The 141,238-nt window shown below is 32.0% G+C and overlaps 16 protein-coding genes across 31 annotated transcripts; 9 read left to right on the plus strand and 7 right to left on the minus strand.

Annotated features, from left to right (window-relative positions):
- Positions 1–1,223: 1,223 nt before the first annotated feature.
- On the plus strand, positions 1,224–5,914 carry LOC127250464 (protein tesmin/TSO1-like CXC 2). Its single transcript, XM_051273766.1, has 10 exons — positions 1,224–1,606; positions 2,270–2,430; positions 2,507–3,065; positions 3,363–3,817; positions 3,909–3,983; positions 4,210–4,390; positions 4,497–4,592; positions 4,694–4,763; positions 5,092–5,251; positions 5,344–5,914. The coding sequence occupies exons 1-10, from the start codon at positions 1,502–1,504 to the stop codon at positions 5,720–5,722; spliced, it is 2,241 nt and encodes a 746-aa protein (XP_051129723.1). The 5' UTR covers positions 1,224–1,501; the 3' UTR covers positions 5,723–5,914.
- A 2,858-nt stretch (positions 5,915–8,772) lies between these two features.
- LOC127250465 (40S ribosomal protein S3a) lies at positions 8,773–11,387 on the minus strand. The gene is made up of 7 exons (XM_051273768.1): positions 11,301–11,387; positions 11,099–11,146; positions 10,894–10,999; positions 9,793–9,930; positions 9,502–9,687; positions 9,193–9,393; positions 8,773–9,103 (listed from the first exon to the last, which is right to left on the minus strand). Exons 1-7 carry the CDS (start codon positions 11,309–11,311, stop codon positions 9,011–9,013), a joined length of 783 nt encoding a protein of 260 aa, XP_051129725.1. The 5' UTR covers positions 11,312–11,387; the 3' UTR covers positions 8,773–9,010.
- Positions 11,388–12,476: 1,089 nt separating this feature from the next.
- On the minus strand, positions 12,477–16,042 carry LOC127250186 (protein LIFEGUARD 4-like). The gene is made up of 4 exons (XM_051273346.1): positions 15,710–16,042; positions 14,559–14,672; positions 13,296–13,453; positions 12,477–12,683 (listed from the first exon to the last, which is right to left on the minus strand). Exons 1-4 carry the CDS (start codon positions 15,960–15,962, stop codon positions 12,477–12,479), a joined length of 732 nt encoding a protein of 243 aa, XP_051129303.1. The 5' UTR covers positions 15,963–16,042.
- Positions 16,043–18,277: 2,235 nt separating this feature from the next.
- On the plus strand, positions 18,278–22,257 carry LOC127250656 (acireductone dioxygenase 2-like). Its single transcript, XM_051274037.1, has 7 exons — positions 18,278–18,403; positions 19,585–19,696; positions 19,819–19,913; positions 20,467–20,581; positions 20,668–20,792; positions 21,664–21,734; positions 21,850–22,257. The coding sequence occupies exons 1-7, from the start codon at positions 18,386–18,388 to the stop codon at positions 21,911–21,913; spliced, it is 600 nt and encodes a 199-aa protein (XP_051129994.1). The 5' UTR covers positions 18,278–18,385; the 3' UTR covers positions 21,914–22,257.
- Positions 22,258–24,561: 2,304 nt separating this feature from the next.
- Positions 24,562–31,488, plus strand: LOC127250263 (uncharacterized). Of its 2 annotated transcripts, none has more exons than XM_051273445.1 (18): positions 24,562–24,912; positions 26,256–26,495; positions 27,270–27,336; positions 27,422–27,551; positions 27,632–27,776; positions 28,135–28,365; positions 28,458–28,542; positions 28,683–28,785; positions 28,872–28,997; positions 29,069–29,182; positions 29,458–29,576; positions 29,677–29,761; positions 29,867–29,959; positions 30,049–30,138; positions 30,248–30,367; positions 30,459–30,550; positions 30,714–30,765; positions 31,265–31,488. In XM_051273445.1, the coding sequence occupies exons 1-18, from the start codon at positions 24,720–24,722 to the stop codon at positions 31,331–31,333; spliced, it is 2,154 nt and encodes a 717-aa protein (XP_051129402.1). In that variant the 5' UTR covers positions 24,562–24,719; the 3' UTR covers positions 31,334–31,488. The 2 variants fall into 2 exon arrangements, with proteins under 2 accessions (XP_051129402.1, XP_051129403.1); XM_051273446.1 differs by having other exon boundaries at positions 24,563–24,912; positions 27,273–27,336.
- LOC127250188 (probable aldo-keto reductase 1) lies at positions 31,436–34,735 on the minus strand. Its single transcript, XM_051273347.1, has 6 exons — positions 34,670–34,735; positions 33,096–33,338; positions 32,822–32,994; positions 32,052–32,148; positions 31,817–31,968; positions 31,436–31,721 (listed from the first exon to the last, which is right to left on the minus strand). Exons 1-6 carry the CDS (start codon positions 34,733–34,735, stop codon positions 31,541–31,543), a joined length of 912 nt encoding a protein of 303 aa, XP_051129304.1. The 3' UTR covers positions 31,436–31,540.
- A 530-nt stretch (positions 34,736–35,265) lies between these two features.
- Positions 35,266–39,899, minus strand: LOC127250264 (probable aldo-keto reductase 1). 2 transcript variants are annotated; one of them, XM_051273447.1, is made up of 7 exons: positions 39,737–39,899; positions 39,272–39,442; positions 37,611–37,814; positions 37,343–37,515; positions 36,206–36,302; positions 35,736–35,889; positions 35,266–35,637 (listed from the first exon to the last, which is right to left on the minus strand). In XM_051273447.1, the coding sequence occupies exons 1-7, from the start codon at positions 39,788–39,790 to the stop codon at positions 35,462–35,464; spliced, it is 1,029 nt and encodes a 342-aa protein (XP_051129404.1). In that variant the 5' UTR covers positions 39,791–39,899; the 3' UTR covers positions 35,266–35,461. The 2 variants fall into 2 exon arrangements, with proteins under 2 accessions (XP_051129404.1, XP_051129405.1); XM_051273448.1 differs by having other exon boundaries at positions 35,406–35,654.
- Positions 39,900–42,200: 2,301 nt separating this feature from the next.
- On the plus strand, positions 42,201–45,478 carry LOC127250667 (transmembrane emp24 domain-containing protein p24beta3-like). The gene is made up of 4 exons (XM_051274050.1): positions 42,201–42,515; positions 43,501–43,687; positions 43,817–43,924; positions 45,130–45,478. The coding sequence occupies exons 1-4, from the start codon at positions 42,288–42,290 to the stop codon at positions 45,261–45,263; spliced, it is 657 nt and encodes a 218-aa protein (XP_051130007.1). The 5' UTR covers positions 42,201–42,287; the 3' UTR covers positions 45,264–45,478.
- Positions 45,479–46,519: 1,041 nt separating this feature from the next.
- LOC127250668 (stem-specific protein TSJT1-like) lies at positions 46,520–50,827 on the plus strand. Its single transcript, XM_051274051.1, has 4 exons — positions 46,520–46,873; positions 49,205–49,445; positions 49,558–49,678; positions 50,459–50,827. The coding sequence occupies exons 1-4, from the start codon at positions 46,668–46,670 to the stop codon at positions 50,647–50,649; spliced, it is 759 nt and encodes a 252-aa protein (XP_051130008.1). The 5' UTR covers positions 46,520–46,667; the 3' UTR covers positions 50,650–50,827.
- Positions 50,828–65,299: 14,472 nt separating this feature from the next.
- On the plus strand, positions 65,300–69,724 carry LOC127250671 (ATP sulfurylase 1, chloroplastic-like). The gene is made up of 5 exons (XM_051274059.1): positions 65,300–65,942; positions 66,968–67,373; positions 68,222–68,482; positions 68,786–68,872; positions 69,262–69,724. The coding sequence occupies exons 1-5, from the start codon at positions 65,431–65,433 to the stop codon at positions 69,397–69,399; spliced, it is 1,404 nt and encodes a 467-aa protein (XP_051130016.1). The 5' UTR covers positions 65,300–65,430; the 3' UTR covers positions 69,400–69,724.
- Positions 69,725–77,207: 7,483 nt separating this feature from the next.
- On the plus strand, positions 77,208–79,159 carry LOC127250569 (uncharacterized). 4 transcript variants are annotated; one of them, XM_051273919.1, is made up of 4 exons: positions 77,208–77,305; positions 77,413–77,577; positions 77,670–77,810; positions 77,992–79,159. In XM_051273919.1, exons 1-4 carry the CDS (start codon positions 77,275–77,277, stop codon positions 79,107–79,109), a joined length of 1,455 nt encoding a protein of 484 aa, XP_051129876.1. In that variant the 5' UTR covers positions 77,208–77,274; the 3' UTR covers positions 79,110–79,159. The 4 variants fall into 4 exon arrangements, with proteins under 4 accessions (XP_051129876.1, XP_051129878.1, XP_051129877.1 ...); XM_051273921.1 differs by having other exon boundaries at positions 78,073–79,159; XM_051273920.1 differs by having other exon boundaries at positions 77,727–77,810.
- Positions 79,160–79,828: 669 nt separating this feature from the next.
- Positions 79,829–84,095, minus strand: LOC127250518 (uncharacterized). The gene is made up of 3 exons (XM_051273847.1): positions 83,931–84,095; positions 83,633–83,831; positions 79,829–80,471 (listed from the first exon to the last, which is right to left on the minus strand). The coding sequence occupies exons 2-3, from the start codon at positions 83,822–83,824 to the stop codon at positions 80,112–80,114; spliced, it is 552 nt and encodes a 183-aa protein (XP_051129804.1). The 5' UTR covers positions 83,825–83,831; positions 83,931–84,095; the 3' UTR covers positions 79,829–80,111.
- A 2,921-nt stretch (positions 84,096–87,016) lies between these two features.
- Positions 87,017–90,374, minus strand: LOC127250639 (GDP-mannose 3,5-epimerase 2). Of its 2 annotated transcripts, none has more exons than XM_051274020.1 (7): positions 90,234–90,374; positions 88,579–88,992; positions 88,264–88,357; positions 88,042–88,171; positions 87,814–87,946; positions 87,509–87,716; positions 87,017–87,434 (listed from the first exon to the last, which is right to left on the minus strand). In XM_051274020.1, exons 2-7 carry the CDS (start codon positions 88,986–88,988, stop codon positions 87,279–87,281), a joined length of 1,131 nt encoding a protein of 376 aa, XP_051129977.1. In that variant the 5' UTR covers positions 88,989–88,992; positions 90,234–90,374; the 3' UTR covers positions 87,017–87,278. The 2 variants fall into 2 exon arrangements, with proteins under 2 accessions (XP_051129977.1, XP_051129978.1); XM_051274021.1 differs by lacking the exon at positions 90,234–90,374 and adding an exon at positions 90,061–90,198.
- A 5,187-nt stretch (positions 90,375–95,561) lies between these two features.
- LOC127250562 (U-box domain-containing protein 43-like) lies at positions 95,562–119,076 on the minus strand. Of its 4 annotated transcripts, none has more exons than XM_051273904.1 (6): positions 102,349–104,335; positions 100,815–102,102; positions 100,369–100,684; positions 97,836–99,401; positions 96,792–96,915; positions 95,562–95,842 (listed from the first exon to the last, which is right to left on the minus strand). In XM_051273904.1, the coding sequence occupies exons 2-4, from the start codon at positions 102,039–102,041 to the stop codon at positions 97,903–97,905; spliced, it is 3,042 nt and encodes a 1,013-aa protein (XP_051129861.1). In that variant the 5' UTR covers positions 102,042–102,102; positions 102,349–104,335; the 3' UTR covers positions 95,562–95,842; positions 96,792–96,915; positions 97,836–97,902. The 4 variants fall into 4 exon arrangements, with proteins under 4 accessions (XP_051129861.1, XP_051129862.1, XP_051129859.1 ...); XM_051273905.1 differs by lacking the exon at positions 95,562–95,842 and adding an exon at positions 95,850–95,997; XM_051273902.1 differs by lacking the exons at positions 95,562–95,842; positions 102,349–104,335 and adding an exon at positions 118,962–119,076 and having other exon boundaries at positions 96,534–96,915.
- Positions 119,077–122,604: 3,528 nt separating this feature from the next.
- LOC127250573 (putative ion channel POLLUX-like 2) lies at positions 122,605–135,559 on the plus strand. 4 transcript variants are annotated; one of them, XM_051273926.1, is made up of 24 exons: positions 122,605–122,897; positions 125,520–125,614; positions 125,784–125,890; positions 126,333–126,628; positions 127,222–127,293; positions 128,140–128,215; positions 128,315–128,413; positions 128,500–128,654; positions 128,749–128,853; positions 128,963–129,049; positions 129,290–129,371; positions 129,436–129,583; positions 129,677–129,753; positions 129,841–129,921; positions 130,490–130,684; positions 130,748–130,870; positions 130,988–131,080; positions 132,385–132,508; positions 132,617–132,693; positions 133,430–133,477; positions 133,572–133,641; positions 133,731–133,804; positions 134,495–134,605; positions 135,260–135,559. In XM_051273926.1, exons 1-24 carry the CDS (start codon positions 122,803–122,805, stop codon positions 135,359–135,361), a joined length of 2,592 nt encoding a protein of 863 aa, XP_051129883.1. In that variant the 5' UTR covers positions 122,605–122,802; the 3' UTR covers positions 135,362–135,559. The 4 variants fall into 4 exon arrangements, with proteins under 4 accessions (XP_051129883.1, XP_051129884.1, XP_051129885.1 ...); XM_051273927.1 differs by having other exon boundaries at positions 130,757–130,870; XM_051273928.1 differs by having other exon boundaries at positions 126,342–126,628.
- A 530-nt stretch (positions 135,560–136,089) lies between these two features.
- On the plus strand, positions 136,090–141,188 carry LOC127250629 (rRNA-processing protein EFG1-like). Of its 4 annotated transcripts, none has more exons than XM_051274010.1 (8): positions 136,093–136,387; positions 137,175–137,304; positions 137,436–137,563; positions 138,152–138,290; positions 139,952–140,057; positions 140,544–140,607; positions 140,695–140,982; positions 141,055–141,188. In XM_051274010.1, exons 1-7 carry the CDS (start codon positions 136,214–136,216, stop codon positions 140,980–140,982), a joined length of 1,029 nt encoding a protein of 342 aa, XP_051129967.1. In that variant the 5' UTR covers positions 136,093–136,213; the 3' UTR covers positions 141,055–141,188. The 4 variants fall into 4 exon arrangements, with proteins under 4 accessions (XP_051129969.1, XP_051129967.1, XP_051129968.1 ...); XM_051274011.1 differs by having other exon boundaries at positions 141,086–141,188; XM_051274012.1 differs by having other exon boundaries at positions 136,090–136,387; positions 140,701–141,188.
- Positions 141,189–141,238: the final 50 nt, after the last annotated feature.

The raw sequence follows: 141,238 nt of genomic DNA on the forward strand, positions 1-141,238 counted from the left end.
TAATTTTATCATCATACTATGAATCAAATAATAAATAATTTTATTTCTAAATACTTTGAATTTTTTTTTTTTTTTTGCACACTTTTGCAAAAGTTATAAATTGCAATTTATTTGATTTCTATGTATGTTACAATTTGAAATATTTTTACAGTTATATTTAAATTAAAGTATATAAGATAATCAATTATTGTATTATTGTAAATATGTTAATTTATTGCAATCCCATAAAAAAAAGAAAGAATTATTTAAAAAAAAACATGTACGGATGAATAGTAACATACAAATAGCATTAATTCAAGAATTAGTAGTAATCAAATCAATGATTTGTGACACTAATAACTTACCATTTTGAAAAATTGAAAAAAATAAAATTATTAATTGTATCATTTATATAAAATCAGAATTCAATGTTACATGTATCAACTAAATATAATTTTTTTTTAATATAAACTCATAAATATCTTTATAAATAAATTATAATTATATATTCTAATTATTATTTGGATATAAAAGAGAATTTCGAGTGAAAACAAATTTGAAATTAAATAAGCATTGAAACAATATAAGACGAAATATATTTAAAAATAAATATACATCTGTTAACAATTATATGTAAATAAATACGGAATTCAATTAAATAATAATAATAATATAAAATTGAAAAAATAATATAATATACTATAGTAATACTTCTCCTCCCCTCCGTTCCATAAGTAAATCTCCTCCCCTCCGTTCCATAAGTAAATATCTATTTATTTTTTTTACGGCAGTTTTAAAAATATTAGTATTATATTGGGATATAGTGAAAATAAATAATTATTAAAATCGGATAGAAACTTGTGGATTGGATGATATTTTAAAATTTTAATTACTCAAATATTAAATAAAATGTAAATATATTTTATTATTTATGTTAGTTTTATTAAATTAAATATATAAAAAAATTATTTTGATCAAATATAGAAAATGGGAACCGAAAAATTAGAGCAAATAGAGATTTATAGAACTGAATTAAATCACCTTTGACAAAATTTGTTGGAAAAATCATTAATTAATTAATTAATTAATCATAATTTTTTTTTTAATAATAATTAAATAATAATAATAATAATAATAATAGCAGCGGTAAACGTGGAATATCCTGAAAAGGAAGTACAGTACATCAAGCAACACGTAAAATGCATTTATTCATAAACACACTAAAAAAACCAAACAAACAGATCACCAGCGCCAGCAGCAACAGCCATCTGCAATCCAAACGAAGCCATTCACTATACGTTACGCCTGTTTGGTTTTTCCCTCCCAAATCAAACCGAGAATCATCCGATTCTGCTTCTTGCGTATAAGTTTCCGTCACTCTGCAACCAAATTCGTGTTCGGAATTTTGGTTTTTCTGGAAATTTTGATTCGAATCATCGATATATACGATATACAATATACAGGTGCTTTCATATATATAGAGAGAGAGAATTAGGAAGAGAGAGAGAGAGGAGGTAAGAGTATGGAGAGGAGTGGTGATGATTTTGGGAAGGAAAGGAAGGAGGCGATGGCAAGTCCGGAGAGAAGCAGCGGCGGTCAGGCTGAGACGTCAATTGACAAATTCGAGGTTTGATTTGGCGATTTTGTTAATTTGTTTTGTTTTTGGATTTTGATTTGGAAAAAAAGGTTTAATGTGATTAATTTTCAAATTCCATCCATGGTTTAGTTTGGTAACTGATCTTAGTTCTGTTACTGAAATTTGAGCTTTAATGTTGAAAAACTTTGAAATCGTTGCTTCGAACATCCAAACTTCATTGCAAGCTGAGTTCATACATTTACATAGCTTTAAAGAAACAATCCTTTCTTCCATGTAGTTGAATTGTAGAATGATGAGTTGATCTGTATTTTTGCAAAGGATCTGCTCGATATTGCCCCTGATTCGTTGGATTTTATGCTTAAGAGGTTGTTCAAGTGTTGTGTTGATCAATCTGTCATACTTTTGGCTTAGATTATTTTACTTCATTTGGTAACATTGATTGAATTCATGAGTGTAGTTAATTGCTATGTGGCTGATTTGTATGGTAGCCGTCATGTTCTTCACATTTTCGACTAATTTCCATTGATTCTCGAGGTTTCTTTTCAAAAAGGGTTATGTTTTTGCATATTCAGACTAATTTCCATTGATCCTCAGTTCTTTGTTTTTTTTTTAAAAGGAGCTTATAGTTTTGCATTTTCGATAATTTCCATTGATGCTTAGGGATTTGTTATAGTTTTGTTGGTGGTATTGCAGGACTCTCCTATCTTTGGTTTTATTAACAATCTTTCACCAATCAAACCGTTGAAATCGACACTCCTCTCTCACTCGATAAATCCTCTTAGTTTCGGCCCAATGCCGTCAGTTTTCACTTCGCCGCAAGTTAATCCTCTAAGGGAATGTCGAATTCTTCGAAGGTAAGTGATAAACACACATGTTTCTATATGTACAATGACATTTTACGACAGCCATTCTCACTTTGTGATGCTCCAGAGATTTGTCGAAACCTGAATTTTCTTCTGGCGATGGAATCACGAGCAACACATACGGAGAAAATGAAGACCACTGTAAGAAACCGGATGAACACGAAGAAAATCCAGAACCTGATTCTGATTCAGCTGCTGAATTATCTAACGAATGCTCGAAGCTTGTGGCTGATTTTGTCGAAAATATCAACAGGGAATCCTCCTCGAGGCCTGGCGACTGTGTTGAAGCCAAAAATGATTGTTCTTGGGGATCTTCGACATTTGCAGGAGAGTGCTCTCAAAGCAGCTTATTAACACAAGTCGATTCAAGGAATTGGGGGAGTTTGATTCCAGAAACCTCAAATCCGTTAACTTTGGAATCACAAAAACCAGTTGATCCAGCTGCAATTTACTACCGAAGCATTAAATGTGCGGTCCAGAACTTAGACTCTAGCAGCGCAGCGTTTTCTAGTGAACTGAGTCGACCTGAAAACTTTCCTGCTCGGCTTGGAGAAGAAACTGAGATTATGGAACATGCTTCGGCTGCTCACGATGGAATGAATTCGAGCGAAAAGATGGAATACGAGGTAAAGTTTCTTCTCTGTTTTTCCCTTTGAGGTAGCATTCGATTTATATGCAAATTTAGTTTCATAGTTTCTTGCGATTATTAGAATTTGATCGAATTATTTTGCATATGAAGCACAGTAACATTAAATGAGCTAATGATCCTGTGTAGAGTTTGCCCTTGTTGCATTCATCTTCGAATCATCGAATGAAAATTAAACTTTCGTGCAATTTTGCTCGTGGATTAGAAGCAGATCCTTTGTTATTCGATTAGAACGCTATACGATTGAAATGTAGTTTATGTTTTACTATTCTTGCAGCAATTATTGGGTTTCTACCGTGGTGTGAGGCGACGCTGTCTGGTTTTTGAGGCGACGGGGGGCAGCCGAAACAATTTCGAGGAGAATTCAGTGACAAATTCTTCTTTATTGCTACAATCAAACGGCAACACTTCTTCGAACCAACAATTAGCGCTATCAAACGCCGCTGGGAATGATTTTTCAGGCCAAGCGTTGCATGGTGTCGGATTGCACCTAAATGCTATAGCGGCGACTCCCAATGGATACAAAATCGTCAATCGTGAAGCTCAGGCTTCGGGAAGACTATTGATCGGCCACAGCTCGTCATCTACCGGTTTCGTGTCTCAAACTTCTAATCAAGTCTTGTTTGAGAATGATTCTGTCGAAAATGGTGCTGTTCCTGTGATCGATCCTTGCAAGGAGTCGGGAGGTATGCCGAAAGAAGAGACCAATAAGAGTTTTCAGAAGAAGAAAAGGTGTGTGTATCTGATTGCTTCTCGATTTCTCGATCAAAATCATTTTCATTACAACCTTTTTTATGACTTACGGATTGAATTCATTAATCAGTGGAAGGATGGAGACGGGCAGCAAGGGAGAATCATGCGGGCGATGCAACTGCAAGAAATCGAAATGCTTGAAACTGTAAGACGAATATATATATATGCGCGTATATGTACTTTTAGCTTCCTATCGAATCTTTATTTTAGTTCCCTTGTGTTTTTATCTCGACTCGTTTAGTAATTGCATAGTTAATACAGATATGTCGTTTTGAAGTCGATCCATTTGTAGTCTAAAAGTTATTATTTTTCGATGAGTAACATTAATCCTGTTTATTTATCGGTATTTTTGTTTTCTTACATGAATGTAGTTATTGCGAATGCTTCGCTGCCGGAACCTTCTGCGGGGAACCTTGTGCGTGTATCGAATGCTTCAACAGACCTGCCAATAAGGAAAAGGTTTCTGCAACGCGTAAACAAATTGAATCGAGAAATCCTCTTGCTTTCGCTCCCAAAGTGATTCGAGGTTCCGATTCTTCATCAGAAAGACAGGTTAGAAGCCAAACATATATATATATATATATATATGTGTGTGTGCGCGCGCTCGATTTTGCTCGATAGTTATATGTGTTTGTTAATCTTGCTTTTCGTTGTGAAGGATGACTCTAGCAAAACACCAGCTTCTGCTCGGCATAAAAGAGGTTGCAACTGCAAGAAATCGAGCTGTCTGAAGAAATACTGCGAATGCTATCAGGTTTGATCTTTTGAGCTTTCGAATAATCGTTGCTGCAGTTCTTTCTGCTCGTCGTTTCGCTTGTTAACTTACGTGGATCATCTCGATTTTTGCTGTTTAAGGGCGGTGTCGGATGCTCGATCAACTGTAGGTGCGAAGGGTGTAAAAACAAGTTTGGTCGGAAAAACAATGGTGAGTTTAGCTTTCAAACGTCGAAATTAAATGCATTTTGCGAAAAAAGGAAGAGATACATAGTGTCTGTTCTTTTAACAAAAAAAAATACACTTTTTTTCAAAAATATTAATATATCATACACATTTATTACTTTTATATTTCATACACGTAAAGATTTTCTCCTTCAAATCATTTTACAAAACAAACACACCCACACACTTTTATATCAGTATAAGATTGACGCGGTTTGAGTTATTTATTTAAATATTGTCTGATGAGATATTTTGTGAAAAGAAAAAATATATATACATATATGTACTAAAAACGCTTTCTATATTTGAAATAGTTTCGAGTATAAGCTCGATGGATACCGAATCCGAATCCGAAGAACCAAAAGCTATTGAGAAGGACGCAAGCGATCGACCTTCGAAAAAGATCAAAATCCAAAACACCATCGAACCAAAAATAGACTCGGCGCCTCCGTCGACTCCATCAAACACCGTAGGGTACGTAATGTACAAATAGTTCATTCCTATTATCGTGATTTGCATGGTTTCTTTTTCGCGACAAATATTTAAAAGTTGAAACACGATTTCAGGCATTTGATCAATCCATTTTTGTCAAAGCCAAAGCTCCCAATGTATCCGGTCCCTTCCATTTGCTCGTTGCCCGGTTTTGCGGGGTTCCAAAAGTCAAGCTTCTTCCCATCACTACCCAAGATCGATCAACGGATGGCAACGGTTGGGGAAGAGGAAATAATAATGCCGGAGTTTCTTCAAGGGGTATCGCCGCCGGTTGGGGCCATCAACTCGTCCTCGCCTAACCGGAAGAGGATTTCGCCGCCTCAACGGTTAGGGAAAATCTCGTCGCCGCCGCCGCCGTCGTCGTCGTCGGGATTGCGAAGCAATAGGAAATTGATACTTGAATCAATCCCATCTTTTCCTTCCCTTGGTTCTTCAAAAAATGTGAGTTCATGAGGTAGTCTTAGTTTTTGTAAGTTAAGTTAAGATGGGGTTTTTTTTGGGGGGTTAAGTTAAAAGGATGTTGTGTTATTTGGTTTTGATCGATAATTTGTTTTGAGTTTTGGTGTTTTTTTTATGGTTTGGGTTTATTTTATAAAATAAGAACTTGTTTTATGGGATGGTTTATGAGTTGAAGAGCTTTATTTATTGATTGATTTTTATTTTTTTTCAATTAAATCAGTTTTGAATTTTGTTTGTTCTTTTAATTTTTTAGTCCCACATACCGCTTCACTACAATATTTTAGGAGGAGAGTAATCAGTAGATAATTAAGAATTAGTAGATAATTAAGAATGTATATTTTCCTATAATATAAATAATTATAAATTAAAATTAAGATAACTAATTAGTTAAATTAAAATTAAAAAAATTAAAAAATTTAAAATGAGATTAAAGTATGTAATCATTTTTCAAAAAAGAAAAGTGACATGGAATGTGGGACGGACCGAAACGGCAACGTGAACATGGTATGTGGGACGGAGGGAGTAAAACAAATATAGGGTTTGTTTAGATAGGGGTTTTTGGAAATTTGAAAGTCTGGAAAAGTAAAAAGTTAGTATTTGATTTGATGTTTTGTGGAAAGAAAAATGTATTTGATGTAATATTTTTAAAAAATAAATAGTGCTTGAAAATGTGCTTTGTAAACAAGGCTATAGTTTTTAATCACAAAAATTTTATTAAGCACATACAAAAAGAAACATTTCTATGCATTTTGTTATGAGAGGTTCATACAAGCGGTAGAATATATAGTTTAATTCGATGGAGAGAAGAACCTTATTAGGGCTTTGAAAGAAAATCGTACCTTAGGAGCGGTGGAATATATAGTTTAATTCGATATAAAGAAGAACCTTACTAGGACTTTGAAAGAAAAATGTACGGTAAGAGTGGCAGTGCATGACTTTTGTCCTTTGTCCGCTCGTATTATAAGGTTTTAGGTTAAGTTTCGTAATAAATTTAAATTTTGTATTTAATTGTCATTTGAATTTACAACTATTAAATAAACTATCAGTGATAAGCCGGAGGAAAGTAAAAATGAATACAAGCCATCCAATGCTATTTGTTAATTTAGAATCAAATTTTCTATCGATGACGGCTCAACGAATCTGAACTTATCAAAATCCACATTAATTGGATTCTCTAGATATAAAATTCACGCTCCGACGGGATCAAACTCCTAACCTTAAGCATGCTAAAGAAGGATTCAATCGGTTGAGTTACATATTTTTGGGAATTAGGAATTTGTGGCTTGGATGTCGATGGAATGATAGTCTTTTTTTTTTTTTTTTTTTTTTTTTTTTCTCTCTCTCTCTCCTCTCAATTTATATCCGTAGTTTGTATCCACTTTTTCTTTTGTATTTATTTTATTTTTAATGATATGAGACTGTAGCTGCTATCTAAAAATCCGCATGGAATAAATAATGGTGTTTCTTATAACACAGTTGAGCTGTATGGTACAAAAGCATTGATTTATCCCTAGTTTGTAAAAAAAAATAATAATAAATCTATATTTTTAATAAAAATAAAATATTTTATTTCATGAAATACTTTCAAAAAATATAAAAGCTACATTACTCAAATAACATCACAATTCCCCATTTTCCTATTTTTCACATTTTTTTAACAATACAAATTTTATGGATTAAAAAATAATACTCTCCGTGCAAAAGAAATGTTTTGCTAGGAATTGGAGCAGAAATTAAAAAATAATACTCTCTCTGTCCTAGATACCATGTTACTTTTTTTTTTTAATATAAAACTGATTACACATTTAATCTCATTTTAAACTTTTTAATTTTATTTTTTTAAAATTTTAATTAAACTAATTAGTTATCTTAATCTTAATTTATAATTATTTATATTATCGAATAATTATTTTTACTAATATATTCTTAATTACCTACTAATTATACCCCTCCTAAAATACCGATATGTGGGAAGAAGGAAGTAGTATTTAATCAAAAGTGGTATAAATTTATAATATAAATGACTAAAATATTTTTACTTTCTAAAAATATAATTATGTTGAAAATATAGTCAGTCATAGATAAGAACATAATTGTACTCCGAACAAGAGTAGAACATGTCAGTATATGATAATCAACAAGGCTAAGTCACCGTGTCCAATTTTAAAAAATGAGAAAACAAATACATTATAGAAAATTATAAAAAAAATAATAATAATAAAATGTAAAAATAAAAAACCCAAATACATAATACTTATATTTCTCAATTTTCAGTTAACTAAAATTTTCCATAGGGAGAACAATTAAAATATAAGATAAAAAGAAAAAAGCATTCATTTTCAAATTTAGAAATTCTATCTCAAAAAAACAATAGAAGAGAAGCTATACCAAATGCACCCTCGTTTCCCTATACTTCAAAATAAATGTACTATTAGATATTTTTATTTCTCTGGTCTAATTTTTTGTACCAAATCCAAGTTGCAACATATACTAGTTTGTCAATGACAAGAATGATGCAAGACGAACCTCTCGCAACTTAGAGATAAATTAAACTTTTATCCAAACCAAACTTGGTATATAGCGACGCGATTCCATGAAGGATGGGCGCACAATAGATCAATCCATGTACGGAAATTTATTTGCCGAATAGAAACTCACAAAAAGGATTAGGGTGCCGTAGTCTCTATCATTTATTTCACAATTTTAGAATTCTACAATGGTGTAGAAAACAAACAAGATTACGAACTTGAGGTCAAGTCAAGTTCGAGCTAGACCATTTTCAAACTAGTCGAACTTGAGTTAATTTTACTTAAACAAGTGCACTAGAACACAACTCAATAAAAAAACTCAAGTCGTGTTCGAAAGTAAACAACTACGGGTAGCATAAGTACTAAATGCTCCAAACGAATTGTTAAGCAACACGGCATATAAACTATTGCTTCTATCACTACAAAGAGGTGGTAAAGTCATCAAAAATGTCTCGGACATTCAGTCGTGAGACTTCTAAAAAATTTCTAGAAAGGCACTTTGCTCACATGAAATAATTGAAATCGAGAGCCAAAAGAAGATTAATAATAATAATAATAATAATTCACTTAGAATCACAAAATGCTACAAAAAAAACCAAGATTTGAGTAATGAATAATTCGGATCAAAAAGAAAATTTCGAAATCAATGAAATCTCATATAGCCCATACGTAAGATTGCTATATCTCTCACTAACTTACCGATAATCAAGTAGTTTCCTCATTCCTGTAGTCTTTCAAGTGAAGTCTAATCAATTTATGCTCCAATAACCTCGGTTGCTTCAGCCATCGGCTCTTCAGCAGGCCTGTCTAGCTTCACGCCAACATCTTCGCTGTAATCACCATGAACCTACGACAATATAATAATTAAAAATATTATGTCAATAAATAGCCCTCACTTCTATCGATGTTTGGCAGAGACAAAAACAAGCAACTTACCTCCATCAACTTGCCAAGGTCAAATTTGGGAGCTTTCAAGATTTTAACCTTACGGATAAACACATTCTGCAGAGGGTAGATACTTGATGTCGCTTTCTCAATTTCTTTTCCAATCGACTCGGGAATGAATTTCTGAACCAAATCCTTGAGATCACATGACTGTGCTTGGTTAATCATGATCTCCCGCATCTTCCTCCGGATCTATCAATACACAATAGCATGGATAGCAATGAAAAATAGTAGATTCGTCTAATGTTACTGGTCTTTAACAACTATCAAGATTAGACAAGAGGGATATAAATATTGTACTTGACGAATCTGGCTCGACTGTGCATAGCATGTCCTCTTCTGCTGGTTCACCCTTTTTTTAGTGAATGCAATGCAGAACATCCTCAAAGTATAGTTGTCAGTTGTCTTGACGTCCACATGGGCCTCAATCAGGGATTGCCATTTGCGCACAAGCGATCTCAATTTATCGGTGGTGAAGTTCATACCCTGCAGAGTTATGCCAAAACAGAAAAAAAAATGTGATTACTTGAAACCAATTCATGAAACAAAGCAGTACAAGAATATAATGATAAGAGATTCAGTTCTTGATACCCAGAAATTAGTGAGGACATTCTTTCCCTGCACATCCTCAGCTCTCAAACGGATCTTTCTGAAAGAATGATCCTCGTCACCTTGAAGGTCAGCCAATGACACTTCAAACACACGGTGCTTGAGTCCTTCCGAAGCAATCTGATACATTAGGTTGTCAGTATTCATTAGGCTCAGGAAACATAGAAGTATGAAAACTGAAAAGGGAACACTTTTTCCAAAAATATGATTCTATTATTAGGATAAGGTACACATGCAAAGAATTGCAGCAAATTACAGAAAATAAAGGAAAATCATAAATTATTTTTGATCTGTTTTTGGCAGTAAATATAATAAAATTAAAATTTACAACTAATTGTAAACATTGAAATTATGAAACATTTTTGGAATGATCACATTGCCTCCTCAAAAATATTTTTATCAAATATACAAAAAACTAATGCCCAAATCCATCTTAAATTTTGTAAGTGCCACAAGTCTCTTGAATACACACATTGATATCTTCTCGGTTTCAACTAAACACATAAAATACACTTCTAATTAGTTTAGTACAGCCTGTGAATGATAAAAAAAACACACATGCCAAAGTAAAATTTTATTTTCCTATACATGGGAAATCCTTCTAATTGGTGAAGAAAATTCCCATACAAAATTGGAAGAGAAACAGATGAAATTGGATGAACAAAATCAATTATTGTTACAACTTTATCATCCAAAAATCCTTGACAGCAAGAAACAACAATTACATATATATAAATTCACTTTTCTTCTTCGCAAACCACTCCCACACTGTAACAAGAAATTGAATATTGTATACTTCCACTACTTTACTCTTCATTCCATAATTTCATCTCTTCTTTAGTCTCGTTTAGCAATAGCACTGGATTATCTTTATAAGCTATAATTTTTTTCTATATTACAAACATAACCCACACTATTAATCCCAATGGGAGGATTGAACAGTGAAACGAAAATGTTGGAAAATATATATGTCACAGCTCAAAAGAAATAAAAGTGACACTCAACGCATATAGACAGACAAAATGATCATGGATCTTTGTGCATTTATCATTCAATAATTCTAATAGCAAAACAAAATCTCACCTTAGTACCCTGAGTACGAGTGACCAAGGTTTTCCCTACGTTTCTTGTGTTAAAAATCGATGGCGCTTTCACATCGTACCAATCTTTCTTAGCAAACGGATCGACCCTAGAAAATCAAAACGAACAAATCAACATTCATTGCGCAACAAATCAATAAAAATAAAAAATAAAAATGTAAACATATTTCGGTAGAACAGGAACTCACGCCTTCTTCTTTCCTCCTTTCTTCCCCTTCGAAATCCTCTTGTTCTTCCTGAAGCAGTGCACAGAAACCAAACCAGCAATTGAGCATGAGCATCCAAATAATCGAAACAAACCTCAAATTGGATCAAACAATCTACATACTTACAATAATGCAAAATTGCGTATTTCAATAATGGTTTAGCTTATAGAGAGAAGTGAAATACCCGACGGCCATTGTGGCGGAGCTGCTGAGCTTCAGAGGATGGACGAAGATTGAAACCCAAGCTTCTCCGCGGAAAAGGCGCCCAACACAAACCCTAGCTGCTGTTTACAGCTTATATAGGTTGTGTTGTTTCAAGTTGGGCTTTTCTTTAATGGGCTTCTTATAAGCCCAATTGTATTAAGTTCTATCTATTTTTTTTATAGTATATAAAATTTTACTTTTGTACTTTTATTTTCGTATTATTTATTAAAAAGTGTATATATATATATATATATATCTATCAAATTTAAACATTTGTAGATAATTTTTTTTTTTATATGGATGATTTTTTCTTAAAAACTTATATAAAATGTTTATTTATATTTTGTTTCAGTTTAAAATATTTCAAATTCAAAATGCTTTTAACAAATTATACGATTTCAAATAAAAATTTACTATTTTATTTCACAAAAATTATATAAAAATACTATTTAAAACAAAAATTAAATTTAAAAAAAAAAAAAAAACCTTAAATTCAGAACTATTCAGAATCAAATACTACTATCTAGCTTATATTGTTTTCACTAAAAAAGCATTATTATATTTTATAAAATGGTAAATTAGAACATTATTTAAATTGAATTTCAAATACATAAAAAAAAAAAAAATTAAACTTAAACTAAAAGCATCCAACATTCAAATTTTGCAATTTCATTTTTTTTTAATAATAAGAAATTGAATTTTGACCATATATAAATAAATATTGAATATCATATTTTGTATAAAATTCAATATAATATTTTAAACTAAAAATATATTTAATATTTTTAAAAATTATATATAAATAGACATTAACATATTAAAATATATTTAATGAATAATATCATATGAGGTTGTTTGGTTTTGGCTCCAATAAATTAAACACTACTCAGTTCATTAAAATTTTACTAAAAAATTATTTATTTTTTTACAAAATATCTTATCAATATATTATTTAAATTAAAAAAAAAAATTCAAACTAAAACCAAATAAACCCTAATTATTTGTATCTAAACAATACACTAAGCTCAAACAAACTATCACAATTCAACCCTTTAATATTGCTTACTATAAAAGTAGAGGAGGATCACATTGTTATTAACATTTGCTTGATATTTTTAGTATATTTACGACATTATAGATCCATCTATAGATCCCTTTAGGTTCTAGGACCTCCGAAAAGTTCGAGTAAGCTCAAGAACAAGTTGATTATGTCCATATAAAGTGCGGCAGCTGCTTCGATGTATTGATCGTAGTCAAATCGTTTGATCACATTATCAGTGTCGTATATGATGAATGCCGAGAATAGCATTGCCCCGAGGAAGCCATACACTTGATTCCAAATATGTCCCATTGGGAAGAGCATCTATCGGCCAAAAGCAAGCAATAAATTAGCACATTTAAAAATACTAATATTATTCATCAAACAGTAATTTGAAAAAAGCAAAATTACTTATGATCTACTTGTGATTTGAAAAGTCTGCACCATTCATCTCTATGGTTTAAAAATTGTATAAAACTCGCATGTGCTTTCGTAACATTGCACACGATCCTTTTTTTCAGGAGATTTTATACATCTCATGCAATTTTTAGGAAATTATGTGCAATATTTTCCAAATACGATAAAGTCTTTTGCAATTTCTAAATCACATGAGTACGATGCCGATTTTCTAAACCACGGGTAAATTTTAAACAATTTTGCCTGAAAAAAAATAGCCATATCAAATAAGTAACAATTCTTCGTTTGTCTTGAAATAATTTTGCATTGCACCCATACTCAACTCTAATGGTTTTAATTCTACATGTGACACTCAACACATTTTTAGAAGTAAGCATTATAACAATGAGTATCATATAAGACTATTTCCGAAAAACATAATAGACTTGAATTATAAAAATTATAAATAATGATATGTATACTACCGAAATTATATCTTTCCCATTTATTTATATAGAAAGAGGGATTGTGAATGCGCACCCTAATAAAACCGAAGGTTATCAGCAACAAAGTGGCGCAAAGCAAGAACGGTGCCAAGAAGCTGAAGTCGAAGCCAAAAGATGCAGCGACAAATGTGAATACGGTGAGGGCAAGAAAGATGAGCGCCGTTAAGCCGGCTGCCAATAACAAAGATTCACCTGATGGAACAAATAATATTTGGTTAGGAATACATTGATACTTTTAGATTGTTTCATTCTTTGTGTGGCATGCTAATACCGGAGAAAATAAAATCTTAAAAAATATGTACTTGACTTTACACACGCACAACGGAACAAGATAGCTCCCTAAATATTTTCTCATCTTTTTCCTTGCCTTGTAAGAGAAATAACATCAACGACAAGTTATATTTGATTTGTGTCGACTAATTTACTCTAAGTGTGTTTGTTTCCGGGATTTTTCCCAAACTTTACTATTCATTCAATTTTTTTCCTCAAAAAAATCAAATCAAACACATATTTTTCATTTTTTATATTATACTAAAAATTAATTTTACAATCAAAACATCACACCTATTTATTTTATATTATACAACTATTCACGTTCAAAATCTTTACGACTCAAATTCCAATCCAAAAACCAAATCTCCAAACAAACACAAGCTGAGACTACCGATACTCAAAAGGTGTCATCTAGGCATCTAGTACCTTCAAAACTCATAATTAAAAAATAAGCATTCTCAATCCGTAGAATTTATGTTTATTTTTCATTTAAATCTATCAATAATTGAAATCTATTATCCAAATATATGCTTATCCTTAAATTACATTAATAATCAATTAAATCAAAATTTAAATAAAATTTTCAAAATATTACTCCATTTGAGTCAATTATAGTATCCAAACATAAAAACTAAAAAATAATAATATTTTTATATAAAAGTAAATATGTAAAAAATAAAACAGTGGTATTATAAAAAATTTATTAAAGAGATAATAATAAAATAGTAATAGAGTAAACAGAGAAGCATAGATAAATTGGTTATTAACGATTAAAATATAAGAACAATAAAATTGTGGATGAATAAAGCTGTTTATTATAAATTATTATGCATAAATTTAGCGGATTGCCAAAAAATGTGAAATAATTATTTTGATGAAGAAAGTATTATGTAACTTTTATTTTTACATTAAAATATATATTTTTTCTTTAGTCTCCATGTGCAACTTTATAGGCGAAATTTTACTGGATCGAAATAGTATAAATTAAAAAATAATTTATTTATCGATATATTGATACTCATACCTGATTTTTGAGTGCAAACAACCCCAACCATGCCAGCCATGGAGATGGTGAAGAGAAACATAAAAATGTAGTTCCAGGGATGGATATGAGCCACGCAATGCATTGTTATGCAAACTGCAAAATATAAAATTTGAATCATATTTTGATGAATCACTTGATAAATCATCATTTATTTATATATATATATATATATCAAGAAGTTTCAAAAAATAAAAATAAAAAATAAAAAAGGCCACAAATCCACATTAATTATTTCAACATAATTGTAGAAATTCAACTACATCCAACAAACAATGAAATCATATATATATCAAGAAAATTCAAAAAATCATAGACTAACCCTAATTATAAACCCTAGGGTGTGTTTGTTTGGCGTTTGGATTTTGAGTTGGGTAACCCTAATTATAAACCCTAGGGTGTGTTTGTTTGGGGTTTGGATTTTGAGTTGGGCTTCGAATAGTAAAAATTTTGAATTTGAATAGTTGTATGATATGATATAAATAAGTGTTGATGTGATATTTTGAATGTAGAATTGATTAACCCTAATAAGTTAATGGACTTCTATTAACATAAATTAAACACCTTAGCAGCCATACGGGGCACTACGGAAAAAATAGTATATTTGTAAAGGAATTTCGTTCACGTAGCTAACGTAATTCCGTCCCTAATTCCGTTTCTAATGATATAATATCATTAGTAATAGAGAAAAAGTGATTTAAGAACAGAAAAATCTTATACAAAATTAATATATATATATTTTTTAGTGGGGAGCTAGTATGTATATATATAAATTAAAAAATAAAATTAAAAATCAAAATTGGCCTTGATCACACCAAAACTTTGAAAATTTTAGCATTATTCAATTTAAAAAAAATATTATATCAAATATATTTTATTTTTGTAAAATATTATATCAAATATAAATTTTTTACTATTTTCAAAATTACAAAACTCAAAAAGTTTCAAAAAATTTCAGTAAACCCTTAAATGAATCATCTAATCAAACCCTAATTGTAAAAATCAACAAGAAACACACATACATATCAACAAAAATTCAAAAAAACAACTTCCAAATTCGATTCCGTAAGATCAAACGAGCTCTCACAAAAAATTGTTAAAGAAATCGATGGATCAAATCAATAAAAACTTACATATAACCATAAGCACGGTGACGACGATGACGACAGCGAGGCCGTCGCGCGTGCGCAGGAAACGCCCGACAGGTTCAACCAAATACATCGCGAGCGCAACTCCAAACGTAATCAGCAGCTGCACGAACAGAATCGAATAAATCTTCCGAACGAATGCCCACCGCATCTGCGGGCTCTCCATCATCCCTGGGTACAGCTTCTCCCCGTTCCCCTTCTCCAGATCGACGTTTTGCCCCGCATAGTACGACGCCATTGTCGCCCAAACCTTGATTTCTAATTTGTACGGATTTTTCCCTCTTTCTATTTATCGATTGATTTTCTTCGATCTCTCTCTCCTCCCTGGAAGAAAACTGACGCAGCGGTTGAGGATTGTGCTTGAAATTTTCTTCAAGGGGTTGAGCGGCGGCGATGAAGGTGTGCGGATTTATACGTCTATGGTGGATTTTGGGGGAAATGGAAGACGAAGAGGAATTGGTGGGAATTTTGAAGGGCTGAAAACGGTTATATGAACAATGGCCACTGTGTGATTGAAAATGGTAAGGCGCCAAAAGGTAGAAAAGAAGTGCTTTCGAACAGAGGTAGGATGTCAAATGGGGCGGGTTTGCCCGCATCCGCCCTGGATCCGGTCTTAATAAGACGAGTTCGGATCTAAAAAATTTGTTTTGGGATGAGTTGTGAATTTAGAGTTTTAGACTCGACGAGGTTCAGGGCAGGTTACGGATTTTTACTATAAATTCACTCCACTTTGGACCCGGACCCGAACGCGAATATTTTAATAATTATTATAATTTATTTATATTTTTTATACAATATAAATTATATTATTTTTTATTTTAAAAAATTAAATATAAAATATAATTATAATTATAATTCTAAATCAAATTTATTTTTGCATTTATTTCTCCTACGATTCTCTTTATAATTGCGACTACGGCTAACTTTCGTTACTACAAACTATCGTCAATATTTGATTGTTCTTATTTTTAGAACTATAATTCTTTTGGTACTTTGATGCATATTTTTTCCAGTATTAAATTATTTTAAAGAAAATTTATTTTATTTATTTATTTTTTTAAAAAAAAAAAGAGATTTGTCGGATTGGCCCCGAACTCGGAGGGTTCGGGGCGGGACGGGTCTTGGGACTGGGTTGAAGTGGGACGGGGCGGGTCTTGGGTCCTAATATTTTCTAGCAGGGCAGGTCTCGGAGCCTACAAAATCCGTCCTGAACCCGCCCCGTTCACATCCCTAAATAGACGAGATTATCTCAAAATTTTCATTTAAAAGAGGAATGGTTGTTATAAGAGAATCCGTTACAGTCACTTTCTTCATTGTCTTTGTGATTATCTTTTCGATTTTTATTACAACAATACTCATTACTTTTTTAATAAAAAATACAACTATTCTAATTTTATTACATTTCTCAAGAACCGATTACCTTCAACAAAAATAATAAAAATTAATTAAGTATTTTCTTTTTTGTTTTTTTTTTAAATCTTAAAATTTTAAATTTTAATAAGAATTATCTATAAATATTTAAAGATCATTAACCAATTATAACGTTTTATCTATCATATTTTAAAATTATTTTTTTGGATCTATTTTTTCTATTAAAAATTTTAAAATAGTAAATTATATGCTTCAAATTATTAAAATTTACATAGATTAATATTTAAAAATTAAAATATAATATTATAAAATATTATTAAAAAATAAAATATAGGAATGTGTATAAATAAATAAATTATTTTTATTATATTACTACATAATAAAAATATATTGAAATAAATAAATTATTGTAGGTATTATAAAATAGTAAATATAATAACATCAAGGTAATAAATAAAGTAATTTGAATATTGAAATTAATATAATGTGGATAAAAAAAATAAAAAAAAATAATAGCTTAGAAGTAATGAACTATAAGTTGGTGAAAAAAATAAAAATAATTAAGTTTTTGTTTAGATAATAATTTTAAGGGAAAAATTTTTAATTTTGGTTTCAATATATTTAAAATTAATTAGTTTTGATTCTAATATAAAAATTTTATCAAATTTTGTCTTAATATAAATTATTTTAATCAATTTTAGTCTCACCACTTAAAAAATTAACAAAAAAAAAAAATGCTGATATAGAAATAACAAAAGTGATGTGGAAACTGATCGAGATAGAAGACACCCGTGTTCTTACCGTCAAGAACATTATGAATCAAAGTAAACGGCTGTACGAGTTATATTTTTTTTGATGGATTTGAAAATAATTTAATTTAAATTTGATATTAAAATAACATATGATGAGATATTTTGTGAGTGTAAAAAATAATACTCCCTCTATCCTACTTAATAATCGTCTACTTTAGTATCAAACAAAACTTTTATTTATTGGTTAATATTTTTTGTAACGATATCACATCATATTTTTATTTGAAGAATACAACCAAAGTAATTCATATTCTAATTCTCCCTACCCAACCGAACCGACCCGACCCGACCCCCGACCCAATAAAGTATGTTTAAGACCGCCTACGGAATTGGGTGGTAGGTAGGGGTAAAATAGTCTTTTAAGATCGACCCAATAAAGTATGTTTAAGACCGCCTACGCATCCCCATGTTCAGGAAGATATTTTAACACGACCATCGGCGTGGATTCTCACTTAGGAGCAGAATTCTGTTGGGCGAAATGGGGTCTCTTAGCAAGGTATGAAATTTCTACAACTGGTGATTGTTTTTGATATTTTGGTGTTATTTTTCTGCCTAATTTGATCCGGCGATTGGTAATTTCTGTGGCCGTGCTGTCGTTTGGTGGTTTCGAAAACCCTAACACTACAGTGTGTTCTGAATTTGTGATGCTTGGTCCCGTGGAGTTGGAGCTTGATTGCTCGTGTAATCGTTTCGTTTGCTTCATCAGTACTATGTATTTCTGTATACAAATCGCGAGCTTCATCTTCGTGTTCTTGGTTGAAGCTAATGTTTTTACCTTGATGTTCAGAGAGAAGAAATAAATTCTTTGATTTGATGATGTTGATGCTCTTGAATTAATTTTTCACTCCAAATTTTAGGTGTTTGTATAGGGATGTAGTTTTTTGTTTATTTATTTAATAAAAGTAGTAATTTTTTCTCTGTTTATTATTAATGAGTTATTAATGTTTGTATTTTGTAAAAACTTATGCATAGTGTAAAACGAATTAAGAGTTTTGTCTGCGTTTTGGAGGTTTTGGATCAGATATTTTAAATGGAAAGTAGAATGTTTTGAATGAAATTCGGTTTTAAATATTATTATTATTATAAACAATGTTTGGGATTTTGGTTTTTTGTTTGAATAGTGGTTTGGATGTGATGTGTATTTAGAGGAAATAGTGGGTTTGTTTGGTTTTGGTTTGAGTTTGAGTTTTTTTTCGACAAGTTCTAGTTTCAACAGCATTTTAATGTGATATTTTGCGAAAGAAAATAGTGTTTTTACTGCGAACTGTGTGGATTGAATAGTTCAGTGTATTTTTATTGGGAATCATTAGGGTTGAATAATAAAAAATGTTTCATTTCCGAGTTGTGAAATACTCAAAACACATCCGAAAAGGTTTTACACAATAGCTTGCTATGTTCAAGTCACAAGTATGGTTACGAAAAAAAAAAAAAAAAAAAAGGTGTAAAAACAGATCCCTCTTTTTAATATGGCGAGCTTGCATTGTTAGGTTCCTACAGAATCTTAAAGGCTGTATGAGACTTGTTAATACATGAGAAGTGGGCTATAACAGATATTTTGTTATCCCTTCTCAGACATGCATCATTTAAATTTTGCGGTTGATAGGCCAAGATCAAATTGCACTAAATAAAAACTCTTCCGATTAATAATATCTTTGCCAACAATTGGGTTTCCTGCAGGATGACAGGGCGGAAGTTATTCAGGCCTGGTACATGGATGACAGTAATGAAGATCAGAGACTGCCGCATCACCGGGAACCAAAGGAGTTTGTGTCTTTTGAAAAGCTTGATGGTATGCATTTTCGGATCTCCATGTTACTCGTAAAAGTTGATGTCTTTGCGTAGTGAATCAGAAACAAACAGGGCAATTATAAGGATTTGATTGATAATCTTAAATCGTGTATATCTTCCCAGAACTTGGAGTGCTCAGCTGGAAGCTAGATGCCGACAACTATGAAACTGATCCAGAATTGAAAAAAATTCGTGAAGATCGTGGATATTCTTACATGGTATACATTTTCATAGAAATATAAACTTCTTCTGTCTGACAATGCATTATGATTTAGGAAATCTTTACACATTAAGTAATGATTTATTATTACTATATTACCCCTATTGAATTGGATGGTGCTAATAACGACGGTGAGAAAAGATAGGCGTAATCCAATGGCAAAATTGTAATAAAATCATATTCTGATCTTGAGTTTTCGAAAGGACTTTAATTCTAGACAAAAAATTTTATTTCTGGAGGACACTTGTAAGATGAAGGGGCTTTTATATTTCAGGTGCATTTGTTTGGGGGTTTGGATTTTGGATTGAGATTTAAATAGTAAAATTTTGAATTTGAATAGTTGTATGATGTGATCTAAATAGATATTGATGTGATATTTTGAATATAAAATTAATTTTTAGTATAATATAAAAATCGGAAAATAGGTGTTTTGATTTGATGGTTTTAGGGAAAATTTTTTTTTAGTGAATAGTAGAAATTGGGTAAAGTTTGATAAAAGAACACACCCTTCGTGTGAATCTCAAATACAATTGAAAAACATCTGTTTATAGGACTTCTGTGAGGTGTGCCCAGAAAAATTGCCGAACTATGAGGAAAAGATCAAGAACTTTTACGAAGAGCATTTGCACACGGATGAGGAGATACGCTACTGTGTTGCGGGAAGTGGTGCGTTCTTTAATACTGATTTTAAGATATTTTTTATGGATTTTTCTGATAATCACAGTGCTTAAAAAAATTGTTTCATGGTTAAGGTTATTTTGATGTCCGTGATGGCAATGAAGCTTGGATTCGCGTTTGGGTGAAGAAGGGGGCCATGATTGTTCTTCCAGCTGGAATTTATCACCGTTTTACACTTGATTCAGACAACTATATTAAGGTATGTCGTAGAAGAGTTTGCACTGACATACTTGGAAATCCTTATTTAATATAATGAATGATGATATTTTTGTATGTATACGAACAGTGTTAAGTTACTATGCAGAAGCTGGGCAGATTTAATGCATCGATCTTGAGACATCTGGCGTGCAGTTAAATTAGATTAGAAAATCTCAGAGATTAATATATGTTCTTCAGTTTGATGCCTTTTTCTTGAAGTGGTTCTGTGTATTCCTACATGTTACTTGAGATGATGCGCAATCGAATTCTTACACAAGTACTTTCATGTTAAAAAAAAAAATTTGGCAAAATTGTCCATAACTTCCTTGTGATTTTGAAAGTCAGTGTAAATCTTCCTATACTTTTAAAAATTGTATGGCGTCCCATTATACTTTAAACAAACATTGCATGAAATTCTTTTTTATATTTTTTGTGTGATGAGAAAATGATTTTTCATCTATATTTTTTGCATGACGGGGGTTTCATGCAATGACACTATGCAATTTTTAAAGTATGAAATTTATGCTGAATTTCAAACCACAGGAAAATTGGGCAATATTGCCAAAAAATTTGGTAGTGTATGCAAGATTTTAGTGGCGGTTCGATCTGTTTAATAATTGCAACCCCAAATGAAGTAATTATTGGGAACCTTGCGGACTGAGTAGTGGTGTTTTTTATTTTAAATAAAAAAATCACACCCCTAGATTGGGTAATTATGACCTGTATTTGCATACATTTTAACTATTATTTTTTACTCTAATTTAATTTAGTGAATCCGATTTTAACTAGAATTGAAAAGGCAAAGATTTTGGAATCAGTTCCTTGTAGGCAGCAGTTTGGATTGCCGCTTGACTGTGAAACTATCTTTGCAGGCAATGCGACTCTTTGTGGGCGACCCTGTTTGGACTCCGTATAATCGCCCTCACGATCATCTTCCTGCAAGGTACAGTCTTATCTGTGAATAAGAATGATATTAATGGAAGACAAATCGATAAAATAGAAAGATGCATATATACTTGAAAGAAAGGCGATGCATAATTTACTGTGTTTATGAGCAGGAAGCAGTATGTGGAAACTTTTCTGCAGGAGGATGCCAGTCGAGCCGTTAATGCCACAGCTTAACGCTTTAGATATATACATATACATACATACATACATACATATATATATATATATTGAGAGCCTTGTAGCTTTCCCTGAATAATGCGTTGTTTGTGTCTGTGGAGCGCTGTGGTCGAACACTGATCATTTGAGTAATGAGTTGCGGTCTGAACTGCTCGTCTGCTCAACTCGTTATACTACCGAGGTGAGTGCACTTAAACTAAAAAAAAAGTGAATAATTGTGCTGTTAGATTTATATATGTATGTATCTGTGTGTTTTTCTACCTTGTGTTGTTTCTTTGGCATTCTTGCTATGAACGATCCCGTTTCTGGAAAATGAAGCATCACTTTTGAAACGACCGTAAGTTTGGCTGTTCCATTGTTTTACAATGTTTGTATAGGCTTGATTCTGTAGTTGATATAAATGTTTGTTGTCGAATTTGAATTTGAGCCAACCCTATTCTGAATTTTTGAATAAACCATATAGTGCCTTTTCATCCATAAAATCGAAAAATATGCATACATGTAGTTCGGCTTATAGGTTTCGAATCTTTTGTTACGACAGGGTTTTTTTTTTTTTTTTTTTTTTTTAAACGTGGAAATTTGCAATCGTTATTTGGTATGTTTACTTTTGAATTTTGGTACTTCTATTGCAATTTTCGGTTGGATGGAAATAACATATAGAGAAAGAAAATGAATGGGTATGTTTGCCTGAGTTTGGTTTTAATTTGTTTACATACTACTGTTGCAATATTTTTATTTTTATTTTTTTTTGTGTAAAATGTGCTATTTTTTTCTTTTATAAAATATTACATTAAAATTCCTAATAATCAAAATTTAAGTATACTTGTATAATCTTGTATTTGGCTGAAAGGATTTGGAATGGGGGAGATTGAAGAAATTTTTCGTACTCTTCCTAAAAGAAATGGTAGCATAAAAATGAAATTAAATTGAATTTTTTAGTTCAGAATAATTATTACTCTCTCCGTTATTTTTAATATCTAAGTATAAATTTGTCAATTCATGATAAAAAGACAATAATCTAAAAATTTGTGCAAATATAGTTTGGGACAATAGAAATTGAACGAAGGGAGTATTATTTTTTTTTTTCAGTTAAATAATTTTATTCATCTACCATTTTTTTTTTATATTTATTTTAATAAATAATTAATTTATCAATTTGTTTTTTACTTTATCTTATTATTTTAGTATTAACTTTTAATTTTTTATTTTTTATTTATAATTCCTATATATATATATATCTATTATATTTTCTCAAATCAAAATATTACTGTATAAGTAGTTTTTTTTTTAGTTTATGTGCTTGAGTATTTTAGTAGCATAATCAATTCCTACGGAAGGAACCGAAGAAGTACAATTTATTTCATTTTTTTTTTCCCTTTTAAATGTGTATAAAATTTATTTTTATTATTTTTTGTCCAAACCTTTTCTTTTGTTTCTGTTCATTGCACCATCTACGACAGACCTTAGTTAGAAAGTTCAATATCTGGACAATAGAATTTTATGATATAATTATTATTATTATTATTATTGATTAGCATATCTTAAATATATTAATTTGTGTATCTTTTGTATATATGTACAAATAACTTGTAATTAATTTTCAGTTATATATTTTACCAAACATAATAATGAATTTTTATTTTTTGTAAGGGGTGGATAGTCTATGTAATAGTTAAGGGTATGTTTAATTTTAAAAAAATTGATACTCCTTTGGTTCATTTTAAAAAGGGTCATTTGAGATTTTGTAATAAATTAAGAAATAATACTTCATTCGTCCCATATAGTATGAGTGTATTACTGTAATGCAGAAAAAAATATAATTAATAAGTAATTAAGAATTGTATTAGTAAAAATAATTATTGTATAATAAAATAATTATAGATTGAGATTAAGATAACTAAATAGTTTAATTAAAATTATAAAATTTGAAATTTAAAATGTGATTAAAATATATAATTATATTTAAAAAAAAAGAACAAATTACTGGTGTGTTTGTTTGGAGATTAGATTTTAAATTCACTATTCATCTTTTTTTTTTCAAAAATATTAAATCAAACATTCATTTTTCATTTTTTATATTATACTAAAAATCAATTTTACGTTAAAAAACATCACATCAACACATTTTTTTTACTCTTCAAATCGAGAGAGTAGTATTTTATAGGATGGTGGAAGTCTGTAAGAAATTTTAATGTTTAAAGTAATTATATGTGTAATAGTATATTTGTAATTTAAGTAAAAATATATTATTATTTTACTTTGAATTAAGACGGATGAGAGAGTATATTTTTAAAAAAATTAATATATAATATATATTTATTATTTTTATATTATTTGCACAATATTTTATATTTTAAATAATAAAAAAAAAATTCCTTCAGACTTGTAACTGAAGTTTAACTTATGAGGCCACTTTTGCTCATTTCGCAATCCTAAACGGTTACAAATACACAAATACCAAAGATAAATAAATTTCAAAAACCGCAGGAGCCAAACAGCGCCTTGATCAAGAAGGGCGATTTCGTCATTTCGCACCCACTTGTCCGTTGCCATTTATATCAAGTACGGCCTCCTTCGGTTTCACCTATCAACTACCAAGGCCTATCCCAAAAATAAATAAATAAATAAATAAACAAATTAATTAAAATTAGAAATTCCACAGCGCATTTATTGCCATTCCAAAGCAAAGCCTCTCTGCTGCGTCAAAACCTTCGCAGCAGCACTCGGTCGTCTCGTCGTTCATCTTCCAGATCCATCCGCCACTGTCGATTCCCTGCGATCGTCGCCGCATTGGCGCTGCACCATGGGCGGAGTGCCATCGACGCCGCGGTCGGCCGGCGAAGCGCTGCCGCAGGAGAAGGCGGAGTACTTGATCAAGGCGTTTGTCGATGAGAAATCGTTTCCGCTTGCCTCCAGTTACTGGCAGCGCCTCCTGGAGTTGCCGCTCGATCTTCGATGGCCGCCTGACCGCGTTGCCCAAGCCTGTCATCTCTTCGGTTAGTGCATTGCTCCATCGGATTTCAATTCTGTAGAGCTTGTGTTGGCATTTCATGATTTTTTTGTGTTCTCGAATTTGGCTCTGAGGATTGAAATTGAGATCCTGTTTTGCACTCGGAGTTGAAACCGTGTTGCCATTTCTCGTAGGAGAGTCGTTTTTTTTATGGCGCTTGAGAGTCATGAATAGCTTCCATGTTGAGTTGATTAATTTTATAACTTTTAGAGTGACTCAGTGAGTAATACTTAATTCACAGCTTACAATTGATTAGTCGGAGATATAATCCATTTCTATCTTGTATGTAAACGAGTCAGTTCATCTTAGGTATTGCTGCTAGTTTAATTCAATCAATGCTTTACGACGAATATACAAATTAAAATTTGTAAGCAATATGTGTCTTGGTTGTGTGTCGATTGGTGGCGTCCTGTGATTCTTAGGCGCCGCAATGAATTTCATTTAATATCATGGAATGAAGTTGTGTTTGGAAGAGTAAATTTATGCTGTCAATTTGCTCCTTAAATGTATGTCTGAGTTCTACATTGACTCAAGGTTAAAAGAATGATAAAAGATATGATCGCTAATGCTCATGCAACTACGCTTTATTGTGATGAACTTTCACTGCCCCGGCATTTGTGGGTTTATGATGGTGTTATTCATGAGCGAACACGAGACTGGTATGTTTAGGTTCCTATTGCATGTGTACAATAGTGTTGTGCTTTTTTTCTCATTGTGAATCCCTTTTTAGTGAAATAACAATGAATTTTTTGTGCTTTGCTTCATTGCTGAATCAATTGGGTAAAAGCATGTTTTGCCTGTTATTAGGCTACTTTATCCTTTAAACCAAGCTTTTCCCACCAAATTCTGTTTCGTTTCATAAATACGCTACCGCTTTTTTATATATATCCCCAGGAATTTCGCATGTCCTGTCAGTCCCACAATTTACGAACTATTATAGGTATATTCGAAAAAAGAATGATTTTTTAAAATATTGTGATGTTCAATCCGATTTATTAATATATTTGTAATCTCTTAGGCTGGAATGATTCAATGCTTTAAAAGTATGATTTTTTTTATTTCTTTTTTCCTTCTGAGACATTGAATATGAATTGAAGAGGATTTACTTATAATATCTGCTTGTTTTTAGAGTTTAATGTATTAGCAATTATTCTGGTAGTTTTTAGAATAATGTAAAAACGAATGCCAAAGTTGTAAATTGTAAATGATGTTATGTGTTGAAACAATAAAGGTAAATGATCATGCGCTTTTGATTTGATTCAGTTGTATATTCTTGTGATATATTTCCATATGTCTGTCTGATTTTCTTTTTGGCACATATTCCTGCAGCCATGAACAATTATAAAACAAGACACCTTGCAAAGAGTTTGATACACTTATCATGGTGCTTGCAAGAGTGTGTTTCTGCTTCTGCTGTGGCGCATCCAGCTTTCTCAAAATCTCGTAATGCACTATATCAATTGTCTGTTTTTCTGAAGTATCTAATCGAAAATGGAACAAGTGACAACTTTGATGAGCTCTGCCTATCGCTAGATGACACTGAGCCAATACCCAGTAATTTCTCAAAAGGTTCACTTTTCCGCATAACTTTTAATGCTTTCACTTTAAAACAGGCCTCTCATTATATAGTAGTTTTGATTTTTATTTAATTCTCTACCTTATATTTCTCAATTTTTCCCTTTAATACTTATATCTATATATTTCATTGTGAAGAAATTTAGTTTGAATTAATGCTTTCATATATTTAGTATGCCAGTGTAGTCATGCACACGTTTTGTCACGTTGGTGTATGATCACTCCCTTCTTTGTATTTCCTCATCTGGTGTAAGACTTGATTGAACTATATAAACACAAAAGAATGAAATAGCTTTCACAAGTGAGTGATTAAGAGTAGATATGCTTGCATTAAACATCCTCAGAATAGGAACTTCCTAACAATTCAGCATGTCTCAGGACTGAAGAAGAGTTACGTCGTCACTAATAGGAACTTCTCACGCCGCTCCGATTTTCTTGTTTCTCTGCATTTTAACTTTGAGATGGATGTTTTCCGTGTGTATATTTTTAACTCTATTAGTGTCAAGATTTTCTGGTAATGAGACAAGTATAGAAATATAATTTTTTCTAATGTCATTAAAATCTAGTTTAACAGAATATATCTGGTCATGGACATATTGATTTCATGAAACATGGTTCTTTCTCAGTCGACTTGCATTTGTTGTTAGTTCTTTTATTGAATGCCTAAAACTTTATTTTCTTAGATTAAATATTTCTTCCCTTGTATATTTTCTTTAATAACTATTTCCTTATTTGTAATAATATCTTCTTTCCTTTCACCTTCTAAAGCAGGTGAAAGTATTGAAAGACTTGTTATGTGCAATGTGCTGAACTTCATTGCCAAAGTTGATGTTAGGTATGATTTGGTTAGCGATTTAGGGTAGTTATTAATGCACTCTTTATATTTGTTTTTCCCTAATTTACGCAATCTTCTAAATAAGCCCTGAAACATACCTTCTGCATCATGAGCTGCTTAATTTCATGCTGATTGCCATGTCAACTCAACTTCGCTCTGGGCCATCACCAGGACTGAATGATGTGCACCCTTTTCTTGATGCAGCAATGCTTCAGGTATATGGAGACGAATTCACATGCCAAAATGTTAATCGTCTCATGTTTTTCCTATATTAAATTGGCTGTTGTCTGTTCAGGAAAGTTCTCTGGTAAATTTGGTTGTTCGTAAGTTAATGCATAATTACATTATGCGAACCAAAGTTCCATTGAACAGTTCGATTTATGCCATACTCTATGAGGGAAATCAGGATGGTATTCTGAAAAAAGTTGGCTCAGCAGCTGGTACGTTAATATAGAAAAAGCATACCCCTATCTGAGTCATATGAGATTATTTTCTCACATTTTTGTGGGGTTTTCATTTCTCCATGTAAACTCTTTGAACAGAGGGGTGTCGTATGTCAAATTGATTATCTGTTGTATGCTTAGACTTATGTAGCTGAATGAATACCTGTGGAATAAATATATTGGTTTCTCTTTATACTGATGATTGTGCACTTGTTTTCTCACTTATTATTGTATTATATTTCAGTTTTTCTGTGCATCTTTGAAATGCCGTTTATTTGTCCTGTTAAGCTATTGTTTTTAACACCTTTTTAAATAGCTCTTGATTTTTCTGACTGAGATATATTGGTGCTTGCAGCAAATTTGATGCTATTGCCGTTTAGTTATTTAATCAGCTCAACTGGTGAAGGCTCAAGAAGTCCATTAGCCGAAAGCAGTCTTAATGTTTTACTTATTCTCAATCATCACCATAAATGTAGTTCAGTGGACTATTTAATGGATAAAGTTGGTTCATATTCACTTCAGAAGGAAGAAGTATATATGGAAAACCCTTTCTGCAAAGCAATACAAAATGTTCAAGATATTGAATGTAAGATCTTGTGCATTGCCTGATTCTATTGCTTGTTGGCAACATTTATATAATCTTCAACAGCTTTTAAGTTTCTCAGTGTTTACCCGCAGTTAGTCGTATTGATATTGAGGGGATCGTGCACAGTGATACCGTGATGCGGCTGCCTTTTGCTTCACTTTTTGATACTCTTGGCATGTGAGTGTTTCAATTCAATGGGGATGTATGACTTATTAGTTACCGAGTCTCTTGAGATATTCCTTATAACAGTCTGAAATTCTCTACAGTGGCATACACTGTTTTTGAATTTTAATTGAGCTGTATTCCTTTTCTATCAGATGTTTGGCTGATGAAACCTCCATCCTGTTGCTTTATTCTCTGGTGCATGGAAATTCATACTTTTTGGAATATGTTCTGGTGCGGACAGATTTGGATACACTGGTATGTACAATGCTGCCTTGCATATATTGCAATAATGCAATGCAAATCTTTTATTTATTAATTGGCTTCTTTCTGTGACCCTACAGATGATGCCCATGTTGGAGACGCTGTATAATGTTCCGAGAAGGACAGCCAACCATATTTATATGGTCCTAATTATTCTTCTTATACTAAGTCAAGATTCCTCTTTCAATTCCAGTATTCACAAACTGGTAAACATAGTTTCTATGATATGCATATAGGTTCAATAATATAAGGTCTTAACAGAGTTAAAATGGTACAGATTCTTCCTAGTGTTCCATGGTATCAAGAATGTCTCCTTCATCAAATTTCTCTCGGTTCCCTTATGATCATAGTTTTAGTCAGGACTGTGAAGTATAGCCTCTCTAAGCAAAGGGTAAGCTTCGATGCAATTGTTCTATCTTTTTTGTATTGCATCAGAGTCCACATTTGAGTATTTTCTACCTTATTGAAGATTATTAATTATAGCATGTTGGTTGATCTACATTATGATTGTCACTGTCAGAAGATTATGTTCAAATGTTCTTCCAGATTACTCAAATTGTTTGTGTCTATATTCTTAATAAGGAGCCGAAGAGCAACACAATGGAAAATTATAAGCTCATAAAAGTTTAGTTAGTAATATATTCTTTCCATAATTCTATCCAACAGGATGTCTATCTTCATACGAATTGTCTTGCCACTTTAGCAAATATGGCGCCACATGTCCACCGTCTATGTGCATATGGATCACAGCAGTTGGTCAGCCTTTTCGATCTTCTAGCACGCAAGTATGCCTTTTCTTTTGATATATTTCTGTACTTGGTCAATACACGTGTTTCATGTTTAGATTCTCCATTTCTTTTGATATTACGATATCTTGATGTTTAGGTACAATAAATTAGCAGAGGCCACAAACGATAAGATGAATATGGAAGATGGTGATCTAAGTGGAGATGGCCTTCTCGAGGATCCGGTAATAAGTTCTTGTCACCATTATTGTTTCTTCAGTTTCATGTCTATCCGCACTGGTTTCTTACTGAGTCCTGATGTATCATGAGCCCTTCTGTCTATGCTGCAGTCGTCGGAATTGCATATTTATGCAGACTTTCTTCGACTTGTTCTGGAGATACTCAATGCAATCCTCACTTATGCTTTACCAAGGAATCCTGAGGTATCAGATATTGCATTTGGTTACATGATCAAATGCTGCTCATCCATTTGTCGTTAAATCACTTTTCTTACTGGATCTATAACTTCCAGGTCGTATATGCAATTTTGCACAGACAAGAAGTTTTTCTACCTTTCAAGGGCCATCCGCGGTTTTGTGAGCTGTTGAACAATATATATACGGTATGTATGCTGCAAGAACTATTCGATTCCAGTGCGATAAATTGATTCTGAAGATGGATGATATTTCTTGTGTCTAACTTTTACTCCAAAATCTTTTCTGTTATAATAGGTTTTGGACTTCTTCAACAGCCGAATAGATGCTCAAAAGATGAACAATGAATGGTTCGTTGAAAAAGTGCTTGAAGTCATAATTCACAATTTCCGGTATTGGAGAGGTGAAGGCATTATGGTATGACCCAAATTCATTGCACAAGCTGTTACCTTCAGCATTTGCGACGTTCTACATTATCTTTTATCTTATCCCTTCTTTTGTTAAAAAGGTATTTCCCCAACTATGCTTCATCTACGAACAAGAGAGTCATCCCGAGGAGTTCTTCATTCCGTATGTTTGGCAGTTGATACTCTCTCACGGGTATGCCTTCTCTTGCATCATTATGTTAATTCTTGACTACTTTTGCATTGTTTCTATACCTACATGCTCTTGTTTCTTTCACATATGGCATCCATTGTTTTTTTTAGCTTGATTTTGTCTTTGTTTCTGACTATTCCCGTATTTTTCCTTTGTTCTGCTGCAGCGGTTTTACATTCAATCCAAGCAACATAAATTTATTTTCAGTTCCTGTAGAAGTAAGTGACATTACCGAGCACATAATTCTACTGCATTTTTAAGATCATACCGTTTGTGTTTTTTATTAAGTTCTTTTGGTTGTTCTTGGGACGCATGTCTAGCACAATATATTCATGATCACAACTTATTGACTGAATCTTGCTCGCACATTTTAGGTTGAGCCTTCGTCATCTTGTAAGTAAAATCCTAACTAAACTCTTGGATCATAACATTCTTTTTTGAAACAAACATTCGAGCCAAACAACTCCGTTAGTATCTAATGCTGTCTGAATCTTCTTAGAGCAGAGTCATTTCTCGAATCTACTTTCATAAGCTTCTGAAACTTTTGGTGTATCTGTTCGATGCAAAACTTCATTTATGTAGCATCTGTAAATTGATTCCGTTGCTGCGTCTTAATCGACACAAAACTCATTCTGCTACTATTGTTGTATACATGATTTTCGAGAAAATCAATGTTTGGCTGTCTGCGCATAACATTGACTCCTCGTGCTACTGCAGGATATACACTACGAATTGGAAGCGGACAAGCTCCAAAATCAAGAACTGAACTCGAAGGAGGAGGTCTAGTTCATCCAAAAACATCGGGTAAATGTACATACATAGGTACACACAACATAACATAGGAGCTTGCCTTGGTAAGTGAACGATACACAGTCTTAGTATTCGGGGTTTTTGTAAGAACGTATTATTTCCAAATGCAATAACTTCATCGGAAATTTATATTCTTGAACATTCGCATACGGCGTATCAATAAATTCTCCCGCTCCATTAAATTCATTTCATCTCCAGGGTATTTGCTAATCTGTAGGAATACTTGGTGAAGGCCCCGAACTCCCTCTCGCCCGCAACTTGATCGCTCGAAATTGTCGTGGCGATCTCATCCAACTCCTCTGGCGTTAGCTTCACCGCAAAGGACCCAATGTTCTCCTCCAGGTTCTTAATTTTCGTAGTCCCTAAACACCATCTCATTTTCACACAATCACAACACTTTCGAACCAAAAACCTCGTATACAAACATATATACACACACGTTTGTATGTATGTATATCTGGTATTGGAACAATGTCGTCTCCCTGACGGAGAAGCCATACTAGAGCGAGTTGAGGCCAGGTGCACGAGTGCTTCCCCGCCAAACTCGCAAACTTGGCGTACAAAACTTTGTTCTTTTCAAGATTCTCCCACGTGAACCTCGGGTGCACGCCCTGCACCCGATTTCGCGACGAAAGTGTTAGGACGTCGACGGATAAAGGATAGGACAAATAATGAGCTATTAGTATATTCTTACCAAAAGGCTTTCTGAATGAAGCCTCTCTACCATTCCTTTCCCACTGAAGAATCCATGGCCAAGAGGGCTATATGCTACTAACCCAATTCCAAGTTCCCTATTTCAAAACAAAATCGATATGTCCCGTAAGGGATGACCTGGTGCTGTGGGAAGTGAACTTGTCACCGTTCATGGATTCAAAGCCTCCAGGTTCACCTACCACACATGGTTCGCCTAGTATTACCTGCCTTGTTGGACCTGATTTGCAGGGTATTAGGTTTGGCCGGAGGTTTACCTAATGTGCACTTTCGGGTAGCAGCTGTGGATTCCCGAGGGCTACTCTTTAAGTGTGCACTAGTTAGAACAACCAACATTTTTTCTTTTTTGATAAGCCCGAAAAGACAAGTCACACTAGGCGAATCATATGTGACAGGTGGACCTGGAGGTATCGGGGTTTTGAATCCATGAACTCACAGTTAAGAATTCACCCTAACACCACCAGGCCGTTCCTTACGGGACAACCAACATTTTTATTACAAGATGGATGCTTGTTTCTTGCAATTTGGCGATTGCAAGATTGTCCTTTTTCTCCGTAACCCCCTCAGGTTTGAGAAAAGTTATCGATTCAAGTCTAGTCGAGCTAAAGGACTCAACGTAATTTGATCGAATGAGAGATCTAACCTGCATCCGAGCTTTGAGTTGCCCGTAATGGTATATCTTGTTGATCGGTGACAAAATAAATCAAGGGAGATGTTTGCGAGGCTTAGTTTTCCTCTTCTTCGAAAACTAACCTACAAACCGGGATGACATCCTCCTCGATCTCACGGCTCCACAACGAGTACTCCATTTGCACGGCGGTAATAGGATATATCGTATGCGCCCTCTCGATTGTGTCAACGCTAGCTTCAGACAACCCGATGTATCTAATCTTTCCTTCTTCCACTAGCTTCTTCAGCTTTCCCATCTTCATCGACAAATTACGATCAATCCCTTAAAAATCAAGAACAAAAAACATCGAAGCAAGTAAAAAATGTCGAGTCGAAGTAGTGTGTTTGTGGTACTCACAGTTTCCTCTATAGGCATCGATGGGTCAATGCGATGGGGATAGTACAAGTCAATGTAGTCGACGTCGAGCCTCTTAAGGCTGGCTTCGATGCATTGGCGCAAGTACGCCGGGCTTCCCTTGACTTGAACCTCATTTATATTCGGCAAAATAATCCCAAATTTACTTGAGAGCTGAATTTGCTCCCGAGGCAACGCTTTTAGCGCCTGTAACAATGTAGCGCGGGCAATGTGATGCTCGAAAACCTCGAAGGAAACCCCGAAGGAAATTGCTCAACATATATGTGTAGTCGATGAATCCGTCGTATCGAATTATTTCGAAACAATTGTAGCATGTTCTTGAGGCTCCTTATAGAGCAAGAGATCAAGAAATCGAACTAGAACGATCACACAATGATGTGATAATGTGATTATCTAATTGAATATATATATATTGTATTTTTTTAAAAATATTTACGGAGAATTGTATCACCCAAAAATACTGAGTGTGTTTGCTTAAAGAATTTTACAAAAATCTTATTATTCACCAAAATTTTTCTTCAAAAAATCAAATTAGTAAGTATTTTTATTTTGTATATTATACTTAAAAATTAATTTTATATTCAAAGTATCACGTGCGGACTATTACAATTCGAAATTTATATGTCTTTGATCGATTTGTTGGAATTGGTACTATCTTATTAATATAAATGAACAAATTAAATGCATGCACTCTACAATGTGAATGGTTTGAAAAATAAGTACATGCTATTTGCAGTGGATCTTTTACAACATCAATTTGGATTATAGATCTTTTTCATTTAACAAAAAAAACTTGATCAGCGAAAATTTCTATAGAAGTATACACTTTATTTTCTAAATTAATCATAAATAGACATTTTTTTTAATAAAAAAAAAAAACAAAATAAACTCAATTAAAAAAACACATACATATACTTTTTTTTTATTAATATTATAGAAAAATCTGATGGGCAGATATTGACTTGGTCACGCTAGCACCGTGCTGATTCGACAAAATCAATATCCTAACATCAAGGAATCAACATTCAATGAAAGACCGACAATATATATTGTATATAGAGATATGTATTGTTCAGTATATATAATATATTGTTATATTGTATACATATGCTTATTGTATTGAAAATTAAATACTAATATATTATGTTTTATGTTATATTATCTGTTAGAATATATGTAATATGTTTTATGTGATTCATGTTGTTGTGTTAATATATATACGTTGTGTTTAGTTTGCATTTTTTAGTATTGATAGGTAATATAAAAAATATATCTTTTTATGTTAAATTATTGATTTTTTGTTAATAAATAATATATGTATATGTTATGGCAAAATGGATGCGGATGGAATCGATTCTAATAAATGAATCCGGAGTCAATTTGAATCATTTGATATTATAAAGATTAAAGGAAATTAATTTAAATGAATTTAGAAGGCGGTCTGCAAAGTAAGGAAAGTACGCTGCAGGAAGGAAAACAAGTTATCGTAAAAACGTAAATAATTAAACCTTATTATTTTTTTTTTTTATGACTAAGGGATCTACCCAAAAGTGTACCACTTCACACTGGAACCGATCCACCACCACAACCAATGGCCAATGCCACCCAATCAATTTCACCATTTAACCTGGCTCTAACACTAGAGTTGGGACTAACCTGGCTCTGACACTAGAGTTGGGACTGAGTTAGTGGGTCAACTCAACACTAGTATGATATTGTCCGCTCTGGACTAAGTCCGCACGGATTTGTTTTTGGATAAACTCAACACTAGTATGATATTGTCCGCTCTGGGCTAAGTCCGCACGGATTTGTTTTTGAATAAACTCAACACTAGTATAATATTGTCCGCTCTGGCTAAGTCCGCACGGATTTGTTTTTGGATATTCTTCCAAAGGCCTCTTACTAGTGGAGTTCACTTAGGACTTATAAGGTGTAAAATTTTCTTCACAACTTTCGACGTGGGACTTGGGTTTACACCCCAACACCATGACTTAATAAAACCTTATTATTATTATTATTATTTACGAGGGTAACAATATATTATATATATATATATTGTATTAGTACATATATATTGTACCTTTTTTATAATATCAATCCGTTGGTCCAAATTTTATATAATAAAACATTAATCAAACATCAATTCCAATAGTAAAACTAACTTTCAACCACAATATAATGATAAACAATCAAACAACATCCCAGTTTATCCAATAAAATCGAACTTTCAACCACAACATAAAACAATAAGCAATCAGACAACGTCCCGATGACAAACAAGTACACATAAAGTTTACACAAACTAAGTTTATTCATTCATACATAGAACATCGACAATATTTTCAAACTCACTTCTTCTTTGGAGTATTTGCAAGTTTGTAGGCATACTTCTTGAAAACTTCAAAGTCTCTATCTCCGACTTGATCGACAGATATTACCCCGGCAATCTCTTTCAAGTCCTCCGGTGTTAGCTTCAATTTGAAGGACCCGATATTATCATCCAAGTTCTTAATCTTCGTAGTCCCTAAATACCAATTTTAACTTTTAGAAAATCATGTCGCCTCTCAGCCCAACAAAAATCGAATATCAAATTTGTAAATAGTTTAGAGCCCAAAGTTATACCGGGTATTGGAACAACATCGTTGCCTTGATGAACGAGCCACGCTAAAGCTAGTTGTGCCGGGGTACACGAATGCTTGCTCGCCAAACTTGCAAACTTGGAATACAAAACTTTGTTTTTGTCAAAATTCTCACCCGAATACCTCGGGTGGTATCCCTGCGAGGACAATCATTTTCTTGAGAACATTGGGTTGCAGAGATAAAGTAAAAATTACGTAATACATGTAATTTTAGCCTCGTAAGAAACAAGATTTATCATTCTAGTCGTTTAAATAAATTTGAAAATGGTCTTGTATTTCACTTGTTATCTTTCTCTAATAGTCTAGTATTTGAAAATGTCACCCATATAAAAGTCTATATTGTATGGAAGAGTGTCACGTTCAAATATATGATCATTAGAGCGATGAAGAGTAAAAATATAAGATTATTTTCACACGAGATAATTATTCCAAAAAATTGTATGTCATGATTACCAAGTAACTCTCGGAAGGAATCGTCTCTACAATTCCCTTCCCACCAAAGAATCCGTGGCCAAGAGGACTATACGCTACTATTCCAATGCCGAGTTCCCTGTATTGAAACCAACGATCATTTTTCACAATAGTAAAGTTTCCCTCTGTCGCTATAAGAATAGCAATTTTATCACATATGACAAATTGTAAAGATCTACAAAGATGGAACTACTAGTAAAGCTTACCAAAATCTATATAAGGCATTTATGGTAAGTATAAAATCTATATCGGCTATATGTTCACTTGTACTACCTCCGTCCGGTTCTAAGGGTCCGTATTGATATTTGAATATTAATTATTATATCAAAATGTAGTATAAATTAAGAAAAAATTGCAAAAATACTTTCATTAGTGTCTTATAATACTAATAGAATACATTTGTACAAAAAAATATACAAATATAAATATATTTTTAATGTTAAGTACAATGTAAAATGTAAATATGTAAATATGACTCTTACAGACATACGGAAATAGTAGATTTTTTTTTTCATTATTTTTAGTACTACTCAATTTACAATGTATATACATTTTTTTAAAAAAAAACCATATGAAACTCACTTTCACCTTAATAATTTTAAAAGCTAAGATTAAAAAAATAAATAAATAAAAGTACATGAAGTTCAATATATATACAAATGTATTGCTTCTTTCCTCTGTTTTTTTTTTTTTTTTTTTTGACACTATTTGTTTGGTTTTAGTTTGTGCAAGTAAATTGAGTAACAATCCGCCATTTGAGTTTATATAATAGTGGTTTGACTTATTAAATGGAATGTGTTCTAACTTAACAATACTATAAAATACATATAAAGCATAAAATGACAATCTCATGACATTATTTAGAATAGAAAATTTTTGTTGGATTGATAAATCATAACATCGACTTTCATAGGATTATGATCCTATATTTAAAAAATTTTCTAAGGACCTTAGAAACAATCATTGGATTTTAAATAATATACACGTGATTAGACTGAATAAAATAATTGATGTTGTTATAACTTAACTATATAGGCTATGGTTAAATAAAAATATATTGCGCGCGAAAATAAAATAAAATAAAATAAATTTTCGACCTAATATAAATATCAAACTAACCTACAAGTAGGAATCACATCTTCTTCGACTTCACGACTCCACAACGAATACTCAATTTGCAAGGCCGTAATAGGATGCACGGCATGAGCCCTCTTGATCGTGTCGACGCTAGCTTCAGATAAACCGATGTATTTAATTTTTCCCTCTTCCACGAGCTTCTTCAACTCTCCCATCTTCATGCAAAAAGATAGAGTTAAATCTAACTCGAATTAAAAATAATTCGGATTAGAGAAACATAAGGTGTAATTAAGTGATTTATGATATTCACAGTTTCTTCTATTGGTGTAGACTGATCAACACGGTGCTGATAGTACAAATCGATGTAATCAACGTCAAGGCGCTTAAGACTGTCTTCGAGGCATTGGCGCACGTATTCGGGACTTCCATTGACCTCGACTTCTACTAGGGAAACCGAAACTAGGCCAAATTTACTTGCAAGTTGGACTTTCTCTCGAGGTAGTTTCTTCAATGCCTACAACAATAGCGTACCATCTTGTTTAGCCGTCGGGTCATTTAGTAATGTTTCATCAAAATATACGAGATATACAGTGTTGTTTTTAGGGGTTTGTTTACTATTCAATTCTCACATTTTCATTTTCTCTCATAAAACATCGAATCGAAATAATATATTCCCTCCGTCCGGGAAATTTAGCCCATTTGAGCTCGGCACACGAATTAAAAAAAATTAATATTTTATTGAAAAATAGAAAAATTAAAAGGGTAGTTGGGGGTATTTTGGAAATTTAATTAGGAATTAAAGAGAATGAAGAGAATGTTATAAAGTGAGTGGTATTTATGGTAAATTAGACGGTCGAACGAAAAGGAAAAATAAGAATAAATTTGACGGACGGATGAAAAAGGAAAGTGAAAATAAATTTGGCTGACGGAGGTAGCATAATAAATTAAAACTCAAATCTAAATACAAAAAAAGTTCTAAAAAAACACACTTAAGTCACACCAAAGCAATTCAATGATGCTGTTGATCGTTCTATAAGGTTCCATGAGTCATATGTTTGTGTCGATGCAATGATTCTCGACTTCTATTATTTCATAGAGAAATAGCAAATCTTGAAAAATGACTAGATGAAATGAAAAGGTAGAATAACGCATACATGTGTTGTCGAGCTCCATTTTTTTTTTTTTTTTTTTCACATAATCGAACCAAACACTACTAAGCATGGGGGCTGTGGCAAATAAGCCAAAATCATACACAATCGAAGCTCCAAGGAAACAAACATAACTTTCTTCGAAGTGTCATCAAACTACAGAATTCTGAATACCACCAACACCACTAACGACAAAAACACACAAAAGTACAGAAAATTAAGCATAGTTATAGGCAACCCAATCCTATCTAGTTTCATCAAATCAAGAATTCAACAAAAGCTTCATTAGCTCCACACACAATCGACATACAAGTCGAAACACAAAGAAACCAGCAAGTGTGTTCCAAATAATGCAATCCAATTCACCACAACAATTTTTACAATTTCATTCGGTTGAATCGAAATTTGTTATGATCAAATTCAGTTGTGCACTTTACTTTCAAATCCACATTCGCTTCCCACTACTCGTTACATCTTTTCCCCCTCGAAAGAACACAATCGAACTTATTTTCTATTCAAAAAATTTCAAATCCAACTCCATCCAAAATCACCAAAATTATCACAAAAAAACACAACTAAATCCATAACCTATAAAGATCTGCACACACACACACAACCTATATATATATATACAAGTATACTCATCACATTTTTTTTCCCTCAAAAAACACCATGGGAACTTATTATCTATTAAAAACATTTCAACTCCAAATCATCCAAAACCACCAAAATTATCACAAAAACACAACGAAATCCATATCCTATAAAGCACAAGATCTACACACACAAATATACATATATATATATATGTATGTATATATACCTTGCTGATCATGATCTCATTGTCCCCCTTTTCTCCATAGACATCAGCTGTGTCAAAGAAAGTTATCCCACTGGCGAAAGCTTGTTCCAGAAATGCAACTCCTTCCTCATGAGGCAGTGGGGCATTCAGTAACCCTGAAAGCCCAGCGCACCCCAATCCTATCCCCGAAACCTAACAGCCATTCAATTCTCTAAATTAATTATATACTCTATTTTTTAAAACTAAAATTTCACACAGAGGAAGGGATAGAAATCATCCTGAATCGATAGACAACTAAAATCAACACAAGAAAGCTCCATCGCAGGTGTGTTTCTCGCAGTCATACTATGATATTTATCCGAAACATTACACGAACTCTGAATTAGCTGAAAATTTGTTGCGAATCGTCGAAGAAATTAATGGTGTATAGAGACATTGGAGGGAAATAGTTCGTGGGAGTTTTGCATATATATATATATATTATACCTCTAAGCCTTGTGAGCCTAATTTCACCCTCGGCACTTGTGGTTGAATCTCCATTGCTGCTGCTTGCAAGAATTATTGGGATATGATTTGTGGAGTTGTTAGTAGAGTACTACGTCCAATTGGAAAGGACGAGGTACTGTTCTTTCTCACCATGGAGCGTAAGACACGTGTAAATTTAATATTACAGTACTATCTAATCCTATCCTATATCCTATCTATATGTCGTGGTTACTTTTATATATATTACAGTATTTTCGTCTTTTTCGCCACAATTTATTATAATACTAATATTTAAAAATATACGTGAAAAAAAATAAACGATCCGGGGACGGAAGGAGTATAATTTTTCAGTTACTCAATTATAGTTTTTTTTTGAAATAATGAAATAGTGGAATAGTTTTTTAATTTAATTTGTAGTACTTTGCGCAATATAGTAATACGAATGCACATATGTATTTTCTTAGCAATTTAGCTAGATTACCGTAATTAGCCTCCCCCGATGAGAAGATGTGTTGAAAGTCTAACAAAAATTTTTTATGCTATATTTTAAATATAAAATTAAAAGTATAATATAAATGATAAAATATATATATATATTTGATAATATTTTTGAAGAAAATTCTTTTAATAAATAATATAAATTTGAAAAGAAAATTATAAAACATACACAATATAATTATAACTTTTTAATGTAATCACCCAATTTTGATTTTTTACACAATCCGAATTATGTCACAATTGTTTTGAGACGAACGAAAACGGAAAAACAAGACAACTCTTCTTGGAACGGAGGAAGTAATATTTTAAGTTTGTGTTTGTTTGGGGGATTGGATTAAATTTTCACTATTCATGTAATTTCCCCCCTCCCCAAAAACATCAAATCAAACACCAATTTTTCATTTTTATATTATACTAAAAATCAATTTGCATCAACACCTATTTATATCACATCATACAACTATTCAAATTCAAAATTTTTACTATTCAAATTTTAACTCAAAATCCAAACCCCCAAGATTTCCACTGTTCATCCCATTTTTTTCCCAAAAAAAAAACATCAAATCAAACACTTATGGTTTCTTTTGTGTTTGAGTTTGGGTAAGGTTTGGAGAGTTTCGATGTGTATTGATTCGATGGATAATGAATAAAATAATATAAATGTGTATTGAATTTAATTGATAAAATTTATATTGTATGATTTTATTATGAATTTATATTATACCCAATATATATTTAAATTTTTATTTATTTATATTATAACAAATTTTATTTCTACCAAATGACATATTGTATATATATATTTTTTTATTTAATTATAATAAATATTAAATAAAATTTTAATTTTTTTTTTTTTTTAAAAAAAGGGGTGTTTGGCGTCCAGCACAGTATTTAATTATAATAAATATTAAATAAATATTTAATTTTTTTAAAAAAAACACAAAAAAAGGGGGAGGGGCGGGAGGTTAGGCCCCAAAAAAAATATTTTGTAAAAATAAAATACTTTCTTCCTCCGTACTATAATAAATTATCCATTTTTTTATTTTAGTACGTTGATAACAAATTATTCATTTCTTTTTTTAGTAACTTTTTTAGTAACTGTACTTTCTACTTAACATTACAAATACCCTTACAACTTACAATATATTACACAAATGTCATTACCTTTATATCACACATACTGCTAAGGTTATTTTAGTCATTTCTACTTTATTTCTATTATATTTCAATATAATACTAATATTTTTAAAATTACGTGAAAAAACAAATGGATACTTACTTTCGGAACGGAGGGAATATATTTTAATATTTGTATATAAATTATCGTCATTGAATAAATAAAAATAATATTTTTAATTGGAAGCAATAAGGTATGATGTAATTTTTGTACATTAAATAAAAATGATTGCATCTATGTCATGAAAAATCAAAATTAAAAAAATCTTTGGCTGCGTCGTTTTGTAAATTATTTTAGTAGTATTTTTACTATTAATTTTATTTTAAAAATTTTAAATCAGAGTAATTAGTTTTTATTTTATATATTATATTAAAAAGTAATTTTACAATTCAAAATATAAAGTCAATATATATTTCTATTATATAAAATAATTTGCTTTTTTAGACATAGATTTTTTTGAAAATTTTTAGAATTTTGAAAGTTTGCAAAAAAAAGAATAATAATAAATTAATATTTAATTTAATATTTTATGAAAAAAATTATATTTAATATAATATTTTTAAAAAATTAAATAGTGTCAAGAGTTGATAGTGCGTTGCGCAAACAAAGTTCAAATTTTTATTACTATTAAAAATTCAAACTAAAATGTGAAATACACAAACAAACACACCCTTTGTACCGTGCCACGTCATCCATAGAAATGAGCTGCTCTATCCAATAGAATTAATCCACGTCACCCTACCCAGCAAATCAGAGTCAATGAATTAATCGCAATTCATTAAAATGTTGAACTTTTTAGAACTTCAGGCAATTGCGAGTTGTCCTTTTGTCTCGGCCAAACCCTAATTTCCGATCAGTGGCTCCGGCGACGTTGACATGGAGGCGACTGCGACAAGAATCATTCGAAGTGGAGGCGGCGCGTGGGCAGTTGTCGCACTTCTGTTAGTGAGCTTGATCAGCCGCACATCGGCGCTGACGGTGACGGTGAAAGACGTCGAATGCGTGTACGAGTATGTTTACTACAAAGGCGACACCGTGACGGGGAATTTTGTTGTCGACGATGTCTATTGGGACAACGAGCGCACCGGCAGTATGGATTTCATAGTACGCTTCTTTGTTTTTTATTTTATATTTTTCTGAATATACGTACTTTGGTTTGTGTGTTTGTAGTTGGATTTGTGTTTGTGAAATTATGGATTTTATTTAGTTTTTAAGGACAATTTTTGATGAAGTATTTTGTGAATTGTTGTTTGCTTATGCTGTTTTTTTACTAAATTTTGTCTTTTGTTTGCTGCTTTGTATAATTAGATCTGGTTTTGGTTTGAAACTTTGTGAAGTAAATCTAAACGGATATAGTGATTAGGGTTTATTTTGGGTAGAACAGAGTTTTGAAATTTGATTACCTAGTCACTATCAAGGAATGGATTTTCTTTCAGCATATGCTATTGTTATAAAATCTGCGGAGGTGAAATTAGTTGTAAGTTGTAAGGATGAATTGTAGATCTTTAGTTGATTAAGAGTTTGTTTTCCTTTCTGATTTGGGCTGCTTTTAGATGTTTTGGATTATATTGGAAATAGGAGAAAATTGAATTGATAACGGGGGCGTGTTTGTTTGTGGTTTTGAATTGGAATAATTGTTTCATGTGATGCAAGTTGATAGCTGTGTTAAATTGATTTCTAGTGTAATATAAAAAATAAGAAAATAGATATTTGATTTGATGTTTTTTTAAGGGAAAAATTGTGAATAAAAAAATTCAGGTTGGAAACCCACAAACAAACAGAGCTTAAGTTTTGATGTTATTTTTATAATGGAAAAATAGTTGCTTGATGCAATGTTCTGAATAGAACAAATTTTCAATGTCTTAATAAAAAAATAATTGTTTGATGTGAAATAGGTGTTGATTTTCTTTAATATTTTTACACCATAGAAGCGAAAAAACAAAGAAACACATGGAATAACATTATTTCATTATTTTCCGTATGTTAACTTTATTGAAATTTAAAATGGAAGTAGGTTTGGTTGGCACTCTATTATGTCTTTCTCTAATGGAGAAAACCCTGTTTTAGTTTTGAACTTAATGTAATGCAGGCAACAACTCCTGATGGTACGACCGTGCACACTGTGAAGGCATCATCGGGAGACAAGTTTGAATTTAAGGCCCCTGTAGATGGAATGTACAAATTTTGTTTCCATAACCATTACCATACACCCGAAGCAGTCTCTTTCAACATTCATGTTGGCCATATTCCTAACGAGCACAACATTGCGAAGGATGGTTTGTAGTTATCTGATTAACTTTCTAGTTTTTCTTCATATATATATTTTTAAGTTGTTTGTCTTAATCTGTAGCTCTTGTTTCTTCGAAAAATATTATGGCTACTTACAACCTTCCCTGGATTTGCAGAACATTTAGACCCCATAAATACTAAACTTGCTGAACTGAAGGAGTCACTAGAATCCGTTACGCTAGAGCAGAAGTATCTGAGAGCACGTGATGCGCGCCATCGCCATAGTGAGTCCTTTTGTTTGCTTAGCTTTATTTGCTCACTTATTTCCAATTATAATATTTGTGGATTCTGAAATGATGTCTTGCTTAGATGCCTTTTGTGTCGTTCTATTACCTTGCCATATTCTTCGACTGTTTTATCTAATTCAAATGACGTGTAAAATAGAGGGAGTTCTCGTCCATGGTTGGCTAGCAATGCTTGGCATCAATTTTCATATCATTGGTTGTGATTCATTGGGAATTGGGGAATTTGGCTGTGCTTTGGTGTGTTTTTGACATTTTGGAAATAGTAAAAGCTTAATGAAATAGTTATTTGATTCAATATAAATCGATATTAGATGCGATGTTTTAAATAGAAAGTAAGTGTTAGATGTAATACTCCCTCGTCCGTCCATAAGAAGAGTAGTATTTGTTTTTTACAAGTAGTTTTTTTATTATTAGTATTATATTGGTTTGTAGTACAAAAAGACAAAAATATCCGTATTAGCACTGTCTAATATAAAAATAATGGCATTTGTGTAATTATAAGTTGTAAAAGTATTTATTATGCTAGGTAGATAGTAAATTTATTAAATTAGGAAATGGTATCCTTGTTCTGGGACGTACAGAAATGAAAAATGGAACAGTTCCTATGGGACGGAGGAAGTATATCAAATGAAAAACAGGTGTACAGGATGATTCTTTTAGGAGAAAAGAAAGGAGTTAATGTAGAATGAGCACAAGTATAATATTTGAAATGTTTTGGTATCAGAGTTTATATTTCCAGTAACTCAATTTATTTTCTGTAGCATGATTTGTTGGAAACACAATCAACCACACCCTAGTTTTGAACAGTTTAATATATGAAATATTTAAATGGCAACAATAAAAAAATATCACAATTCATATATTTCCAGAAAATTAAGGAAGCTATTCCGAACACCTAAACTTGAGCGTGTTTGGATATATACTTAAAGATGCTTCTAGTACAAAATGACTAACTATGATTCGATTGGATATGTCATATCAGTTTGATCAATTTTAACGAGTAGGTCTCCAGTTTCTTAAATTATATATAGATTCAATCTGGAATTGCAATAGATCAGTCTAAACGTTTTCAATTTATGTAAAAGAGGAATGACACTATGCTGTCCCATTAATCCCTCCTGCCTTAAATTTAGTGTTTCATTTTACCGAGTAAATCACATCCTGTTTTTATCTCCCGACTGCAGCCAATGAAAGCACGAGAAAGCGCGTTATAAACTACACAATTGGAGAGTACGTTCTGCTGGCTGTCATGAGTGGGCTTCAGGTTTTCTACATCCGGCGCCTCTTCAGCAAAACAGTCCCTTACGGTCGTGTGTGATGACGATGATATTCCTTGACCGGGCTGGATAACTTTCCTCCCATAAATTGAGGTAATTTTTTCGATGTTTTAGTACAAACTAGGAAGAGGAAGAATATATATACATATATATCTGTACTATTAATGCTATGGTTTGGAATTGGCTGGTTCTGCTTTAATAAATTTACCGAGAAACAGCATTCTATTTTAGTATATATACATTTTTTTTTATCAAATATTTTTGTCGAAAGCTATGGATAATTGATTTTTCGCCTTCTTTTGTCTATGCTTAGATTGTATTATTTTTGAAATTATTGTTACATGATAATCATAACGCCGTTGTAAGCTAGTATGGGGAAGAACGGGCTTTGTTGGGTGGTGCTGTCTCATTTAGAGATTGAAGCATACTCGAAGAGCTGTCAACTAGCCGAATCGAATAAAACTCTAAGTGTGTATATTTATTTGTTAATGTTCGCAGACAAGGTTCGTATTTGCTTGTTAAGCATTCAAGCTCGACTTAACAATTTTATTGGTCGAGCTCAGTATGATGTTTTATTTATTTATTTTTTAAAATAAAGTTTCACACATATATGTATATTATGAATATATAAGTTTTTTTTTTTTTTTCATTATGAATTATATATGAATTTAACCAACGAAAAAATAAATAATGATACTACTATTTCTCTTACACGTTGTAAATATCATTATATTTTTATAATTTATTTTATTAATATTATTGTATTTATATTTTAAGTGACTAATAAATATGTTTTTATTTATATTATTTATTGATATAATAATTAATAGCAACCCGAGACGGAGTATTTTTATTAAGTTATAAAATAAAATTAAAAATAATAAAACGAATACATAAGTATAAAATAAAATACTCCACTAAAAAGAATAGTGTGAGTATAGCTTGGCCGACAGTGATTGGGCCAAATAAAGACATCGAACGTACAAAAGGGGGACCCACACGTGTCAAAAATCTCGTGTCTGTGTGCTTTTCCCGACCGGACCGTGTCCGTCGCTGCTATTGCCACGCCATCATCGTCTCAGTATATGGATAAGCTCTTATCCCGTGTTTGCCACCAATCCCAAAAAATACAAAAAAGCACCAACAATTCCGACATTCCCATAACACCTCCAAACACGCCCTTACCCCTGCTATTACAATAAAGCCCTCACTTTTCCCTACAATCTCCCAGGGTATTACCGTAATTTCACAGCACACCCAGAGCCTTCTATTTATTCCTATTTCGCTGTTCTTCATCTTCCCCGCTGACGTTCCGTCGTTCATTACGCTCTCTGCAATTCTCTAGAAAAAAAAAAAAAAAAAAGAAAGCCTCGAGGAGAGGTCTCCACTGCACCGCCGTTCGCGACGACGAGCGTCCTTCGGTTTATTCACCGGCAGCGGAAGAGATGCTGGCTGTTCTCGAAAAGTCGGTGGCGAAAAGCCCCGATGCATTGCTGCAGAACGGAGAGGCGGGGTCAGCAACCGCCGCGCTCAAGGATGGGTTCCTGGCGACGCATTTCTCCTCAGCGCACCCTGGAACCGTCGTAATCAACCTCGGTTCGTCTGGTTTCATGGGGTATTCCACCGGCAAACAGAATCCGATTCTCCCGAGGTCAGTGCCTGTTCGATACCCTGTTCTAATTCAATTTAGCTTGATTTGGTTTGTTTGATGCTCGATTGGTTCTCGATTTTGCATTCCGAAACCCTAGTGTATCTGATACGATGAATTTTGTATTATTGTTGCTTCCAGTAATAGGTTTTGTGCTATCCTTCCTGAAAAATTAATAGTACTTCCTCACCTCGGCTTACCATTTTATGACGTTCGTTGTTTAACAAATAATAATTAATTTGCTAATAGTTTTTTTACTTACTCTTCTGCATTACTTTCTACACATTATCTTCATATTAAAATACTACAACCTCCGGCTCTCATCATTTTACTTAATATTAAAATATTTTTATATTTGTATAACTTTTTGAACAAATGTTATTATAATAATACTATAGGACACGAAAAGTAAGATAACACACTAAAAGTAAATGAGACTCGGGGAGGTAGTATTATTATATAATTAATGTATTGGGCATTGTTGGCATAAATAATCAGGGTGGATGGAGAGTAAATTAAGAAATATTATCTCCCTTTGGTTATAAGGATCTCAAATATTTTTTTATAAATATTTGAACACTAATTATTATATCAAAATGTAAGTATTGCAAAAATATTTCTATATATAAATGTGATCCTTAAAGAAGCCTTAAAGAAGCACGTTAAGAGTAATGGTTTTTTTTTAGTTAGGGTAGGTGTGGAAGAGTTTTTGATATTTTTGCTTATGTATAAAATAATTGTATATATAATGATATACTTTTAATTTAAGTAAAAGTTAAGAGTATTTAAGTATTAGTCTAAAATTATTTTTTCAAAAAAAAAAAAAGATAGTTTGAAATGGAATAGACTAAATATCTTAATATTTAAGTGAGATAGTATTTTAATATGGTACCAGAGCTTTCTAGAGAGTCGTATAGACAATTATTTTCTTGACCTTTTTTTTGTTTTCCGTAGAAATTAAATATCAATGCATATATAATCATATATCTGTAAGTTTTGTTGTCATTGAGGTTTAATGTGGAAGGTTGTCCCTGTCATGTAAGGCTTTCTTGGAGAAATTAAATAGTGAAATATAGAATGATACATCTTCATAGTCTGTCTTGTTTATTTGGTAGTAATTGATTCTTGGCCCATTGTTCTGATTCATACTGTTGTGTGTGCCTGGCATCATTTGCCGGAGTTCTGATTTGCTCCTCGTACAATTACATCTTTCCATTGAAATATGGAGCTTGTAAACTTGCATTAAAAATAATTTACTCGCATAGTTTCTGTATTAAGAACAATACCTTGTGGCTGAGTATTGGGTGAGGTGTCATTTAGAGTTGCATAGTTATGAATAATACTTTTTCCGTCATATGCTCTTTTTTTTGTCATAGAAAATATTCTTGTTTTTTTTAGCAAAAAAAAGCAATCGCTTTTTGTATTTTTGTATTATAAAAGACAAAAAGTAATCATTAACCTACTTTTATTAAAATCTGTGCCTAAATATTTAAGTACACAGTTGAATGATGGAGGAAGAAATAGTTAGACGATATGTTTGATTTGATTGTTTACTTGTTTATTCTATTATATGATGTTTTTATGTAATAATTAGATGTTTGGTAAAGATATGGGAGTAATAATTGTGTTTAATTATATTTTGGAAGAGTGTAATTTTGGAGAACGGTAAGAAGTTGATAGAAAATAGATGTTCGATGTGATGTCATTTAAGAAAGATACTGTTGACGAATATTGACAAAAATGATTTGAAAATGCAGGTTTTGACTCGCATTTATATTCAAATGTCAGTGTGTATATATCATTATGCAAGAATATATATTTGTGTAAATTAGAGAGAGAGACAATAAAATCTTGATATTTATATGAACATACAATAGTGAGAACAAGTTCTCTTTGAAGGATTTCATGTTTGTTATAAACATATATTGGAGCGGTGAATCGGCTCACTCGTGTATAGTACAGTACCTTTTCTACCCCCATGAATGGTTTCATTACAAACTATGGCAGATCAATTGGCCCGTCATCCTAACTTTGCTGATTTGATCGGATCAGCATATCATATAAAAACATTCAACATATATTTTTTCATAACACATAAAAGCATACAATATATATTTTTATATAACACAATATATGTTGTGTATAAAATATAATATGCTGAGTTATAACACAATATATACTGTATCATAAATATGCTACGATTGTATATAATATATGTTGATCGGATCATATCAACACTATACTTATTTAATTGGGTCAGCACCGGATCCGCATCATATATATAAAGATATATATTTATATATAGCTTCTAACCTGTTTTATTCATCTTTTCAGACTCTTTGCTGTATTGGACGACATATTCTGCTTGTTCGAAGGCCACATCGAAAATGTCGCACATCTTAAGCAACAGTACGGGCTAAACAAGACGGCAAATGAGGCAATCATAGTCATCGAGGCTTACAGGACATTGAGGGACAGAGGCCCTTATCCCGCCGATCAAGTTGTGAGAGATATTCAAGGGAAGTTCGCGTTCATTCTGTTTGATACTGCGATGAAAGTTGCATTTATCGCCTCAGTGAGTATATCCTGAATCCCAAGGCCTTCAGACATCATTTCGTGTTTTACTATTTTGCCCTGGCGCCGTGTGCTGTCTTAATCTGGCTTTTTTCGTCGAATCATTCCCTTAGGATGTTGATGGGAGTGCACCATTGTTTTGGGGAACTGATGCGGAAGGCCACCTCGTCGTATCTAACGATGGAGATGCTGTGAAGAAGGGTTGCGGCAAATCATTTTCTCCATTCCCCAAAGGTATATGTTGTTTGCCGCGGCTTTTGTCTTACCAATCACCATACTTGTTATTGTTTCTTGTTTATGTTTTGTGAAATATGTCTCTTCGATTTCTTCTTATTCTTTTTCCCCATTTTCTTTACTCTTCAATTTTACGATCTTCTACAAAAATATACTCCCTCCGTTTTCCTTGTACATAAAATTTAAAAATAATAGTATTTTAATATAAAAACAGTAAAGGTATATATGAGAAATTTATCATAAAGTTGATAAAAAAGTTGTGGAATAAGTAGAAACTAGTGATAAATTAGATATTATTTGTCAAAGTAGATGTAATAAATTTGTGAGTGGATAGATATGATATATTTGTGAGTTGAATATTATTTTATCTAACAAAATATTATGTGCAATTATCATTTAAACCAATATAACTCGTACCCTCCTCGAATGCTTTAAAAATATTTGAGGCTGAAAAGTCTAAACCAAAATTATTTTATTTTTAGAAAAATCAAGAGTGTATTTATTTGGAGTTTGGGTTTCGAATTTGGATTTTGAATAGTTGTTATATGTGATATAAATAAATATTGATGTGATATGTTGTTTTCCGACTCATCAGGTGAATTTTTTCAAAGAACTGATTTGTTTTAGTTGTAAAATAAATTTTTAGTATAATATATATAAAAAAGTATGTTTGATTTGGTAGTTTTTAAGAAAAAAGATATAGTGAACAGTAAAAAAAAAATTTATGGCTTACATCCGTTATATTATCAAAATTGCATCAATTTAATCCTTTCTTTGTAGGATGCTTCTTCACCTCTTCGGGAGGTCTGCGTAGCTACGAGCATCCGGTGAGCGAGCTGAAGGCTGTCCCGAGAGTGGACAGCTCAGGGGAAGTCTGCGGCCTAACTTTCAAGGTCGACGAAGATTCCCGGGCAGGAAAGCCCGGGATGCCCAGAGTTGGAAGCGACGCCAACTGGGCTCAACAGTTCTAACTAATCGATGTATTACAACCTCAAAAAATCCCACGTATGTACGTACTCAACTTATTCTTTACCGAGTTCTTAAAAGGTTTTACGAACTTCTTCGGCAGTATTATTGCAGTACACAATATCCCGTATGTTGTCTGTGTTTTATTTGTAGTGAAGCGTAGTAAAAGTATCTTCTTAATTTTGTGATGGCTTGTCATTTGTTTAGTTTTTTCATTTTAATTGTTAGATCCAGTCAAATCAGTATAGTGCCGATCTATGAATCAGTTATAGTGCCGATCTATGGATCAGTTTTTATACATATCATAATATATTTATAATAATATGCTGAGATATGTATAAATATAGATGTTTGATTATCTGTAAAGCTTATGTTGACAACATAGTATCTGCAATATTTTAGTTTATTTTTAGAGGCTTAAATACAGTTAGTTTGTTTTTTTTGTATTTTAAACTTTTATAGCATTAATAAGTTACTGTTTTGTGAAACCAAATAATAATTTGATATCATATTTTTATTTTTTTATTTTGAAGAAAAAAATACTATTAATAAATATTATAAAAAATTAAATTTGATTACGGTGCTAATTGGATGTTGATTTGATCAAATAATAAATATTTATAAAGGTGGCCATTAGGTTGAATTAGCGTTAAGTTGATTTTGATCAAGTTAACAAATTAATTTAAATTAATTAGCAAATTATCACAAGATATATTATATATTACTAAGTTAGGACCTTAATTTGAAATAATTAGTAAATAACATATATTATATAGAAATATGTATTGTATGAATTATATTAATATATGCTATATGAGTTATATATTGTGCTTTGCTATATAATTTATTTACAGTACTATGAAGCTAAAATTAAAATCTATTGTGCTGATTAAATTATATAGTTTTTTATTAAAATATTTGTTATATATATTATATTAAAATGTGTTGTATAAATATTTGTTGATTAAATTAAAATAGTGTTGTTTCAAAATTAAAATTATATTTTCCTAAAAGTAATTATATAATTTACTATTAAAATATTTGATATATATTATATTAATATTTATTATTATTATTATTATTATTATTATTATTATTTTTTATAAATTTTTACTCGTATTTGATCAATCAACATGATTATCTATATAGATATTTCCTTAAAAACAACCGAGTTAATAGACACTAATGCCAATAGGGATTTTTACAGTTGGTGTATAATTCCATCAAATTATCATCGTTTTATAGGTGTATAAATAGGAATTTTACAAAAAAAAAAAAATAAAAATAAAATAAAGAAATAAAAAAAAATTAAAAAGAAAAAGGGAAATTTACATTAGTCTTTTATGTTACGCCAATCACAAATTTTCTACCAACCAATTTATTTTTAAACTTAAGAAACTAAATTTCATTTAATAAGTAAAAGAATTAGACAAGTTGGAGCTTTATCTACAATATTATGATATTATTAGTCAAAAAATGTTAAAAATATTTTTAACAAAGTTTCTTTTTTAATGTTGAATTCTAAATATGTAGTTATTATTATAATGTAAAAGTTTATTTGTTAAATTAAAGTATTGACAAAATACTCTTCTTCAATCATCTAAATTATAGAAATTTTATACAAATTAAAAAAAGTAGAATATCATAAATAATATTTTTTCGAGTAAAGTAAGCAACTAAATAATTTATCAACAATTTATTTAATAGTTTTGTGGAGACTTTACTTAATTTGCAAAAAAAAAAAAAAAAAACCAATTATTTATTTATTTTATTCAAATAAAGTTATTTAAAATAGTATTTTTTGTATATTTTAATTTAACAATAGATTTCACACAATAAATGAAACATAATATATTTTGTGCATTTATACTAAAATACAATCAAGAATTACATAATTTATTCATATATATCAAACTTAATTTGAAAAAAAAAAAAACATAGTAACTTAGTTCGACTCGTCAACAATTCTAACAAACTTCCAAAGCACGGCTATTAAATAAATTAAACCTAGCTAGAAGATGAGTCAATTCCCCTATGACATCCCTACGTAAATTATTGAGGAAGAGAGATAAAAATAAATACGAACAAATAGAGACAAGAAGAGTATTATATTGGCGGAATGGAGAGATGCTTTTCCAAATTCGATATTCCATTTTCGAAGTGAATATTGCAATAGATGCCTTATGAACAAAGCAAGCCATACAAAAGCTAAGGTCCCCTCTTTCTACAATTGTTCTCATCTCTCAACTAACAAAGGGCGACGACGAGGAAGATTACAATAAGGGTGTGATCGGGATTTTCCAAAAAAATTACTATACATCAATTTTTTTCTTCCAAAAAAATCAAATCAAAAACTTATTTTTTATCTTTTATACTCCCTCTGTCAAAGAAGTAAGTATATATTTGCTTTTTGTACGTAATTTTAGAAATATTAGTATTATATTGGAATATAGTAGGAATAAAGTAGAAATGACTAAAATAACATTATTAGTACGTATGATATAAAGATAATGACATTTGTGTAATATATTGTAAGTTGTAAAGGTATTTGTAATGTTAGGTATATAGTACAGTTACTTAAAAAAAAAAGAAAATTGATACTTTGTTATGGAACAGACTAAAATGAAAAAATGAATATTTTGTTATGGGACGGAGGGAGTATTATACTTCTTCCGTCACACTTAATTTGTCCACTACTTCTATTTCTGTCTGTTCCACATAATTTGTTCTTTCTTTATTTGGAAATACAATTATACACTTTAATCACATTTTAAAATTCATAATTCATAATTTTGTTTATTTTAATTAAACTATTTAGTCATTTATCTTCCTCTAAAATTATTTTTACTAATACACTTCTTAATTACTCACTAGTTACACAATACCTAAAACTCCGTGCCTAATCTAAATGGGACAAATTAGCCGAGACGGAGAGATTACTAAAAATCAATTTTACATTCAAAATATCACATCAACGTCTATTTAAATTAAATCATACAACTATTTCGATTCAAAATTTTTAATATTCAAATCTCAATTCAAAATTCAAACCTTCAGACGAACATCCTTAATTTATTTGAACCCTCAAACTATAAAAGAGAGTAATGCTTCTCACACATGTATCATATGTAAAAAGGTATGTATGAGTATCCCACATGGGAGGAATCTCATACATATTTATTTTTTTCTCTTCTTTGGGAGTATTCCCCATGAAATGCATACTTCAAATTATTTTGAGGTAAGATTCTTTCTCAAAATACATACATATACATATGTGTGTATATATGGTAACTATTCGAAATCATTTGCAATATGTATATAGTCGTAATATTTGATACGGGTAAATAATACTTTCTCTGTTCATAATGCATGTGTTTGGTTTTTTTTTTTTTTTTTTTTTTTGTTTTTTTTTCGTACATTAAGAAATATTAGTATTTTATATGTAACGAATAGTATGTGAGAATATATATATATTAAAATGTATTTGGAAGTATATATTTTGTAAATGATTTTTTTTTTTCAATTCATAAGTATTCAGCACATTTGGTAAGTAGAAATGAAAAACAATAGAAATTCCAATTCTCAAAATGTGTTATTCCAAACAAAGTTTCAATTGAAAATGGAGAGTTTTTTAAGAGTTTATTTACTTTGTATTATTTTTTTTTGAATTTATTTTATTCTTTAAGTTTACATCATATCAAAAGTTATTTCATCTAAATATAAAAGCTTTCCCAACCTAATTCTTGAAAGGGATTCCAACATATTATTATTATTATTATTATTATTATTATTATTATTATTATTATTATTCACGATTTTGGTACTTTCGAGCGCACTAGAACATAACTTACAATTTGAGTATGAAATCAAAATTGTGATAAAACGAAAGTGCACATGACTAAATTATTACAATTAAAAATTTTGAAACGAGAGTAATCAACAAACAATATTTTAAAGTAAAAAATTGCGAAAAATCTTTTAATTTACACAAATATGGAAATAAAATTTATTTAAATTTCGACCTAGCAATCGAAGACAACCATCATCTATAGTGTTTGATTTATTGTTACAACACACATACACTCTAGTGGCCATGTTTGATGTTAAAAGTTTTTTTTTTTTTTTTTTCTTTTCAAAAATAAAATTTATTTAAATAGCTTTTATCCAAGAATATCAAAATATATCTAAATTTTTGATCTCACATTTCAACTTGATGGAAATAATGCAATTCTAGTCTCAAATGTCAAATAAAATCCTTATGAATAATTGCAAACAAACCCTAACTCTATTATTTGTCGATTTAATTAACTTCAATAATAGTTGTTAAAATTAATTTGCTAGCACTTAGGTTAATTAACATAATAGTTTCAATCACACAAATATGTTACATATTTATAAAAAGAAAAAGAAAAAACTAATTATTTTGAGTAAAGTAATAATCCAATTATTTTCTTATTTTATTTTTCTTTAGTTCATGATTAGTATATATATATATATATATATATTTTATTTGCAGTCCCCAAATTACAAGTAGTTATTTTTAATACAAGGTGTGTTCTTATATCAAACTTTTCTTTATTTTTACTATTTATCAAAAAAAAATTCTCAAAAATATTAAATTAAACATTTATATATATATATATATTATACTAAAATTAATTTCATTTAAAAAGGTGTTTTGATGTGAATATTATTACGCTCAGAGTTTGTTTGATTGTGTTTTCAATTTTTAATTTTCACTAATTATTTATAATAATTTATTTTTTCTCTTTAAAAATTACTATCATATAGTGTGTTATATTTTTATTTGGATTGTCATATTAAACAATGATTTTATTTCAAATTTTTTAACATTTCCAAAACACATTAAGACACCATAATACAACCAAACAATTTGTTCAAATGAGAAAAACAAAAACCAAGGTTATATATATATATATATATATATATTCTAAAAAAAGAGAAATATATATATGTCATAGCTTATCATATACTATTTTATTTAGATACCTAAATAATAGAGATGTAGGCAATTGAATGTGTAGATGCAAATGGCTATATGTATTATATTAGTATTATTTTACTTTATCAAAATAAACAATATATATAGTACGAATTAGCATTAAAGAATGCCTTTAATATACTAAACAAGTAAACATGCCTAAGAATAGAATTGATATAATTCTATATAATATATATGGTTGCGGCTCCAGTGTTAAATTTAAAATTCAGTACTATGCTAAATAGCACGTAGTATACTAATATAATAATACAACACATAATTTATATTAATATAATACAAATACAACACATGATATAGTCTCGCATAGCACATGCAACAATTACAATTGATTTTAGTACACGACATACTCTTATGCATCACACGTTGTAATTATGAACAAACAACACATGTCTTTATTACGCACGTTATGGCATGTGCTGTGTGTAACAAAAATATGTACTATTTCTATATATTATGTGTGCTGAAAAATCATCAAGAGTGTTGATTTTTCTTCTAAATTAACATATATTGTAAAATAATTTTATCACACAATTATCGAAATAGTTACGGTATTGATTACTGTACTTATTATTACCTTTAATTAGCATATGAAAATAGTCCGGCGATGGTTGGGATAAAAATAACATGTTGTAGATATCATTATCATATATTGTCGATTAAAATTATCTATTGTGCCGTGTATATATATTGAACTATTATCACATAATATGTTAGTTTTATACTTCCTCCGTCCCATAAATATAGTTTTAATTGAGTTGTACATGAGATTTAAGGAATATTGATATTATATTGGTAGTTGGTAAAAAGTATGGATAAAAGACTTTTTTCCCTTTGTGAGTGTATTAGTGTAAAAAATAGTGGCAATTGTGTAATAAAAATGAAAAAGTAGGGGTAGTTTTACGGTGATATGGTTATTTATAGAAATAAGACTATTGTTTTGAAACGGACAAAAATGGTAAATAAAACTATTATATTGGGACGGAAAGAATATTATGTATTAACATACCTTCTTGTTGAAATCAATTGTAACATATCTTGCATATATCTTACTTATATTGTTAGCACAATATTGATAAAACCTTTATAAACACTACAGCTACCTCCCTATAATTAGTAATTGAAAATCATATTCACAATAAATACATATATATATATATATAATATGGTATATAAATGGTAAGTATAAAATCAAATTTCTAAAATGGATAGGGGCTTTTCTTTGTTTTATATATGTATACACACATAGTGCCAACAAAGAAAAAGAAATTTTCAATTTTTTTTCCGCTTTTTTACACATAGGCATAGTGTGACTTGTCTTGCTATTCTAATTTGTAGGATATTAAGTTCGTCCAATAGCTTACTAAGAATACATTCAAATAAGATAACGATTGCGAATTTTAATGTTATAAAAAAAATCAATTTAGGCTGTAAAAGCTTTGTCTAAACTAATAAAATTATCTCATATTTGTGGTTCCTCCATATAATCTGAAAGAAAATAATTATTTTAGTATGTAATAATTTTTATAAATACTCCATCCATCCCATATTTATATATTCATTTGCACGGAATTTTAGAAATATTAGTATTATATTGGAATGTAGTAGAAATAAAGATAAAATGACTAAATTGCCCTTATTAGTATTGTATGATATAAAAGTATGTCCGAAAATAAAAAAAATGGATAAATTATTAAGGGACGAAGGGAGTATTATTTTTAAAAAATACAATATACACAAATTAACATAATATATATCCACTTATAAAAAGTCATTAATTCAACAAAAAATATTATTTTTTTTATATTAACAATACAATTTTCCGTAATTAACAAATAACACCACATCAACCCAAAAAACAAAGTGAACAAACCCTTTGAATTGAAGCATGTGTTTGATTTGGTATAAATATGTATTGATATAATATTTTTTAAATGTAAAATTAAATTTTAACTTAATATAATAAATAAAAAATATATATTTAATTTGATTTTTTTTTAAGAAAAATATATTTAAATAGTAAAACTAAGTACAAAATCTTACAGCTAAACACACAAAAAATTAAAAAAAAAAAAATAACTTCTAAATTTCAAATTTATTTATGGAGATATATAGCATGTCAAATTGACAATATTCAATTTCCACACACACATATATATATACATACATATATATACTATATATATATATTCTCTAAATAGGGACCATCCCAACCCCACCCCACCCCACCCTACCCTATGATTTAGTTGTAGTAGTTGTTATTATTATATAGTAGGGTTTAATTCCATAGCCCTTTTTTTCCCCCTTTAATATTATTTCTTATTCGAAACCCTAATCCCCCACTTTTCTCCATTAATACTGACCTAATTAGCTTGGGACCTCTCTATATATATACATACATACATACATACATTCAGACACCAAGCTCCATTACTGATCGATCTTTTACAGCGTGCATATGAAGGATTAGCAGCAGCAGAAGCAGCATCTGGTAAAGCTGCCAGCATGATCTAAATTAATAATCTCCCAATTCTTCGATCGATTTAATTTAGATCATGCTGTAGCTTCATCTCATGCTCCTAATTGCCAAACCCTAATTTTCAATCTTCTTCCTCAAGAACCCTAAAGCTAATAATTAGGATTTTATTAGTTTACAGTCCATCTCTTTTTCTTTTCTTAATTGATTCGATCCTGTTAGATATATATATATATATATGTGTGTGTGTGTGTTTTCTTGTTCTGTGGTGATTTTTTTATTTATTTTTTAAAAATTTTGTATATATGTTTTTAATATTTGATTTGATTTTATGAAGGTTGCAGAGTTGCAGTGAAGAAAACTCACCAAACAGATAAGTAATTGAAATTAGGGATTATTTATGTTGTGGATTATTTGTGTGCATTTTTAATTTCATTTGTAGTGTTTGTGTGTGTTCATATCTCTGTGTGTGTGTTTATTTTATTATATTTTATTTCCTTTTATGTATTGAGATAAAAATAATCGTGTCATAGTAATATTTTGAAAATAAAAACAAACGGTGAATGTGATGTTTTTTTTTTTGGAAAAAAATATAAATGAAATAGTGAAAATGAGGGAAAAGAAAAAAAAAATGTTTACTTAGGTTCTATTTTTGTGTTGTGTATTTTATTAGATATTTTCTAAATAAAAAAAAAAAAAAAAAAAAGAAGAAGAATTTCAAGTAACTAACCACAAACACATTTCTTGAAATTCTTTGAAGTTGGAAATGTTTTGTTAATTCTTCTCAAGTTGTTTGGTTGTGGTTGAAAATTGACTTGAAATTGTATATTAATTTAAATTTTGGTTTAAATAATATTTTGATACGATATTCTATGAGAAAAAAATAATGTATTTTTGTTATTTACTGTGAGAGTGAACAGTGTTTCAATTTGAAATCATAAAAATATCAACCATACCTATCTCGGTTTCTTTGAAATTATTTTATTTTTTTATTGTATAAATTTTATTCTTTTCTGTAAATAAATATATAAATTCATTTAACATACATTCAAATATATATATATATATTAATTTAGTATGCGATTCACTTTTTTCTTTCTTACATTCTTTTCTTTTAAATACACACATAAAATATTCTTAATTAACTTGTTTGCAATAACACATTTAAAAGTACACAAAAACTCATCATCTTTGCATTGAAAATTTTAGGTCAATTTTTCGTGAATTATGTTTAATTTACACAATATATATCGTTTATTTTAAAAGTATTATGCCACCGTATTTTATGAAATAATAATATGCACGCCCCGTGAATGGATAACACTAATAGCGACTTCAAATAACAGAGTGATTTTCATACTGACTGGGTCAAATATCGAAGCGAATTCTATGTTAATTTGACTCGGTCAACATATTTAAGTAAAACGTACCACACATGATAATACAACATACAACATATATTCTGACAATACATAATACTCCTCCCGTCCCATAAGTAAATATCCATTTATTTTTTGCACGTAATTTTAAAAATATTAGTATTATATTGGGATATAGTAGAAATAAAGTAGAAATGACTGAAATAACCTTATTAGTATGTGTGATATAAAGGTAACGACATTTGTGTAATATATTGTAAGTTGTAAGGGTACTTGTAATGTTAGGTAGAGAGTACAATTACTAAAAAAAAAGAAATGGGCACTTTGTTATGGGACGGGTTAAAATGGAAAAAAGATACTTTGTTATGAGACGGAGAGAGTATAATTTAATATAGTATAATATATTATTAATTTCAACACAAGAATATATATATATATATATTTATAAGCTACAATACAATATATAAACTGCACAACACATGCTTCTGTATAATACAACACTATGCTTTGTTATATATAACCACCTACGATATAATGGTCGTCAATTCAATGGTGCCTATTGTTGGATTGGAAGATCGAAGACATCTCTATGACTATTCACACCTTCAATGCATCGACTATGCGATCATTTGATTATTCAATTAGTACAAATGATGCCGATGTGGAACAAATTAGGACAAGAGTTGCAATATCATTTTCTTAATTTGAAAATTATGTGAAAAAAATGAATCAATACTTTCAAATAATTGATTCTTTCATAATAAAATTATTTCCGTAGTCATCGATTTAAGTGTGCTACGAACATTTTATTTTGTTTGGTCTTCAAATCACACGTGTTCAGAGTGTGTATGTTTTGATCGTTGTTACTTTTGGACGAATAGTGTGTTCAATATGAAATTTATGATATATACCTATAACTTTTGTGTGTGTATGTGTGTTTGTTTGATAGACTTGTTAGAATTTCTATTATTCATTGAATTTTTTTTAAAAAAAAATATTAAATCAAATATTTATTTTTAATTTTTTATAGTATACTAAAAATCAATTATACATTCAAAACATCACATCATCTATTTATATCACATCATTCAATTATTTCAATTCAAAATTTTTACTATTTAAATCTCAACTCAAAATCCAAATCCCAAACAAACATATTACTTCTTGTTGCAATCTAGTTCATTGTATACATATAAAATTTCGAGTATGATTTTTTTCTTGGAGTTTAATGGGTTTTTTTTTTTTTTTTCTTGAATAATAGTTTGAATGTATCTTTTTTTATAAAATGATATTTTTTATATAGAAAATCGCAATAATTACGTGACAATAAAAATATTAAAACTAAACTAAAAAAGAACAAAAACAAATAACCTTAAAAAACGCAAAACACTCTAAAGCAAATGATCCATTATTATTATTATTATTATTATTATTATTATTATTATTATTATTATTATTATTATTATTATTGTTATTTTTATTATGATTATTTATTTATTTATTTTCAAATACAAATAAGATACTCTCAACTTGTTTGCAATAGCAAATCTACTATCTAGTACAAAAAATAATCATCTAAATTTGCACAAATTGCAACCTAATATAGTAACAAATATTTAATCTATCCCAAATATTTTTGCTATTATTTCTATTTTTGTATAAAAGATAAAAAGTTGTATAATTCAGAAAAATATATTTAAAAAATCACCTAAATAGAAAATAACGACAGAATGGTAAAAACAAATATTACAACAAATAAACGATTAAATATATTTAATAGATTTTTTAAAAAATAAATAAATAAAATTGCGAAGTAATAATATATAGCACATGCAATATCTACATGGGTTATAAAACATCAATCACTAAAACACAAACTTACAAACATTTTGTTTGATGGGCCTAAGGCCCACTTTGACTTGGGCCTAGTTTTTATTGTTTTATCTTTATTATAGTGTGTATGTATATATATATATAATGGTATTCATTAAATAATTTTTTTCTTTAGTTTAATTTTTATGATATTCTATAAAAATATAGTATTATTTTATTTTAAAGAAAATATTATATTCAAAATATTATTTACTAATAAAAAAAAAAAAAAAAGACAGCCAAACACACCTATAAGCATTGGTTCATTCTTTTGGTTTGATAGAAATGTATCTAATTTTTTTTATCCACATATTATAAATAATACCACAATATATTTATAATAATATCATTCAATATTTTTTCAAAACAACTACTCCAAATTACGAAAATATTTTTATTTTTTTTATTCAAATCAACTATTTTTATACAATAAATATTATTATTTTCTTAAAAAAATAATTTTATTTTTTCATACAAAATTATATTGTGTTTAATATTTTTTAAATAATAATAATAATCATAACTTTTTTTTTTAATTCGTTATCAAACGAACATATATTTTAATAACAGAGAAAATAAAATAAAATCAACAATGAAAATCTTGCTAAAAATCTAAAAATATACTCCCTTCATCCACAAACTAATATCCTATTTTTATATTTGGGACGTCCAATAACTATTGTCCTATTTTCTTTTTTAAACACAAATTTTATATTTTTACGCTTCATTCATTTATTCTTTTAATCTCTACCATACACCTAAAGGCAAATTTGTCAATTCATAACAAAAGACAAATCACCTAAAAAATTGTGTAAATATACTTTAGAATAATAGAAATTGGACGGAGAAAGTATATTTTTATCTAAATGACATATAAATTAAATAATAAAAAAATACAGAATTTGAAATCAAAATCAAATCCACAACTTCATGTCTTCGTCCTTCCCGTCGCTAACTCTAAAGGTAATATTTATCTTTGCGTCGGTATACTTAATATTAAAAATATATTTAATATAAATTTTTTTACAAATATTCTTTTATTAGTATTATAAGACGCTAATGAAAATATTTTTACAAATTTTTTAATTTATATTATATTTTGATATAATAATTAATATTCAAATATCAACTCCTATATTTATAATATACATAATCATTAATTAATTAATTAATTATTGTGCGGTTACAGTTGCGCTGACGCCCGTTGACTGCAATGAACTCAGTCATTACAACAGAATTTTCAAATTATGAATCTGGACACAATTCTCGGCACATTCATTTGAACGTGTACTTTCACTTTATCTGGGGCTTTTTTTAGACAAAAGTTGAATAAAGTGCAATTTCATTGAAACAACGCATCATTAATAAATAAATAAAAATAAAAGCTTTATTTTATGCTTTTGCAATCCTATGGTTGTTAATAGGATGTCGTATCATACCTAAAGTACTGATTAATATCGTATCGAATTTTTTTGGGACAAAAATATATATCGGTATCGTATCGAAAATTTTAATATATCGAATTTTGGTATATCGAAATTTTCGGTACAGTACAGTATATGCTGTTTATATTGAAATTTTCAATTTTGGTACGATACCGGTATATAACGTTTATATCGAAAATTTATTTTCGGTATAATACCAGTATATATAAAAAATATAATTTTAAATTTCAAAATAATTAAAAAAAATTAAATATCACAATTCTCCACCGCAAAAATATTATGAAAAAATCAATAAATTTTCAATAGTCTACATATTTTTTTTATGATTTAAAAATATATATTATTATTTATATTAATAATTAAATTATTTAATAAAAATTATATTAGTACGGTATCATACCGGTATACCGAGCTTTCCGAAAATTTATATCGATACCGTACCGAAAACTTCGATACGATATTCATACTCTACCGAAATTTTCGATATTTTCGACACGATACGGTACGATAAGTCGGTATTTCGGTATGTTAGGTAAAATTCTTCATACCTAGTTGTGATTGCTAGGAGTTTTGTTTTAATATTAAATTAATTTTTTTAGTTTTATATCATATTAAAATATTATTTTATATGTTAAATATAATATCAATATTTATATATATAATATAGAATAATTGTTTAATTTAAAAAATTTAATCAAATAAAAACTTTCCAACAAACACAAATAGCTTTTTACTATTACCTCAAAAAATATTTGTTTACATTCTTGTGAAATTTAATGATACATTTAAGGGGAAGAAAGAATTATGATTTATAATTTGAGATATTTTAACATTTTACAATTATTCTTACACATGTGTTAATACTATAAAATTGTTCAAAATTATTATTTAAAAATGTATAGTATATACTATCTCCATCCGGCTCTAAGGGTCTCATTTATTTTTTGCGTATTGATATTTGAATATTAATTATTATATCACAACATAGTACAAATTAAGAAAAATTTGCAAAAATACTTTCATTAGTACCTTATAATACTTATAGAAGGATATTTATAAAAAAAAATTATATAAATATAATGATATTTTTAATGTTAAGTATAATGACATAAAAGGTAAATATAACACTTAGAGCCGGACGGAGAGAGTATTATGTAATGAAAAAAATATGTATTTTTTTTTATGAGTGATGTGATGAGATAGAATGTAAAAAATTATATTCTATCTAGAAAATATTGCAGATATATGAAACAAATCGAAATAAAAAATATTGTAGAATAAATAAGTTAGATAAAAGATTATATTTAAAAATTAATGCTAAGAAAATTATTGAATAATTTTGTTTATTTTTAAATAACAAATACCTCTAAAATTCATTGGACTTCACTTTCTTTTCTTTTGAGTATTTTTATTTTTATAATTTCAATCTGAAAGCAATAATCAAATTACAAACAAGACAAACTTTGCAATAATTACTTAATTTGATATAAATACGTATAATACGATGTTTCAAATGTAAAATTAAATTTTAGTGTAAAGAAGTATAATAAATAAATAAATAAACTATGTATTTAGTTTTGATATTTTACAAGATGTAAAGCCTTACAACTAAAAACAAAGTTTTAATATTATTACTCTATTTTTTTAAAAAAAAATAAAAAATAACATATCAAATACTAATTTTGTTATATTATACATTATATTAAAAAAATTATATACAAAATACTACATTCAACAACATATAGTAAGTTTTATCCAAAATAAAAATATATTAATTATTATAAAAATAAATAAAAAAGAATGTGTCAATCTTTATGAAATAAAAAAAATAAAAAATATATTATATTAAAAATTAATTTTATATATAAAATATCAATTTAATACTTATTTACATCAATCCAAAAATACAAAACCCCCCAAACAAAAACATGTTTACGGGATAAAATCAATTTTGTACTAATTTGCTTAAATCAATCTGACAATCCCATGACATATACTCAATTTTTTTTATCATTAAAATTTCCTTAGAAACTTATCCATTTATTTTTTGAACGAGTTTAATGAATATTAGTATTATATTGAAATATAATAGAAATACAAATAAAAAAATTAAATTATCTTTATTAGTATTTTATGATACAAAGGTAATGATATTTGTGTAACATATCATAAATTGAAAAGATATTTATAATGTTAGGTAGATAATACAGTTTTGTTATGAAAACAGACTAAAATAAAAAAATAGATAGACTGTTAAAGAAAAAAATAGAGTATTATTTAAACGTTACCAAACTTTTCATTCAATATATTTATTCAAACTTTTCATTCAAAAAAACATAAAATTTAAATCAATTAAAATTATTTAAAAATAATCCCAAATTACAAAAGAGCAATTTTGCCACCAACAGACCCAAAACCATCCAGGTTCATCCCCCCAATCTCTCCATCACTATAAATAAATTCCGACCACCTTAATTCCAGCCCCAAACGGTTCATAACCAAAATTCCCAAAATACCCTCCACACACAAAATCCCCAAAATACCCCTCGACACCGCCGCCGTCTTCTTCCCTGCGCAAACTTACAAAACCACCAATGGCGGCGGCGGCGATGGCTTCCACCCACCTCCGAACTTCCAATTACGCCACCGATTTCTCACCAAAATTAAAATTCACAGAATCCCCTAACCCTTCCCGCCTCCACCTCCGGCGGGGGGCCCGGCCGGCCGCCGGAATATCCGCGTCCCTGATCGAGCCGGACGGCGGCGAGCTGGTGGACCTGGTGGTGAAGGGGCCAGAGCGGGCGGCGAAGGTGAGGCAGGCGGCGGCGCTGCCACGGATCAGGCTGTCGGCGGTGGAGCTGCAGTGGGTTCAGGTGGTGAGCGAGGGGTGGGCCAGCCCGCTGAGAGGGTTCATGAGGGAGCACCAGTTCCTCCAAGCACTTCACTTCAACTCCATCCGCATCGGCGACGGCGGCGGCGGCGCCGTCGCGAACATGTCCGTGCCGATCGTGCTCGCCGTCGACGACGCGGAGAAGCGCCGCCTCGGCGCGGCGGACGCCGTCGCGCTTGTCGACGGAGAGGACCGCCTGGTCGCCGTTCTCAGCGAGTAAGGGCTTTTTAGTCATTTCAGGTTTTCCTTTCTTTTTGTAAGGTCTTTTTTTTGGATTGTTCGTATTTTTTTTAAAAAAAAAACATTTATGAAAATTTATCTGGACATCAAATTTAAAAAATAATACTATTAAAATATAATTAATATATAATTAAAAATATTTTATTGGAAATAATTATTATATAATATAAATAATTTTATATTAAAATTAATATAACTAATTGATTTAATTAAAAATTTTAAAAAAAATTATAATTAAAAAATTAAAATTATATTAATGTGTATAATTTTTTTTTTAAAAAATGTGACAGAATAAGTGACAAATATTAATGGAAATGTGCATACTGTAAGTGGACGGAATGAGTAAAATACTACCATCGTCCCTCTCGTCTTTAAGATCTTATTTATTTTTTGTATGTTGATTTTTAATATTAATTATTATATAAAAACGTAGTATAAATTAAAAAGTACTTTTATTGATATCTTATAATATCAATTAGAAGGACATTTGTACAACAAATTGTATAAATATAACGATATTTTTAATGTTAAGTACAACGACGCAAAATGTAAATGTGATCCTCAGAAGCGGAGGGAGTATAATAATTCTTCCGTCCCATATTTTTCGTCCACTATTGTTATTATTGTTAGTTTCATCTTATATCTAATAAATATAATTATGCACTTTAATTAAAATTTAAATTTTAAGTATAACTTATAATTTTAATTATATAATAAGTTATGTTAATTTTAATTTATAATTTATTATATAATAATTATTTTTACTAATATATTTTAATTACTTATTAATTATGTTTTCTTTAAATTTCAGTATTTATAATATATTAAATTTAAAATATTTTAAAAATTATATTTTAATTAAATATAAATAATAATTTATATTCCAAGATTTCAACTATTGAGATGATCAAATACATAAGATGATTGTATTATTATTATTATTATTATTATTATTATATATTTTAAATTGTAAAACTTACCTAAGATGCTTGTATTGGCAGCATAGAGATTTACAGGCACAACAAGGAAGAAAGAATAGCAAGAACATGGGGGACCACAGCTCCGGGACTTCCATACGTGGAGGAGGCGATTACAAACGCCGGCAACTGGCTCGTCGGCGGCGACCTAGCTGTGATAAATCCGGTCAAATACGACGACGGTTTGGACCGGTTTCGGCTCTCCCCGGCCGAGCTGCGCGCCGAGTTCGAGCGGCGGGAAGCCGACGCCGTCTTCGCCTTCCAATTGAGAAATCCGGTGCACAATGGGCACGCATTGCTTATGAACGACACCCGGCAAAGGCTCCTCGACATGGGCTACAAGAACCCGGTCCTCTTGCTCCACCCGTTGGGCGGGTACACGAAAGCCGATGATGTGCCTCTTAGTTGGCGCATGAAGCAACACGAGAAGGTTAGTCTCGTGTAATTTTATGCGGTCATTCAAATTTATATTTATTTTTTATTTTAAGTTGTTTTCAAAAAAATAATTCTTTTTTTTTCAAATAAAAAAATTGTAGTACTTTTTATATCCTATCTAACGTGTTCGAATTACTGTAAATACGAGAATTTAGGATAATTATAATTAATAAATAATTAAAAATATATTAGTAAAAATAATTATAAATTAAGATTAAAATAATTTAGTCTAAGATAGAAATAACAATGTCGAGAGGTGGGACTATCGCGTATTTTTATTATAAAAAAGCAAAAAATAATAAAAAGAATACAATCAGATGACTGATGGAATAAAATTGATCACGTATTAGCTTGAATAGTCCTATACACCTGATATTTTGTTTGCATATGTACTTTTGAACGTTTTTTTTACTCGATATAAATTTTGTTTTTATATATACTTTTGAAAATTTTATTGATTAACATAGATTTTATTCTTCAATTTTTTTATTATTTTTTTATTGTTGTATAATCATGATAGTTTCATGTAAAAATATACTCCCTCCATCCCAAAATAATACGAATATTTCAGATATGCACAACAATTAAGAAATAATAGTATTATATTGACAGTGTATGTAAAAGTGTTTTTAAAATATCAAAATACTCATGTTTTATGTAATTATTGTGAAAAAATAGAAATGATTCACTAAAATATAGGGAGGTAATTACCATAAATAGAAATTAGACTACTGTTTTGAAACAACAAAAATGGCAAAATAGAACTACGCTTTTGGGACGAAGAAAGTATCATCTTTTCTTATAAAATATGACTGATGATCATATATATATATTTTGTAATAGGTGCTTGAAGATGGGATTTTGGACCCGGAGACCACGATAGTGTCTATATTCCCATCCCCGATGCACTATGCCGGCCCGACTGAGGTGCAATGGCACGCCAAGGCTCGGATCAATGCCGGGGCAAATTTTTACATTGTGGGGCGTGATCCGGCCGGGATGAGCCATCCACTCGAAAAAAGAGATCTATACGATGCCGACCATGGGAAGAAGGTACTAAGCATGGCGCCCGGGTTGGAACGCCTCAACATTTTGCCCTTCAAGGTGCGCCAAAATTGTTTAACTTTTTATAAATGTTGTAAAAAATTCTTTGATTTATTCACTTACATATAACATTATACATTGTTTCCGCTAAAAATGGGCATTATTCTCTCTGTAAAATATTTAAAAATAAACGAATATCTTAATAATATTTTTGTCATTCTTAATAACTTACAAAATTTGTTTGGTGAATATGTTTATTACAAGTTTAAATTGAACTTCGAATTCTTTTTTAAGATGTTTAAACAATTAAATTATTTTAAAAGCTTGGTAATCCTTGGTAATAATGTTTTATTTATATATCAGGTCGCTGCTTACGACAAAACGCTAGGCAAAATGGCGTTCTTTGATCCATCAAGGGCTCAAGATTTTCTCTTCATATCGGGCACCAAGGTAATATATGTTTATTTCGACATAATAATAATAATAATAATAATAATAATAATAATAATAATGCACATATTATACTATCCGAGACACTTAAAAATTTTAAATTTTTTTTATCTCTTTTATCTATAAATAAATATATTCATATATTCAAAAAATTTCATTTTTTTATAAAATTAACAATCTTAATTATGTATAAATATATACTACATTTTATCTGTGTATATAAAATTTTATTATTTATAAAATTATATACATATTTTATTATTTTTAATTATATATATTATTACATCATAAATCAAATATTATTAATTAAATAAAATTTATCTAATCAAACTTCCAACTAGTCATCTAATCTCATTTTTTCCTTTGCGATTTGTTTGATAATTGGATAGATGCGAAACCTTGCGAAGAATAAAGAAAGCCCGCCGGACGGTTTCATGTGCCCCGGAGGATGGAAAGTGTTAGTCGAATACTACGAAAGTTTGGCTAAATCCGAGAATGAGAGATTGGCGGAACCTGTCCCGGCTTGATCAATGCTCACAATTATAGTCGGAATAAATTAATTGACTTTTGGTCCTTCGTTTACTTCAGACACAAAAATAGGATGCCTCAACACATGTAGCGTAGCACATAAAAAATAAGTAAATAAGAAAAAGATTTCGGCTCTCTTAGTCTTATTTCGAGTAATGTAACACAACATTGGATTGATCGATTGAGGATCAAATTATATGAATGAGTAATGTAACTCAATGTATAAGTTTAGTTGGACAATTAAAAAAGAAAATTGGCTATAATTTTGGTGGAGGAAAAGAATATAAAATATTGGCTATTATTTGGTTGTGGTGTTAATTTAAATTTTTGTTTGAATAATATATTTAAAGGAATATTGATATTGTATTGGTAATTGGTAAAAAATATGGATAAAAATTTTCTTTGTCTTTATGAGTGTATTAGTGTAAAAAGTAGTGGCAGTTGTGTAATAATAATGAAAAAGTAATAGTAGTTTTACAGTGATATGATTACTTATGGAAATAAGACTATTATTTTAAGACGGACAAAAATGGTAAATAAGACTATTGTATTGAAGCGGATAAAGTATATTTTTATTAAAAAATATAACTGAATAAATTCAATTGAAATCATAAAATAACAAACTCCAAGATAAAGTAAATAAAGATGTATTAAATGAAAGGTGATAGCATTATTCAATATTTTCTAAAATGATTACTTCAAATAGCAATAATATTCCCTTAATTTACTAATTTTTCTCTCGGCAAAAGCTTTGGTTTTCTTTTTAGTTTGTTATTTTTTCTTTTTTTTTTTTGTATTTTATATTTAGAGAGTAATTTGATTAATTTTTTGAAAAAAATTAATAATCAAATGCGGCAATTAATATATTGATTGAAAAAATTCAGTACAATGCTGACATTACATAGTAAAAAATACAGTATAAATACAAACAACACATACTGTGATTTGTTTTGGTGGGCTTAATTTGCAAGTTATTATATTCGGTCAAGAGTTTATGCAAAGCGTACTTGAAGAGTAAAATGTTTTATTCATTCTACGTTAATATAATATAAATATAATCACATAAACGGACAATACAATCTATAGTCAAAGACCACAAATATGTGTCCTGTAAGAAATGACCTGATGGTGTGGGAATTGATTCAAATCCCGACGCCTCCAGATAAGGATTATATAGTAATAAAATATTTATTTAAAAAGAATAAAGAATAAAGTCTTTTAACACCAAGAAAACCAAATGAATAGCCCCACAAGTTACAAACTATCCTTTGGGTATATATAAATTTGATGATCCTAAATAATTTAAAGATTATGAAACTTTATTCAATATTTGGGCATAATTAAGTTTGTAACATTATTTCTTTTACTATAAACTAATAGGATGGATTATGCGAAGAGGCGCACAAATTTTTTTGAAATATGAATAGAACGAGTTTCAAGTCTCTAATATATCTTTTATTGATCTAATAGAACGTTTTATTGAACGATGTGTATTAATTTTATAACGTTGTATAGAACAAAACTATTCAACGAAATGCTCGTTCCGTTGGACTATATTTTAAATATATGCATAGTATCGTCGAACATGTAAGTTTAAAGAAAATATATCAAATAGTTTATGATTATATAGTTGATAATGTTGTAACAACTATGGGTATTTTTATTTCAAATGTTTTACTCCCCTCCGTCCTTGCTACGATGTATATTTTACTGTAGATACGAGAATTTATGAGGAGTATAATTAGTAAATAATTAAGAATGTATTAGTAAAAATAATTATCCTATAATAAAAATAATTTTAGATTAATAAGTTTAATTGAAATTAAAAAAATTATAAATTAAAAAATTTAAAATGAGAGTAAAATGTATAATTCTTTTCAGAAAAAAAAAATAACAGAGATAATATATTACATATATCATATTAAATATCAATTTTTCACGCAATATATATTATATATATTCATCAACTATGAAATTCTTTAATTTTAGAATTCATTAGTAGGGTGGTCCTATCATAATCTAGGCCATTAATTGTTCCACAGATATTAAGAATTTTTTGTCGAAAAGGAATCCTTTTAGATGGCTTAAATTATTAATATATACATTATTAGTTATTAAGTTATTTTTGGAATAAAAAATAATAGTAATTTTATAATTATTATTAAAAAATACCGCTCACAAAAATGACATTATTACTTATGAATTTTTTGGTTTTATTATATTCAATGCCACGAGTAGAGTGATGATTGGATCAAATTAGCGGGTCAATCAAATCAGTCAGCACTCTAACTGCAAGATAAATAACACACATATGTAATACTCCATTCGTCCATAAATATACTCTTAATTTGGTTGGGTATGAGATTTAGAAAATATTGATATTATATTGGTAGTTAGTAAAAAGTATGAATAAAAAATTTTTTTGCCCTTGTGAGTGTATTAAGGTAAAAAGTAGTGGAAATTGTGTAATAAAAATAAAAAAGTAGGGGTAGTTTTATAGTGATATGGTTATTTATGAAAATAAGACTATTATTTTGGAACTGACAAAAATGGTAAATAAGACTATTGTATTGGAACGGAGGGAGTATAATATTATGTTTTATAAAAATATATATTGTACTCCCTCCATCATGCAAATGTGTGCTTACTTGACTGGGCACGAGTTTTAATCAAAGTGAGTAATAATTGTTATTTTTTCATTTTATAGTAAAAAAAAATACAAAAGTATAATGATTTTTTACTTAAAAAATAAACGAGAATATTTTTCGATGACAAATCAAAAATGAAAGTAAGCATAGATTTGAATAAGGGAGTACAATTTATATATTATATTGTGTAATATATATGTTTATTGTACCAAAATTAATAATACTTCCCTCTGTATTATAATAATGTATTCATTTACTATTTGCGTCATTATACTTAACATTAAAAATATCTTTATATTTGTATAATTTTTTGTAAGAATGTCATTATATTAGTATTATAAGATACTAATAGAATTATTTTTTGGTATTTTCTCTTGATTTGTAATACTTTTTGATATAATAATTATTATTCAAATATCAATACGCAAAAAGTAAATGAATACTTGATTACGAGACGGAAAAAAATATATTGTATTATCATGTATTGTAAAAATATACGTATATATTATATTATCTTATGTTGTTATTTATGCCATTGTCTTTTATATATATATATATATATTAATTTGAGCAAATCAGCACTCAAAAATATTTTTTGAAAGTTAATTTATTTTTTTAACTATTAAAACCATTATGAGTTTTTATAAAAATGTACTTCTTTCGTCCACCCCGTAAATATATATGCTTTATTATTTTTAGTTTCCAAACATAAAATATCAAATTTTTTTAATATACACAAACTTCACTACATATTACAAATAATTTCACATTTATATTTATTTATATTAATACTCCCACGTTAATTTTATCCACCATATGAATAAAATAGTTTTTACATACTAAAATTATTATCAATTATAATATTTATTCAATTTCTGCAAAAATAAATATTTACTTTTGAAGTAGACAAAAGAACTACTATCTTTGTCCCATAGCAACATTTATTTATTTTTATCATTGTAGTTAATTAACATTAAAAATATTTTTAAATTTGTATAATTTATTCCATAAATAATATTGTATTTGTATTAGAAGAGACTAATAAATGTATTATTGAATTTTTTTCATTGATTTGTATTACGTTTTAATATAATAATTAATATTAAAAAATCAACATACAAAAATTCATGATACTCTTCTTATGGGAAGAAAGTAGTATTATTTTCTTAAAAAAAATATATTATAGCAAAATAACTATTCAAAGTAAAAATAAAAATAAAAATAAACCAAACTAATGCACCTCTTATTATTAAAAGACCAAAGATAATGTTCCCTTTAAGTTATTATTATAATACAATCTTTACAATGTTTATAAAAATTATTATTTTATTTTAATAAAATATCATATGCAACCACAGTTTAGACTTTAAACTAAAATCAAGACCATAATCAAATACAAAAATAACAAACCACTACAATGTGCGACTATCACTTTTTTTAGTTAATTACTTTTTTCATTATAAAAAGAAGGGTAAACTGTTTTTTTTAGTATCGTAATTTTACCCCTAATCATTTTAGTTCCGTAAATGGAGCATGTCACAAATTAATCTTATAAGTGAGAAATTTTCGTTGTTTTAATCCTTCGATGCCGGAGATGTCCGCGTGGCTTGCCGGAGGCTACGTGTCCGCCAGGTCAGCGACACTTGGCGGACATGTGGATTTTATTTTATTTTAAATTTATTTTAAATTTTATTTGCCTTTTTAAATTTTTTTATTTGGTCCAATTTAAAAAATAAAATAAAATAAAATCCACGTGTCCGCCAGGTGTCGCTGACCTGGCGGGACACCTGGTGGACACGTGGCTTCCGGCGAGCCACGCGGGCGTCTCCGGCACCGGAGGACTAAAACAACGAAAATTTTTCACTTATGAGACTAGTTTACGATATGTTCCACTTACCGGACTAAAATGATTAGGGGTCCAATTACATGACTAAAAAAAACTGTTTACCCTGAAAAGAAAACTATCCTCTATTTCTTGTACCTGTGTTTAAAGTTTTTAATAAATAAACTCACATGATTTTTAATAATTATATATATATATTTATAAATTACATTAAATAAAATATCATTTAATCAAAACTCAACAAAATCAAAATCAAAATAAAAAAAGAAAAACACAAGACTCAAACTCAAAATCTAAATCTAAATGAAATACAAATAAAAGTATAATCACATAGAAAATACTTAACTTGCAAAATAAAAAACAATCGTACAAAATAAACCCTAAATCAATGAATAATAATAATAATAATAATAAAGGGATGGATGCAATATTTTTATCATTAAAGTTTGGCAGAACTTTTTTTTTAAGGTTTAATTTGAATTTTAAATTTAAAAATAGTAAAGATTTAAATTAATTAAATAATATTTAATGTGAAGTTGGAAATGAAAAAATATATATTTAAATAATAATAAATATTTAATTTAATATTCTATATAAAGAAAAATACTCTCCCCTTCCGATCAAATTTATTCTAATTTTTTTTAGTCTGTCAACTAAAGTTACCCTATTAATAATTTTGGCAAAATCTACAAATTAATATTTAATTATTATTTTTTTATTTAATATTTATTTACAACAAAATATCACTACTTTTATAACATTCTCTCTCTTTCATTTACTTTAATTTTAAATTAGATTTTTAAAAATACATTCAACTATATTTTTATTTTTATCACTTTTTCAATAAAATGCTCAATTTTCTTAATTGTCATGTTGGACTCAAAATAGACTAATTTTAATGGACCGTGGAGTAATGATCGCTACAATTATAAGAAAATTTTTAATTTAAATTTAAATGATATTATGATAAAATATTTATAAAATAAAAATATTTTTATCAAGAAATATGAAAGATTTATAATAAAGAAAATTTAAATCAATTGGTAAAAGAACAAGCTCACCTCTGTGACAAAATTGAATGTCCCCATAAAAAATAGCAAGCAGCCGAAATCAAACTAAAAAGTATTATATAAAATTTAATAATAGAGAGGTTATTAATAGAATACATAAATTATTATTATATAACAACTTTGTAGTTTTAGTTGTCTCAAAACAACACAACACCACACCTGAAAATGCAACTTTTGACAGCTCCAAAGAATCAATAAAATAAATCAAATAAAAAATAAAATAAAATAATATATATATATATATATATTGGTACTTATTAAATAATTTTCTCAACAGCTCATCTTTCTCCTAACTTTTACTCAAATAAATTATCAACTCTCAACCCCATCACTAACCATATATATATATATGCTTATATATTCACTATTTTATATGTTTAATTTTTTTTAAGTATATTAACAAATAATAATAATATTTTAATGGTAATTGTTTAAGAATATTTTTACAAATTTATCATTCATAATTACGTGGTTCTTACTTTTATTAAGAATTTAAAAATTAGTGAGAATATTGTGGATGTGTTTGATTTTTCATTAATTTTAGTTTAAACAATAATTTTAATATACTTAGGGTGTGTTTGTTTGGGGATTGGATTTTCAATTCACTATTCATTTCATTTTTTTTCCTAAAAATATCAAATTCAACACTTATTTTTTATTTTTTATATTATATTTAAAATATCAAGTCAACACCTATTTATATCATATCATACAACTATTCAAATTCAAAATTTTTACTATTCAAATCTCAACTCAAAATCCAAACTCCAAAACAAACACACTTAGGTCATCTCCAACTCACTGGGTTGGCATATTTGGCATGAGTTGTCTCCAACCCAGGTCAAATCCAACGCCAAAAATTGACGTTGCTACAGTGCAACGCCAATTTTGGTGTTGCACTGTAGCAACGCCATTTTTTGGCGTTGTGTTATTATTATTATTTTTTAAATTTAAAATTATAAATTTGATTTTTAAATTTAAATTTTATTTTTTAAAATTTTATTTTAAATTATAAAAATAAAAAGTTTTTTAAAATAATAGGAAAAATAGAATATTTGAATAATAATAGTGAAAAATAGAGTTATGGTTGGAGTAAAATTACGGTAGCAACTACATATTTAGAGTTAAAACTGGATAAATGGAGTTGGTGGATTGGAGATGTCTTAGGGTGTGTTTACTTATAAGATTTTGATTTGAATAGTAAAATTTTGAATTAAAATAGTGGTTTGATGTGATATAAATATGTAATGTAATATTTCGAATGTAAAATTTAATTTTAGTGTAATATAATAAATAAAAAATAGGTGTTTGATTTGATATTTTCGGGGGAAAAAAAGTTTGATTAGTAAAACGGAAAAACAAATCTAACAGGTAAATATATTACTACCCCCTCCCACTTTAAATTGTCTTATTTTGTTTAGACAAAGACTTTTAGGTATTGTGTAATTAGTCAATAATTAAGAAGTATATTAACAAAAATAATTATAGATTAAGACGACTAAATAGTTTAATTAAAATAAGAAAAATATAAATTAAAAATTTTAGAATGTGAGACGGATGGAAATAGAAAGATAGAACATATTAAGTGGCACGGACAAAAATAGAAAAAGTGAACAAATTAAGTAGGACGGAAGGAGTAGGTATAAAATTGAGTTTATAAAATTTACTCTTTTTGTGATAAAATTGTGTATTTTTTTTTTTCTTTTACAACAAATTGAACACAAAATTGGATAACAATAATGGTACAAAATAACAAAATTATATAAAAAAAATCAATTTATTTAATTATAGTTTAAGATTAATTTCTTTAAAAAAAATTATATAAATTTTTATTTAAATAGTATTTTAGTATAATATTTTATAAAAAAATAATAATAATAATATATTTTTATTAAAGTTGTACTAAAGAAACTGTGGGTTTGTTTGGAGGTTTAGATTTTGAGTTAGAATTTAAATAGTAAAAATTTTAAATTTAAATAGTTGTATGATGTGATATAAATAAGTATTGATGTGATATTTTGAATATAAATTAATTTTTAGTATAATATAAAAAATTAAAAATAAGTATTTGATTTAATGTTTTTTAAGAAAAAAAATTAAATAAATAATATATTTAAAATCCAATAGCCAAGACAAACACCCTAAATGTGTGTGGCCACTTAATTAGAGGCTTCTTTAGTCCCACAAGAAAGTTAAAAAGGCTTATGGTTTAAGGAAACATGATGAGTTCTTAAAGTCGCTCTATACTCTTCAATCTCATCTCTTATTCCTTCTTCCTTCTTGTCATCTTCATCATCGAATGTTCGAAGGAAGATGGGGAACAACAACACGACGGGGAGTATTGGTATGATCATTGATCGTACGATGGTAGTTAAACATTTTTTCGATCAAACTTAGTATGATTAATTCTTCTCTCTCTCTTTTTTTTTTTTTTTTTTTTTCATGTCGTAGAAGAGAAAGCTCGGGATGAGGCCATGGAAGCGCATTCTAGTCGCAAGTTAGAAGAAGAAAATCGAGTCGATGAAACAAAGGATTCGCATGAGATCAAGAATGAAGGGCTGGATTTTAATCGTGGCATAGAAGATGATCGATGTTGTTTAAGCGAAAATCCTAAGGGTTAGTAGTGAAAAAGTCATATTTAGTATATGTTAAGTTTCGCGCATTTTCATATATATATACATATTGTAGCGTCGTGATAATTTTTTTAGAGATGTCGAAGGCTCTCGCCAATGAAGCTTTTCCTAATGATTCGAGCAATGTTGAAGACTCGAAAGATTCGAGTTTGAAAGAAGCAACACTTGTTTTTGGTAATGAAATGAGCGATCAGAATGAATCAAGCAATTTGAAAGGTACTTTTTGTTTTCAATTTATTAAACTTGTGCGCGCGCATATATATATATATATATATATATATACACGCACACTAAATACAATATCATCGTCGAGGTATTCAAGTTCGAACATGTTTAAAAGATGTGAAGTATATATGTGTCTTTTTTTTTTATGATCGAACTTTTGCACACATGTTAGAGGAACTACGCTCGAATGGCATGGATTCATATGCAAAAGAATCGTCGACTATATTGAATTTTCACGTCGTACTTCATGAAGCTATCGAAACGAAAGATGGAAGTATACCAAGAGACGAGATCGAGGGATCGTGCAATCCATCCGAGATCGAACCAAAATGCCGTATGATCGACACCAAAGCCAAAAACGACTCAAATAAAAGTGTCCCGTTAAATTCGAGCGTGAATAATGGCGAGAAAAGCGACAACTTGGTTGATGGCAAGATGGATAGTGAAAGTAGTGATGAAACAATCGTTTCTTCGCTAAATTCTTCCCCGCGAGAATTCGAAAAAAAATGCGAACTCCCAAATGTGTATGTAGAGAAACAAGAATCCATCGAAGTAGATTCACGTTTCGACCATAAAGCTGAGCCAATACATGAGCAACATCAGATGTGCTTAGATGACTCCTCAAACATCGAGCTAGAGAACATCGACGACGATGCCCAACCGGAGGTCGATTCGATCGCAAGAAACAAACTCGAAGAAGACAACAATAAGTCGGAGGACGTCAACGACATTTCACACGATGTCGTAACAACACAATCATCGCTCGATACTACCGACGTCGATCTACCTCGGAGCAATCAATCCGATTCTGACATGGAATCGAAACCCGAAACATTACAAGAAATCGGGTTCGAGCCGAAGCCAAAGGACATCGGCGTGCAAACCGAGATGAGAAAGTCCCCGAGCTTCGACTTCGGCATGGCAACGTACACGGCGAGGTGCGAAGAATCGGATCAAACTCCGTTGCTTTACAACGACAGGGCGATGACGAAAATTTTCTCGAGCTGCTCGGCTCGATTCCAAATCCGAAACGTCGAGTGCTCGGAGAAGCCATTGCAGAGCGAAGCAGTCGAGGTCGAAGAGAAGACGATTAGAATGGAAAGAAGCAATTCTGAAAGCTCGGGTTTAACGACACCGTCTCTTGAATCACCGAAGGTTAATGTCGACGTGAAAATGTCGCCGGAAAATGAAGATTGCTCCGCGCCGGCGCCGGCGAAAGAAGTGGGGAAGAAGAAGGCGAGGCCATGGCTATTCACTACTTGCATTTGCTGCTCGGGAGCCATCAGTTAAGGTTTTGCTGTTTTTGTGAAGCTTTTGTTGATTTTTGAGGGAAATATTTAAATTCGAAATTATTTTTTTTTCAAAATATTTTATTTTATTGTGTTTTTATTTTAATCTTCTATTTGGTTGAAGATTTTTCATGGCCATTAATGAAAATTTGTGGCATTGTGTGATATATAATATTAATATATATATATATATATTGATATGTAATATGTAATACATTGATAATACTTGTGCCTACTATGTATAATGGTATTGAGACAATGTTTGGTGATTAAAGCCTGGTTAAGTAACTTTTGTTCTTTTCCTTTTCTTTTTTCTCATTTTTATATTATATTATTTCAATGTTATTCTCAATATCAAATTATTATTTAAATCCAAAACACCAACAAAAAATACAAAATTCAGACCCAAACCAAACACACCGTTATGGAGGATGTATGGTAATAGTTCACACAATACATATTACGATTAATATTCATATAAAATGTATGTTAACACAATATACACATACTGATTAGGACTAATCAACACTATACTACGTGTCGATCAAACCATATCTTATTACAAAAGCCGCAACTAGGCGATAAAAAAACGGAAAGATAATCCACTACGCGAATCCAACATATAGATGTCGACAACAACAACATTATCAATGTTCTTAACTCGACGATGGAGGGAGGGAGAGAACACTCGACATTTATTTAGCATTCGATTCAACGACAAAGAGAATAATCCCAACACTATAAACTCAATCCAATGTTGAAAAAACTAATCGAATCTTAGCATAAAATGGAACACAAGAATCTATCGACACAAAAGCGTAAAAACAAAGCATAAACGATCAACACATCTTCGTATACAAGTACTTGCACGAATAAAAACAACAGTAAAATTAACCCCGGCAACAAACAGCAACTTTTAAATCTACCATAAATTCGGTCAAGATAAATCGAAGAAGAGTCGAGAAGAACGAGCTGTGTAGTATTGTATTACCTGGTGTTTGTTCTAGCTAGTCGCTTTTCCGGTGACTTTCTGAGCGATCCATCCCAGCCCGTCGTACAGGCCGTCGCCGGTGATGGCGCAGCAAGCCTGGATATGCCAATCGTGGCTCTTGATGCTGTGGAGGGACAGGGCGTCGGTGATCTCGGCGGGCGTCATCGCGTCTTTCAGGTCCTGTTTGTTGGCGAAGACGAGCACGACCGCGCCCTGCAGATCCTCGTGCGGGAGGAGGTTGAATAATTCGTCTTTCATTATGGATATACGGGCCCTGTCTGTGCTGTCGATCACGACTATCACAGCGTTCGTTCCTCGGTAGTAGGTTGTCCATGATTTCCGTAGCCTGTCTTGCCCGCCGAGATCCCAGACCTGGTGACGGGAAAATGAGATTAGGATATCGGACGAAATGTGTGTTAAGAATTTAAGAACTCGGGTGTGTCTTCGATCGATTCGTCCATTCTTTGGCTGTAAGAAAAGGGAGATTAGAAAATCACATAGAGAGTCGATACAGATTAAAGCAAACAAAGAAATTCCAGGCACAAGGTCATAATTTCGTCCAACAACTTCATTTGTACCATGTCTCGTACACATGGAGGAGATGTAGAGCTGGCAAAAACAAATAATTGGGTTTGGATCAAGAATTTCAACCCGATTATGTATACGGATTAACACAAAACCGATACGATAATAAACAGGTCGGATTAGGGTTGAGTCTCTCGACTCGAGTCCGACGCGACAATCCGATTATAATATATTAATATTAATTTATATATTTATTATACATGTAAAATAATTATAATTATATAATTATACCACATATTAATTAAATCTAAGTTCAATTTTAAATAATTCTAGAAACAACAAAAACTAACATAACACCGCAACTGACAAAAAATAATTGAATTTGAATAAAATATTTCGATTTAATTATGTATACGGGTCTAACATGAACCCGACACGATAATAAACGAGTCAACACGAACCCGACACGATAATAAACGGGTCGGATTATGATTGAATTATTTAATCCGTTTAAAGTAGTACACGAATCCGCCATGAATCGTCCCATTGTCAGCTCTAAGGAGACAACAGGACCCAAAAATGGCAAAAAGTTCTAACTTTTCTTGAGATTTCGAGTAGCAGAAAACCGAGATAACAAATTTAATGCCAGCAGGTTACTCACATTGCAAACCCAATCACTAAGTCAAAAACTATTGAGAAATTGGTTGTAATAGTGCAATAAATTTCGAAGCCGTAATTGCATCCTCGGAAAACAGCAAGGATAGATTAAAGATAACTTTGAGGGATCTTTACCAGTCAAGCAGCAAATATACGAGAAACAGTATGCTATCGAGATTTAAATACAGACTTCTAAACTAAAAATGACATGAACGAAAATGGAGCATGTCTAACCATGAAATCCCAGACCATCCCTAAAGTTCCTGCATCACAGAATCGTCCCAAATTTTTTACAGTTACTTCCCGTGCTCCAAAAAGGAAACAACAAGTACTCATCCAACTCATCGACCTCCCAAAGAAAAAAGAACACCTTACCACAGCCTCTACTAAGTCGAATCTGTTTATACAAGTGAAAGCACTCGTGCCTTTTGTCCATATAAGTATTACCATTCTGGTTTTAGTCTCCCTCCACCACAACTTGCCACTCACTTGAAAATTGGAAAAATCGAAGGATCTTGCATAACTTTCAAGCATTCGATCCTAAATTGCCCAACCTAAATCCCCATGAACCGTGAGATTAATTCTCCCTCCAAACCTATCTACCAATGGTCTTTTAACCCTTGCTACATCTTATACATCAAGAAACAGCAAGACATGGAGAATCTTCATTTCTTGCATCATGCCAAAATAGCAATCAACTTACCTTACCTGAAATAACACTAAATAATCACCACGGTGTTCTTCCACTCTCAGACAAATCATCTCCAAAACCCACACGATAACCTGTCCCTTCAAGCCCTAGCTTTTTAAAATATTGGTCATGTTCAGTATTAAATTTCTACAGCCATTTCTTTAACAAAGCCTTCTCGAAAGGAACTTTACAATTTAATCCAGATAATTCCATTGGTTGTCACACCATCTCCCAATTAACTAGATGAAATGAGTTTATCATTGCTCCCTCTTCAGATAAGCCTACATTAAATTGGTCCCGGTCTGTTGGAAATAAATCAATTGAAATGCAGCATATAGTGCACCGGAAGGTTAGATAAGACTGAGTTTAGTAGGACAATCCCCAGAAGCTTCTTCTCCAATTTTTCAACTATAGGGTTTCAACTATTTTCAAGTTATTTGCTACTCCTAAAGGCAACTCAAATAGGAGATAAATAAAGTGCCTTCTTTACACCCCAAAAACAGAGCTTAAAGCAAGCTTCTTTTGAGTCCAAGAAAGTAGCACTGAACTATGGCATAGACGGGTAACTATCATCATAACAAATTGCTGTAAATGATATGCAAGATGAAGGTAAAAGATCTTCCAAAGCTTGATGATCATTTTCCAACTATAAAGCTTGTTCTTTTTGGAAAGAAAAGCAGAGAAGCATTTCCGAAAGCAGCAGCACCAAAGAAACTGCAACTAATAAACAATACTGTAGAGCCGCAAGGAATGCTCTTATTCGAGGTAATCTTTCGTGAAATTTGTTCATTGTTTCAGCCAAAGATGTCTGAGGATTTCTAGGCATTCAAACCTAAGGTACAGAATAAGAGTGGCAATAAAATTTGAACTATTAGATCACATAATTACAAGTAAGAAATTCTGATTGTATCCAAGAATCACTTGGTAATTCCATTCCCTCTACAACAAAATGAAGTGAAAGATCATACTACATAGAAAGAATCTACAAAAGAAATTTTGGATAGAAACAACTACGTACGCTGCTCACAAGTCATGCGAAAAATCAAACAGCAATTGGGGAATGGTAGTGTATGCATCCTATAATTGCATTACGATATTTCGTTGTCAGTGCTTCACTCAAGTTATTGATATCAAAAGAACTAGCACAGACAACTCGAAAAAAATTATCACCGTCCATAAGATGTACCAAAAACTTATATATCCCTTCTTGATCTTATTTACAAGGTTACGATATCAGAATCAGTCTCGCACCCCTCCGTCTCTCCTATATATACTTTCACAGTTCAAGACGATATGCTAACTCCTCATCTATATAACTTTAGACACACACACACACATTGCCATTTTACAATAACACTTGATTGCATATTCAGAATCATTTTATTCATCCTCAGTTCTATTCTACAACAAATATCTCCAAACATCCAACCATTACTGGCTTCAAGCAACCATTTTGACTATTAAGTGCACTATATTATACAATATAATAACAAATTTTGAGGAATAAGATTAAATCAATACTATTACATTCATATAAGTAAAAATTTTACTATAATCAAACATTCGGTTCAATCAGTATATCAATCAATTCCTTCAACTAGATATATAATCTTTTCAAATAGAATATTTTGGTTAATAAATTAATAAAAACAAACACTACCTCAAATCGAATATTCTTGTAAACAAGCTCCTCAACGTTGCTTCCAATAGTCGGATGCGTTGTGACCACTTCCCCCAAATGAAGCTTGTAAAGCGTCGTCGTTTTGCCCGCGTTGTCCAGCCCAACCACCACGATCTTGTACTCCTTCGCCGGAAACAACATGAACCACATCTTCGACAGCAGCACCCCCATCTCTCAACTGTATTTCAAAAAAGTAAAAAATGAAAAAATTCCACCGATTAAGATCCACCACAATCACCTAATTCCATCAAAATTGAAACGGATCTTAAAACCGTACCTCCACGGAAACGATCGCGATGCGGATTCTGACAACAGGGAGACAAAATCGGTGCTCGATTCCGACGGTGGATCAAGCGATTCTGGTTCTGGTGGTCGGATTTTCAACCAAAATTGCGGTCAAGGAAAGGCGAATGAGTAGGTGCGTTTCGATATTTATATCTTTCGGGGGGTAACGTTGGAAATGAGCCTTTCTTACCCAACCCACTTGCTGCAATATTAATATTTTCACTTTGCTCCTTCCAAACTATAAATTTCCTATTTCCTACCCCGTAACTTTTTAACACCATAAGAGCACATGTTTCTATCATTGTCTCTACTTTATTATCTCTTTTTATTTCTATAATTCAAGTAAGATTCAACTCAGTATTCAAATTATTCTTTTTTATCACCTTTTATAATAATCACCTTCAATAGATTATTTTTACTATTTTATAAGACTCATAATAATTTATTTCTTTATATACATTTTTATTACATAATATATAAATTATTTTTCTTTATTACTCATTATAAGTAATCACTTTCAACATATTATATTTACTATTTTATAGGATTTATAATCATTTATTTATTTATGTATTTTTTTCTAACATAATATATATAAATTATTTACTTATTTTTACTGTTTAATCATATTTTTATATAGTATTATATTTAAATTTTTAAATATTAATTTTTATAAATTTTAATATATTAAAAATATAATTTATTAATTTAAAATTGAAATTATTCGAAATAAATCAACATATATATTTAAAATAATTTTTTTTAAAAAATTGTAAATTTTAAAATTTTGAATAATATTAAATTATTATTATTATTATTTTTGTTAAAATAAACTAATTTTTAATAAAGATAATAAATAGATAATAACTGTATATTTTATTAAAGTTAATGAGAAAGTTAACTAATTAAATTAAAAGAACAATTTTAAAGGTAATAAGGAATGTGATTGTAATGCTTTAAGTTGGATAAAATACTTCTTCTGTCCCGGTCCAAAGGAGCTCTTTGAAGTTTTGTAATAAATTAAAAAATAATAATATTTTATTAGTCAGTAAAAATGTGAAAAAAAAAAATTGACATTTTTACCCTTTAATTTTATATAAAAGATAAGTGTATGTTTGTAATTTAGATTTAAAAAAAATTAAAAGTATTTTAGTATATATATAATTATATTTACCAAAATAGAATGGATAGTGAAAATAACAAAAATAATAAAAATATATATATTTTTTTAATAGGAATACGAGAAATATAAGTGAACCCACAATAATTATAAATATGTTAATTGGGCTAAGAATTTTTAGGCCAAAGTTTGGGCTATAGCTAGAGTTGTTAATGATTCGAGTCGAGTCGAGCCAAATTTTAAGTGTTCGTTAGTGTTCGTGAACAAGGCTCGGGCTCGTTCGTTAAGCTTTCGAGCTCGTTCGTAGTGTTCAAGCTCGGCTCGTTAAGAATTTTTGTTGTTTGAGCTTGTGTTCGTGTTCGGCTCGATTAAGCTCGTTCGAGTTCGTTCGAGCTCGTTTGTCTTATTTTTTTAAATTTATATATAAATTATAAAGAAAATTTAAAATTATTTTTTTATATATTTTAAATTAATATTTTATTTATTTATAAATTATAATTTTATATGTATATATAATATTTATAATAAATATATTGTTTAAATGAACGTTCGCGAACAAAGCTCGGGCTCGTTTGTTAACCAAACGAGTCTGTTTATGTTGTTCGGCTCGGCTCGGCTCGTTAACGTTCGCAAACGAGTTTTAACCGAGTCGAATCGAAGCGAGTTCACGAACGGCTCGGTTCATTTAACAGCTCTAGCTATAGCATTGTATGGACTTGTGATAATATATACTTCCTCCGTCCCAATACAATAGTCGTATTTATAATTTTTGTCCATCCCAAAACAATAATATCATTTTCATAAATAATCATATCACTATAAAACAACATTTACTTTTTCATTAGTATTACACAATTGACACTATTTTTTACACTAATAAACTCACAAGAGCAAAACAAAATTTTACCCATATTTTTTACCCACTACGAATATAATATCAATATTTTCTAAATACTATATCAAACACAGCTCATACTATAATTCTGACACGGATGGAATATTAAATGTCAAAAAATGGATTTTGGGCTGTGAGAGTCTGTAGGTTGAGCCCAATTGCATTAGATCCATTATACGGTGTGTTTGTATGGGAGATTGGATTTTAAATATACTATTTATCTCTTTTTTTTTTTCTATAAATATCAAATCAAACACCTATTTTTCATTTTTTATATTATACTAAAAATTAATTTTACATTCAAACTATCACATCAATATCTATTTATATCACATCATATAACTATTCAAATTCAAACTTTTTTACTATTTAAATCATAATTCAAAATTCAAACTCCCGAACAAACACACCACAATTTTTCATTAGACAAAAAAAAAAATTAAAAAAAACTCCATTGTAAGTAACTTTTCAGTGGGACAGATAATATTATAACAATTCAACAACATATTGATAATTTGTATAACTCTAATACGTCTAGGTTTGGAAGTTGAATATTGAGTTTTAAATAAAAAAATTCGAATTACAATATTTATTTGATATAATATTAATATATTAATATTATATTTTTAGTATAAAATTAATTTTAAGATAATATAAAAATAATGTGTAAATTAATATTTTAAAAAATAATAATAATAAAATTAAAAAATAATAAAATTAAATTGAAAATCTACAAATAAAATTCTTCCAACAAAAGTCTTACATGTAAGTTTATTTCACATTCAAATTATCACATTAATATTTATTTAGCTCACGTCAAACAACTATTCAAATTCAACTTCTTTAACTATTCAAAACTCCAAACTCACAAACTAACACACCCAAATTGTCTCTAAAACAAGTCACTGTGATTACTTGTTTAGATCCGTCGACAAAAAACCGTCAATTTAGTTTGCACTTATTACACTGGCAACGAACCTTATCAAAATCGAATGGCTCTTCTCGTTGCCACAACAGGACCACATCTATCTCCAAATTTCCAAAAATAAATAAAAAGAAGAAAAACTCAATAAAATTCGAAAATATTTGGCATTCGAGCGGGTCTAGCCGACAATCATTCAGTACTCAAAACAAACAAACAATCTACGAGCATCGTTAACCGTTAACCAGCAAAAATACGAGCAATCAATAGCAAATAACTTAAAAAAGGCAACACCAAAACAACATATAGGGCAACTATATAAATATATATATATAGAGATGTAGATAGATATGTATATATATATATAGTACTTGTATCGCACCAAATCGTTTCATCAACTCGATCACTCCTTGCCATCAGCGGCGCGGAGAGACCCGAGCTGGACGGGAGCTTGGGTCCCAACGACCTTGGAGGTTCCGTAAGCCGACAAATCGACTCCCTTAGCTTTCTCTTTCTCGACTTGCTCCTTTATCCAGAAATATGTGATCCTCAGCCCGTCCTGCGTCCATTCGATACGGTCAATCGAACCAAAAATACGACGAAAAACATCTGCGTCGAATCGAACTTACGTACCTTCAGCCTCATCGACGGGGCCCACCCGAGCTTTTCCTTGATGAGCGTGTTGTCGGAGTTTCGACCGCGCACGCCCTCCGGTCCCGGGATGTGATGGATCGGGAGATTCTTGTCCTCAAAGCTCAGGACGATCTCCGCCATCTCGTTCATGCTCACCATCTCATCGCTCCCAATGTTCACCGGCTCGCGGAAATCGGACTTCGTCAGCCTATATATAGTCGGTTCAAAATTTCGTAAGAACACCTCGCGATGAATATGAATAAATGATTTTTAAATTCGAAGCGCGTCGTCGTAGTTACGCATACCTCAAAACGCCCTCGACGCATTCGTCGATGAACGTAAAAGATCGAGTCTGCAAACCGTCGCCCCACATCTCAAACTTATCGGCAGAAGTTATAGCTTTCCTACAAAACGCCGCCGGCGCTTTCTCCCTCCCGCCTATCGAAGAATTCGACAAATCACAAAAGATCACAAGTCGGAAAACTCATATATATATAATCAAAGTCAAGTACGTAAGGATTCGTCGAGGTTACCTTTCCACGTCCCGAAGGGGCCGTAAATGTTATGGAAACGTCCTATCCGACACTCGATTCCGAAGTCCTTGTTGTAGTGCTTGCATATTTCCTCCGTCGCTAGTTTCTCTAAACCGTACGCATCTTGAGGCTAAAAATACGAAGGAAAAAAAAAAAAAAAAAAAAACTCGTAAAATCGTTTAGAATAAATCGTGTGCATTGTGTCGCGAATTAGACGAAAACCTCGGCAGGCCACGCATCCGACTCCTTCAAGCTAACGTTGGTGTCGAGCTGCTTAAATTCCGGGTAGATACAAGCGCTCGAAGCGTAGAAGAACCTATACAGAAAGTCGAAGCAACAATAAATCAGTGTTTGGAAACTAAATTAAAACAAAATAGGCGATATTTCTCCTGTCGTATTCGAAACAGGAGAATACAAACAAGGCAAGCATTTAATTTTACCGTTACGATTCGTTTAACTGTTACGTGACGAATGCATATATATATATATATATATATAAATCAATGAGTTTGAATGCACGAGAAAAGAACAGGATACCTCTTGACGCCATTGATCCTCGAAGCCTCGATCATGTTGAAGCTGATCATCGTGTTGTTGTACATGATGACGGAGTGATTCGACTGGATGAAGCCCATCCCGCCCATATCAGCAGCCATATTGAAGACGTGGTCGACACCCTGAGTGACTTTCAGACAGTTCTCCATCACGCGAAGATCGACGAGGTGGAACTCATGGCAGAACATGTCCTCCGTCATGTGCTCGTTCTTCTTCCAGTCCGAAGCGATAATGTAATGCCCCTCGCTCTTCAAACGCCTCGCGATGTGGGACCCGATGAATCCACCGGCGCCCGTAATGGAAATCCGAAGCTTCTCGGATGGCCAGTACGGCTCCCTCTCGAGATTCTCGTACGTGTACGCACCATAGTCGGTTTTTCCAGCACTTCCCATTTTCCTGTCGACAAATTTAAGATGTAACGACAATCCACACGTGAGAAACAAGACAAAGATTACATATTAACGAATTTGTGTCAACAGAAAAGGTTATGTCCAATCGACAACCACTATATCCAACCTTACTAAATAAGAGTCAATGACAAACATAGAAGGCTACTACTACATTCAAGATATATCGAACAATTATTACCGAAACTAACTAAAATTAGAGTCGGAAATAGGAATCGAACACCCTTAAATTCTGTTTTCTTCAAAGGGTGTGTTTGCTTGTGGGATTTTCCCGATTTTCTCTACTATTCATTAAATTTTTTTCCTCCAGAAACATGAATAAAAAACTTATTTTTCATTTTTCTATAATACTAAGAATCAATTTTACATTCAAAACATCACATCTAACACCTATTTATATCACTCATTCGACTATTTCAATTCAAAATTTTTACTATTCAAATCTCAATTCAATCTCAATTCAAAATGCAGACCCCCAAACAAACACACACCCGCAGAGAAACACTTTTCTTCAAATCAAACACTACTCTAATTCATCAAAGTAGTCCGATGATCTGTTTATATTACATCAAACACTAATTTGATTCAAATTTTTATTATTCCCAAACCTAAATCCAAATCTTAAACGAATATTCTCTTTTCTTTCGAAATTTTCGAAGGCTGTGTTCCAAAACAAAAGAGCTACAAGAATTTCCAAATAAGAAAACATACAACAATCATCTAAATAGATCCAAACATTCTTCAACACCACAAAACCGACACTAACATGAATTCTAAACCCTAAAAATTCCTTTTCTAGCCGAAAAATTCGAAGAACCTCAGTAGCAAACACTTTTCCAAGTCGATGAATGCATCAAGGAATCAAAAAAATCATACCATTAATACATCTACACACAAATCACAATTGCAAAAAAAATCGAATCCATCGATTAACAAAAACAACAAAAATCCCCAAAATCAAAAACCACCAAGCATTAGCAGGCCACAAAATTGGCGCCAGAACAAAAATCAAAACGAAATACACACCACGCATATAAATCAATGGTAATCCACCCACCCACACAACCCTAACTCAAAACCCCAAATTGCTCGTCCGCAATCGATCGAATTTCGCAAACACGTCGACGCGCGCACCGCAATTTCCAGAACAAACGGCGTGAATCAGAAACAGAGCACGAATCCATTCATGCGCATCGGGAGAAACAAAAAGCAACGAATCATTAATGTTACCTCAAAAAGCGAGTATTGTAGCCCTAAAACGGGGAGGCAATTAATTTCTTTGTTCTTCCTGCAATGGATTCCAGAAGTGGCTGTGGCTGTGGCTGTGTCTGGCTCTGTCGACGTTGTTCCTCTCTGTGGGTGAGATTGCGATGCGTATTTATAGTCTGGGAATGGCCATCGTCCATTGGCCATTTATTTATTATTATTATTATTATTATTATTATTATTATTATTATTAATATTTAATTAATTGTTTTTTTGGGTAATATTTTATGAGATTTGATATTATTTGGTACTTTTTTATTTAAATTTGATCGTGTTTTAATAGAAAAAATTGATATAATGTAATATTTTTGTTAAAAAGATGTGAAGTCTGTTTGGATTTGAATGTAGGTTTGTTGGGATTTTTGATAATCCCTTCTCGTTAAATATTAAAAACATTTTTATATTTATTCTTATTAACATTAATATTATTTAAAATAATATAATTTTTATATACAAAAATTATTATCAATTATTATTAAAATACTATATTTATTAAATACAATAAAAATAATAGTAGTAGTATTTATTTTTTCAAGTGAACAAATAGACTATTATATTATCTATATTGTTTAATACTCCTTCCGTCCCGGATACCGTTTTGCTACACTGTAGACACGTTGAGAGAGATGTAATTAGTAGATAATTAACAATATATTAGTGAAAATAATTATTTTATAATATAAATAATTATAAATTAAGATTAAGATAACTAATTAGTTTAATTAAAATTAAAAAATTTAAAATGAGATTAAAGTGTATAATCATTTTCCAAAAAAGGAAAGTGACATGGTACGTAGGACGGACAGAAACGGCAACGTGGACATGGTATCTGGGACGAAGGGAGTATATTATATTCTCTCGTGTCACAACAAATTATTTATTTTTTTATTTTAATATGTTCTGTAATAAAATATCAATTGTACAGTCTACTTAATAATATAAATACCCTTACAAATTATAATATATTATACAAATATTATTATATTTATATCACTTAATATTAATAAAATTATTTTAGTCATTTTTATTTTATTCTTGCTCAATATATGTGCAAAAAGTAAAAGAATACTTATATATTATTTAAAAAAAAATAAAACAAAGTGAACGTACCCTTATCTCCAACCAGATCAATTTAAATAGTTATTTTTTATATTATATTATATTTTATTTTATTTTATATCTAAAATATAGTATCAACGTCTATTTGTAAAATAAATCATTGTTTCGATTATTGTGTTCATTCCAATGAGGTATTGTGTGTATTATTTTCGAGATTGATTTTATTTTTTATTTTAAATTGTTGTCTGAATAATTATTTAAATATAATATTTTGTTTAAAAAATAATATATTTTTATATTAGATTTTTGTAATAAAAGAAAAGAAAGTCCAACTAAAAAAACAATATTTTATTTTTTCACTTTTTGCTAAATTGGGATATGCCAGAAAATGTGTGGTGAAAGAACTTCGATGTGTTTAGTTATTTTTGGGCATTTATTGACGTGTTTCTATTCTCTTCAAGTGATTTTTTGTGTTCACAGATTTTCTTTTATTATTATTATTATTATTAAAAATATATATATTTATATTTTAAATATATTTTTTCATTTCAAAATAATAGTCTATTTTACAATAGTTTTACTTTTATAAATAATTACAATACTATAAAATTATTTCTATTTTTTATTATTATTAAAAAAATATCACTATATTTTAATATTTGTTATCTACTTAATATTCACTTTTAATATAATATTACTTCATCCGTCTCATAACAAAGTATTTATTTTTTCATTTTAGTCCGTCTCATAACAAAGTATCTATTTTTTCATTTTAGTCCGTCTCATAACAAAGTATCTATTTTTTCATTTTAGTCCGTCCCATAAAGTATTTATTTTTTCATTTTAATCCGTCCCATGACAAAGTATCCATTTAATTTTTTAGTAACTATATTATTTATCTAACATTACAAATACCCTTACAATATACAATATATTACACAAATGTCATTACCTTTATATCACACATACTAATAAGATTATTTTAGTCATTTCTACTTTATTCCTACTATATCCCAATATAATACTAATATTTTTAAAACTACATGCAAAAAACAAATGAATATTTAATTTCGGGACGAATGGAGTATTATTTTCTAAAATCTCGTGTCAAATTCAAATGAGACAATTGTTTCAGAGAGTATTAGTCCCCATAAATCTTTCATTCGTCCCATAGTCTCACCGGTTACTTTCAGCTGACTATGTACACGAAAATTTATGTAAAATATAATTAATAAATAATTAAAAAGTATATTAGTAAAAATAATTATTTATATAATATGAATAATTATAAAGTAAAATTAATAACTAATTAATTAAATTAATTAATTTTTAAAAAATAGTATTGATTATAAAATTTAAAATGTAATTAGAGTGTATAATTATTTTTTTTAAATAAAAAAGTAAATTGTGTATAACGAAAATAATAGTGAACTAATAAAATAGGCAGATGAAATATACATTATAAAATCTCAAATGACCATTTAAACTAGACCGAGAGTACAGGTGTGTTTGTTTGAGGGATTTTGTGAGATTTCTATTATTTTCATAAAAAATTTTCTCCAAAAACATCAAATCAAACATTTATTTTTTTATTTTTTTTATATTATACTAAAAATCAATTTTACATTCAAAACATCACATCAATACTTATTTATATCACATCATAAAACTATTTAAATTAAAAAATTTTACTATTCAAATCTCAACCTAAAATTCAAACCTTCAAACAAACACACCATGGAAAATCAAATGCTAATGTAACGGTCTTTAAAATTTAAATTTTTTTAAGGAAAATAAACATAACATAACATTATTAAATGTTTTTTTTCTAAAGGCGTATGCATTATTTCATTACCAATTTAGTTATAGTGAAGAAAAACATTATTAATAATTTTATTTTTTATTCCTTATATATGCATTTGGTATATTCTTTTGGCATATTTGTACGTATATTTTGAGTGATATATATATATATATATTTTAAGTAAAACAATTATTTTTTATAAAATGAGTATTGATTGTGATATTATTATTATTATTATTTTAAAATTGGAGAATACACAATACAAATAATAAATCAAAGAGAATAGACTATTACTTTTTTCGGCATAATTGAAACTTGAAAGTATATTTTATTATGATTACTCAAAAATTTATTACAGTAGTAATTACATACTAATATCGAAATATTTTTAATTTTTATATAAATTATAAATATATCATTACATATATATATAATACAAATACAAAAATATCAAAATTATTTAACATATTTTTACTAAATAATAAAATATGATTATTTTTAATATGTTAAAAAAAACTCAAATAATTCTTTTTGTGTGGCAACATATTTTACTTTTTAATGCATATAAAAGCCTCAAGTAATCAAACATGTTTCTTTACAAATAATTTACCATTCAATTTTTCAAGGTGTTTGATTGATTTTTTCCTTTAACATTTAAATATGTTGTCTTGCAAGAATATATATATATTTTTTATATCCAGCAGAAATTATGCCAAACACTCGTCAAATAACTATTGCTTCAAATTTTTTCATAAAAAACTACAGTAAGCAAGGTTTCGTAAGTAATGTTTTAGTATGGGGTGAACTTACGACTGTAAGATCATGTGGTCAAATTATGATTGGTAATTAGGGTCGGCCGGAAATAGAGAATTAAACTCACAATCAAACATATATAAACTAAGACTTTTACTACCAAACTATATTGTAATTTTTATTTTATTTCAAAAATTAATATATATATATATAAATTTATTAAAATTTCAATATTAATTTAAATAGTCGGATTGGCCAAGAACAACCCAACCTTCATGAGCCTGGACACAGCCCGGTTCATTAGCATGTCGGGTCATGCACCGCAAAAAAATTTTAAGCCTATTTTTTTAGACCAAAGTACGGTTTTTTTCGTGCAATTGGACTTTCGATTTGTACTTATTTTTGTCATTCCTAATTCAAACTTTTCCTCGAAATCTACATATCACACATAGTTTGTTTAATGTTACTTGTTTTGTAGAGCAAGGGTTTGTGATTTTAGATTATACATAAAAATGTTATTTAAAAAAAATCACTAATTATAGAGGGTTTTGTTGACATTTGATAATCGAATTTATGTTTCACTAATTATTGAAGAAACAAGCATATTGGATTTTTTTTTCTTTTACTATTAAAGACTTTAATTTTATTACTTTTTTTAGAAAAAAATAGCACAATTATTATTTTATTGAAAACTTAGAGCATGCTTTTTTGAGTTTGTTTTTATTTTTTATATTAATTTTTATTTGAATTTGTTAGAGAATTATATTTTCAAAAATGTTGTTTTCTCCCTGATTGCATCCTAAAAAGCAAAAACCATATATATATATATATATATATATATGTATATATATTTTTTTAAAAAAAAATGTTGATTTTTTTTTTTTCAATGCATGGCTAAGTGTAGGTGAAGAAGAGATAAACATTAGTGGAATCAAATAGGAGTAAAAAAAATAGTTAGATGGAATGGAGTTATCAAAGTCCGGTTTTGTTTAAATATGTTTTGAAGGTTTAGATAATTTTTTAAAATAATAAAAGGCTAATATATTATATATATATATATATACTCTCTCCGTTTCATATCTATATATTCGTTTGCTTTTTACATAAAGGTAAAAAAACTAAATTAGCCTGTTAGTATGATATGATATAAAGGTAATGACGTTATGAAAAAAAAAATAGATATTTTGTTATAAAACGAACCAAAATAAAAAAAATAGATAAATTGTTAAAGGATAGAGGGAGTATTATATGAATCTTACTATCAAACACATGGACGGACCTGGTAAGGGTCCGAAGGCAACTGGCCTCAAACTTTTTCTTATTTTTTTTATGAGGGTAAAAGTAATTTTTTTTTTTTAATTTAATCATGTAATTTCGTCTCCCTAATTTAAAATTTTAACTCTATTTTATGTCTAAAATATATAATCATTCTAATTATAAACATCTTATAAAAATACAATTTTATATTCTAAATGTTAATACAATTTTACTATATATATATTTCTATTTTTTCTTTTTTTCACACACATATATATATATAGTATTTTATAATTTTACTATAAAAGAAAAATAAAAAATAAAGTGGAGTCACAAGTAGCGAACTGCCTAGTTAATTCTTATAATTTTTTTTATACATAAATGGGCTAAATTGTCGGTTCAAATAAAATATCTGAAAATTAACGGTTGAAAATATAAAATTGAAATAAAATAATTTGCCCATTCGGTATCCAAAATTAGTTTCGTCGCTAATCAACCCAACTACTTAAATTATAAATCAAAATCAAAACACGAAACAATCACTTTTGATTTCACTCGACAAATGTACCCTACATGAAGTAACACTAACCGGGCATCCAAGAGCTAATGAATTTGCTAAATGGTAGACATCTCGTGCAACTTTCCAACGAAGGTGTTAACTCTATGCACGCCATTTCTTTCCCTAATCGAAGAACTCCAACTATGAAAAGAAGAGGCAATATAGGCCAATTAGCCTTGTGTGACTTGCCTATCGGGTTTAATTTGCAGGATATTAAGTTTCTATCGGCGCTTTCGAGTAGCAGCAGGTTCTTACGTCATAAAAATAAAATAAAATACATAGGCCAATTAAGTTATCTGCATCAGAGGCAACAAGAGCAAAATTCTTTAAAACGTCGTGTTTTTAAGTGGTACAATTTTTTTTATAAAAAAATATAATATATTATATATTTTATCTACTAACAAAAAATTAAATAATTCAAAAAGATTAAATTTTATATTACCGACACAATTTCTATGAACACAAAATCTAACCACATTTTTTTTTTGTTATGACATGGAAACCTGCAGTGGCTACCCGAAAATACGATAAACCCCCGATCGAACCTAATAACTATATATTTTTTTTTCATTAAAAAAGTTGCTTGTGATCTATATAAGCAGGCCTTCTACTATTCATTGTTTTTCTTCATTAATCTTTTTTTATTATTTAAAATATAGTATCAAAATTTTGTTTTGCATTAAAAAGTATATAGCATCAAATTTTCGATCCAAATGTTTATCTACGATACGTGATTTGTCTAGTATAATTTGTACTTGGACCGAAAGTTTATCTGAAACACATTCGAAAAATAGCAACTGCGTATAAAAAATAAAAATAATAAAAAAATCACTTTAAAATTTTTAAGACACCTAATGCCCCTCCAAACTAAACCCGAGAGTTTGAACCATGACGTCACAATGAGATGTCCAACTCTACACCATCCGCTATGCCTTACGGAACAACACATAATATATACTTGAATCATAAAATCAAAGCACAGGCTCTTTTATGATTCTAGAAAAGAGCTAATAATTATACTAGAATTTCAAGAAAAAGAATCATACTTCATCGAATGCAAAACTCAGAAAAGCAACTAACAAAAGAATACCTGCAAGAGGTGCTTGGGCACTGTCTAGTGAGATAATTCCACACTGCATCGCTTCCTCGAGAGATTAAAGCTCAAAAAATGTTGCTCATCATCTGTAAGACTCGAAAACCATGCTTGAAGTCGACTGCATCGGATTATACACACAACAGTATCCATTATATTATCAATTGTTGCTGTTACCATAAGCCAAATTTCAGTGCACAGAAGCACCAGTTTATGCAGAACATGGAAAATCAACTAAGCACATGTTGCACAGTAAATGAGGAAAGAGCACAAAGCAAATGAAACCGGATCGTGGATTTCTCCAGATTGCACATGTTAGATGATCGAACGATCGTCTTACCTAAAATCTTAAGCTAGTAGGATACATCATTAATTATTTTTCTAACAAACAGGAGTCGCCAATCCTCTAAAGTAAAATAAGGAATAATAATGAATAAATAAAATACGAAAAACATGAAAAATTCTTCAAGATAATGAAAGAAACCACATGTTATCCCGAGCAAGGAAGAAAATTCATTATTATAAAGATTGGATACAAGAGTCCTTCAATCACCAATCAACCAGCAAATACTATAAACTTTAATAAGAGTTAAGATCAAGAAACCAGCCAAAAAAATATGCTCTAATTTTTTGGTTGAGATATAGGAATCAGATCAAAAATCACAATTGAAACAGAAGAGGAATGAGTTACAAACACTCTCTGAAAAATTCAGCTTCATCCAACGGTTTTTCAGATTCATCCAACGGTTAACAAAGCAGACGGAAATATTTCTCTTGAATAAGAAGGGAGCCAACCCAATAGAAAGCTTACAATCAAACACAAAATAATGAAGTAAAGTTGAACATATCAGAGCCAAAAAGATCGATGAAACTAGCTAAAATGAATTCATTTATGCAAATGATAGCACCATATTACTCACTTTCTGCACAGAAACATTGATCAAACATACTTCAAAAATAACAAACTTAAGTATTGCGACGCCTAAAATACAAAAGCAAGAAAAACTGAGAAAAAAATGGCGATATTGTATTGATCCATACCTCATATATTCCAGCTTCCGCATGTCTGTCCATGATACCATTGTTCTATGGATAACAAGTTTTCATTCTACGATCCGGCATCATCTAGAGACATAGAAGATCTGGAATGGCGTTCGATGAGAAGTAGGACCCGAGCAGCCTTCCTCTGCAGATGTCCATACTCAGAAATCCTCCTTCCTGTAAGATTCACAAGAGGCAATCTAGCCATCGAACCATATGAGTCCACCATTTCCGTTGATTTGAAGATTTTCTCCAGCAGTCCCAATGCCTCCCCTTTCAGTGACTCAGAGCCCCATCTCAGAACATCTATAGTCGGTCCAATTGCTCCATGGTCATGCAGTACAGCAGCTCCTCTATAAGGAGAGTCTTCCTGCACCAAAGTGGACAGAGTTTGAATCGCTTCATAGGCTGTGGCGTGGACTTTAGCTTGAAGAAGCTTGACAAGATCGGGTACCACATTGCCTTCCAACAGACAGAAAGTTGTTTTCACACTGCAATTGCCGCCATGTGCTGGACAAACCATGACACGTGCTCGGGGTATGAATATGCAACCCATACGCCGGGGGGACATGACACTGAGTTCCTGAGTGCGCATTGAAAGATCACCTAGCAGGGCTGCTGCCCGGGCACTTGTTGTCACTGAATCAGATTTAAGAAGGTCAGCAAGCAGAGGATATGCACCAAGTTCCACCACATTGCGCTGTGATTCGAGATTTGTTGGATCAGTGAACCGGAAGAGAGCGCTGAGAGCATTTTCTTTAGCTTCGATGCTCCCAGATTTAATAATGTCGAGGATCGCTTGTAGCCCGCCAAGCTCGATCAGTTTTGTGGTGAGCAATGTTTTTGACTTGGGAAGATTGGCTAACAAACCAGCTGCAGCCATTTGTACTTTGTTTTTATCACAACTTTCAAGGAATCCAACTAAAGCTTCCAATCGACGAGGTTTGAGAAGATACTCTACAACTCCTTCTGGCTCATGCTGAGAGAAAAGAAACAAGAGATTTACGGCTAGTTCACGTATCTCCTGGTTGGCGTCATCTAGGAGACCAAGGACTACAGGGACACCACTGGCAGATAGAACGGCTGACTTGACAAGCGCAGCTTCAGACTGACAAATCCCGAGCAATGCACGTAAGGCTGGCTTCCGAACAACATCAAGTGAGTTTATGTTCTGTTGAAAAGCCAGTAAGCCAGCTGTGACAGGCTCTAAATCGAGGAGAATGCCTGATTCATCAACCAGAAATTTAGTTCCATCGCCATTTGAGGAAAGGTTTGCGATGATTTCAGCACATTTGGCGACAACAACAGCAATCATGTGGGAAGAGAAGAGCAGCTTTAGAATGAGGGGGACACCTGCAGCTGCAGCAATAAGGTGTTTGTTGGGAGGGAAGGCTGACAACTTGACGAGCGCTTGTAATGACATGTCCTTTGATTCAATTTTTTTTTCAGAAGCCATCTCGATAAGCAGTGGAATAATCCCTTCCTCACCGAGTAACTTTATTTTCTCTTCATCCAGCTCCATGCCAACAAGTTCCCTTACCATTGATATCCTTACAGGTACTGATCCTGAATAGCAAGAATAAATGATGCATAGCATGTAAGAGATGAGATATGTCGTGGTTTCAGCCTGTGTTCCAAATACTCGTCAATAGGTTGAAATTCTTACAAAGGTTCTAGGCAAGTGTTTGTTTAATCAAATTCTTTTGAAGTTTGACATTTCAAATCTTTTCAACTTGAGGAGGGGTATTAGCTGTGCATTAGTTGTATAGATTTGTATCTTGCTTTTTACTCTTACACACTATCATAGAAATATTTCTCTATCTTAGGTGAAGGTGTACCAGCATCATTAACATCAACATCAGTTTTGGAGTATTTCTTAAGGATAGAGTTTTGCTATTTAATGTACATATAATGAGCAAAAAAACTACACAAATGGAAAATTTTCCAAAAGTTCAATCCTTGTCCTTACATGAACAACCGAATCAGACACAAAATCAGTTGTTGTGATCATTCTCAATATTCAACTTAACACGGTTCAAGTACATATATATATGCATGGTTCCACTCAACAGATGTCGACATGTCAATAACATGATTTAAAAACACATAAATATGTGGTTCAACAGCAAATTTAGAAAGAAACACAGAATAATATTATTGCACTTAGATCGTAATCATTAAACTCAAACTTTCAGTTAATTAACAGATAGGATATTATTCAGCAGAAACAGAAAAAATAATAGTCAACAGCTGATCCATACCCAAAGATAATAAGGCACACAGCCATCTTCTTTTTCGGACATTTTCTAAATTAAACATGAGTTATAGTAGAGAGATTATTGGGTTTCAGATTCACTTATAGCTTGATAGATGGTTAGTCTTGCCTTTCCCCACCCCAAACTTGTCCATTGTCATCTATGAAGAAAACTTACTAGAATGTGACAAACATTCTGCATCACAAGCATGCTTTAACAGCTATCTAAAAACAACACAGGTCAACAAAAAAAATTTGAGGGTTGTAATGAGAACTGACCTTTGATCATCTTAGAAATTAGTGGTGCAAACCAGTTTGCCTTAGCAGCACAAATAATATTATCATCTGTTTCACAGAGCTTCACCAAAATTTCCTCTGCTATTCTAGCAGTTTCATTCTCCGGAATTTTAAGAAGGGAAACAAGAAGTGGGATGGCATTGGAATGTAGAGAAAGCATCTGGCAATAACGGGTGTTCCAGCCTGATGTATCAAGTAAAACCTCATGCAGCAATTCAATAGCAGTCTTTGATATGATAGAATCCATTGCTAAAAAAGGAAGAATTCTCTCAATTCCCTGGTTCTCAATGAAGATATCCTGAAATTCAAAGGTCTGTCACCTATCTAAAATAACAAGGATAGATGTTGTGTGTTTATCCAGAACCATCAGAAGTTTACAGTCAAATCATAGTTAGAAAAAATCAAAATCAAAAGAGGCTAAAACTGACCTTGTTTCGAGTATGTCCCTCAATGATGTCCTTCAATGTTGCCAATAATTTCTTCTGTACGGATTCAGTAACCCGTCCATCAAGTGTAGTAACAGCAACATCAGTTAGGCCCCCGATGGAAATCCAGTCCTTATTGATAGAATTATCACTAACAAGCTCTCTCATATCATCAAGAGCCTCCTCAACAGATGAGTCAATATCCAATAGCAATCTTGTCATACAAGATCTAATCTTCACACAATAATTGAGTTCCCTCCATTCTTGGATTGACTGTCTTAATTGGATGTTTGGCCTGTAAGAAAAATCTTGAAGAACTTCAAACGTTTCAGGATCAGTAGTCTTTCCACACTTGAACCAAGTTTTGATGGCTTCCCTTTCACATGTTGTACCAGTACAGAGGCTAACCGGATCGATCATCACCTGCCCAGTTATACAACAAAAGAAAGGTTTAAATGGCTTGATGCATTCTTCACCAGGATATGTCTCTACCACTTTGAGTCTTTGGAAATATTGTTTCCTCAGTTCTTCATAATCTCTGGCAGCATCTGCTCGAGACAGCAGCTCAATGACCTGTTCTAAGAACAAAACTTCTGCCTGTTCTTTCCTAATTTCAGCTTCTTCTTTTTCCTTTTTGAAGTTAGCTAGTTCTCTACTAATTGATGTAGGCTCCACCGGGATGCCAACAGCCCTTGCTATTTGCTTGAGCATGTCATTTGCAAAATCTTTGTCAAACACTTGATCTGAAAGGCCCTGATTTAACTTGTCAACAATTTGGAGCCGAGACTGAGCGGCTTCAAGCTCTGCACGTTGCATCTCATTCTGTAACCTGTTCACCTGATCCGAGATACCTGACAAGACTTCAACATTAGCAAAAGAAAATTCAGCCAATGAGTTTCCAATCTCTCTTGTAACCTCCTGTATCTCCTTGACAATATGCCGGCATTTGACTAATAGGTAGAATCGAGCTCTGCCTTTGTACTTCTCGACCAAGTTGTTTGCCTTCTTTACGTTAGTTTCAAGTGACTCCAAAGCTTGCCTTGTTGCTGGTGAGTCACTCAATTGTTGCGACTGCAATTCCTTCAAGACAGGCTCTATGTCATGAAGGTGTTCTCCCAAAACCTTAAAACTTTCCTTCTCAAAAACAACATCCTTGGCTGCTTGAGCTGTTTTAATGATCTGTTTGGTAAGCACAGCCAAAATAGTCCCAATGGGAACAAGATCTGTCATTGTGAATGCTTTGTATTATCCTTGTTTTGCAGAATCCCACAAAATTGTTTCTCGTTTGTTCCTGCAGCAGAAGCTAGAGGAATTACTTCTCTGCTTTCATTCAATAGATTTTTCTGCATTTTTTATCTAAAAGAATAATCCGAAAGCATAATGAATGGATGTCAAAATTTATTAGATGAAATACCAAGCTACTCTGAAGAAGATACTGAAGTATGGAGGAAAATGATTCATTTCTAGAAAGGACAAGAACATTTAAAATTGATCCAACTCAATTCTGTTGCATGACCAGCAACTCAACCCTGTTTACCTTTCCTCTTCCCTTTAAGAACTTGAAGTCAGATGGAAAGCAAATCACTTTGTGTAAGATTTCCATTCAGATGTCATCTCTTAACCCACTGTAACACAAGACTTGGAGTAGCTTGCCCGTACTCATTCTTACCATTCACAATGGTGTCGGTTCTAACATTAGGAAAGTCAAGGAACCAAGGAAAATTCATTGCATTTTTATAACTTGAAATAATAACATATTTACCGCTTGATAAAATCGTATATTGCTTGAATTTTTACGTGAAAATCTGATTTATGACATACTTTATTGACGTGTTTTGTTTGGTAGGATCCAAGGACTGCTTGTGGAGATTATTAATGTTTTTAGACTTTTTAAGCTATATTATGGCTCAGAAGTATGGAAAGGCCAGCGAGGGCATCTTCTGTGACAAGTGAGAAACATTCCGCTTGTGCCCCAGTCAGCAACCAGATGTCCACTGCTGACGAGCAAGATCTTGAAGCCACCCAGAATCATTTAAATATTGATCTCCCAGCGGTTAAGCCATTCATACCGGCCAACAACGATAGCACCGCATAAGTTGTGCCGATGCCGTTCAACTAAGCCCAGCCAAGCTATGCAAGCGAAGAAGATCTGTGCCCAGCAATGTCAAACTAGCCAAGCGAGCAAACTGAGAGTTAGGGCAGTTCCAACTGATCAACCATCTAACTGCCTAATTGTCCAGTGGTTGCAACAGCATCCCAACTGCCTTTCTCTACAACTACTCAACTCCCACCAACTGCCGATCTCGAACTTCTATTTATAGGACTAGATTCTAGTGTAATATACATTTCATTCTCGTGTTCATTTTGCTTTTACTCTGTTAAATTTTTGAGAACTTCAGTCCTGTAAGAGAGTTCTCTTAGTTAGTGGAAGTCGGAGGAGTGGACTGCCCATTTAGTGTTGTTTAGGCAGAGTGTTGCGGGCATTATTTGAGATACTTCAAGAGCAGTGATGATAGCCTATCAGTCGCCAATTCCACATATATGACGAATACTTTCGCAGAGTTGGAGACAACATATAGAGGGGTCGACTTGACAGTGGAGCATGGCTTTCTTCCCTTGTGGATTGAGACAGACACGATGTGCAAAATAGCCTTGATCTCATCATCGTCTGGGCATTGGACTCTACATGCGTGCCTTAGCCGACTGTCTCTGTAGTTACGCGATGTCATTTGGCGGATTTACATGCGTGCCTTAGCCGACTGTCTCTGCAGTTACGCGATGTCATTTGGCGGATTTCCCATATCTAACGAGAAGGAAATCGGGTGGTAGATACACTAACCAATGCGGCTTCTTCTTTATCGGGAGATAGGACATTAGAATGGAAGACATCCCTTTACTAATTCGAGGTCTTCTATGAGTGGATGCCAAGGGTTGACCGTGCTTTTGATTCCATCGATATGTATGTTTAGCTTACCTACACTTAGCATATTTTGTGCTATTTTGTTTGATTGGTAGAGCTTATGATTGAAGGATTAGTACTTAGACTTGAGGTCGATAGTGATTGGTTGATGCCTATGCATGTTGCCTTAGGTTGATTACTTTGATAGCTTAGGCTTGTCTTGGTTGTTGACTTGTACTTAGACTGTGTATCAGCAGAACTACGTACGGCTTGATCCCCACTTGGGGTACATAGGCAGCCCATTTTGGGTTTAGCCGTTGCTATATAGTTTTTTTAAAAAAAAACCACACTGAGTCCATTGAGCAAGTCAAGGGAGAGCCAGAGAACGAGTATACACCAAAAGAGGACTCGAAGAAACTGCCAGAACATTTGAACTATGTATTCTTGGGCAACTTACTTGCTGATAATCTCCGTCATGTTGATTTTGGACCAGGAAGCCAACTCCTAGCCATTCTTAAGAGACAAAAGATGGCGTTTACATGGAATATCTCAAATATCAAAGGCATTAGTCCAGCAATGTGCACGCACCGCATCATCTTTGATGCCGAAGCCAAGCCATGCAGACAGACTCAATGATGCCTTAATGAAAATATGCAAGAAGTGGTAAAGAATGAGGTATTTAAGCTTTTTAATGCATATATTATCTACCTCATCAGCCACACCCAGCAGGTAAGCCCAACCCAAATAGTCTCCAAGAAAGGAAGATTTGTCGAGCAGACGGACAATAAGGGAAGGTGTTCATGACAAGATCGGTTATTAAATTGAGGGTCTGCATCGACTACAAGAAGCTCAACATTGCCACAAAAAATGATCATTTCCCGAAGCCTTTCTTTGATCAATGCCTTGAGAAATTAGCCGGCCACGAGATTGTTTCCTCGATGGCTACTCAGGCTACCACGAGATATCTTTATGTAAAGGGATCTATACTTCGATTAAAAAATACTCTTAGCAAGTACTTCTCAGGCAAATCGTCTTCCTGTTTTCGAGAGCTCCAACCCTGTAAGGGAGTTCTCCACAGGAATGGCCAAGGGAGTAGGAGTTTTCCTTCTCCCTTGGCCAAGTCTTTACAGCTTTCTTAGATTAGATTACTATTTTCGTTTACAGCTTTGTAGCTTTAGTCTTTGCATGCTTTCCTAGTAGATAATGAAATATCATTCAGTTCATCATCCTCAATTCTTCCATATTTTTACACACTTATATAAAGTTTGAATTTAGAGAATTCTATTTCACTGGTTTAAAGCTAGAGAAGAATTGATTATTTGAGCCTTGTTATGCGCCAAAGGCGGTCTCAAGGTAGTTCAATGTAGTTAAATACGCGAGAGCCTTGTCGACCTGCTTAACTGCTGTTCTGAATTCAATTTTGATTAAAAAGGGGTAACAGAAGGGTAAAGCCACTAATGGGGCAGATTTTGGGAAAATTAACGGAACATAGGCGATGGTCTATTAGGTCGCAGAGATTCCTAGTGACAGTAGGGTTTCTTTCTTATAATATCTTGAATCTGGGTGTCATTGAAGTCTTGTTGTAAATCCCTTAAGGTCAAAAATTCCAGTGTTACGAACTCTTTATATTCAGTTTATATAATTACAATACTTTCTTCTCACTGCTTCCGTAAAATACATATATTCCCGATAACACAACTGCATCGCTCGCTCATTGCCCCCAGGAAAATCTATCCATTTAGTAACGCACAGTTCAGACACAACATCTCTCCTTCACTCTCGGTCGCTCATATATATATACATATGTATACATATAATGTGCCGCTCGCTCATGTCCCGTTCACTCGGTAACCGCCATTCATCCATGTCCCATTCATTTGGTCCCCGCTTCCGCTCATGTCCCGATCATGTGGTTACCGCTGGCACTTCATCTTCCGCCCTCGCTTCACTCACTTCCGCTCACTCCATTTTTTATCGCTTTACTTACCGCTTTATATAGCCTAGCTTTTAGATCCGCTGCAAGCGGATCCCTTCTTGCATTTTTCGTCGCTTTTTCAAGATTTTCACCGTTGAAATTCATGACTTAAAATCCTTGTGTTCGACCTGGAAACTCACCAGTAAAAATAGTACAAATAATTGTGATGACTACTCAGGGTCTACAACCACAAAAATTACTATATCTGATCGTTTTCTATAAACTTCCACTCACTGATTTTCAAATATAAATTCCTTGTGAATTGAGTAAACACACACGTACATATTATTTTTTAGTTATCATATTTTGGCGCCGTTGCCGGGGATTTTAAACTCATTAAAAGTATTCTGGTTAAGGATCTTTTGAAGCGCCATAAATTACTTTTAAATTTTTGTATTAATTTTTGCATTTTTACTAATTTTGCTAACTTTTTCTTTGATATGGATATCATTACGTAGGGGTCCGAAGCATTTTCAACGTCCCACAAGTCTTATTCCTTCCGCTCGATCGCAGAAACGTCTGTTCAGAGAGCAAGTTTGAGAACAACTTATGGCGAACCAAGGAAATGCCACCGCTCCTTCTACTGTCGTCCCAGCTTTCCAGACTGCCGCTAGGACATCTTCCAACTCTGCCACATCTGCTTCTTCGCAGGAGGTGCCGCTCCACATCCCCACTGTGGTCCCTACTGTCGTTCCCCATACGCTCACACCAACTAAGAAGCAATTAATGAGAGCCCTCAGTAGCATTCAACAGGGAATGGCGGGCTGCAAGCGCACCTCGCTCAGGTGGAGAAAGCTCAAGCTGCGCAGGGGGCGTTTATCGCTTCCCAAGCGGCTCAAGCTGCCAACACCGCTGCGATACCCGCTACCATCACTCCCCCACCACTTACTGCTGAGCCTTACTAGAGGGCTGAGGGACACAGGGCTGTTGAACGCCCGCTTGTTGAAGTCCCCATGGATGTTCACTACCAGTCCCTTCTGGATCATACATTAATTACAAGTTTTGCGTCCAGAGGCTTTGGCCATTATGAGGTGAAACCAGCGCTCGTCAGCCTGGCGAGCTAGAGCCAATTCCATGGGCTGCTCAACGAAAGCCCCTATGAGCATCTACAGAACTTTAACAGGATCGTTGCCACCTCCAAATCTCACGGCATCACGGAGGACTCTGCAAAACTGATACTGTTTCCATTTTCGTTATCTGGAGAAGCTAGGAAATGGTTCGATAACCTTTATCCCATTCCTGGCTCTTTTAAGGAAGCAGCGCAGGCCTTCGTGAGTAAATATCATCCTGTATCGAAGACCATTCGCAAAAAGAATGAAATACTCACTTTCAAGATGGCGAGTGATGAGACCCTTCCAAAAGCCTGGAGCCGATTCAAACAATTGCTCCGCATTTGCCCTCATTATGAAATTCTGGACTTCGTGGAGCTACAAATTTTCTACTCAGGAATACTCATGAACTAAGAATGTCCTTAGATGCAGCGGCAGGAAGCTCGCTGATGGGGCGCTGTGCCTCAGAAGCGAGGGCTTTGATAGAGAAAATGGCGGCAAATCAGTCAAGTTGGCCAGAGTCCAACAGGCCCGAGCCATCGAGGGGTCTATACCAGGTTCTTGTTTCCGTTTCTCACGATGCAAGGATCGACAGTTTGTCGATCCAAGTCAAGGAGTTGTCTAAGCTAATGAAGCAGAACCTGCGTAATAAAGGAAAACAGGCGCTGCACGAGGCCGCGGAATGTGAGGAAAGAGCTTTTGAAGACCAATAAGGTCCGCAGGTGCTCGACTGAAGAGGCTCAGAACCCAGCGGAGGTCTACTATATGGCCGGCAGAAATGCCCCTCAATTCCATCAATTCCAAAAGGGGCAGGCTCAAGGCCCCGCTGGACCGCGTCCTCACCAACAATTTCAGAGGCCACAACAGTTCGCTGCGCAACAATATCATCTAGGGGGATATTATCGACATCAACAGCAATACTTTCAAGCCCCCACTTTCCGTAGCAGGCACCTGCATTCGCTCAACCTCCTACAGCGGGACAAGCACCGATGAGTCTGGAGGAGCTCTGGAGGAACACAGAGTGAGCAAATCAGGAGTTCCAAAGAAATACATTTGCCTCGATCAAAATGCTGGAAATACAAGTCAGTCAGATAGCTGAAGCTATTAAGCTAAAACAGAAAGGAACGTTGCCTGGGACAGTCGAGACAAGGGGAGAGAAGCGGACATAATCCCCACCGCTGCCAGACAGTGGTATTAATCATTCTCCTAACCCTTTTGTTGCTAATGTGCCTGTGCAGTATGAAGATATACAGATTCCAACTGGGGAGAAAGGTCCATCCCAACCTCGAGCGATACCAACCGGTTGGGTACTTGAACCGAAAGAAAAGGGTCCCGCTCAGCCTTTGGCTCGAGCCCCTTTTCCCACACGACTTGAGAAGAAGAACAACTCCAAGGAATTTGATAAGTTTGTGCACACTTTTCATAGTCTTCAAATTACTATACCGTTTGCTGATGCTTTGTCACAGATGCCACATTACGCTAAGTTTATCAAAGATATAATCAACCGAAAGCGGGCATTCCCTGACAAAGCGGCAGCGGTGCAGCTGGAGAGTGTGTGCAGCGCCGTATTTAAGGAGGACCTCCCGAAGAAATTAAGCGATCATGGGAGTTTTATTATTATTTGTACTATAGGAAATTTAGAGCCAATTAGGGCATTATGTGATCTAGGTGCAAGTATCAATCTTATGCCCTTCTCGTTTTTCTCTAAATTAGGGCTTTATGAATTATAAGCATGCAGAACTGTAATTCAGCTTGCCGACAAATCAATAAAATTACCTAAAGGAATCATTCGTGATGTACTCGTGCAAGTGAACAAATTTATTTTCCCTGCAGATTTCATTATTATGGAAATGAGCAATGATCGCGAAATTCCAATAATTCTAGGGAGACCTTTCCTTGCCACCGCTCAAGCCACAATCAATGTCGCCGAAGGCGAAATCTCATTAAGCTTCGGTGGAGATAGAGTCACATTTTCCATAAACTCAGCATTGCGTCAACCTCTGGAAGAAAATTGTGATTTTATCAATGAGTCAAATGAAATAATAACTTTTGAGAGCTTTATTATACTTGAAAATCTGGAAGGAATTTCAGATAACGGATCGCTTGAGCTGGAAGCTGTAGAGGATTCAGCATAGGCAAGCGGTGACACACCAACACTTACTGAATTCATTGAACGAGCGATGAGAAAACCAGCCAGCGACACCAACATAAAGGATGAGCTGAAGAAATTACCTGAACACCTCAAATACATATTCCTTGGCCCGGAGGAGAGTTACCCGCTGATAATCTCCATCTCACAGTTGCCGGACCAAGAGGCTCAGCTCGTCTTACTTCTCAAAAGAAGAAAAACGGCGTTTGCATGGAAGATTACAGATATAAAAGGAATCAGCCCAGCGGTGTGCATGCACTATATAAGGCTGGATGCTGACGCTAAGCCATGCAAACAGCCTCAGCGGCGACTAAACGAAAATATGCAAGAGGTAGTAAAGAAGGAGGTGATCAAGCTGTTCGATGCAGGAATCATATACCTTATCAGTGACAGCCAGTGGGTTAGCCCAACCCAGGTGGTTCCTAAGAAATGAGGCTTTGTCGAACAGACAAGCGATGAGGGGGAGGTCTTCATGACAAGACCTGTCACTGGATGGAGGGTTTGTATTGACTATAGAAGATTGAATTCCGCCATGAAGAAGGATCACTTCCCGCTTCCCTTCCTTGATCAATGCCTTGAGAAGCTCGCAGGTCACGAATACTACAGTTTCCTCGATGGCTACTCAGGCTACCATCAAATTCCCATCAAACCGGAGGACTGTGAGAAGACTACATTTACTTGTCCATATGGGACTTTCGCTTACAAAAGGATGCCGTTCGGGCTTTGCAATGCTCTGGCCACCTTCCAGCAATGTATGTACCATATCTTCAGCGATCTCCTGGACTCCTGTATAGAAGTATTCATGGATGACTTCTCGGTATATGGCAAGACATTTTCCAGATGCCTGAATAATTTGGAAAAATTACTTCTCCGCTGCATTGAGACTGATCTCATGCTGAACTGGGAAAAATGTCATCTTATGGTAAATGAAGGAATTGTCTTAGGCCATAATATCTCATCTACCGGTATTGAGGTGGATATATCAAAAGTTAGTGTAATCGAAAAGATGCCAGCGCCCTCGAATGAGAAAGGAGTGCGAAGTTTCCTTGGACACGCAGGGTTCACTGTCGTTTTATCAAGGGCTTCAGTCAACTCACGCAACCACTTACATCACTGTTGTGCAAGGATTTTCAGTTTCACTGGTCAAGCGAGTGTGAGGAGGCTTTCCGAGTACTGAAGGAGAAGCTGACCTCCGCTCCTATAATTTCAGCATCAGTGTGGAGTGAGCCATTCGAGCTGATGACGGATGCGAGCGACTATGCCGTCGGCGTTGTACTAGGACAAAGGGTAGAATCCAAGTTGAATGTCATCTATTATGCAAGTAAATCACTGGATTCCGCTCAAAAGAATTACACTACAGCCGAGAAGGAGCTGCTAGTTATTGTCTTCGCTTTCGAGAAATTTCGACAATATCTTATCGGAAGCAAGACCATTGTCCACACCGACCATGCAGCTATCAAGTATTTGATGGAGAAGAATGAGACAAAGGCCCGCTTGATCAGATAGGTTCTGTTGCTCCAGGAATTTGACATAGAGATCAGGGATAAGAGGGGGAAAGAGAATCATGTGGCAGATCACCTCAGTAGGTAGGCAAGAAGAGGACATATCTCCAGGAATCAACAAACAATTCCCAGATGAGAAGCTATTCCTCATGCAAGCAAAGGAGCCATGGTTTGCAGACCTGGCCAATTTCTTAACTACAGGACAGTTCCCAGCACATACTATACAAAGGGAAAAGAAGAGATTGCTCAGTTTGGCAAAGGACTATTTTTTAGATGAACCGTTTTTGTTCAACATCGGCGCAGATAGGATAATCCGTCGCTGTGTAGCGGAATCTGAGATCCCGCTGATCTTGAATGAATGTCATGGGTCCCATGTAGGAGGGCATTTCGCTGGCCTGCACACAGCGGCCAAAGTTTTGCAGTCGGGTTTCTTCTGGCCTACCCTACAGAAAGATGTTGATGCCTTTGCTAAATCTTGCAACAAGTGTCAAAGATTGGGATCTATCTCGAAGAGAGATGAGATGCCCCAAACTGGAGTCTTGTTTGTGGACATATTTAATGTATGGGCGATAGACTTTATGGGTCCCTTTCCGCCTTCCAATGGGAAATTATACATTCTGGTGGCGGTGGATTACGTGAGCAAGTGGGTTGAAGCGCAAGCGCTCACCACTAACGATGCTCGATCTGTGATCCGCTTTCTAAAATATACCATATTCCCAAGGTTTAGGGTCCCCAGAACGATAATAAGCGAGGAAGGCACCCACTTTGTGAATAAGGCGCTGCAATCTTGCCTTCAACAATATGGTGTCCGCCAGCATCTAACTACCCCCTATCATCCACAAGCGAGTGGTCAGGTGGAAGTTTCAAATAGGGAAATCAAACACATCCTCCAAACCACAGTAAATAAAAGTCACAAGAATTGGGCAGAGAAATTGGATGATGCGCTGTAGGCATATAGAACAACCTTCAAAACTCCAATTAGAATGTCCCCTCATCGGCTTGTATATGGAAAAGCCTGCCACCTACCTCTGGAACTCGAGCATCGCGCGTATTGGGCCATGAAGTATCTCAACTTTGATTTCTCTCAGCACAGGAGAAGCGCGCCAAAAGATTGCTCGATCTGACTGAGTTCCGTTATCTTGCATATGAAAGTGTTAAACTCTACAAGGAAATGATGAAATTCTACCATGACAAGAAGTTGAAGAAGAAGGAATTCACTGTGGGATCCAAGGTTCTTCTATACGACACTAGGCTCCACTTATTCCCAGGAAAATTGAAGTCGCGGTGGACTGGGCCGTATATCGTCAGGCAAATGCTGCCAAGTGGAGCCATAAGGATCAATAATTTGGAAACCCCAGGAGAAAGAAACTCTTTCTTGGTAAATGGAGAGACTGAAGCCGTATATCGAAGGGCCTGTATTGCAGCAGGCCAGTGCAGATATTAATCTGATGGAGGTTCAAAAGCTCGTTCAAGGATAGAATTTCGGGAAAAAAAAAAAGGGATCCAGAAGCCTAATCTTATATCCGCCAATTTTACAGTTTTCTTATATCGCTTTCCTAGTTAGAATTTATCGCTTTCCTAGTTAAAATTTACAAGTTTTCTTTATCACTTTCATAGATAGATTTTATAATTCTTACCGCTTTCATAGTATAGGTTTACAGTTTTGTTATCGCATTCATTAGAGTAGGATTATCACTTTATAGGAGTAGTTTAATGTTAGCATTTTAACTTCTAACCTGAGCCTGACCCAAGCCACCTATCGCTTCGCTTGTCTCACTCTGATATTCACTGGGGGAGCAGTATCGCTCAACGAGTACCGCTTCCATCACCACTTGAGTGTCATGCTTAGATAAATAGAAGTATTGCTTTACTCGCTCACCCGTCCTGAAAACCCTCCCTTATACTTTTATAAGTAAGTACAATGGATTAGGCAGCGCTCCGCTTGCTCTCCAGATGAGCGATAGAAAATTCTATAAATACCCCAGTCACCAGTCATTTTCCATTTTTGCCCTACAGTAACTTTCTCCAGACGCTTTAGTAACCACCACTCTCCAAGCCAAAATTTTTTCAAAATCTCGACATTTCAACCAGTAATAGCTTCATCTAAGGTAAAATCTAGGTTAACCTTAGAACATAAACTCGATTTTACGGTTGATTTTCCCTGATTCAACGTTCAAAAACACAGAATCCCAAATTATTTTCGCGATAACTGTCTGTTCTTCATTTTTGCAAAACTGTTTATATGTTTGGTTTCTGTGAATCTAGGTATATTATCTGTTAGATTTAGATACAATAACTGATTTCCTTGCTTCTTCTGGTACAATTTTGCAATAATCTGTATGTTTTATTCTGTTCTGTTATTTTCTCCTTTTTTCGTTGTGAGGGGAAGGATCTAAAGTTAAAATCACTGAAATTGTGAAAATGATTGCATGTACATGAATATTGTTAGCATTTTAAAGCAATAAAGCATGATTCATAAATTTCGTATATTAAACAATAACTCTGGAAACCCTAGGTTCAAGACAGGCTTAATAAAATAGATCCAATCAAGCGAGAAACGTTGAAGAATGAGTTTAAGAAGGTTGAGGAGAGAATAGAAAAGAGAGTCCAAAGGATTAAATCCACAGACGGACGAAAGGTGGTGACAACAACCTCAGGGGCAGAATTTGTAGAGTCAGCGCCGCCTGAGGCATACTACAAGAGGGGGAGAGTGTTGGAGCTCACAGAAGACTGGGAGAAGCTCAGGCAGCTGAAGTCACTCCCCTTCAGAAAATTTATTCCAGAGTTCTCGGACGACTACCTCAGATTCGAATACACTGAAGAAACAGAGCAGAGGTATCCGGTGAGCGACTGGTGGTTGGACTACGAGGAGCTGAAGGAGTACCAGCTGAAAGAGCTGAAGGACAAACTTGTTTACCAAGAGGCACCGCTGAGGAGGATGAAGGCATTCAGAGGCGAAACCTCCAAAAAGAATGCTGTCGATGCTGCAAAGTATATGTTGAGGTCCCAGCAGTTTGACAAACTCCACTTTTCCAACATTGATGCAGCAGCGGCCTATGAGCGGATGAACGCGATGGGGATCCTCTACGAGAGAGGATTTGACCCCAAAAAGATCACAGGCCCGCTCTCTGACTGCCTGGAGGATCGAGGCCTGTCGTGGTTGATCAGAAACCCCAGTGAGCCAGTGGATGTATCGCTGGTGAGGGAGTTTTATGCTAATCTGAACCAGGCTGAGAGTCTAAAACATGTCTACATTCGGGGGAGATGGGTAGACTGCTCAGCCAGAAAGATCAACCTATTCCTGGGATGGAAACACCACTAACCCATCCAGATGAGGGATAAGTTGAAGGCAATGGAGGTCTGCAGCTCGCTTGAGTTGCAGACGCTTTACAGGACCTTCGCCACCACCCTTGTATACGAGAAGAGGAACTTAAAATTTGGGTCGGTGGACGAAGACAAAAAGGAATGGGTGAAGTGGTCGCTGAGCAGAATAATGATCACCGCACATACCACTGACATCCGTCCTGACTACCTCCTTGCCCTTCGCTCAATTCTGGAGGAGAATGCTAATGTGGATTTGGGCGCGATCATAGGCATAGATATTTGGGATCGAAGAAACGGAGACAGAACATTGGGTCATGGGACCCTAATCACAGAACTATGCCGACGCGCGGGCATCGAGTTGCCCACTCCAGCCCCAGAGCTACAAATGAAGCCGCTGTTTCCGGCGGCCTTCCACAAAACCTGGCTGGAGTCCAAGGGGTTTACTTTTATCCCCAAGCAGAAAAAGAGGAAAGCACAAGCGACAGCGCCCCCTCCACCAAAAAGGAATATGAAGTTTGTGGGATGGGAAATCAGAGAGGATGTGACACCTCAAGCCGAGCCCGATTCTGAGAGGACAGTCTCCAATGAAGCTCCCAACGATGAGGAAGAGGAAGCCCTCTGCTTCGCTCGGGAGATAGATGAGGATCTTTTCGGGGCTGAAGCGGTCAGGAGTGATAAGGGAGGAAAAGCGCCACGAGCGGCCGCTGGAGAAAAAAGGTCAAAGAAACTAGAAGACCTTGCTCCGCCGCTTGTCAAGAAGTCGAGGGTCAAGGAAGCACTACGAAAAAATCCAACACCCCATCGGCGAGCGACGAGGCAGGAGAAAGGGAAGGGGAAAGCGGTGGATGTAGAGTCAAGCGAAGACACGATCCCCCTCTCCAGACTACGGAAGAGATCGTCATAAGAGAACTCACCACTCAACCCGAGAGACCTTCGCCAGTAAGGCCTGCGATGGTGGAGGTGTCACCAAGACTGCCGAGCCCACTTGGCGATGAACCTGTTCCCTTTGACCAGCAGGGGGCAGGTGAGCCAACTGCTGCTGGAACAGGCGAGGAAGCCGCACTCGTTAACCAGCCGGGAGCGGTAGAGCTTACTGCTGCTGGAGTAGAGGAGGAGCGGGAGACTGTGCTTACCGAAAAAACCATCGGCGGGATCGATGTCACAGTGGAGTCATACAGAGAATACCCCGTCGAGGTCCCCGCTGCCACAACCGCTGCCAACGAAGCCGAGGAGGTGGAGGCAGTAATTGCAAACCTTCCTATCCTACAAGTGTCCCCACGCAGCCCAAAAACACCTACCAGACTGGGGACACCTGCAAAGACTCTGACTCCTTCCTCAGTCAAATCAGACAGAACGCTAATAGAGGAAGAAGAGGATGAGCAGGATAGGAAGCTGTAGGAGAAGCAAGCTCAGCTGCTCGCCAAAGTACAACAGATCGAACAATTGCGACAGCTCGAACGACAGAGGAAAAGGAAAATGAAGGTGCTGGCCAAGCTGCTCAAATACTGGAAACCGCTGACTCAACTTTAGCTGCGATTTAGGAGATATATGGAGAGAAAGAAGGCAGAGCAGCTGGAGTACGAGGCAGCGAGGCAGCTAGTATTCCTCAGGGACGTCACCTTGAACCAACACCTGATTCCCTTCGAGAGGAAAAGCGAGTGGAGATCAGTTCGGCTGAGTCCGAGCAACAGTCACCAGCAGCAGCGGGTGCTGGACCATCAGCCCCCCGCTCATCTCTAGAAAGCATTGAAAGAAGACTGGAGGAACTCGACTCAGCCATTCTCACCCAATACATGATGACTTAGACAATAATTGACACATGCGCTAGGAGTCTGGGTGCTGAACTGGCCACTGGAAAGAAAGCGACTGCCACACTAGAAGAGCGTGTAAAAGCATTGGAGACTCAAGCTGCAAGCATGGGTACGACGCTGTAGGAGATCATGAAAGCACTCGCAGATCTCACCCAACAAAACGCCATTCTTATGGAACAACAGCTTGACACAGCCAGGAGTCTCCAACGAACGGAAGACCTAGTGCGGTAGATATCCAGAAACCTTCCTCATGGGCGAGGACCGCCAAGCGAGAAGAGGAAATGAAGAAAGGTCCTCCCCCATGTACTTATCTTGAGAATGGCAAGGGCTGTACACATCATTTATCAACGACACAACATTTTTGGTAATAAGTGACAAATTTTCTTTATTGTATCCCTAACATAACCTGAAGTATGTGTTCTTATGTGAAATGCTTGTGATATCCTGCTGAGTTAACTTTGTGATATGTTTTAGAGTAGAGTTAGATGACTTAGGCACATCAAATCAAGTAATTGTCCTTCGAACTTCACAATAACTTGAACATTAGCGTTGAACTAAGTAACAACGAATAAGACTTGTGAAGATCAGTGCCCCATTCGTTTCAAATTTTCCATACTCAGTAGGGCAAGCGAACCTATGCTTTTCGACTGTGTTCATAAGAAATAACTTGAAAAGAGAAGTCCTTAAATATGGTTTAAAATACAATGCAAGCGAAGTAGGGAGGACCTATCATTACAAAGGGACTGAAAAGGCTGTGAGCATCAAATAAGATCTTGAGCAGACATAATTTTGTTTGAAACTCTCGATCCAAAAAAAAAACTCCGCGCCCTTCGGCTGAAGGTTTCCTAAATAAAAAAAAATTCCCCGATAAGCAAGCAAAGTTGACAATACCTGGATAACTCCAATCTTGTTAAATCAAATGGCAAGCTGAATACTTATGGCTTCTTTGTTTCTATTTTGAGATTCACTTTATTCCCAATCATGGCACTTGTTGGTAACACTTCTTAATTGCAGCGAACAGTATAACCTCTTGATCTCTTAATGCAGTTTGTTCGAGGACGAACAAAGGTTTAGTGTGAGGAGGTTTGATAACTCCAAATAGGAGCATATTCTTAGCTTGACAAAACTGTGTATTACTCGAATTTCTGTATAAAAACCATCACAATGAATCATCAATTGCACACATTATTGATATATATCGCTTGGCATGATCCAGAATTCGTTGTTGAGATTATTAACGATTTTTGCCTTTTTAAGTGGAGTCTGGTGCCAGAAAAGCTAAGGCAGACGCCACAAGCGACAGTCACCTCCGCTCGCAAGCGCTTAGAATACATCCTGAAAATACTAAGGCATGAGAGGCAAGCGGCAGCCACCCGCAAGCGACAACCTCTCCCGCTTGCAAGCGACAGCCTAGACACCCACCGCTGCAGATTATCACCAAATTCCAACTAAGTGTTCCAACTGCAGCGGTACAACCATTCCATTTCCAGCCGGCACAAGCGAGCCTAGTTGCGCTGATGCCCACCAGCCCTTCGGCAAGCGAGGAAGATTTGCGCCCTTACAGTTCAGTGCAATCAAAGCAAGCGCCCTGGGAGTTATGGCCAGCAACTGCCTCAACATAATAACTACCAGTAACCGCCTAACTGCCCAGCGGTTGGAACTGCCCAACAACTGATTGCAACTGTCATGTTTCACCTGCTATAAATAGGGCCAGATATCTTTATGTAAAAAAGGATCAATACTTCGATTGAAACACTCTTAGCAAGTACTTCTTAGCAATTCATCTTCTTATTTTTTAGAGCTCCAATCGTGTAAGGGAGTTCTCCACAGGAATGGCCAAGGGAGTAGAAGTTTTCCTTCTCCTTTGGCCAAGTCTTTACAGCTTTCTTAGATTAGAATTACAGCTTTCGTTTACAGCTTTGTAGCGTTAGTCTTTTCATGCTTTCGTAGTAGATAATGAAATATCATTCAGTTCTTCATCCTAAATTCTTCCACCATTTTTACACACTTATATAAAATTCTTCCCCCGTTCATCTGGTCCCGACTTCCGCTCATGTCCCGATCAATCTGGTTACCGCTGGCACTTCATCTTCCGCTTTCGCTTCGTTCACTTCCGCTCACTCCATTTTTATCGCTTTATTTACCTCTTTTTATAGTCTAGCTTTCGGATCCGCTATAAGCGGATCCCTTCCTGTATTTTCGTCGCTTTTTTAAGATCTTCACCGTTGAAATTCATGACTTAAAATCCTTGTGTTCAACCTGGAAACTCACCAGTAAAAAGAGTATAAATAATTGTGATGACTACTCAGGGTCTACAATCTGATCGTTTCCTATAAACTCTATTTACTGATTTTCAAATATAAATTCCCTGTGAATTGTGTAAACACGCGCACATTCTTAGCCTCATCAGTCGGCCACTGCTTCTTGTATCAATTATCTAAAGAATTATGATCTCAGAAAATACTTGTGCCTTGTTTATGGTTTTCGAATAAGTATCCTACACATGTTGTCTCTTACTAGGCGCCTAGTCTTCTAACGTTTGGATTGAGAGAGTACGGCTGCGATTAGAGCCTTGATATAATATATTTTAACACTTCTTATCAAACTCAAAATATGATCAAACAAACTTGAATTTGTCTGAAGTAATCGAAAAATATATAGTCGAAATTTTCTGCAAACAAACTTGAATTTGCCAAGATTGACTGAAAGTGGTCCACTGAATCAAGCAGAACTCTCACCACAGTTACAGTTGAAAATAGAACTTCCCTTACTTATAAGAGTCGAAAACAGGATTCGCTCATCTTACCAGAACTAGAGTCGAAAGCACGCCTCTCAACGGCCTTAGAGTCAAAAGTAAGAATTTGTCCATGGTTATATAACTAAAATTCTCTATTTCAATTATAAGAATTCGTACATATTTATTTATAATGACGTACAAATCTCTCAAATAATAAGATATCTACCATGAATATGCTCTAAATTTTCTACATATATTTTAACAAATATAACTAACTAAACCATTATTCCATTAATCATCTCCAACCTACTAAAACAACTATAATCAGTCTCCACTCTATTATGAATTCTTCCCCAAGCTGAACAGGCACTTCATGACCAAACAGATTAAAAAATTAGCAACCCTCTGCCGATTATTCCCCTAAAATCCTATATCCCTCCCCAACCCCACCGCCCCCTCAAAACACTAGGTCACAAAAGAACACCAGAAAAACAACTACTCAAGCAAGGAATCGAGCTGTAAAATTACAATTACAGCAGTAAAATGCTAATTCGAGCAGTAACAGAGAACATGAAACTAAACACGAACAGGAACAACAATAATTTCATGAACAGAAGGAAAAAATTAACAAGTAAATCAATTCAGCCAATAATCGAGCAGAAAAAGGAAATTGAGGAAAGAAATGGCAGAGAAATGGTAAGTACCCGGAGAAGAGGAGGAGCGAAATGGAGAATCGTGGACGCCATGGACGTTGGTTCCTCCATAACCATAAATAATTGTAATGCATGAGTGGAATGACTGACCGACCCGTTTGCGCTGGGTCAACAAGTCAACCCCTTTTATTTTTATTTTATTTTATTTTTATAATGACTGGCTTTTTCCATTCATTTTCTCCGAAGATGGCCAGAAAAAATAAATAATAAATAAATAAATAATTAATTAATTAAAAAGAAGAGGGTCATGAGGTGTGTTGGATTACTTTTATACTTTTGCTTTTGAATTGAATTTTTTTAGATAAAAAGATGTCGGGTTCTTTGAGATAAGTATAGTACAGTATAGTTTGTCATTTTAATTAAAATATTTATTAATTTATACATTCATCATAAAAACTGACAATTAATAAAAATATATATTTATTTAGTGTTTTAGTTCAAATCAGTATTTTTTATCTGTGAAAAATCGTATTATAATATAAAAATAATTGGTGTGTTGATTTTAATAAAGCCCACGTATAATAAGCAAAAAAGATTTGAATAAGACCCAAGATTCTAGGAACAAAGTCATGCGATTGAAGGCCAACAACGGAAAGGATCAAAACCGAAGAACAATGAACCATCCAACCACCTAATCAAAAAGGCAAAACGGAATCGATGAACCATATTTGATCAAATGATAATGAAAGCATGGGATCGGAAATTAGGGGCGTTTTTGTCAATTAGCTGATAGCGGTTAGCTATTAGTTAATAATTAGTTGTTTGTACTAAAGTGTTTTGTAAATTAACGGTTTGATATTAGTTGTTTATACGTAAAATGACAATTAAGTATATTTTATATTTTATTTCAAAATATTTAGTTGAATTTTTTCGGTGAGTAGACTTTTTTTATAATTTTATTATTAATTTTAAAAATTTAAAAATTTTTAGTAAGATATTTGTTTTTATTATTCTAAAAATATTTTGTAAAAAATTAATACAAACTTATTGAAAATATATTTATTTTTTTATTAGAAATAGTATAAATATAAAAAAAAACAAAAATTATTCATATTTTTATTAGATTAATTTTTAATTAATATATATTTTATATTAAATTTATAATTTAAAATAAATATATTGTTTTTAATAAATATATTATGTGATAAAAAAATATTATATAATTGATTGAATAAAATTAATATTTTTATATTATTTTTATTAAAAAATAAAAATAAAATATAAATAAGATAATTGACATATAAAAAAATAATTATTTTAAATTTATAAATATAAATTTATAAGTTATTAGAAAAATATATATCTAAATAATTAATAAATAGTGTAATAGAAAAATATATGAATATAAGTGAAAGAATTAATTAATTTTAAGGGCAAATAAAAAATAAGAAAAAATTAAAATGAAAAAGTTAATCCGAAACGCCTTTTTCAAAATTAGCTTTTTGGACCCAAAATAAACTAATTGAAAACTTTACCCAACACTAAAATTAACTGGCTTACTGGTCAAACAGCTAAAACTCAGCTAAAAGCTCTTAAAAAAATTGTTTACCAAATACTCTCCATATAATTTCAAAATCATACACTGAATATACTCTGAATAAACCTTAAATCAAATCCTATCAAACGAATCAAGTGTGAAATCTTAAAGTGTGCTTTGAATAAACCTCCAATCTAATAAAAATACACTAAATATAGTAGACAATACCAATAATAAATTTTGAACAATGATCTCACGCAGTGACGAAATCAGCTTTGCGGCTCCGGGGAGGTAAAATTGTTATATTTATTTATTTCATTTTTTTTACCGTTTATTTTTAGTTTCAACTTACTTCAAGCCCATTTTTTTTTATTTGAACGGTTGTTTATGTATGTACAAAAAATAATATAAAAAATAATTATATATTTGTAATTTAAATAAAAGTTAAAGAGTATTTTGGTATTGGTGTATAATTATACCCAGTGTTGACTACACTACATATAAATTAGAAAGAGTTATAGGTCTGTTTCTTTTTACCCAATCCCGACGTTTTTTACTATTTCAATTTTATATTTCTCGAAAAAATATACTCCATTCGTCCCAGAAGAAGTGTCTTGTCGGGAGTTGGCACGGGAATGAATGAATAATAGTATTTAATTGAAAGTAGTATAAAATATAATGTAAAAACTAAAATGTCCTTACTTTTTGAAGGATTTTAAAAAGCAGGTTAGAGTAATAATTATGGGTAGTTTGGAAAAGTATGAATAATTTTGTTATAAAGTGGGGACCACGATTACTAAATAAGGAAACAGAACAATTGTTTTGGGACGGAAGAAAATGAAAAAACAAGACAATTCTTTTGAAAAAGAGGGAGTATTTATTTCTTTTATAAATATTCATTAAATATTATTTTAATACTAAATCAAAATTAAATATTTTTTTCAAACCAATTAATTTAAATAAAGTTTTTTTTAAAAAAATAATAAAAATAACTATAAAAATAATTTTTTGTTAGTAAGTAATTAAAAAATATATTAATAAAATAATTATAAATTAAAATTAAATTTAAAATAATTAAATAATTTAATTAAAATTTAAAACATATAACCTTTAAAATTAAAATATATAGTATGTGAAACATAGGGAATAATAATAAAATATCGAAATGAATTTATTCTTTTACATTTATATCATTCACGACAAATTTTATAATAAAAATATATTGCTTTATCGTACAAAATATTTAAAAAATAATAAAAATTAATTCATCTAAACAAAAACGTAAATGTGTTGTTTCAATAAAAATTATTCGTCCTACTTAATTTATTCAACCTTTCTTAATTTATTCAACCTTTTATATTTTCGTATATTTCACTAATATTATTTTTTTAAAAAAAATAATTATATACTTTAATTAAATTTTAAAATTTAAAATTTAAAATTTTTTTATTTTAATTAAAGTATTTAAAAATTAATAATATTATAAACATTATTATTTTTATATTGTTTATTCAATTCTAAAAAAATATAACTTCAAATAATTTTACCAAACAAAGAAACCCATAATATTAGAAAAAACAAATATTTATCTTTTTTTTTTTTTTGATTTTATCATTGATTTTTACTATTAATTTTTTTTTTCAAAAATATTACTACATCAAACAATTATTTTTATTTCTTTATATTAGAGTACAAATTTATTTATATTCATCGACCTTTATTTTATATTACGTCAATTAATTATTCAAATTTAAAATTTTTTACTATAAAAAATTCAAATAAAAAAAATGGCAAAATTGTCCGTAACTTCCTTGTGGTTTCGAAACTCAGCGTGAATTTTTCTTCTATTTTAAAAATTGTATGACGCCCTTTATACTTTTAAAAAAATATTGCATGAAACCACTTTGTGACATGACACTCACTTATATTTTCAAAAATATTGCATAAAACCCCTGTCATACAATATATAGAGAGGAAATCATTTTCTTATCACAAGAAAAAAGTTCATGATGGTAGAGTTTACGTTTTTCTAAAATATAAGCGATACCATGCAATTTGTAAAGCACAGAAAGATTTTACCCTAAATTTTGAAAACAATTTTACCTTTAAAAAAAAAATTAAAACCCTCAAACGACCGAATAAAACACACCCTTAAGTTCTTGATGGAAATTTGATGTGCGGTTGGCTGGCTTTGATGTAGATTTTATTATGTCTTTGTCTGACCTGCAATCCCATTTTGACATATGCTCAATTCTTGCACGCGCGTTTAATCGATGCCATTCAATTCCATTCCGAGGACGGTGATGCACTGAAGAAACAATCCATCTGTTTCTGTCTCAGGATAGTGAAGAAGAAATGGAGGTATTGCAGTTGCACAGCTTGCGGCCATGGCTGTCGCCTCCCACACTGAATTCATCGTCATCGTCATCTTCATCTTCATCTTCTAAGAGGTTGGTCCTTTCCCCTTTTTACTTTTCTATCTGCAGATGAAAAAAGATTTCTCTGTTTTTATGTGGTCAGGCTCAGGATGGTTAGTGCAGACAACCTGTTTGATAAAATTACTGAACCAGTACCAATAGCATGGGATTTGTATTAAAGTTATTTCATCAAATTCATTACTTTATAAATGGATTTTATAAATCTTCGAAATTGGTTGTGTAGTCTGGCCATTTTTTTTTTGGGGGGGGGGGGCTAGATTTTGAGTTAGATTTGAGGCATCTCTAACCCTTCACTACCCTTCACTCTATTTTTGGAGGAAAAATGCCGATGATCTAGAGTGATTTTACTTCAACTATAAATTTCAATTTTCTCTCTAAAAAATATATTCTCTATATATTCTTTTTTATATAATTTTTCATATTTATAAATTACACCCTAATAATTTATATTTTTTTAAAATTTACATATATGAAAATTAACATTTATAAATAACTATTACAAATAAAATAATTTAAAAAAAATAAAATTATACATCACTTTTAAAAAATAAAATTATATATCATTTTTTTAAAAAAATAAAATTATATATCACTTTTCAAAAAATATAATTATATATCACTTTTAAAAAATAAAATTATATATTATTTTTCAAAAAATAAAATAAAATTACATATAACTTTTTAAAATATAAAATTATATATCATTATTCTAAAAAAAATAAAAAATTACACAATACACCCAAAAAAATAACAAAATACACCAAACACCACAAAAACTCCAAAAATGTGGAATGGAGGTACAGCGCTACTGCATAAAGAGGGGGGATTTGGGGGTGGGTTGGAGCCCCTCCCCCCATTTTTGGCACAACCCACTGCAGCCTGAATAGTAAAAATTTTCAATTTGAATAGTTGTATAATGTGATATAAACAAGGGTTGATGTAATATTTTGAATGTAAAATTAATTTTTAGTATAATATAAAAAATTAGGTGTTTGATTTGATATTTTTTGGGGAAAATCCAACCCCCAAACAAAAGTCTATCCATCTTATTTGACATGTTTTTATCTCAGAGAGCATCTTCAACCCAAATTGGGGATGGGGCTCCAACCAACCCATTTACCCCTCCAATTTTGAAGTGAGATATTTTTGTATATTTATGTTATATTTGGGGTATGTTGTGTAATTTTTTTTTAAAGTGATACATAATTTTATTTTTAAAAAGTAATATGTAATTTTTTAAATAAAGTACAAATTATATATTTTTTGGGTGATAATGTAAAATGAAATAAAAGTTGTGGTGTAATTTATAGATATGAAAAATTATATAAAATGAAATAAAAGAGGAATATATAATATAATATAGGAAATATACTTTTTAGAGAAAAAATTAAAGTTTATAATTGGAGTAAGATTAATGTAGATCAACTCATTTTGACTTGCTGCTGCAAAAATAGAGTAATAGGTCGGAGATGACCTAAGTAAATCATACTCCTTCCGTCCGTAATAATTATGCCATTTTTCTTGTTTTTTAGATTATCCGATAAACATATGCATAATCGATTTAGAGTAAACAACTTTATTATTAACTTTTTAATAAATTTTCTATAATATCCTATTATATGTTTTACCTACTCAACTTTAAAATATGACTATTTCCGTTATGCTCTAAGGTCTTATTTAGTTTTTGAAAACTTAGTACAAATCTAAGGAAAAATGATAAAAATATTTCTATTAGTGTCTTATAATACTCCCTCCGTCATGCAAATTTGTGCTCATTTGACCGAGCACGAGAATTAATAAAAGTGAGTAATAATTGTTACTTTTTCCTTTCATAGTGAAAAAAGTACAAAAATATAATAATTTTTTACTAAAAAGGGAAACTAAAATAATTTTCGATGACAACCCAAAAAGAAAAGTGAGTATAGATTTGAATGACGGAGGAAGTACTATTATAATGGAATTTGTGCAAAAAAAATTATACAAATATAATAATATTTTTAACGTTTAGTAAAAAGACGCAAAAAGTAAATGAGACATTTAGAGCCGGACGGAAGGAGCATTATTTTGGGTGTTTGTGTCCAAGTATTGTGGCATAATTAGCCGGATGGAGGAAGCATTAATTTTAAACATATTTAACAAATATAATTCAAGTTAATTAATTCTGTAACATATAGATCATACATGACCACTCAAAATCCTTCTATTTTATCTCACTCAATAAATAAATATTTTTTATCTATATTTAAAAATTTTAATTTTTTATAAAATTAATTTATGTTAATTACTATTTCTATTATATAAAATTTTATTCTCAAACAAGATATCCATACTATATATATATATTTTTTATTGAGATATATTTTTAAAATATTTAAATATATATTCTAAATTTTTTTAATCATATATTTTTATTTTAAAACTATCAACAACACAACTCTGACATAAAAAAATAATAGAATAATATTATAACCTATTATAATTAACTAAACTTCATTACTGATTATTTCCATGTCCTGTGTTCTGGATATGGAATGTTACTTATGGTTTTATTTCTGCTCAATGCATTACTCTTATACCAATTCATCACCTCATGCGAATAAAAGGATGCTATGCTCATGGTTTGATCACTTTCAGGAAGTCAAGGCGATACCGGAGCCGGTGCATCCCCTGTTCGGCTTTGTTTGCTGAAACTTCATTCCTAAATAGCATTCGAAAGCAATTCATTCAGGGTATCATTTCTTGTAGCTATACATTGATTTTAGTAATAAAAGCTCAATATAATGCTTTTCATGTATATTTGGTAACTATCAGCAGTAGGGTATTTGTATGGCTGATATTCAATATGGACATTACATTTCATAGGTGAGTGTCATTTGTATCATTTCAATCTTTTTCCAGAAAAATGGACAATAAATTGGAAGAATTTAAACCCTGCAATGAAGCTTCCTGTTTCTAGAAGATCATGTACATATTCCTTGAAGACGGATTCAAAGAAGAGTTCTCAGGTGTGTTAATTTTTGTGTTTACCTAACTTTTTCTTTTCATGATTACGAATCATTTCCGCTGAAGCTTTCATGGAATGAATAGAAAAGATACAAAAAAAAGTCTATGCATTAGAAAAATAAAAAAATGGTGTGATTCTTATTGAGTGTCTTAGGCTCCGTTTAGATATAAGTTTTTTAAGTTTTGAAGTATTGAAATATTTTGAAAATAGTAAAACTTTGTGTATTTGATGTGATGTTTTGTAAGAGGGGATTTAATATCTCGTGTTTATATAAATCAATATCATTGAATGCTCAGAGGGTAGTGGTTCACAAAGAAGGCCTGCACCCCTTACTATAGTGTACGTAAATATGAAAGATTTTGCTATACATTTGGTCATCTCACTATAGCTGTATGTGGTAAGAGTGGAATATTGTAAGTCTGAAGTGTTTGCCTTTTGTGAAGAACTTTCAGGTTTGGAAAAAAAGGCTCTTGATGGCATCCTTCTTATCTCTTATCCTCATCAAAATGATGAATTTGTATAGCAACACCACGATGATGGAAGTGGTTCGAGAATCATTGTGTTGTGCAGCTCAACGATTTGCTGCTTCAAGTTCGCCTTTCGCTTGCATGTCTAATTCTTTAAGTAAACCAACCCCTCTTCAATTGCATGTCTCCCTACCTTCCCTTCAAGATATCAAATGGAATCTTGCTCGACTAGCTTATTTATTCAATATACAACTCGAGAGGAATGTGGCAACGTAAGCAACAACTGTATGAATTCCCTCCTTCTGCCTTCGCCCCCTCCCCTCTCAAGTTTTTAACATTAATTTTTTACAATAAGTTTGCATTTCTACGTTAGTTTCATGATATTCGGCACCCGTAAGATTGAAAGAAAAAAATCATGTTAGGCTACATCCATTTCTTTAGTAACAAGAATTGATTTGCTTTTCTCCAGTTAATGCAACTAAAGAGGAATAGCAATTGATAATTCTTATAGAAGTTAGAACTAGAGATGGAGTTATGCATTTTAGATTGCTTCCTACATTGCTTTCTAGCGTGCTTTATTTTATTTTACTTTTTTTCCACGAAGAACCTTGACTCCAAAATAGATTTCTCTTTCCTGTAAGATTAAGAAGTTTACTAAAAAGCTCAGATCGAGCTCGCAAAGGAAGAAGAAATCAGAAATTTTACATGCTCTTTTTATTTTTTTATGTTCTTTCTTACCTTTCTTCATTTCACCGTTATGATCTTTGCTTATTGCTTTGAATAATGCAAGTGATTTCCAGCAATCAACTTAGAACTTACTCTTCATTTGATTGAAACCAACTGATAATATGGACTTTTTTTCCAGGTTCTTTATAGTGCTTCTTGTGGCATGCATCACATTTGTCATTATTGGTGGCTTCCTCTTCTTTAAACTCAGGTGAAACAGTGATCATATTTCTACATTGTTATTGAAAATCCTATGGATCTGTTGGTGCAACCTTGTTTGTTTCAACATAATGCTCAGAAAATAAAACTCTAGTGCATTAGACATTTTGACCGTACAGGGAATAAATATGGCTGAGGATTTTAAGTTACAAATTTGCAAAATTGCCCAAAGTCCACCTGCGGTTTGGAAAATTTGCATAATTCTTCCTTGTAATTTAAAAATTGTATAACACTTCCTCATATTTTTCAGAATGTTGTATAAAACTCTCCCACCGTCTACACTTAACAGAGTGTACGCGACATGCGCCAATAATGTTGTATCAATAAAGTGTGCCAACTTTAGAATTTATATTATTGGTGTGTGTCGCATACGTTCTGTTAAGTGTAGAAGGAAAGGGAGTTTGATGCAATATTTTGGAAAACATAAGAAGTGTAATGCAATTTTTAAACCACATGGGAGAATTACCCAGAGTTTCCAAATCACATGTGAGTTAGAGGTAACTTTGCCTTACAAATTTAATGCTTGTTGGAAAATAAAGTCAAGTTATTGGCAGGTTTTGTAGAAGAAACTTTCTACCAGTTGTATTCCTTGAAATTCTTTTCTGAAATCATAATTTATTGTCATCAAAATTCCTGATTGTTCATGTGTATCGAGAAACTCAGAAATGAAGTGATCAGCTTCCTTTCGATTACTGTCCTTTTTTAATCCTGTGATTTATATCATGAACGAGCCAAGATTGTAATGTGTGCTGTATATTCTCCTAGCTGTAATCACCTCTTGCCGCTTTTATAGTGTTTTCTCTTTCTCTGACATAATGCATGCTGTGTTGAAGTACAGGGGAAGCACTCAACCTCTCGAGGATTGCTTTTGGGACGCGTGGGCGTGCCTCTGCTCGTCATCCACTCATTTGAAAGTGTGACACATTTTTTGCCAATTCGATCTTGTCACTCGATAGCATGTAGCCCTGTGGCAACATTCACAGTTAAAAATCATTCTTTGCCTTCAACTGCAGCAAAAAACTCGAATCGAGCGTGTCCTTGGCTTTGTCCTTGCAATATGGGGCATACTGTTCTATTCCCGGCTGCTGAGCACCATGACCGAACAATTCAGAGTTATATAACGATTCTTTGGCTTTTCTAAAGATCTATAACAATAAGGTGAACAATAAGGTGACTCATCTGATTTGTCTTTTGGCAGAATAACATGTACAAACTCAGAGAAGGTGCACAGATGCAAGTTCTGGAGTCGGATCATATCATTATATGTGGAATTAATAATCGTTTGAGCTTCATATTAAAGCAGCTGAACAAATACCATGAATTTGCCATTCGGTTGGGAACTGCTACAGCTCGGTGATTGCATATTCTTTCTCTTGCTAGTTTCATTATTTGTAAAAGTGTTTTAAGACAGCTCTACCTCTTTTATATCTGCGGTTTGTGTTTACAGGAGACAGAGAATTCTTCTTTTATCCGATCTTCCGAGGAAGCAGATGGACAAAGTGGCAGAGAGTATAGCCAAAGATTTAAAGCACATTGATGTTCTTTCGAAAAGGTACATTTAACAGTTGTAGAATATCCCATAAACTATAACTTGACGAACTCAAGCCTTATCTTTCAATTCACTGAATACTATTATGACAGCACGATCCCTTCTTGTTCAGTTGTAGCCTGAGTTTAACCAAGTCATTTGAAAGAGCTGCAGCCAATAAGGCACGTGCAATAATCATATTACCAACGAAGGGAGATCAGTAAGAAATTGCCCTTTATGGCATTTCTGTAAAGTAAATTTTAATTCACCTATGATGTATGAGATAATAAAGACCTTCGTGAAAAAATGCACCACAAGAAGAAAATGGTGCTTTTAGTATTGTTCGATTTTACCTGCACATGAGAGCTCTTTTTTATGCGATTTGCAGAGAATACTTGCAAAATAACATTTTATCTTTATTTCATGATGAAGATTTTTATGTAGATGTTTTAATGATTAGGTATGAAGTTGACACGGATGCATTTCTATCTGTACTTGCGCTTCAACCACTTGACATGGCCTCGGTGCCTACTATAGTCGAGGTATTTGTGAAGGCTCGACACTTCTCTATTAAGTTGGGATTGAACTTTGGCTTTTGTTATGCAGGTTTCAAATCCGACCACAAGTGATCTTTTGAAGTCGATCTCAGGTTTGAAAGTAGAGCCTGTGGAAAATGTGGTGTCAAAGCTATTTGTTCAATGCTCTCGACAAAAAGGACTCATCAAAATATACAAGCATTTGCTCAATTACCAGAGTACCGTGCTTCCCATTTAAATTTATATATTTTTCACAACTGATAATCCATCTCATCAGCAGCATAGATTTCTAACAATGTGATATTCGACAGAAAATGTATTCAATTTATGCAATTTTCCTAATTTAGCGGGACTAAACTACAGGCAATTGAGACGGGGATTTCAAGAGGTAAAGAGCATGAACAAGCTTTTATAACATCCTTCACTCAATTGAATGGCTTGTAATTCATCTCCCATGTTTCGACTATCTTAACAGGCTGTAGTTTGCGGTCTCTATAGAGATGGAAAGATTTATTTCCACCCGAATGACGATGAGGTCTTGAAAGAAACTGACAAAGTGAGAAAAACTTGTCTTACATGATGCACTTATTATAAACAATATCCTCTTTAAGCATTATTCACCTTATGGTTTAATTTCAATGAAAACAGCGAGAGGTATGCTTAAAAAGTACATACGAAAATTAGTTTTGCATGTTTAATTCATTTCTATATTCTCTTGGTTTGTAAAGTGATTCTTTGACATATCAACAGACAGAATTCGAACAATGTGTGATTTGATAATAACAAGCAAGTAATCGAAGGGGCACATTCCTTTTAGCTGTTTTTATGTTACTTACATGCTCTGTGAAAAATATCTTTACTCGATGATAAAAATGGTTTATTAAGTAGATTGATGAACCTCAGTTAGCTTAAACAAGTCAATATCGAACTCAAGCACATACAAAAGCTATCTTCTTAAAAGTCCTGAATGTGAATAATGGTTCACTGCTAGAAAATAATTCAATGAGCATGATCTTGTTTGAGTAGATTAATGAACCAAGCTCGAATACAAGAAATTCAATTTTTTTTTAATAACTCTAGTTATACATCTATACAGTCACCTACGTACTATTCTGCTTCTGCAGATTTTGTTCATTGCAGCAGTGCATGGTAAGAAGAAACTACAGCTTTCATCTCCAGATGATGCTAAAGAAGCTGATCCCTCGATCAATAACCCCGAGACCCTTAAACAAAACAGTGAATTTTTTCATCGTAAATTGAATTCTACAAGCAACCGTTTGAATAACATTGTAAAAAGACCAAAGAAATCTGACTCAAAGGTATGCCTCTCTACCCTTCTATTATTTTTGCTCCAAGGGTAGTCATTTTATTCTTCAATTTAGTTGATGCAGACATCAGATTCGTCCCATGGCCCAAAAGAATGTATATTATTGCTCGGTTGGCGACCAGATGTCGTTGAAATGATTGAGGAATACAACAATTATCTTGGCCCTGGCAGCATGCTGGTAATATGCATCTAATTATTCAGCAATCATTCGAATGTTTAATTTAGGCTAATTTCAAGTATTAAGAAGGAAATAGTCGGCTTGACTTCTATTTTGTATCTCGATGAAAACATGCAGGAAATTTTGTCTGACGTTCCTTTGGACGATAGAAATAAAGCATGGAAGCTTACTAGACAAGGAAAGCTAAAAAATGTTCGAGTTCAACATAAGGTAAATTTTCATTGCTAGTTGTTTTTTTAGGAGAATTAGTAGTTGTATGTGATACTTTATATGAATATAGATATATTTTTATTAAAACTAACAAAATTGTATAGTAAAAAATGAAACGAATAACTAAAAAAGAATAAAGATATTAAGTTTTCACAAAAAGTAAAATGTTATATAATATTTCAAAATTTACTAATTTTAGTTCCTTAATGTTTTTTATGTTAAGATTGATTAAAATAAATATCAATAACATTTGTATTTACAAAAAAATAATAAGGGTACAATATACCTTATGTTTAATTAAAGATGCATATAACATTACAATTTTTTTCTTTTAGCAATTTCTTTTTGTGCAACTCCCGTACTCTCCAATAAAAATATAATATTCCTTCTAAAAAATCATCACATCAAACCATTATGCAAATACAAAATACAAACACAAACAAAACACACCTCTAAGTTCTATTATTGCATAAAATCCTATTTTTGTTAGCATGAAGTTTGTATTGAATAATATATATTTTTCATTCAAAACTAACGACAACTAAAAATTACACGTTTCTTATGCGGATGACATTGTATTGCACGATGTTGTAGTGTGAAATTTTGACGGCTTTTATAAATTTTACAATGTTCATTTATTTACAAAACAAGGTCATCCGTATAATAGGTGAGTGATTCTTAGTCATTGTTATGTTTGGATGAAAATAGTATATTTTGCAGACTTCATGTTTAATATAAGAGGATTTTACGCAATAAATAGAATATAAGGCTACTATTATGGTGTATTATGCCCTTCACCCTAATAATAATAATAATAATACTAACAAAATGTAGGTTTTATGCTGCAATTGTCTTGAGAAATTGTGCGACTAATGGTGTGTTCTTTTGGAATTTTATTTATTTATTTTTTGAATAGTGATTTGGATATTTTATAAAAGAAAATAGTATTTTTTTTTTAATAAGGAATCACGATGATTGCATAGTAAACAAATTAAAATTAAACTTCAAAAGAATAAAATGTAGTTCTCTTTTTAAAAAAGTAATAAATAAGTTTTTTTACCATACAATCTTACGACTCCCAATAATTATACATTATTTACTTTCACAAAGCATTACATCCAACTATTATTTAAATACAAAACACAAACATATCCTAAAATTACAAAAATTAATCTGTTATTGCAATATAAAGTTCCCTTACGAGTAAAATAGAAAATATATACTTTTTGTGAAAACTAAAAGTTACAATTTTATTGTTCAACTCTTATGTTTGATTGATATGTCCTATATCTGTATATGGGAAGGTTGGAAACCCGATGGATTATGATACCTTAGAGCATTCCATCGACAACATACGAAAATCCTTGAAGAAAGACGATCTTACATTTTCTATAGCTGTAGTGTCAGATAGAGAGTGGCAAGTCGGAGGTAGCTCTATTTAGCACCAATCTATTTAATACAAACGGCATATTGGTTTCTGAATGTTTCTTTTCCATGGTTTAGATCCTTTCTGAATGTTTCTTTTCCATGGTTTAGATCCATCGAGAGCAGACAAGAACTCTGCATATTCTCTACTGCTGGCTGAAACTATTTGTAATAAACTTGGAGTACAGGTATGTGCCTGCTTTTTTATATATCTTCAAAAAAAATTGTATTTTTCTTCTATAGTCTTGGAAACAGTAAAATTTTGAATCGACTTTTTTTTTGATGTGGTGTTTTTGATGAATTATTTTTGCTAATGGATTAAATAAAAAAATAAGAGTTTGATTTGATGGTTAAGTAAAAAATATGAGAGTTACATTGCATACAAAAGTGTAACATAAAGGAATATATACTCCTTCAGTCTCTTTTTGTTTGTCTGGTTTGACGTTAGGAGATATAATTTTGATTATTTTTTTTTTAGTATTCTGTCTTTATTTTTAAACTATCCCAAACTAAAAATAATAACAAGAGATTTGAAACTGATGTAATATATATGTGTATTGAAAACAACAACCATTTACGGAAAAGAATCATTAACTAATTTCATTGTGTTCTGTAAAATTCCCAAAAAAGATACCTAGAAACTAAAAACAAATTTTTGAAGAGATAGATTGCATTATTTTGATAGTAAATGGACTCTTAAATTGGTTCAGAATTGTGTTGTTAAATGTATAAAAAATCTATTGTAGTTGTTAAGAAGTTCGTTAAACCACTTGAGATATTTTTAGAACGAAATAAAATGTTAGTATGGTGTTGAACTATTAATCTATGGTATAAATATGAGTTCCCCGTTTTATGTTTTCCGTTATCTTCGAGTATATATTCCATTGCTTACATTTCTTAACCGAACTAAGTTCCTGCCGGCAGGTACACAACCTAGTGGCAGAAATTGTCGATTCCAAATTGGGGAAACAAGTAAATTTCCCTTCTACAAACATCAATTGATGATATCATTTAGGACACGGTCGGATTTCAAGACAAAGAACTAATTTTTGCATCTTCCTTATAGATCACGCGAACGAGGCCATCCCACACATACATTGCAGCTGAGGAAGTGATGAGCCTTGTAATGGCACAAGGTTTGACTAAACATCTCATCCCATTGTTAGAACATTACATCGGATGGAAATAAGATGACAACGGGTGCACTTATTTTTTGTGTAAGTAGTGGCTGAAAATAGCGCACTTAACGAGGTTTGGAAAGACATTCTCAACGCTGAGGGCGACGAGATATACATAAAGGTGAAAGTTCCCTTCTTTTGTCTTCACGGTTTTTACATATTTATTTTATTCGAGTTTGAGCTCTTTCTATAACGGATCAAATTTTTCCTCCTTGAACACTTTTTTGTCAGCCTAGCAATTTCTTGACATCTTTAAGAACCTTGCTAGCAACACTTGCACAAATACATTAGCTCGGGAACTTAGAGAATATTTAGGAAGTAATTGTATTGCTCTCGAAACTTAGTGGTTTACAAATGAGGTGCATATCCCTACTTATACACAACCCAATGGACGGATGAGATTGATTCGATCTAACAGCTACAATCAATTCATTAGAACATTCTAGACTATTTAGAGTATTCTATACGATTATAAAATATTCCACAATGTAGACATAGTCTTTTCTGTAAACTTCTCACTCTTGTTCACTTTCGTTCACATATTCGGTCCGGGATAATTGTGTAGTGCTAGGCTAGTCAAATTTTATTTCTGAAAATGCCCATTCAAATGCTCGAAAAACCTCAATTAGTTGTTTTGGTTTTTGTCGAAAATTCGCATTATTATTAGGTACTTGTTTTGGAATTTTTTATTATATTTTATTTTCCAAATTTGCAAGTTTTAGAATTGAATTGAGCCTTGTTTTGTTCAAGTACTCGGTCAATTTAAAACTCGCAAATTTGAAGAATAAAACTGATATGACTTTGTGGACAGGATGTAGATCTTTATATGAAAGATGGTGAAAATCCTTCATTCAATGAACTATCGGAGCGAGCACATCTTCGTGGAGAAGTTGCCATTGGTTATGTTCGTAACAACAAAAAGGTAGCTTGTGCGATTAAGATTATGTTCTATTTGAGTTTTTTCTTTTTCTTTTTTAAATATTTACTATACGATTTTCACGATTATATATATATATATATTTACAAGATATGTAAATTATTATTAAACTAAAATTCATAAGTAAAATACAAAGTCAAATAGTGTCCTAAGGAATAATCTAATAGTATGGGGTGAATTCGAAATTATGAAGTTATGGATTTAAAGATTTGGTATGATATGTCATGTTGCTATTGAGTTTATAATCTTATATGTCAGATTTATTATCAAGTATAAATTAATTTTTATTTGTAAATTATATGATAAATGATAACTTATCATTAATAGTAGAATTTGTGAACTTTGGTTATAATTGTATGGTTAAGTTGTGTCTAGTAAAAGTTTGGAATGGTTTTAAATTTTTTTAGAATAATATAAAATTTGAATAAAAATTATATTTTTGATGCAATATAAATATATGTTAGATGTAGTTTTTTATATAGAAAATATCTTTTGATGTATTTTTTTAAGTGTATTTTAAATCATTTTTATTTTAAAGCTATTGTTCATAAATAATGTCAAAAGTCATATAAAATATATGTAAATGAAGTACTGGTTATTATTGAATGATTAATGATAGTTCTATTTGTGCCGGTGTAGGTTATTAACCCGACTCCAAAATCCGACCCATTGATGCTTGAACGCTCCGACTCATTGATCGTAATTTCCGAGCTCGAGGGAGAGCAACCGATAGTTAAGTAGAATATTTCAAATTATAGTTTATATATATATATATATATATTAAAATTTGTAAGAATATTAAAATTACTGAAATTGAATGTACTGCTTCCATTCCGATGATTCTTTATTAGAAGATGATACATTTAGGGTGTGTTTGTTCGGAGGTTTGGATTTTGGATTTTGAGTTGAGATTTGAATAGTAAAAATTTTGAATTGTAATAGTAGTACGATGTGATGATTTGAATGAAAAATTAATTTATAATATAATATAAAAAATAAAAAATAGATGTTTGATGCTCCTTTAGTGAATAGTAAAATTTTGCAAAAATCTTACAAACAAACACACCTTTAATTTTAATTTTAAATAAAATTAACAAATATAAATAAATTTTATTAAAATTTTAATTTTTTATATGCAGAATTTATTAAAAATTTTTTATTTTTATTTCTCTTCACTTAACAAATACTTTTATTTATCTTTAAAAATTTCAATTTTTTTTATAAAACTAATTATAGTAATTACAAATAAATAAATATATATTTTTATTTATTTATATTATATAAAATTTTAATTTTTTAATTAAATATTTATGTTAAATATATTTTTATTAAAATAAAATATTTAAAATATCAACAATATTATTCCTATGAAATAATATCATAGTTTATTATTATTAGTGTGAACTATTCTAAATATTGTTTCTTTTATCTGACCTGACCCGGACTGAGGGGAATAGTTATCTAATTAATACATCATTCATCCTTCATTCATCCTTCCTCTATGCACACGTTACAGCAGAATTGGACACAACAAAGTATCAAAACGACGCCGTATTGCCCGCCCGCTCTCGAAGGACGACGACTGCGGCGAAAATGGGGCACGGAGGTTACGGCAAGCGCCGAACAGCCGCCGCGGAGCGGAAGAATCCCCACGGCCAGCGCCGTCCCAAAGCCCTAGCTGTTGACAAGAAATCCAAGGCCGCCGTCAAGCCCAAAGCGGTCTCCCTCAAAAACCAGATTCGCTCCATTGAGCGCATGCTTCGCAGAGTATTTTTCACACTCTCAACTTTCCCTAATCCCTAATTTCTCCACGTATCCGTACACCTAACGCACGCGCACTTGTGTATTCGTATCAATTTTGTCGATTATTTTTTACTCTGCGGATGAGCGATGCATTCGATTATTTCGGTTTGGAGCGTTACTCAATTATTGCGGTTGAATTGATGTGGTTCTGTCGTCAATTGTTCATATATATAGATATATTAGGCTAGATATCAAAAGCAACCTCAGATTGATTTTGTGTAATTTGTGTTGCACCTAGAAAAGGGGTAAATGGAGGATGGTTTGTTTTGGTGCTTGTGGATGCTAAGATTGTCTAGAATTAGGGTGTGTTTGTTTTGGAATTTGGATTTTATATTTGGATTTTGAATTGAAAGAATTTTGAATTTGAATAGATGTTTGGGGGTGATATAAAAAAGGGAGTGTAGTTTGATGTGATGTGATGTTTTTGGGGAACAAAATTAGCGAAAAGTAAAAAATTTTGAAAAATCGTTGGACAAACACCAGCACTAAGGTTTTTAGGGTTTTAGGAGTATAGCATAGTTGAATTTTTGTTGACAAGAAAGAGTAGTTACTTTGGATTGAATGTCTTTAAAGGGTTTATATCTGCATGTGATATTGATTCTGTCTTCTCTTTAATTTGCCATTACTATTTCTGTAGGTAGTTTTGTATGTCAAACTTAATTTTCAGCAAAATTATTGGTTGCCACTTGAATTTGCTTTATTTGTTGATGTGTTGAGAGATCTTCAATTTTAACACCAACATGATATGCAGGAATTGCCTCAAGAAGTAAAGGAAACTCAGGAAAAGAAGTTGGAGGAACTCAAGAAACAACAAGAGATTCACACTCGACTGGCTGTGGAACGTAAGATATTTTTACGGAACAGAAAGATTCGATTTTTCGGTAAGGAGTGGGCCAGTCTGATCCTTTAAGAGTTTTTTTTTTGTCTCTAGCCTTTTTACAGTTAAAACTTTCTCTGTTCGGTGCTGTGGATGTGATAAACATTGCAATGACTTATTTTTTTTCATGACTAGAAAGAAGAAAGATTGAGCGAAGGTTAAGAAGGTTGGAGAAGCAGCTGAGGACTTTGACGAGTCAGGCCCAGGAAGCAGACATTGCCGAGCAACTCTCTAAATTGAAAGAAGACCTTGAATACGTTCGGGTATTATGAAATGCTTTCGTCTTTGTTTTATCCATGTGCATTGTCTTTAACTTTGTTGTATGTGATGACTCTGTTTAAACTTCTGTTGGATCTTCTTTCTCGAGCATTTCCTTTACCTATGGTCAATTTTAATTAGTTTTAGATGTCCTATACTAATCTGACTGGCATGCGTTCCACTTGGAATTGAAGAGCTGTGTTGGAGTAAGAAACTATTTTGGGTTCGAGTTTTACCATTTGCATATATTTCATGAAGTTTTTGTTGCGATTTTGTAGTTGCAGCTTAAGTTGAGTTATAATAGGTCATCATTGTTTGGTAAAGCTTGGAATTCATAATGCTTCTATGAAGACATATTATTTCGATCTAGATGCACAATTCTGTATCAAGGAATTTGGAATTCCTTGAGTCAAATCCTTGAATACAGAAATAAGATATACAGTTTTCGAATGAGGGCTGCTTATTGCTAAATTATACGGAATTTGGTTTTTGTCAAAGTTTTTAACTTACATCACTTTTTTTTGTATGTTATTAAATGGAGAAATAACACTACTAATCTTTCCTTGTTTATTGTTCTCAAAACTAACTTACAGTTCTTCCCAAAGACGGAGAAGTATGTCTCATTATTTATGGGAGGTGACGAGGCAGAGATTGTGGAAAAAAGAAACAATTTGCGAAAGCAAATAAAGGCTAATCTGATTGCTGCTGCAGCAAGTGGAAAGGATTTGGAAGGTATTTCCGTTTTTTTAACTTTACTCAAAGGCTTTAGCTGTTTATCCTATGTGCATCTATTATAAATTACCCTGAAAATAAATAAATTAATCCTTGAGTTTCTTCTCTTTTTTCTTTGGAAAATTGTTTTGGATGGAGAATGCAATGGATGTGTCATCACTATGACGCAGGCCTAAAATTGTCTTATGATTCCAAAATATTTGAAGTGGAAATTTATGGCAATTTATCTCCATGGTGTGTGTGGTCTATTGATATTCACTGTATGAGCAACGTCATCATGCCATGATTGACTTGTATGTCAAGAAAACTGTTTCATGTTAGTTGTGAAGAAAATGACTTGCGATATTAGAACTTTAGATGCCTATTCAATAAATGTGAGATCCTATCTTATGCATTTTTATCTGTCTTTCAAGATTCTATGATTGCTAGAGTTGTCGAATAATGCATGAGTGCTAATAATTGGCCCAAATGTTTCAATTTTGTTGCATTAAATGTGCTTTCTTCATTGTATGTGTTGTAGATGATAATGAAATACATAAATGTAAATATTTAGTGCTGTTTTATTTTCATTAAAACCTCCATATTATAGTGAGGCAGGGCTGCTGAAGAGTGCCATTGAAAATCCGCCGAAGCTAATACTTATTAGTTAATTACAAAGCTCTTTGCAACTGTGTTCTATGATGCATAATGCAATGTCGAACTACAAAGCAAAATGACAATTTACAAGCAAATAAAACCGAGAAAAAATATAAAAGTGATTTTTTTTTTTTTTTGCTCATTGAATAATCCACCATATAGACTGATGGAGATATTCTATGAGATTTACTGATTTTTTAGACCACTAAGATAGAATTGTCAATTGTGTGGAACACAAAAGTCAGTTCTAGATAAAATCATAATCGAGTTATAGTCTTTTATAAATTAGTGACCAATTGTGATAAATCATGAACCATTAGTAAAAATAATCAAAATGATAAGAAAACAAACAAGAATTGTGATGCTTGTTGTTAATTCCCCTCGGGCATTTGACTGTATGAGAGAGGGGGGGGGGGTGGTGGTCTAAATTGGTACGGTCAATTTCGTTAGCAATCTTAGTAACTTACGCTAATCTATCACATCTTTGTTGGCAGCCCTTGTATATCATTCCTCTCCTGCACTCTTCCCCTTCTGATTCAAGTTTGGATATGTGTAGTTCGAAATATTTGAAATGGATATTATTATCACACATCGTGCTTAGACTAATGCAGAATCAATATTTACGTTGTTTATTATTTGTAAACCTGTTAGTTCAAAAGCAAAATTGAGCAATTCTAAATGGATATCAAATGGTTGTTTTTGTATGCTTATCAACATGAAAATAGGGACATTGGGGAGCGGATCACCTGCCCCCACCCTCACCCTGTCCTGTTATTTATACACATTGTGTATGTATATCTCACATCGTGAGAGGGGACAGGGGTGCGGGGCAAGGTGGTACAGGGGCAGGTGATCTCCTGGGATATCGAAAGGAACTTCATTTTCTATTATTGTACTTTATATAGGAGTTAAAATTGGAATTTGGGGAACTCTTTAACTGTTTTAATATTAACATGTTGTCTGCCCGTCTGCAATCACATTCATTTTTGAGATTCATATATCAAGTTTTTTACTTCTGCAAACAGAAACAGGGAGCGAGGACGACGGGCTATTGGATCCCAGTGAGGATGATTTCTTCTTACACGGGAGCTCTAGTGATGCATCTGAAGCAGATGACGAATGGAGTGCACGGTACTCTCCAACTGCTTCTTGTATCAGTTTTGTACTGCAAATACTTCATGTAGACGATTACATTCTCTCCTTTTTGGTTCTATTATGCTTGTTCGGATTGGTCTCGAGAAATAAGATTTAGAGTGGTACTCTGAAGTTTTCAGTTTCCAGACCTCCTGCCTTTTTAGCGTCGAGGAAACCTCAAATATTTTCTCAATTACTTTAGAAGGCATAAAGTCGTAACCTTGAATGCCGAAAATGTATATCTTGAAAATCCCCACTTCTATTAAGCTGTAATAAACTGAAATCCGCCAAGGGTAGAAAGATGACATGAATTTATTGTACCAAACTATTTAGCTCATGATACTTTTGAACTATAGAAATATACGATCATTGTCAAAAACACGTAGTGCTTGAATTTGTCCGTTGCTTGATGATGATTCCATGCTTTTAAGATAACCGATTATTTATATATATATATATATATTTTTTTTTTTGGGTGTACAGGGAGCAAGCCTCTAGTGCCTCGGGTAAAGCTGCATCGGGGATGTCCAGTGACGAAAGAAATCAGGTCAGCAATCGAGTCGTATCCACATTTGCAACAATAAGCCGTCTAAAACTAACTACATATCCCATTCTAAATTGTCGTCGGTCGCAGAAGCAGATTTCTGCTCGTGCTCTAATGCCACCTCCCGGCCCGTCCGGAAAGCCATTTTCAAATCTGATGAAAAACAAATCAAGATTCGCAGCATCCTCGAGTAAGAAACCATACAACCGAACTGCTGGAATATCCACATCCAGCAACACATCCAGCAGCCTCGGCATATCGTCGTTCCGGAACAAAGTCCCCGTGGATTCCACCACCAACAGTGGCAACTTAAGCTCCAACTCAGATGCCCGGAAGCCCCGGAGAAAGAGGAGGTCGAAGAAGAAGAAACAGCAATAGGTATGAATTGAATACCGAATTTCAAATTCCGAGGTACGGATTATTCGCATTAATTTGAATCTCTAATGTTAGGTACTCAGAAAAAGTTTTGATCTTGTCTCAGTTGTCGTGTGTTCCTTTTGGTCTTTGCATTCTGCAGCGCCGTTACTTTCAAACCCCTCCCTGTGCTCGTGTATTTGAAATTTCAAAAAATCGATTATCTGGTTCTCTATATCCTTATGATACCTTAAATCTTATGTTTATTTTAGACCTAACT

The sequence above is a fragment of the Andrographis paniculata genome, unplaced genomic scaffold (genome assembly GCF_009805555.1).
Source record: "Andrographis paniculata isolate CXL003 unplaced genomic scaffold, ASM980555v1 Contig37END, whole genome shotgun sequence".
Taxonomy (NCBI): Eukaryota; Viridiplantae; Streptophyta; class Magnoliopsida; order Lamiales; family Acanthaceae; genus Andrographis; species Andrographis paniculata.

Excerpts from the sequence above, each read along its gene's own strand:
- LOC127250464 (XM_051273766.1), top strand. The coding sequence starts at position 1,502 with ATGGAGAGGAGTGGTGATGATTTTGGGAAGGAAAGGAAGGAGGCGATG. Across the intron at positions 2,431-2,506 it reads GAATGTCGAATTCTTCGAAG|AGATTTGTCGAAACCTGAAT; the intron begins GTAAGTGATAAA and ends GTGATGCTCCAG. Across the intron at positions 4,593-4,693 it reads AATACTGCGAATGCTATCAG|GGCGGTGTCGGATGCTCGAT; the intron begins GTTTGATCTTTT and ends TTGCTGTTTAAG.
- LOC127250465 (XM_051273768.1), bottom strand. Across the intron at positions 11,000-11,098 it reads AAAGGAGGAAAGAAGAAGGC|GGTCGATCCGTTTGCTAAGA; the intron begins GTGAGTTCCTGT and ends TTGATTTTCTAG. Across the intron at positions 9,688-9,792 it reads ATGTCCTCACTAATTTCTGG|GGTATGAACTTCACCACCGA; the intron begins GTATCAAGAACT and ends ATAACTCTGCAG.
- LOC127250186 (XM_051273346.1), bottom strand. The coding sequence starts at position 15,962 with ATGGCGTCGTACTATGCGGGGCAAAACGTCGATCTGGAGAAGGGGAAC. Across the intron at positions 13,454-14,558 it reads TGTTTGCACTCAAAAATCAG|GTGAATCTTTGTTATTGGCA; the intron begins GTATGAGTATCA and ends TTGTTCCATCAG. Across the intron at positions 12,684-13,295 it reads TAACCTTCGGTTTTATTAGG|ATGCTCTTCCCAATGGGACA; the intron begins GTGCGCATTCAC and ends TTTGGCCGATAG.
- LOC127250656 (XM_051274037.1), top strand. Across the intron at positions 20,582-20,667 it reads CTACTGTGTTGCGGGAAGTG|GTTATTTTGATGTCCGTGAT; the intron begins GTGCGTTCTTTA and ends TTCATGGTTAAG. Across the intron at positions 20,793-21,663 it reads ATTCAGACAACTATATTAAG|GCAATGCGACTCTTTGTGGG; the intron begins GTATGTCGTAGA and ends CTATCTTTGCAG.
- LOC127250263 (XM_051273445.1), top strand. The coding sequence starts at position 24,720 with ATGGGCGGAGTGCCATCGACGCCGCGGTCGGCCGGCGAAGCGCTGCCG. Across the intron at positions 28,543-28,682 it reads CTTTTTGATACTCTTGGCAT|ATGTTTGGCTGATGAAACCT; the intron begins GTGAGTGTTTCA and ends CTTTTCTATCAG. Across the intron at positions 28,786-28,871 it reads GGACAGATTTGGATACACTG|ATGATGCCCATGTTGGAGAC; the intron begins GTATGTACAATG and ends GTGACCCTACAG.
- LOC127250188 (XM_051273347.1), bottom strand. The coding sequence starts at position 34,735 with ATGGTGAAATTGATTGGGTGGCATTGGCCATTGGTTGTGGTGGTGGAT. Across the intron at positions 32,149-32,821 it reads GATGTCATCCCGGTTTGTAG|GGAACTTGGAATTGGGTTAG; the intron begins GTTAGTTTTCGA and ends GTTTTGAAATAG. Across the intron at positions 31,722-31,816 it reads GACGACATTGTTCCAATACC|AGGGACTACGAAAATTAAGA; the intron begins AGATATACATAC and ends GAGATGGTGTTT.
- LOC127250264 (XM_051273447.1), bottom strand. The coding sequence starts at position 39,790 with ATGGAGATTCAACCACAAGTGCCGAGGGTGAAATTAGGCTCACAAGGC. Across the intron at positions 35,890-36,205 it reads TTCCTTCCGAGAGTTACTTG|GGATACCACCCGAGGTATTC; the intron begins GTAATCATGACA and ends TTGTCCTCGCAG. Across the intron at positions 35,638-35,735 it reads CGATGTTGTTCCAATACCCG|GGACTACGAAGATTAAGAAC; the intron begins GTATAACTTTGG and ends ATTGGTATTTAG.
- LOC127250667 (XM_051274050.1), top strand. The coding sequence starts at position 42,288 with ATGGAGGCGACTGCGACAAGAATCATTCGAAGTGGAGGCGGCGCGTGG. Across the intron at positions 42,516-43,500 it reads CCGGCAGTATGGATTTCATA|GCAACAACTCCTGATGGTAC; the intron begins GTACGCTTCTTT and ends AATGTAATGCAG. Across the intron at positions 43,688-43,816 it reads GCACAACATTGCGAAGGATG|AACATTTAGACCCCATAAAT; the intron begins GTTTGTAGTTAT and ends CTGGATTTGCAG.
- LOC127250668 (XM_051274051.1), top strand. The coding sequence starts at position 46,668 with ATGCTGGCTGTTCTCGAAAAGTCGGTGGCGAAAAGCCCCGATGCATTG. Across the intron at positions 46,874-49,204 it reads CAGAATCCGATTCTCCCGAG|ACTCTTTGCTGTATTGGACG; the intron begins GTCAGTGCCTGT and ends TCATCTTTTCAG. Across the intron at positions 49,679-50,458 it reads ATTTTCTCCATTCCCCAAAG|GATGCTTCTTCACCTCTTCG; the intron begins GTATATGTTGTT and ends CTTTCTTTGTAG.
- LOC127250671 (XM_051274059.1), top strand. The coding sequence starts at position 65,431 with ATGGCGGCGGCGGCGATGGCTTCCACCCACCTCCGAACTTCCAATTAC. Across the intron at positions 65,943-66,967 it reads CTGGTCGCCGTTCTCAGCGA|CATAGAGATTTACAGGCACA; the intron begins GTAAGGGCTTTT and ends TTGTATTGGCAG. Across the intron at positions 67,374-68,221 it reads GCATGAAGCAACACGAGAAG|GTGCTTGAAGATGGGATTTT; the intron begins GTTAGTCTCGTG and ends ATTTTGTAATAG.
- LOC127250569 (XM_051273919.1), top strand. The coding sequence starts at position 77,275 with ATGGGGAACAACAACACGACGGGGAGTATTG. Across the intron at positions 77,306-77,412 it reads CAACACGACGGGGAGTATTG|AAGAGAAAGCTCGGGATGAG; the intron begins GTATGATCATTG and ends TTCATGTCGTAG. Across the intron at positions 77,578-77,669 it reads TTTAAGCGAAAATCCTAAGG|AGATGTCGAAGGCTCTCGCC; the intron begins GTTAGTAGTGAA and ends TAATTTTTTTAG.
- LOC127250518 (XM_051273847.1), bottom strand. The coding sequence starts at position 83,824 with ATGGGGGTGCTGCTGTCGAAGATGTGGTTCATGTTGTTTCCGGCGAAG. Across the intron at positions 80,472-83,632 it reads ACAAGAATATTCGATTTGAG|GTCTGGGATCTCGGCGGGCA; the intron begins GTAGTGTTTGTT and ends TCCCGTCACCAG.
- LOC127250639 (XM_051274020.1), bottom strand. The coding sequence starts at position 88,988 with ATGGGAAGTGCTGGAAAAACCGACTATGGTGCGTACACGTACGAGAAT. Across the intron at positions 88,358-88,578 it reads AGGATCAATGGCGTCAAGAG|GTTCTTCTACGCTTCGAGCG; the intron begins GTATCCTGTTCT and ends CTTTCTGTATAG. Across the intron at positions 87,435-87,508 it reads CCCCGTCGATGAGGCTGAAG|GACGGGCTGAGGATCACATA; the intron begins GTACGTAAGTTC and ends GAATGGACGCAG.
- LOC127250562 (XM_051273904.1), bottom strand. The coding sequence starts at position 102,041 with ATGACAGATCTTGTTCCCATTGGGACTATTTTGGCTGTGCTTACCAAA. Across the intron at positions 100,685-100,814 it reads AGGGACATACTCGAAACAAG|GATATCTTCATTGAGAACCA; the intron begins GTCAGTTTTAGC and ends TTTGAATTTCAG. Across the intron at positions 99,402-100,368 it reads AATTTCTAAGATGATCAAAG|GATCAGTACCTGTAAGGATA; the intron begins GTCAGTTCTCAT and ends CTTGCTATTCAG.
- LOC127250573 (XM_051273926.1), top strand. The coding sequence starts at position 122,803 with ATGGAGGTATTGCAGTTGCACAGCTTGCGGCCATGGCTGTCGCCTCCC. Across the intron at positions 125,891-126,332 it reads ATTCAAAGAAGAGTTCTCAG|AACTTTCAGGTTTGGAAAAA; the intron begins GTGTGTTAATTT and ends CCTTTTGTGAAG. Across the intron at positions 133,478-133,571 it reads ATTCCAAATTGGGGAAACAA|ATCACGCGAACGAGGCCATC; the intron begins GTAAATTTCCCT and ends TCTTCCTTATAG.
- LOC127250629 (XM_051274009.1), top strand. The coding sequence starts at position 136,214 with ATGGGGCACGGAGGTTACGGCAAGCGCCGAACAGCCGCCGCGGAGCGG. Across the intron at positions 137,305-137,435 it reads CAGAAAGATTCGATTTTTCG|AAAGAAGAAAGATTGAGCGA; the intron begins GTAAGGAGTGGG and ends TTTCATGACTAG. Across the intron at positions 138,291-139,951 it reads AAGTGGAAAGGATTTGGAAG|AAACAGGGAGCGAGGACGAC; the intron begins GTATTTCCGTTT and ends TTCTGCAAACAG.